General features: G+C 41.3%; 1 protein-coding gene across 8 annotated transcripts; it reads left to right on the top strand.

Moving 5' to 3' along the window:
- The first annotated feature begins 26,949 nt into the window (after positions 1 to 26,949).
- Positions 26,950 to 142,988, top strand: SERTAD2 (SERTA domain containing 2). Of its 8 annotated transcripts, XM_053890737.1 has the most exons (4): positions 26,950 to 27,712; positions 92,587 to 92,690; positions 117,931 to 118,020; positions 137,682 to 142,988. In XM_053890737.1, the coding sequence occupies exon 4, from the start codon at positions 137,686 to 137,688 to the stop codon at positions 138,640 to 138,642; it is 957 nt and encodes a 318-aa protein (XP_053746712.1). In that variant the 5' UTR covers positions 26,950 to 27,712; positions 92,587 to 92,690; positions 117,931 to 118,020; positions 137,682 to 137,685; the 3' UTR covers positions 138,643 to 142,988. The 8 variants fall into 8 exon arrangements, with proteins under 8 accessions (XP_053746712.1, XP_053746715.1, XP_053746714.1 ...); XM_053890740.1 differs by lacking the exon at positions 92,587 to 92,690; XM_053890739.1 differs by lacking the exon at positions 117,931 to 118,020.
- Positions 142,989 to 144,179: the final 1,191 nt, after the last annotated feature.

The following is a 144,179-nucleotide window of genomic DNA, read 5'->3' as shown; positions in this document are numbered from 1 at the left end:
TATGGGCTCATTCTTCACAGGACACCAGCTTGTCACCCATCCACACCGTATTCCTGTCTGGAGGGGGGTAAGTAGGTCAGTAAGCTGTGAGATCAAGAACACAGAGATCAAAGGCACCCTGATGGGGGCAGGGTCCAGTCCAGCACACTGGAAAGGGCCCACTCCCCAGGGTCCATTTGGTCATCTGCCACATGTCCAACACCTGATGGGTGCTGGGTGCTGCATGGGACATAAGGGAATCCTTGTGGCCTGTTCAGGAGATGAGTCATGAGAAACCTCTTCATCAGCCAGCTAGTGTTTCCTGAGCGTTTATTTCGCTACGTGCTGGATAAGGCCTGTTCTAGACTCTGGGCCTTGTAAACAAAACAGACAAAGATCCCTGTCCTTACAGAGCTGATAGTCTAGTGGGGCAAACAGAAGAATAAGTAAAATCTATAGCATGTCAGATAGCAGGAGGGAAAAGGACCATGTGAAGAGGGGAAAGAGCCTAGGAATTAATGAGGGGTTTTGCACTTTTAAATAGGGTGGCCTGGGAAGGCCTCAGTGAAAAGTTGGCAACTGAGCACAGATCTGCAGGGAGTGAGGGCACTAGCTAGGGGAAGAGACTGCAGGCCACAGGAATGGCAAACACCAAGAACCTGGCACAGGAGGAAGCAAAGGAGAGGGTAGTGGGAACTGATTCCAGAGAGGAAGGGCACCAGGGATGAGGCCAGAGCAAGAAGGACCTTACAGAGCCCTGGCAGAAATGTGCTTTCCCAGGACACCAGTAAGACGTTAAGGAAAGGTTTTGCATGGAAGAGGAAAATGATTCTAATTTTTTAATCAGCTCACAGACCACTGTGTTGAGAACAGTCTACATAGTTCTTAGGAGAGCAAGGACTGATGTCAAAAGACCAGTTAGAAGGCTCTAGAAGTTTCCAGTTCTCCTTCCCTTCCTCCCCACCATCTAATCCATCACTAAGGTTTAATGATTCTGCCTACATTTCCCCCTTGTCCTTCTGCTGACTGCTTGTAGAACCTCATCGTTGTTGAGGGGAAGCATCGCTAAGCAGCTTGGGAGGGTCTCTGCCCTCACCCCTCCCTTCCCATCATTGCCCGTGTAATTGTTTTAAAACATAGGTCGGATATTATCACTTCTCTGGACAGCTTTGATGTGCCAGATGCTGGGGAGATTGAAATATGATCCCTGCCCTTGAGGAACTCACAGTCTGGTGAGAGACACACAGAAGCCATGACCTGCAGAGCCAGGTGACGTGTGCCACCAGAGAACGGGGCACCAGCCTCTGCCAATCACGAGAGGAGTGCAGAATGAACCCTTTAGCAAGGCCAAGAGTGAGACGGAAGGATGCTACACTGTGCCCAGGCCTCGTTCATTTTAGTCCAGGGAGCTGGGCAGACCCGGCACACTGTGGGGGCTCCATCTCTCAGAATTAGACTCACATTAGCCCAACTCACAATAGCTGATGTATTTCAATTAGAATTTTTAGAATTTAAACATTTCAATTAGAATTTTTAAAAAACAGACTTTATTTTTCTAAAGCACTTTTAGATTCAGCAAAATGGAGTAGAAAGTACAGACATTGCCCATATATGTCCTGCCTCCTCATACATACTGCCTCCCCTGTATCAAAACACTGCACCAGAGTGATACATTTGTCATGATCTATGAACCTATAGTGACACATGATAATCACCCAAAGTCCATAGTTTACCTTAGGGTTCACTCTTGGTGTCGTACATTCTATGCGTTTTAACAAGTGTATAATGACATGTATCCACCGTTATAGTATCACACAGAGTAGTTTCATTGCTTTAAAATCCTCTGTGCTCTCTCTATACATCCCTCCCTCCCCAGAGCCCTGCCAACCACTGATCATTCTACTGCGTCCATAGTTTTGTCTTTCCCAGAATGTCATATAGCTGGAATTGTACACTCGATAGCTCTCTCCGGTTGGCTTCTTTCACTCAGTAATCTGCATCTAAATTTACTCCATGCCTGTTCGTGGCTTGACAGCTCATTTCTTTTTAGTGCCAGATAATATTCCATTGTCTGGGTGTACCACAATTTTTTTATCCATTGACCCACTGGCGGACATCTTGGTTGCTGCCAAGTTTGGGCAATTATGAATAAAGCTGCTATAACCATTCCTGTGCAAGTTTTTGTGTGGATGTTAAGTTTTTACCTCATTTGTGATCATCTTTGAAATCCCCTCCTTTTTCCTCTTTGACACTGTCAGCTCCCCGTTCTTTTAGGTGGTAGACTAGACTTTCCTTCCTTCATCCCTGAGAGGCTTTGAGCTCTCCTCATTAAGTGATGAGTGGAGACTCCATACCGTTCTTCATTCATTTGAAAAATACAGAGAGCTCACTTTCTACAGGGCAACACACAGAGCGTCTCTCCCTGAAGTCACCATGTGACTTGAGAGGCTTTTTTGTGGGCGGCTAAGCGCTGATGAGAGACATAAAAATTAGAAGCTCGTGGGGAGCCTGGGTGGTTCAGTTGATTAAGCGTCTGACTCAGACCCAGGGTGCGATCTCACGGTTCATGGGTTCGAGCCTTGTGTCGGGCTCTGTGCTGACAGCTCAGAGTCTGGAGCCTGCTTTGGATTCTGTGTCTCCCTCTCTGTCTGCCCCACCCCCTCTCACATTCTGTCTGTCTGTCTCTCTCTCTCTCTCTCAAAAAAAAAAAAAAAAAAAAAAAACATTAAAAAAAGGCCATCCTGTCCTTGAAGAGGCTTCCCAGGTCACTCTGTCTAAAAAGAATCTCTCCTCCCAAACACACCACACTCTAATTTACCCCCTTGCTGGCTTCCTTCATAACACATCAGCATTTGTCACTGTTTTCTCTGTTTACTTAGTTTTTGTCCTTCTGAACTAGAATAACATACTCAGTGAAGGCACAGATAGTGTATCTCCTATCATTATATCTCCATGTCCCAGGATACATTATGTGGCATATCCTACCTTCCCAGTTAAACATTTATTGGTTGAATTTTATTTTATTTTATTATTTTATTATTTTTTTTAAATGCTTATTTATTTTTGAAGGAGAGAGAGACAGAGCATGAGCGGGGAGGGACAGAGAAAGAAGGAGACACAGAATCAAAGCAGGCTTCAGGCTCTGAGCTGTCAGCACAGAGCCCGACACGGGGCTTGAACCCATGATATTGGCTGAATTCTAAAAATGAATGAATGAATGAATGAATGGACGAACGAACAAGTAATTTGTCAGAGGCAGTCCTCTCTCTCATCGTAGGTTGGGGAGCCTCTCCTGCAGGGTCTGGGACTTGGTCTGCATGTCATTCTTCTTTCAGGAAACTGATATCCAGTGATGCCCACCGAACACACGCCAGGGTCTCTTCTTTCTCCTGCCGGACAAGGCTCTTTCTCTTGGTTTTACGAGATCTCAGTCCACACCACATAATTAATCACAGCCGTTCGAATCATTCAGTACTCACAACACATTTCAAATTTTTTGTACTCATGACACATTTTCAAATTCCTGAAAATTTAGGATCTGAGAGACCCTCCTGTTATCTCTCGGCAAGACAAGACTACCTCTTTGCGCCACATTTTATTTTTATGTATTTATCTAAGATTTTATTTTTAAGAAATCTCGACACCCAATGTGGGACTGGAACCTACAACCCCGAGTCACGTGCTTGACTGACTGAGCCAGCCAGGCGCCCCTCAAATTCCTGAAAATCTGATTGTGCACTTGAAGGGACAAAAAGACGCAAAGTATGACTAAAGAAGTGAACAGTGATTACAAAGCAATGTCTCCCAGTAACCATACAATTATCTACAGTGCTGACAGAGGTCTACCTACCTGACCATACATCTATCCATATGCTAGCATTGGATGCAACTTCTTTAGTATTTAACACACATCCAGCAAGTCGTACAGAGGTCTATATCAAATTGCAATACTGTTGGCTAACATTGTTGTAGCAATTGTATGTTGCATTGCACCAAAGATACATTTTAAACGTTGTTCTGAACTCATCCACCTGTGCCGGGTCTGCAGCCCATCACTTGCTCTGTCAGTGTGCTGGTCTATTGACCGTCAGTCTCCCGACATTTGGCTTGAACTAAATGCAAGAGAGCCGACATTGACACATATGGGGTTTCTGCTTCCTCTATTAAACATGCATCTAAGAAGTGAAGGTATGCAACCCTGCAGGTGTGTACAGTGATTTCACGTCTCCTATTGAGCATATTTCTGTCAGGTAGAGCTGAGTATTTTTCTCTGGCTGTGTAAGCAAGAAAGAATGGAAAAAAGGAACTGAGACTAAGCCAAATTGGCCAGGACCAAAACAGGAACTGAACCAAGATCAGACACTACTGATGGGCACCAGTGGCCACACACAGTAATCAGAGTGAAAGAAGATTAAAAGCCAAGATCAGCCAAGTGCCCAGGAAAGCTCCCCAGCAGACTCCGCCCACCTGCTGTCTCCTAGGAAACAGAGCCTCTGAGGCCCTCTAATTTTAGTGAGGTGGTACCAAGACGTAAGGAAAGACATAGTCTATGGAGGCAGGAAATTCCGTGGTCAAGACATGGGGGCCATGAGGGTAGGGTGAGGAGGTACCCGGACAGGAGTTTAAAGTAGAGAAGGGCTAGGGACAAAGAAGAGGGTGACAGGGTTGTCACATATATGGGTTAGACCACACACCTGACAGGAAGGATTATATAGGGTGTTATCAAGCGGGAATAAAGTGAAAGTCTTTCCAGATACATGGCTCCCACTTTTCGTGAGGGGTGATCTTGATAGCTAGGTTCCTGCTAGGCTCCTGATGATGATCTGGGGAGTCAGAGCCAGACATTAGGAACCACTGATATTCAGGGTCTATCCCACAACACCTTTGTTTTGTTATTCAAACGTACTAATACCTTTGTAGTGGTTTATACAAGCTCCAGCCTCCCCTACCTCTTGGTACTTCTTGCTTACCTATGATTTTACATCTTGGAAGGTCTTCAACTAAAAAAAAAAAAAGTGAGTTAAGAGAGTCTTTGAAACTCGAAGTAGTTTTACTACCATACGTGTACTATACTATACGTGTAAGGTCTGGCTTAAGATCTTTTTCGGGGGGAGGAGATTTAAATGACAATAATAGTAAAAAATGAGATCTCATCATTTTCTGTGGATTTCAACACTATGCGAAAATACCATCCTTCCGACCATTAATTATCAAGAATTAACTAGAGGAGAGTAAGAAGAAGGAAACACAGTTACAGATATAGATATAGACACATATGCATACATTTCAAGTTTAATACTGAAGTTGAATACTGAAGAAAAGTCGTTAGAAGTAAAAAGATTTAGTGCCATCAGATTTTCCCGTGTTATCTTGCCATGGGAAAAATTGCAAAATTTTATACATTGAAATCCATAAATGCCGAAGAAGCCACAATTAAAAATATTTTTTTATTGAAAGCTAAAATGTAAGTTATTTTTAATAGCACAGAGACAGATGGATGGGTTAGAGTAGAATTCAGAAATGAGAGACTTATGTAGCTATTTACATTATCTGTTTAAATCAAAAGAAAGAAAAGATATCACTCACTCATTACTAACTAGGTAGTATAGACAAACTAGGAAATTTAGGCCCAAATTGCCACATTGTGACCAAATTTCTCTAAATTCTTGGTTTTCACCAAGCCAAAGTTACTATTCTCCCTCTTGTGTTACATTAGGCATAGCAAAAATGGATTCAATTTCAAAATCAGGTCACTACGTCAACAGTTTTGAAATCAATTTTTATAATTTAATGGCTGATTTCCTCACAGTTCACCAAAACACCAGCTCTTGAACTATTTATTTCTTTCATTTAGGTATAATAAAAGTCTATACAGAGCCTTGAACCTCTTCTACACTTTTAAGTGAGTTAAATGAGACTTCCTTTTTTTTTTTTTTTTTTTTTAGGCTTTGATTATTTCACACAGCTATCCAAGGTTCAGACACATAGCCTTATTTGAACATCATTTATCTATTTTTTTTTTTGTATGAAAGCATAGACATTTAGAGTTAAAAGGATCTTAGAAATAAATTAGTCTGTATTAATCAGGGGTTTGGGGTGTACAAATGACAGAAAACAAACTTGGCCAGGTTAAGCAAAAGTAAGCATTAATTAGAATCAATCTGAGTGTCTCATTTAATTGTAGGCAAGGCAGGGGTACATGTAGGTCTCAGAGACACCTGGTCCAAATGCTACCCCCCACCCCCAATGATCTCTTATCTCTGCTTTTCACTGCATGTGTTAGCTTCTTACACTTCACCTGGTAGAAACAGGACTGCCAAGTGGTCCTGAGCCCCTCTCTACACAATCTACCCAGAAATGCTGACTGTTTTCCCAGTTCCAATTCAACAACAAACAAAAATCCCAAGGAAACACTCTGATTGGTCCAGCTTGGGTCAGGTGCCCACTCCTGGACCAGTCAACTATGGGAGGTGGAGTCATGTAAGAAAATGGAGGTCACAACAGTTGAGGTGTGGGAGAGAAACAGTTCCCAGAAGAAGTGACGAAGATGATGGGCAGACTGCCTCCCCTTCAAAAAAAAAAAGTTCGCTCTGACTCATTTTACAGATGTGGAAATTTGGGCTCAGAGAAATTAAGTGACTTAACTCAAGGTTACAATTTGTACTTAAACTCAACTCATCTGGCACCTGGTCAAGTGTTTGGCTCACTACCCGACAAAGCTGTTGATTTTTTTACATCTTTATTTCAAGCTCTTTCAACAGGAAAGGTAGGGGGTGGGGTGGAGGGGGGTGAGATTAAGGGTCTTATGCTATGCAGGAACTTCTTCCCAGTTTTTTGCTGGAGTTCTAACTCCAGAAGTCACTCTGTTGCCTGACTTGCTTTATTTTCTTATTGGGGGAATATACATCTGAAGCAGGAATCCCCCTGTTGTTTTCTGCTCCCGTCAATCCCAGAGGGCTCACCCTGTGTCAAGTTGGATGATTATCATATAACAGTCTACACTGAGGTACCAGGGACTAAGTGCTTTGTATTCATTCTCTCATTTAATCCTCCTAACAGCTCTAGAAAAGAGCCATTAGTAGCATTATCATACCCATTTTGCAGGTAAGAAAAGTGACACACACAGAGGTTAATTGGCTTATCTAAAGCCAGAGCTGGAAGGCAGCAGGACTCAAACCCAGCAGTCTGACTCCAAAGCCCTTGGCTCTTAAACACTGGAGTTTACTCCTTCCTGGAGAAACACCTCCAGCCTGTGGCTTGCCTGCACTAAAGCCCTGTTAGTGTCTGAGACTCTTCGAATGCCTGCTGACCTAGAGTTGGCTCATCTCTGGAGCTGTTGCCAACCTGTCTCTGCTCAACCCTGCTTCTCTGGACCCTTGTCTTTTACCACTGTTCCTTGAGCTGTTGTGACTTGTCCAGGGCCTGCCTCGTCACAGCTAACAGGCTGCTGCTGTGGCTGTTCCTGGTAGTGGATCTGTTGTCTTGTTGCTGTAAAGAGCCAACTCTTCTGTCCACGATGGATGGAAGTTTGCCCTCCCTGCCACCCTTGATGGCGTGATCTAGGGAGGAGTCCTTTTGTCCTCTCACAGAAGGAGAGGGGGCTTTTTCAGGTTGACAAGTTTTCCTTAGAAAAACCAGAATCAGAGTCCAAAGGGGCAAAGGTGATTGTTATAGCAACCCTGTGCAGACTTATGCAGACCCCCATAAACACAGACCTAGCCGCTAGTGACACACAGGGAGGAATACTATAACTCGCCCCCACCTCAGGATGGGTTCCCATGTCCTCATGGGACAGCCTGGATCTCCTCCCTTGGTTGAGATAGGATCATGGTTTAGGCTTTGGGGCTAGGCTACGATTTGAGTCCCAGACTACCATTCAGCAAGCAGCCTTGTGATGTTGGGCAGATAAACTTTCAGCCACTACTCTTGTTTTCTTACGTGTCAAACGAGGGTAGTAATATCTGCCTCAAACATTGTTGTGAAAATTAAATGAGATACAATATTAAAGCTCATATGAGAGTGCTAAGCATAAAATTAACTTCAATAAATGATGACATTATCAGTTTTGAGTCTTAACCCTGGTGACTGGGCCTGACCTTTGGGCCACCAAATCCTTATAATTTTTTGAAGGGCGTGAGGTGGCTTATGTGAATAGGATGGCTCATGACCAATATATAGTTTGCCCTTGATCCACCTTCAGTTTAGGTCCTGGCTGGAGGAACGTGGGTTTGGTAACTCAGAAAGGCAGGCAGAATTAGTGGCAGGATGGACGAGAGGCCCCTCACCCACAGTAGGGCTGGAAAAGACCAATCTGCCAGTTACCTTCCACCTGCAGAGAAATGTGATATGTGCTATGTTCAGGCCCTGCCAACCTGAGGGTCAGCCCTGGCAAAGCAAACTGCCACCTGGAAATGCTAATAATTGCACAACACCCACTCCTACCTGATGTCCCAGCACTCACATACATTCTCACCTCCTAATATTTTAACCACAAAGGTATGCCTTTTGTTAAATCTTTACCTATTCTTTTGCCTGGCATTTTTTTGTTTTTTGTTTTTTTCTGTTTTTTTTTTTGTTTTTTTTTTTTTTCAAGTCCCAAGTATAGGAGCTATTTCTGATTTGTGTGGTTGATAAATGCTTCTACTTTAAATTTTTTGTTTTATTAAAATTTTTTTAATGTTTATTTATTTTTGACAGAAAGAGACAGAGCATGAGCGGGGGCAGGGGCAGAATGAGTGGGAGACAAGGAATCTGAAGCAGGCTCCAGGCTCTGAGCTGTCAGCACAGAGCCCGACACAGGGCTCAAACTCACGAACTGTGAGATCATGACCTGAGCCGAAGTTGGATGTTTAACTGACTGAGCCACCCAGGCACTCTATTTTATTTTAGACAGAGAGCAAGTGAACGGGGAGAAGGGCAGAGGGAGAGAGAGAGAGAGAGAGAGAGAGAGAGGCTCAGCAAGGAGCCAGATGTGGGGCTCAGTCCCACAACCCTGGGATCATGACCTGAACCAAAATCAAGAGTCAGAAGTTCAATCAAGCCACCCAGGTGCCCCTAGATGCTTGTACTTTGTACTGCTCACCAGACTCAGAGGAAGGAGTCAAGTGGTAGGAAATTTCATAGATGGAAACCAGTGCAAAAAGATGACCAAGGAGATGGAACTTCATAGGTGAATGAAAGATTCCAAGGTCCTGACTTTCAAATACTGTATGATCAAACTTTTGCTTTATAATAAGTGTGTGTGTGTGTGTGTGTGTGTGTGTGTGTGTGTGGTGGGGAGGTGAGGGAGTGTAAAACCCACATTCAGAGACCTAATTTGAAAATACTTTTTCCCTGCTTTTCCTGCATGCCTTTTTATTGGAAGCAAGCAGCCCAGCACCCAAGATATTACAGTTTGTGAATTCTTCAGCTAAGATGGCTTGACCTATATGTAAGTATAAAAATCCCAGCTAGCCCAGACTTTCTGAAAGTGGAACTGTATAACATACTTCCCTGACATAAAATGTCATGAAACCTTCCTTTTTTTCCCCAGGAACCCTTGAGTCCTTAAGGGCACAGCACTTAAGGTAATGGGAAGAAAAAAAACCATGCAAATGTATTACCTGTTAAAGAAAGACAAAAGAAAGTAGGAATTGGAGGGAGCAAATTGTGAGAGACTGAAATGAAACCAACACAGGAACCCAATGGAGGCGCCAATCAGAAGGGAGAAAGAACTGCAGGACACGGATACACACACACACACACACACACACACACACACACAGATTAAAGGAAAAGTGCAAAGGGGGCCAAGTTGTGTGTGTGCAAGAGAGGGAGAGGAAGAGAGAGAGAGAGAGAGAGAGAGAGAGAGAGAGAGAGAGAGAGAGAGAGAGATCTTGAGATCTAGACCGGGTCAAGCTGGAAGAACAGGCAGAGTAAGACTAGAGACTGGGTGGGGAATCCCAGAACAATCTGTTTACAAAAAGAAAGGCCTATGGAAATTCCACAAGTGACTTTAGAGATTCAAATCCGAAAGAGAAAAGGACCCAAATACACACGCTGTGTGTTTTCACCAACTGCTGATGTTCCGCCTAGACTAGAGGAAATTCTCCGCGGCCTTGAACAGACACTTCGAGATTTCAGATTTCAGATTTCAGCAGACTTAAATCGTGGCCTCCAGGGCCAGGGGGGCCCGGCCAGCGGCCGCGGTGCCGCCGGGCCGGGACCCCACGGGAGCGCGCGGTGCGCGGGGGCTGCCCCCTCGGAACTCCCCCTCGCATTGGCTGTCCGCCCGGGAGTCTCTGCTTCCCAGGCGCGCTCGGGTTATTGTTCTGCCGTCGCCGGCAGGGAGGAGGGGTGGGATGGGATGGGATGGGGTGGGGGAAGCGGCCGGAGGAGGACGGCGGCGGCACGCGGCTGGCACCCGAGCAGGAGGCGGGGGGGGAGGGGGGGGGCTCTCCGCTGAGCACTGCGCGCCCGGGGATGGGACTCCTGCGACCTGAGGCTGAGCGTCCGCGGAGGCCACCGGGCGCCTCCCCCGGCCGGTTCCCCGGTCCCTCGCGGAGATCTCCGGCTCCCCGGAGGCCGGGAGGTGGAGGCCGGGGTGGGCGTCCCGGTGCCGCGCAGTGGCTCCCGCGGCCGCCCCGGCGCTCTCGGCTCGGGGGAGGGACGCTATGACGCACCCTCCCGGTATTAGAACACTTCACCTTCTATTTATAGACACCCCTCCGACCGCAGACCCAGCTCGCCCTCTCTCTCCTTCGCTCTAATCGTGACGGAGGCTACGAAAAATCCTACCCAGAAGGGAAGACCCTAACACACAGTGATAAGGAAGCATTCTATTTGGTGCGTTCCTTTATTGTTGCCAAGTATTAATTGCAGGTCTGGTGAACTCCCTGTGGCACAGGGAATTCCCAATTTTCTGAAGCTTTAAAACCTACCCGACTTTATTTTACGTGTCTCCTAAACATGTCAGATAAATCTGTCTCTTTTGAGTTCATGAAATAGGCGCCGAAAATGTGCTCAAACTGGTTAAGACATAAACCCATTGAATTGAGGGAAAAGAGCTTTCTTGCTGGCTCTCTGTATTTGCTACATGCCCCCAATTCTAGCCGTCGAATTTATTTGGGAGACGAAGCATATAAAGGGAAAATATTGCACATTTCAAGCAAAAGCAAAGTTTGTCTTACGGTTTTTGTTTTGTTTTGTTTTGTTTTTTTGAAATTGTGGCTTTTGGATCCTGACTTTATGCTTTTAGATGTACACTATATAATTATAGGTGATTAAAAATAATTCTTACCTAGTCACATTAACATTTGCAGTAATTAAAATGGGGAATTTTTTTAAACTGTAATTTATTTCTCATAATTTGGTTGGTTGGGCTGCAGTCTGCTAAAGAGGAAGCCTGATTATTATCTTTCATCTTGGTTTCTATTCAGTTTCACTTTCTAAACTTCAGAGTTGACCAACAAAATACTGCCTTTTACATTTATTAAGGAAAAGGATATACATATGTACGTATAGGCCTTTTTAAAGACAATTTTTAGAGCAACTTTAGATTTATGGCAAAATTGAGAGGGATGTACAGAGATTTCCCGTATGCCCTCAGCCCCCACACATGAGCAACCTCCCGCTGACCAGGATGGTACATTTTTTACCAAGAAGCAGCCTACATTGACACATCATAATCACTGAAAGTCCACCCTTTACCTTCAGGTTTCACTCTTGGTGTTGTAAATTCTATGGGTATTAACAAATATATAATGACATACGTTAATCTGTATAATATCTCATGATGTATTTTCACTGGCCTGAAATTTTTTTGAGCTCTGTGTAGGCCTGTTTTTAAAAGCATAGTGAGGGGTGACTCAGTCCTTAAGCGTCTGAACTTGGCTCAGGTCGTGATCTCACAGCTCGTGAGTTCGAGCCCTGCATCAGGCTCTGTGCTGACAGAGCCTGGAGCCTGCTTCAGATTCTGTGTCTCCCTCTCTCTCTGCCCCTCCCCTGCTTGTGCTCTGTCTGTCTGTCTCTCTCAAATATAAATAAACATTAAAAAAAATTTAAAACACAGCAAAACCACAAATTGGTTACCGTGCAGATAATTCTAAGACAGCAAAATGCAAGCCAAATAATGTTCAATATGCCATTCTTGCCAACTCCTAGTCTGTAAAGTGAGGGGTGTCTATAATAACAGTTTTATAACATGATTTTGCTGTGGAGAGTACTGTGGAGAGTATAAGTATTTGATAAAGAATGACTTCAATAACAACTGTTACAGTGCGTTACAAAATGCCCATTTGATGGTAGGCCCCTGATGAAAGACAATTTGGCAGTAAGTGTCACGTTTTAAACTGTCCATGCCCTTGGACCCATCAGTTCTACTCTTGTGCGTTTCTGCTACAGAGGCAGTACCTACATGTGAGGTCATTGATTGGTGCAGTGTTTGTACAAACAAAAGGTTAGAAATATACAAATGTCCTGCAATAATGGCACATCTATATGATGAACTATTACATAGCCTTGAAGATTAAAACACTCCCTTTTTGTACCAACAGGGTAGTATCTCCAAGATGTCCTGTTAAGTGAGAAAGATGCAGAAACAATATAAAATACTATCAGTTATATTAGAAAAATAAATCTAAATGCACATATTAACTTTTACATGTCTCAAATACATACATGTATATTAAATGCATATATATGGAAATATTTATGAAACTAGTAACAATGTTTGCATCTCGGGAGGCACCAGGGAGTCTAAAATGGGAGAGAAACATATTTTCTATTATCCAGCCTTTCGTATCTTTGAATTTAGTCCCTGCCCATGCATCACCTGTTAGTTTTTTTTTAACTAAAAATACCTTTAAATTTCTTTATAAATTTAGTCAGCTATGATAGATCTCTCTTTAATTTGTAGAAGTTCTATATTTGGGATTGCCGTCATTTTAGAGAAGTTTACTGTGTTGAAGCAAAACGATGAAAAGTCAAGCAAAGCTTTGATCTTCAGGACTCGTTTAACCTAGCTCTACCTAGTCTATGAATCATCATAGAAATGCTTTGCCCTGATATGGCTAGAATGCTATTACCAGCATTTTTAAAGAAAGCATTCTGTTGGTTTTTTCTCTATTCTTGGGCATTTCATAAATGGGAGCTGGGGCAGAGTTAAACGTCTATTTAGCTTCTATTATAAAATAATTATTTAAAGAGATTTATAATTCATCCATTTTTTTTTTTTTTTTGCACAAGTCTTATTTAACAGAATTCATGCTTCTTCCAATGATTTTCTATAATGGAGATCAGTTGGTTAGATTTCAAAATATTCTAGTGAGGTAATGTGCACAGAGTACATCTGCCTCCATTACAAAAGAGAAAAAAACAGAGGCCTTGGGGTAGGCAAGGGGTGTGTACTATGAGATTATACCAGAAATTAGCTAAATTATTTATATTTTCAATTTCATTGTAGGTATTTTTTTCTTTCCAGCTTTATTGAGATAGAATTGACACATAATGTTAAGTACATTTAAGGTATGTAGTGTGTTGATTCAATACACTTACATATTGCAAAATGACTTTGTAAGTATTTCTTACTTGTTTATGTAAGTTTATGTTGTTACTCTTCAGTATAAGAACAGGAATGGGGCAGGACTGGTGTTGCCAGGGTGGTTTCCCGAGCACCAATGCTCTGCCGAGCACCAATGCCGAGCACCAATGCTCTGTGGTGAGGATGATGATGAGGACAAGGAGGAGGAAGGGTGTCTTTGCATAAACAGAAATGTCGGCAAGTTTTGTGTACACAAACTATGTGTAGAGCACTTTGCCAGAGTCTGGCAGTTAAAAAGGACTCAAAATAGAATTACTATTTTATTTTATCTTATTTTAAAAAATTTTAAATGTTTATTTATTTTTGAGAGAGAGAGAGGGAGAGAGAGAGAAAGAGAGAGCGTGAGTGGAGGAGGGGCAGAGAGAGAGGGAGACACAGAATCCGAAGCAGGCTCCCGGCTCTGACCTGTCAGCACGGAGCTCAACTCGGGGCTCGGACTCACTAACCCTGAGATCATGACCTGATCCCATGAGCCAAAGTCAGACGCTTAATTGACTGAGCCACCCAGGTGCCCCTAGAATTATTTTACAATAGTTTACAATAGTCTCCTGGGCCACAAGTTTTGTTTGGGGTCGTAGGATCAGGCTGCCCGTGCACCATATTCCACTTTTTTTTTTTAGAGAGAGAGGTGGGGAGGAGGGACAGAGGGAGAGGACAAGAGAATCCCAGTGCAGATTCCAGTGACCTTAAGATCATGACCTGAGCCGAAATCAAGAGTCAGATGCTCCACCAGCTGAGCCACCAAGGCGCCCCCATATTCCACTTTCTTAAGAACTACAAAGTCCCTGTGCAATGTTTCCCACCGTCAAGTATCACAAAAGTGAAGCACAATCATGACTTGTACTATCTTTAGGCATCAGCTATAATATTATTTCTAGAGAGTTTTTTAAAACATTACTTCAAGATAACTCTACTCTCCCCCTAGCTTTGCTCTCTAAGCAATCATCATGGCTTTTAGCTGTCAGTGGTATATATGTGTGTGTGTGTGTGTGTGTGTGTGTGTGTGTGTGTGTGTGTAATGTTAGGACAAAATACATTATGTGCATAATATTAGAATAAAAACTGTGAACCTGCTGAAAGTATCTCATGTAGCATATCTACCCTCTTGGGATGCAGAAAAGGAGAGATCGCTATGCAATTGCTTGTCTTTGATAATTTCATTGTAACCTGCAGAGGACCCTGCGAGACACTTGGCAGCTACTTCTCCCCTTCGACATCCTTGAATGGGTTTGGGGTGGCTGCTCTGGAAGCAGGAAAACATGATAACCACCTGCTACTCACACTGCAAGGTAGACACTTTGAGAGCAGAAAGCTTTTGCAGTTCCTGGCCATGCATGAGCAAGCCTGGGTATATTCAAGTGTCTGTGTATCCATATTCTGGTGTATGCTTGCATTGCTCCTGGGTTTGGGCTCAGAAAGGACACTTTCAGATGAATGTACTCTGGTCACCTATTTCAGAACAAAGTCAGATTAGATGGGTAGTGAAGAATTTGGGGAGGGTGAGAGTATTTGGGGGGAGGAGAGTCCCAGCATGTATATAACCTGTCTGGGAAAGCCTCAGGAGACAGAAGAGTGAGGTTGTGGAAAACTTTATCTTTTGGAATTGGCCTGAGATACATTAGCTTATATGATACCATGAATACAGAAGAACATATGGCAAGTGTGGTTTTAGGGAAAAAAATAAATTGGACAATCACGTGTCTATCACCTTGCTTAAGAAACAGAGTATCACCAGCTCCTTAGAAGCCCCTGTGTGTTCATTTCCAAACCTATCTGTCTCCCTGGCTTCTCTCGGGAACCACCTTTCTGAATTTTGTTTTTGTTTCTGGTTGTAGTGGTTATGTACCTATTCCTGAATAACAGTGTTTAGATTTACCCACCTTTGAACTATAAGTAGATGGAGTCTTCGATGACTTACTTTTTTCACTCAGCATTCTGTTTGTGAGCCTCCTCCAGCCCCATCCTTTCTCCCCTCATTGCAGACCTCCAGCCCAGATCCCCTCTGGGATTCTCGCTTTTATCCCCCAGCCAGACTCTCTGTTGACAGATTCTTCCTTCTAGAATTCGCTGTGCAAACCACCACCAAATATTCACCCTAAAATGCAAAGTTGCGTGTGAAACTATTTTCTAGCAGCATATTCAGTGAGAGATGTTTGTTACGTTGACAAATTTTGTACCAATATATATTATAAATCACATTTGGACACAATGTTAACAATGGCTCTCTCTAGGCAGGAGGTTTATAGGTAATTTCGGTTTTTGTGATTTTCTATATTTTCCACATTTTCAACGGATTACATGAAACCTTGAAAGTGAGGTTCAGGTCCTTCCCTGCTTTGATCTTTCTTCTTCCCGGTGGTTTCTGGGGTGTGACTGGTGGAGAGCTGGGAGTGTGGGGCACAAGAGAAGAACACAGAGCTCCCTTTTTCAGCAACATTTTGGTGCTTAGAACCTCTGCTTTCTCTCTCACCCTCAGTCCAGAGCATCATTCTCTCAGCCGAGGCAGGGCAGCCTGGCCTTTCGTCTGTTCTTCCAGACAGGGCCAGCATCACAGACGTGTCATCCCCGCAGCCACCCAGGGCCCCGCGCTCCGAAGGGCTCTGTGCCGCTGTGCTGTCTCAACAGTCTTGATTTTATTTTTGTGCCTATGTTTTGTATGTGAAGTCCCATGGGACAAGGGAGCATGAGCAGAAGGGACATGAATATCTGCTACTCTTGCCCCCGCATGAGCACAGTTTCCTGGTTGTCCCACAATGCTTAGGAGTTCAGCAAGATGCAAGTGTGTTTCATCTTTGATTGAGTAAGTGGGGACACTTGGGCTTTTTTTTTTTTTTTAATGTTTATATTTTGAGAGAGAGAGAGACAGAGAAAGAGAGGACAAGCGGGAGAGGGGCAGAGAGAGGGAGACAGGATCCGAAGCAGGCTCCGTGGTGACAGCAGAGAGCCTGAAGTGGGGCTCCAGCTCACCAACCAGGAGATCTTGACCTGAGCCAAAGTCAGATGTTTAACGGACTGAGCCACCCAGGTGCCCCAGAGGTCGGACTTTCTATTCAAACCAGGATGTGTTTTGAAGGCAGAAAAAAGGGCAATGGCATTCTAAAAACATGAACAGGCAAAGAACCTTATCATATCCTTTCTTACTTTTGATGCTGTCTCTATTAGGCAAGCACATAGGCTGAAAATGACAACATGGAGGGGAAAAGAACACCATGGTTCCTTTTCCTTTCAGTCCTGCCTTACCCATTGGTAAACTTAAGTAGAGTGTTGGTGGAATGCGCCCATATCAAGAAGTAGAATAAAAACACTTGAATTAGTTCTGTGCAGTGTGTCCACTGTTCTGGTAAGAATAAAATACATATGCACATACAAGCTACAACATATGAATTGGATACTTTCAGTGGTTCTACTTATAAGTTAAATGCTCTTATATTTGCATTTAAAATGCAATTTAACAATATATTTATATATATTTCACAATATAAAATGAACAGTAAAATTCAGGCTAATAATTTAATTTTCAACTTAATTTTAATTTGTTTACTGAGAGTCACATTAAATAAATTTTTTTAAAAATGTGACAAGTTGAGAGAGAGAGACTATGGAAGAAAGAGTAAAAGAAAGAATAAAACCTTTTTATTCTAGTATCTTTAACAGCACTTTTTTTCTGGGCTCCACAAATTATGCTGGGATACACAGATTGTATTTCCAAGTCTATGGCTTATGTTGTGTTGTAGCTTATGAAAACCCAGGTCTTTTCTCTAAAACTAGGTTTCATCTCTGCTGTGAGTTTTCTCTCTCTCTCTCTCTCTCTCTCTCTCTCTCTCTCTTTCTTAATGTTTTTATTTGTTTTTGAGAGAGACAGAGAAAAAGACAGAGTGTGAGCATGGCAGGGGCAGAGAGAGAGGAAGACACAGAATCTGAAGCAGGCTCCAGGTTCTGAGCTGTGAGCACCGAGCCCAATGCAAGGCTTCAACTTGTGAACTGCAAGATCATGACTTGAGCCAAAGTCAGACACTTAACCAACTGAGCCACCTAGGTGCCCCTCCCCTGTGAGTTCTTAAAGCCCATTTCCAGACCTGGGAGTCAAGGGTTCACTCTTCTTTCTTTCTGAATCTTTATTGTACGATATCCATACCCTGTGGGAAGGGACTGGGGTAGAGAAAATGCTGGGAAAGCACACTGGTTAATATCTCAAAATAGTACCCTCTCTATTAAAAAACAAAAACAGAACAACAACTAGAAACTATAAATTTCTTGAAGACAAGGACTTTCTCTCTCTCCCCTGTGCCTCCATAGTGCTTTCCTGTAATAGGGGCTTGATAGCTGTTTGTCCTTTTCCTCAGTAAGTGTTTGCTCAATTAAATTTAAAACACTCTTTTCATCATGCTCTTCCAGTTCTCAAACACCTTCAAAGGCTCCCTATTGCCTTATCCTATAAATTGAAACGCTTAACCAGGCATTTAAGGTTCTATAATCTGGGCTCCATCTGCTTTTCCAAATACATCTCTAAGACTCCCTAGAACTCAGTAAGTAATTGTTGAACAAATATGGAGTGATTGGATTACACAGCTTCTAGGAGTTACAGAAACTACAGATGGATAAATCATTAGACCTTTTAGGGTTAGATTTATGTAATAGATGTCAGCTAACATTAATGCCCCAGTACTGGGAGCGTGATGAGTGTTACAGCCCCCAAATGGTAATCATAAGATATGCGATCCTGAGAATAGTCATCTCTGCAGGATCACATTCTGGCTTCTGCAAAAATCAGACATCCAAAGCTAGTCGGAGAGAAGCCTGCAGCTGTGGCTTAGTTCCCTGGGAAGAGGTGTGGGCCACGGGGCCTCACGTGCTGCTCTGTGGAGCTCCCTACCTGGGCTCAGGCAAGCTCCTGCAAATGGGAATTTGAGGGCCATGAAATCAGAGCCATTACTAACGGTCAGAATTTCGTATGCTAGTAAAGAGCCATTAGGAAAGCTCTGGGCAGAGACAGGCTTTTAAGGCAGTATAATCCAAGCAGGGGCTATTCTCAGCATACCTTTGTGGGAAACAATTGCACTTCCAACATGCCTGCTCTGAGGAGATTCATGACCTGACAGAGCTGGGAGAAACTTTAAGAGCCGTTGTGTCCATTCCCCTGTGTTTAGGTTAGAAAACACCCAAATCTTTCAGAAAGCTACCCATCTGTACCCAAACCTTCTGGTAACTCCTTCACTTGTTTATCCAACACTGATTTCAGGGAACTACTTCTGATATCTAACCTAGATCTCTACAGCTCATTATCTTTTTCATCTTCTCCCTCTCAATCAACCTTAAAAGGCCTTTTGTGTCTACTGCTCATTGACACAAAGCTAATATTACAATTACCGTTACGGTTTCATCCTTACGGTTATTATTAGCACTGACAGCACACTAGGAGGTATATAAAGATACATAAGCAAACACATTTTTAGGTCAGTCTTGAAATAAAGCTTTAAAAAATTTTTTTTAATGCTTGTTTATTTTTGAGAGAGAGAGAGAGAGAGAGAGACAGAATCTGAAGCAGGCTCCAGGCACAGAGTCTGACATGGGGCTTGAACCCAAGAACTGTGAGTCCACGTCCTGAGCCAAAGTTGGACACTTAACTGACTGAGCCACCCGGGCACACCCAAATAAAGCTCTTTAAAATCCAGTAACGTTTGGGTGTTTCTGACTTGGAAATGGGGCAACGGGCAGATGTGGGTAGCAGAGTGGCCCTGACTGTGGCTGACTCTTCAAGAACCATCGCTCAACTTCCACCCAGCTGGATCAGGAAGCTTATAACCCGATGCATGGATATTAAATATGCATGGGGGAGCGAGGAGGTGCTAGGGAAGGCCACAACAGTAGAAACTGTGGAAGCCTGCAGAAGGAGTCGACCTGGGGTGTAGGGGGAGGGCATATATGAAAACCTGCCACAGCATCACGTGGAAGCCAGAAGGAAATATTTGAGTCAGAAGTGAATTGTAACAACACTTTCCTTATCCTTCTTTCAAAGTGTTCCAGTTAAGAGCACAAATGAAAAATATCCTTGTGATGAAAAACATCCAGAGGCCCGTGGCTGACATGATCTTGTTCTGTTTCTTACCTGTTTTCACTTATGAAACATTTTAAAGATTTATCCATGCTACAAGATGTGTATTTAGTACCTTACTTCACGTTACTCCACGGCATCTGCTACACTTTACTTACCTACCGTAGTACAGGTGTTATATACTTAAGTTTGCCTATAATACCTCAAGTGCTGCTGTGATGAATAGCCTCAGTTGTGCCCTCTTATGGACCTGTACAAGAGTTTCTTAGTGGTCTATATCTCCAGGAGCGGAACTGTTGGGCCATCAGGAAAACATTTGCTACATTTCATTAAGTATTGCCAGATGACTCCAAAATGGCTGTACCAGGGCTTAAGTCCAAACAGCAATATACAAGGGTTCATACTCTCCTCCATCCTAGCCAACACTTGGTGTTATCCACCTTTCACATTTTTGTCCAGTTTGTGGATGTAAAGAAAGAAGTGTCCTGTTGTTTTAATATGCATCTCTCTGATTATAAGGGAGGTTGTATATCTCCTCATCTTCTCAGAGTTCCCTTCTGTAAATTTGCCTGTTCATATCCTTCGGCTATTTTTCTACTGTGTTTCCTGTTTACTTTTTTTCCCCTCGATGATTTGCAAGAATTCCTAGCATATTCTAGATATTAATCTTTTGTTCATTTTAGGCTTTGGAAATACCTCTCAATCTACCAACTGTCTCTTAAATTGTCTATGATGTTTCTGTTGAACAGAAAACTTTAATTTTGATGCAGTCAAGTTCATCGTTCTTTTGGTTTTATAGTTTATGCGTTTAGAGTCACATTTAAGTAGTCTTCTCCTATCTTAAGACTCCAAAGCTATTCTATTTTTAATATCTATTAGCCTACCAGTTTTCCCTTCCCTTTTTAGTGTTCTTTTTTTGTTTTTTAATTCATCAAGAGCTCACTTTTGCATATAGTATGAGCTATGGATGCAACTTTATTTTTCTCCATGGTGAACCAATTTTCCTGAAATTACCTATCAAACAAAACCTCTGCATTGGATTGGATTATTGTTCTCAATCCTTCATGTCTTCCTTGCTATTGAATTATATACCCATGACCTTTGCCATGTGATTTTGTAGGACCTTCCACTATTGATGTCGGACTTGGCCATGTGACTTATTTGGCCAATGGAATGTTAGAATATGTGATGGGAGCAAAGGTATTAAATGTGTTTGAGTGACTTGGCTTCACCTCTTGAGCTTCTGTAATTGCCAGAATGAGACATGTGATGGAGACCTGAACTTAACCTGTGTCCTGGAGCTAAGCCCAGAGAATTCGGTGGAGCCCAATTAAGCCTTGATGAATCCAGATGAGATCAGCAAATCTCAGGTCACACACAGACCCATGAAGGAGAAAACACAAATGGCTGTAAGTAAGCCACTGGTTCTCTGGTTCTCTGGGGTTGTCTGTCATGGAGTATTATTATTGCAGCAATAGTTGGCTATCTCAACATGATTTCCTCAAAGATTTGTGATGTCACCATTATCATATACCAAACTCTCATAGGTAGATGGTTTGTTTCTGAGTTCTCTATTCTGTTCCACTGCTCTACAAGTCTGTTACTGTCACTTAGAATATGTCTTACTATATGGGAGGGTAAATTTCCCCTCTGATTTTCTGCCTGGGTGGCTCAGTTGGTTAAACGTCCAACTTCGGCTCAGTTCATGATCTCATGGTTCATGAGTTCAAGCCCTGCTTCAGGGACTATGAGTGCAGAGCCTGCTTGGGATTCTCTCCTTCCTCTATTTGCCCACCCCCCTCAAAATAAATAAACTTTAAAAAATGACCAGATTATACGGAATTTAGTCTTCCATATGCATTTTCATTAATTAATTTTCTATTTTAAGTAGGCTCCACACCCAACGAGAGGCTCGAACTCATGACCCTGAGATCAAGAATTGCATGCTTTACCTACTGAGCCAGCCAGGTGCCCCTCCATATGCATTTTAAAATATTTGAATTCCTCCACTCCTGCTACGAGTTTGAATAGTTTGCATTGAATTTGTGAATAAATTTTGAGATCATTGATATCTTTTTTAAATATATTTTTTAATGTTTTATTTATTTTTGAGAGAGAGAGAGAGAGAGTGTGCACGAGAGAGTTGGGGAGGGGCAGAGAGGGAGAGGGAAAGAGGATCCGTAGCAGGCTCTGTGCTGACAGCAGCGAGCCTGATGTAAGGCTCAAACTCACATACTGTGAGATTAAGACTTGAGGTAAAGTTGGATGCTTAACGGACTGAGCCACCCAGGTGCCCAGATATCACTGATATCTTAATAATGTTATCATCCTATCCACAAACATTATATATAATGCTGTTTAGGTCTTCTTTGAAGTCTATCAACAGAGTTAACTTTTTTTTTTTTTCCATAAAGGCTTTGTGCATTTTCTTAGGTTAATTGCTAGAGACTTTACTATTGTAAATAGTATCTTCCTTTCTAGTTTGTTAGTACTGGTTTGTAGGAATACTTCTGGTTTTCATGAATTGCATTGGTATTTGGGGATCTTGTATCAGTTAGGATTGGGTTTGGCTGTAAGTACATCACAACACACACACACACACACACACACACACACACACACAATCTAAGATAACAGTAGCATGAATTAGAGGTTTATTCAGGAAATTCAAGAAGACTGGAGGTAGATACTTTAAGGCTAGTGCGGGTATTGCAGATGCCTTCTGTCTTGTTGCTCCACTGTGTGTGTTTTCCATACCCAAGGTCAGCTCATGGTCTAAGATAACTGCTGAAGCTCCAGCCATTATGTCTTCATTTCAGATGACAGAAAAAAGGATGAGGCATACCCTCTCCCTCTTAGGATTTATACACCATTCTACTTTTAACCTATTGCCTGGAACATGGGAATACTTAGCATAAGAGATGCTGCCCAATGCTGTGTTTGTTCTGGCTGGCTATGTGCCATCTAAACAAAGCATAGTGCTGTGGAAGAAAGGGAGAAAAGTGTATCTTCACTTCGCTGATTTCTCAGATTATTCCCTCTTTTAAAAAAATGTTTATTTATTGGGGAGCCTGGGTGGCTCAGTCGGTTAAGCATCCGACTTCGGCTCAGGTCACGATGTTGTGGTTCATGGGTTCAAGCCTCGCATCAGGCTCTGTGCTGACAGCTCAGAGTCAGGAGCCTGCTTCAGATTCTGTGTCCCCCTCTCTCTCTGCCCCTCCCCCCACTCGTGCTCCCTCTTTCTCTCAAAAATAAACATAAAAAAAAGTTTATTTATTTATTTTGAGAGAGAGACAGAGACAGAGAGATAGCACGTGCATGGAAGAGTGGCAGAGAGAGAGAGAGAGAGAGAGAGAGAGAGAATCCCAAGCAGGCTCTGCGCTGTTAGCACAGAACCCAGTGTGGCTCAAACTCACAAACTATGAGTTCATGACCTGAGCCAAAATCAAGAGTCAGACACTTAACCGACTGAGCCACACAGAGACCCCTCTCTGATTACTTCTAATAGCTTGTTTTTGTTGGGTGTTTTATATGGTTGGCCAAGTTACTACAAGCAATCCCAGTTTTATCTCTTTCCTTTGGATTTCTCTATTTAATTTCTTCTTCCTTTTACAAATCTTACCCTGTTAACCAGGATTTTCAGTATCATGTTAAATAGCAGTGGCAACTTTGTCTTGATCCCACAATTAAATGGAATGTGTTTTAAGTAAATCTATTAGTAAGGGTTTTCTGTACATTTTGGTTCTTCATAAAGTTAATTTCTTCCTATTCCTAATTTTCTAGAAGTTCTTATTAATAATAAGCGATACACTTTCTCAAATGCTTTTTCTCTCTGAGTCTTTTTGAGATGAATTACCGGTAGGCTTTCTGATGTTAAATCATGCTTGAGTTTCTGGAATAAACTCTACTTGATTTATTATTCTTCATGTAGATGGCTAGATAGATAGCTAGATAGATATCTAAGCTAAAGATAGAAAAATGAGACTCAAGGTTTCTCTTAGTTCACAGAAGTAGGCATGTTGGATTTGGTTAGCTAATATTTTATTTAGAATTTTTGTGCTTATGTTGATAAGTGAAATGGGTCTATATTATTCATAAACTATCCTTTTTAGAATTAGAATTTAGAATCTAGGTTCAAATTAATTTAAATTTAGAATTAAATTGAGAATTAGATTTAGAATCTAATTCTGCTAGTTTCCTTTTTTCTGCTTTTGCTTCCTTTTGCTCATGATAGCTTTTTTCTTCATTTGTTTTGTAATTTGGATTGTGAGCTCATGTTTGTCTAGTGTCTATCTGTGGGAATTCTGTGAGGCCTGGTTTGAATTCTCTATCCTTTATCCAAAAACATAAAGGATATGCTTTTCTTCCTGATCCATGTGGGTAATATATATTCAAACTAACTAAAAAAGAGCTTATAATTTAATTGAGATCAGCTACAATCATATAAATAAGTAAATAAGAGTAAAAGGGATCTATATTGTAATCACATATTTCTTGGATACTTTCTGATTTTAGATTTAAAAAATTATACATGTGACTCATAACAGATTGAAAAGTACAGATAAGTAAGCAAAAGGAAAACTAGATAAAAATGAACTCAGTCCTGCTTATCTGTGACAAACACATTTGAAGTCTTCCTAGACTTTTCCTCAGGTTCCTATTTAAATGTTGCCTGTGTGTACTTTTGAGCCTCTTAATTAGATTATAAGCTCCTTGAGGCAACAAAAATCTCATACGGTACTTTTTTGTGGTAATTATCACAACAATTGTAAGTTGTTGGTACGTCATTAGTTTCACTCCACTGGTTAGAAGAAAAATTATGGTAACAACATATTTTTTGTATGGCGAAATTTGAATTTTGAAATGTGACCCCATACATATGAAAAATTCTGTCTCTGTGTACTTTGAAACTATAAACTAGTAAGTTTCACACATATTGTAGGTTCATACACAAGATGGATTACAGTGATATTTTTAAGGTTATAAAATTATTTGACTTCCCTATACTTTTAAGTGTTATAAGGTATGCTTATGATATTTATGAAAGACAATTTGCCAGCTTCAACCTCCTTTTTAGGGATCACGCTGCCAGTATAACACAGACCTGTGTACAAGAGATTTAGAAAAGGAAGTCATCATAAAAATAAGAACTAGGAAATATATAGGAGAAAGGAAATAGATATGTGCGAAAAAGGAAAATAAGGGAAAAAATCAAATAAATACGAGTTCTCTAATTTTCAAAAGGAAGGAATACATAGGGGTTCTCAAATCAAATGTTTATTTTGATATTTTAATATTTATTTAAGTCACCTGGGGTATTTGTTTAAATAGCAGATGTCCAGGTCCTACCTACAGAAATGATCATTCAATAGATCTGAGTGCAGACCCAGTAATCTGGGTGGGCCTTAGACAATCATTTAAGAAATACCGGAATTGAGAGAGCACAGAATTAGAAAATGACACATCTTAGACATTGAAGCCATGCCAGTAACAACTGACAAGAGGGCAACTTCCACCACAGGATGCTAAACCTGGGTATTTGGAATCCTCTGGAAGATCCTAGTGTATGTCTAGACTCAAAATCTTCTTCTGTGTTATTAGTACCCTCCACAGTATGTAAGATAACACTTTCACCAGGACTCAGGTCTACAGGCTGAAATCATGGAGTAAGACTAAAATCTGAGAAGAGAGAAGACGTGTCAGGCTGAGTATCACAACTAGGGCTCAGGGGAAGGATCAGTACCTTAAAATGACAATAATCAAAGAAAGCCTCAACATGGCTAGAGTAAGCCTTTGTGTTCACGTATTATCTGTCCTCTGAATTTCAGACCGCTGTAGGCTTTAATCTTATAATTATGAAAAACAGCAGCAACAACTACCTTTCTCTCTTGAAGACCCTAAATCAACCCTTAGGTCTCTCTAGTTTACTTGTCTATGAAAAATGGATATGGGGTATTCTAAGCGGATTTGAAAATATTTTTGTAGAAATGCAATATATAATTTGCCTTTCCTTGGTTTCTTGATGGGAAGCAATTGCTGTACTTTTCAAATAATGCACAGAAATGCACCTTGTGGGAAAGGTGGATTTTTGCCAATGTTTTGCTTTTGTGAGCATCTCTATTCAGGTTTACCGGTAATTAAAGTTATTTCCAAGTAAAAGTGCGTAGAAACTGTTAAGGTCCGTATAATGATTATTGGACACTAGGCAAGAAATTTGAGAAAAAGCCATAGCTCCGGAGAATGAGCAGCGTTAAGATCCAGCAGTGAGAGCTTCCCAGCATTGCCATCAGGGTACCAGGTGAGGAGGGTGGGCAGAGAAGTGGGAGAAAGAGTAGTGCGGGAGGGAAGGTAAGGCATAGACACATACTTAAAAAGCAGAGCCCATACAGTTTCGCTCCTGCCAGGTTAAGAAGTGCCTTTTCCAGAAGATCAGTAAAGAAATGGTATGTATTCGGGAGCTGTTTCAACCTGTCCACACCCTACCCTGACTTCCCCAGAAAACAGGCGAGCAGAGAGGCTCGCTCATGCCTTTGCCAAGCCTCGGGTCTCTGGATTCCAGCTTCCTCAGATCCCAGATCCCAGCCCCACAGGACGTCACAAGGAGCTGTCTTTCAGAGTGGGCACTGCAAGGGATGTGGAGCAAAGTTTTGATCCGATTCACTCCACATCTGGTTGCCCCTCGGGAGTGGAGTTCGACCTCAGGGGCTCTCCGGCAGCACAAGGCAGAGGGGATGAGCAGCAGCAGCCTGCAAGCTGAGTAAGGAGCCAGCCTCCGCCGCCGCCTCCTCCTGCCGGTGCGGAGTCGGCAGCACAGCCAGTCCCTTTCGCTGTCACGCCGCCAGCAGCGCTGCCCCTCCGCCGCCCCCCCGCGCAGCCCCAGCCCTCACACTGTTATTTGCGTGACTGACCCGAACCGAGCGGGAGGGAGGGGAAGGCGTTGGCCCGCCCACTCCTTCCCCTCCGGCTCGGGGCGGCACCTTCTCCTCCTCATTGGTCACACGCTTGCGTCCATCACCCCCACGCAGCCTTCGGATTGGCGGAAGACGCACTTCTGGAGCTAGGAGGGCAGAGTGACTCCGCCGGTCTCCGGCGCCTCATCTTTCCCTCCACCCCCCACTTCAACGTCCACCCACCTCTCCCCACCCCCCCACTCCACTTCCCCCGCCCCGTTCGCGGCAGTGTCCTTAGAAGACTCATTGGGCCAGGGGCGAAGCCAGCCGCCTATGGAGCCGCGTCGTGATTGGCCGACGCCCACGCCCGTCGGAGCGGCGGGATTTGCCATTCGCCACTTGCTCCGCTCTGCTCCCCGCCCCCCCAACGCCTCGCCCTCTCAGTCGCCTCCTCCCCTCCCGGCTCTTCTTCGGCCCCCTTTCCCCGCCCGTCCCCGCCGCATCTCCCCTGTCCAGCTGGGCGGGGACTGCTGTACGACTCTGTAAAGTCTGTGAGTCACTGCACAACCCATCAATCCAATTAAATGTCTCGAACGAGCCGAGCAGGGGGTGCTGCCGCCGCCGCCGCCGCCGCTCGCCCCGCCGCGGCCGCCCCTGCTCGCAGCGCCCCTCTGATCCATGGCTGTCTGTCTGTACTTGTTACGGTGTAACCTCCTCCTCCTCCTCCTCCTCCTCCACCTCCTCCTCCTCCCTCTCCTCAGGAGCCGCTGCAACTTCCCCTCTGCCAGCCTCCTCTGCTTGGGGACTGCAAAGGCATGGGATAGATCCAGAGCCACTTCTCTCTATCTCCCCTCCAGCCCTCGCTCAATTTCCCCCCTTTAAATTAAAGTCTGTTCCTCGCTCCTCGTCGTTTTAGAAATTTATTTGTCAGTCTATTATTTCCCCTGATTTATTTTCCCTCCTGGGGTAAGGGGTCGCAGGAGCCGGTGGGTTTATTTTAGGGAAGGGGCTCTCCACCCCCACCCCCGTTTCTCCTCCTTTTTCGGCCGTGACTTGATTGCCCTGTTCCTCTCCGCTCCCACCCCTCGAACTCACCGTCCTGCACTCGAGTGACGCACCGACACCCCCCGCCCACTGCCCAGACGTCCCCTCCCTCGGTGCCACCCCGACCCGACTCGGAGCTGGACCCGGTGCCGACTTCTTCGCAGAAGGGTGAGTACCGTGTTGGTTTTTTTTCTGGGGGGGGGGGGGGGGGGATCTGGAAAGATGTAGCCGGTCCACTTTGAGGAGGGCAGGGATCACGTTGTGGGCTGGAGGTTCCTGGTCCGGCGTGGATTTGAGGTGGCGACTGCCTCCCTCCCTCGCTCTCTCTTCCCCCGCCCCTCGACTCCTTATTCACCAGCCTTGCTGTATTTCTAGGTATTGCCAGACTTCCACCATCGGGGCATTATAACGCTTATAAAATGAGCGGTAATGGCATGTTTTCTGTCTTAGGATGCTTAGTGAGCGGTAATAGTCAGCGATGGGATCTAATAGACTCTATAACCTGCAAAAAGTGTAAAACGTCTAATGGGTACATTTTACTCTAAATCAAAGTTAAACTTTTATTTAATGAAGGCAAAGCAAAAGGTATTTTTATTTTGGATGTGTGGGGATAGAGCAAGGGAAGACAGGTTGTCTAGTGGCCTGGCTTAGTATTTTTATTTTAAAATAGTTTTATGGGTTCCCTTTTGAAAAAAAAAAAAAGGATTTCAGTATTAAAGACTATGAAGTCTTTGAACCTGTTGGAGGAGTGCAAGGTAAGGTGGAAATCCAGCTTGACACTTCATCTTTCTCTCCCCTCTATTCAAGCGAGGCATACAAAACAGAATTTTTTATTTCTCAGGCACTGGGCACAGTGGGATAAATATGGATTTTTTTTCTTTTGATATCTGTCTTTTGTATACTTGATTGCTCTTAAACAATGTCATGCTATGGAATTTTGTAAAATTTAATTGGTTTCTTGGTTGTGGGTGGTTCAAAGGTGCACCTACCTGCTGCCCATGTATGCTTTATGAGAATCTTGCCTTATGGATCTTTAATATTTAATTTGAGATAGGAGAAAAATTATGAAAAATAGTTACTCTGAATTGGCATCTGAGGTCACTTTTGAGAATTCAGCCTGTTTAAAAATGGTAGTACCTTTTTTGAATCAAGGTCTGGTCTAGTTGTCCACAAGATTCAAATTAGGCCAAACCAAACATGTTTTGAAATATTAAAGTATAAGAAAGGCCTCTTAGTAGTTCATTCTCTCCTTCTCTTTCAGACTAACCAGAATAAGTTGTTACTAAATTTAATTTTAAAGAATAGATTGTTCCTGTACTGAAATCTGCCAAGTTTCTACAGAGATTTCTTTTTAAAGAGCAGAAATGTGTTTATGATCAACCCAAAGTAGTAATGTTGACTCAAATGTAAATGCTGTCGTAAGGAAGTGCTTGTCATAAGCCCCAAAACCTTGCAAAGTGCTTCAGGAAGACTTATACAAAGCCTTTTGGAATTGTTTAATAAATTTCTTCTTGGGGCCCTTTTCTTGAATCTAAGACTGAATCACTGAGAGACCTCATAGCACGGTGGAGCTGTGCTGCCTGCGTTTGAATCTTGCCGCCTACCCTTGAGGGCTGTCTGACCTTGGGCAAGTTTCAAACCCGGTCTGTGCCGGTTTTCTTTTGTAAATGGAAAGGATGACTTTCCCTCAAAGGGTTGCTGTAAAGGTAAATAAGAGAGTGCCTGTCACAGAGTGTTGGGTGTTGTCCCTCATCATCACCATCTGCAGTGAGGATGTCTAGTGTAGAAATTGAGAGTATGGCCTTCAGAACCACACTCTTTAGTTCAGGTCCCAGAATTTCCTCTTGTTATCTTTGTGACCAGGGTCAAGTGAACTTCAGATGCCTCATCTGTAAAATGGGAATAATAGAAGCATTTGCCTCATAGGGTTATTGTGAGGTCGGAATGAATTCATATATTCAAAGATCTTGACTAGTGTTTGGTACATCTTTTCGAATTTAATTCTGTGTAGTGTTTCTTGTCTGTCTTGAACCATGGATGACTATATTTTTTAGAAATAAATTTTGGTAACGATAGAGAATAATAGCCATCATGAAATATGCAGAATTCCTATCCATATGCATGATGTTTAATTGAATTTATACTTTTAAACCAGAGTTTATATGAGTCTTTATGAAATTTAGTTATTAGATGAGTTGGTCACTCTTCCATTTAAATATACATAACAGACCGTATGACTGTATGACTGTATAGCAGACTGTAAAACTCTCTTATAATGGTACCTATCACACATTTGCTGCTACCTGCGATTTTCTCCTCTACTAAACAGAAAAAGCTCTTTGAGGGTAAGAATAGTGTATCATTCATAATTTAATCTCTGGTGCCTAGCAGAGTGTTGGATATATAAAGAAGCTTAATGAATGCTGTATAGTGAATTAAATACTGTTATTCTCAAGTTGTTTATGAGTAGTTGAATGACATTATAAGTGATACTGTGGAGAATGCTATTATTAGTATTGCTGAATTGAATTTTTACATTCTTAATTATTATTTTTGTAACTTGAGAGTAAATAAGGGGAATTATAGTAAAACTTATGTTTTGTTAAGGAAACATTTCTCATTTTGGAAATTAAACTTAAAACAGTCTGAAAAGTACATATTGAATGTCTTTCTTTGTTATCTGACATGTCCATTTTTTATTGTAAAACTTTCTGACTCCCACACTTTCCTGCCACTAAGTTGGATGTCATTGCAATTAACATGAATTATACAGATTCTAATTTGGATGTCCCAGATGATGATGTGATGTTGTTATTGGCTTCAGAATTAATAATAATAAAGAAAAATTTTCAAGTTAACACTGTGAAAATAAAGTAGTATCATTTCTTAAGGACCAAAGCTTTATTTCTCTGTCCATTCAAGAGTGAGACTCTTTCTCTTGAGCAGTCTTAATAAATAATTAACTTTTGAAATACCTGTAGTAAATAGTGTAACAGGAATCATAAAGGAGGTATATGTAATTAGGAGGTAAAACACTTAAACTTTAAACCTGACTGCACATTTAATAGGCATTACACAATGGGAGAATATATTTTTTTAAATAAGCAAAATTGATGGGACCTTCCAGCTGCTTCATTTATAGAATCATTCTGTTTTACTTGTCAATATAATGCAGTTTAATTACTGTGCTCTCTGAAATTATAAAATGCAAGAAATAGCTTTCATGAAAGAGATATCCTCAGCAAAGAAATCTGAATACTAATCTACTCAGAAGTGTATAGTGTTTCATAACATTGTTAAAACTTTTCAAAAATGTGAACCATCTACTACAATGTGGATCCTTTGTTCAGTTACCCAATTTAGTTGAATATACTGCATTTTTATTGGCTAAAACAATTTACTAAACTTGCCCTTTTTTGTTCATATATTTTTAAAGCAACCAATCTCAGATGGAACTTAAAAACATTAAGTTATGGGCACTTAGAAACTACACTTAAGGGTCTGGTCTGTGAGATGCAAAGTGGTTTGTTTTCACTTGACACATTTTAGCATGACATTGTTTCCACACCTCATATCTCTTTTCTTTAACACTGTTGTGAAGGCATTGGAATATTGATTAGCATTTTACAGATGTATGTGATGTCTCCAACTTTTGAAGAAGCAGTGTTTCTGATGAAGAATTGCATGGAAAGAAGAGGAAAGAGAGAAATAACTTTTAGGACTTGTGATTTCTATCCTTGTCCTCTAACATTAGGAAAATGCTTAACTGTGTGCTTTGTCAGTGATCCAAAGGAGAGGAAAATAATATATGCATTATCTATTGACAAACTTAGAATCGAGGTCCATGGAGTTCTAGACTGAGCAGTGCTACTGATTGGCACGTGACCTTGAGCTGTACACTTCACTTCCACTACTGTTCACGTTCTTATCCTTTCAGCGGGAAGAGAGAAGGCAGTTACCCTGCCCTCACTCAGAACGTTGTAGGGGTTATAAGTGCTTTTTAAAAGCATTAGAGAAGGACAAGTTGCAAGCAAATACAAAATAAACATTAGGATTTAGAAATGGATATTTGTTTATCATTATTTAAAAATTGTAACCTTTTAGCTTGTTTGTCTGAAGGGCGTTTTCCTTTTAACTTTATATTTGAAGAGACTTCTTATTGGTGTGTTCACAAGATTATGTAAGGTAACTCCTAAAGAGGCAAGGAACTTTGGTTTAATTGAATGGGACTTTAATGTTAACACCGAGTTTTGTTTTATCCTGGGTTATAGCAGATGTTGATGTTGAAGAATAAACTACGTATTGAGAAGATACCACATTTTATTAGGTTAAAACTTGTAAAACCTGCACATGCATTTCAGGAAAAAAAAAGTTCAGATATATCAGATTTCATTAGAAGTATATCCAAAGGGAAAAATTAATCACATTATTTACTTTTAAATTTCAAAAGGATTATTCGGCTGTAGGACCCCTCCCTTGCTCATTTAATTTATACCTCGAATGCAGTGAAATGTGCACAATTCAGAATATGTATACTGGCCTGGAGGATTTCTCATATTCCAGCTAATCTTTTATTTAGGAATGCGAGTGAAGACACACGTGGAAAGGCTGTATTTTATGGAAGTAGTTTTTTTTCCCTCTTGTCCCTAAAAGTGAGTTAACAGTCTTTAAAAGTCAAAAGCTGGAGTTAACACATTATGTAAGTTTCTTTGAATTTAGCGTTTCCTCTCTGGTTATTAGAGAAGAGTTGTCACAACCTCACGATGTCACTTTTTTAAGTGGAAATGAAATTCTAGTGTACTCAGAGTAAGACCTATTCAGATGAGTGGCACATACGAGAAATATTATTCATCCCATTTAATATTAAGTATAGGGAACAATGATCCTCAAATGCAAGGTTGTTAAGTAGAAAGCAACTTTTAAAAATATATTGTCTTTTTGTCCTTATTGTTCAGCTTCCAACTGATGGAAAATTGGAACGATCAGATTTCTTTTCCACTTTTGAATTTAAAGTCTACATTGATGTTTGTAATCTTGGGTGGTGGTCTGTATAACTCTGTAGTACTGAATGTTTACTTTTAACATATTAAATAAAATGATTAAAACAGCCCATCCTTTATTTAAACTTGATCTGTTTTTCGCAACCCCCTTCCCTTTGTTCTACCATTGTTTTCAATTTTCTTAGTGTTTCCACATGAGTTTGTGTGTCTTTTAATGCAGCATCTTTCTTATTTGCTCTGTCTTCTTTTTGCATCTGTTTTCTTTTCCTCCATCACGGCACGTTTTTTTCTTTAGCTCTCTTTTGCCTTTGCCTCTGCATAAGGTATGGAGTAGGGGTTTTCACTTAGTTCAGTCTGCCCTTATGAGACTGAGGCAAAATGTAAAATTTTCTCTCTATAAAATTTGCTTTGCCTTATCTCAGCAGAGGAGCTCTCTGATCATCTTATCTATGCAAAACTTCAGGGGCCATTTTGTAAACCTAAAACCAAGTTTTAGTTTATGTGGGATGGTGAAAATTTTTCATTATTTACTATTTTTCTACTAATTTCTTTCATTGGAGGATACCCACAGCATTTTTCTGTCCACGTTACCTTGAAACATCTAAACATCCAAGCTTTGTTGTGTTCCTTCCGCTCCGCACCCAGTGCGCTGGCGAGTCCTGGAGCTGTCTCAGCAATGACCGTCGCCACCTGACCACCTCGGGGGTGGCTGGCCTGAGAACATTGAGTTAGACGGGAAGAGCAGCTCCTTTGTTTTGTTTTGTTTTGTTGTTAACTCCTTAAAACCAGACAAAACATCAGACCATGTCCACTGTGAGGTTTTCCAGGGTTCACCATTGTTGAATGATTAATGGTTCCTAGTAAAGTAACCATCAGCTTTATTGTCTTCCATGGCTTCAACTCAAATGAAATGTATCCCTTTGAGTTAACTTTTGTTTTGATTTTAAGGGTTCTTTTCACCCAGAAAATCAAAGGGTATGAAAATGAATATGTATTTTTAAACAAAAAAGATTTACATAAAAATCCCTTGAGTAGAAAGTTTCCTAAGGACCCAAATCCATTGATTTGGAGTGAATGTTTAATAGTTTCTCTAAATACCTGACATTATTCAGACATCAGTAGTAGGAAACCTTTCAGTTTGATTAAACAAAATGACTCCTCCTTTTGATTTAGAAAACAAGCAGACCGTTGTTACTTTTTATTTAAACAATTAAAATATAAGATTAGATAAACTGCATTTTAGAGTTGATTAAATAAGAGAGTTTTCCAGAAATTGCATTTTATGAAATCTGTACCTCATAGAAAAAACTTGATTTTTTTTTATACACCTATATCTCATTCCTAGCTTCTATTTATTCATTTATTCAGTTCATTCAGCAGATATTTATTGAACACTTACTATGTGCCAGCTACTTTTACTAGGCACATATATTACAGCAGTGGAGAAAAGAGACAAATATTCTCGTCCTTGTAGGAATTATATTCCAAACCATTCTGGTGTGTATAGAGCTTTTTATTTACTGTGTGAAGTAGTCATAACTAAACATTGTGTAATAACGATTGGAAAAAAAAGTAAGATTCCTTTGTATGGATTTTATGTCCTTCGACTTGGTATAAAAGAATCCTGAGGCTGCCTGGGTGGCTCAGTCGGTTGAATGTCCAACTCTTCATTTCGGCTCAGGTCATGATCTCACGGTTGTGGCATCAAGCCCCATGTTGTTGCTCTGTGCTGGGCATGGAGGCTGCTTGGGATTCTCTCTCTCCCCCTCTCTCTCTGCCCCTCCTCTGCTTCCGTTCACTCTCTTAAAATAAATAAACAAACATTAAAAAAAAAAAAAAGGAATCCTAACTCCTAAAACGAAACTCCATTTGAATGTACAATTTGAGTTTGAGTTGAAATATTAAACACCTAAAATGTTGTTGGATGTTTCCACTAGAAATCATGAAATCATCCTCATTTATGAACCCTGGGAAACCTAACAGTGGATACCGTTTGAAATTTCTCCTTGGTTTTCTTTATACTTTTAAAGTTGTTTTCTCCCTTTGCTTTGTTTTCTTTGTGACAGAGCCTGAAAAAAATGTGTAACACTGAAAATTGCACAATGGCAATGTAGTCATCTTGGCTATATTGCACAATTAACAAGAAAATCTTAAGTTTGCTTTGTCTAGTGTATGTAAAGAACTAATTTTTTGTTTCCATGATTGTCAAAACCATGTAATTTCCTAAACAAACAAAACCCTCAAGTGTACCTTTCCAGCTCAGATATTAAAGTAGATATATCTAAGTGTTTTTACAGTACAAATAGCATTAGTATGATATAATCTATTATAATGATTTTTATTTTTAAATTTTTATTCATAAATACTTAATACATGTCCCAAGTACTTGGGGGTATCAGAGACAAGTAAGACATCACACCTGTTCATAACGGTGTTCACAGTCCATTTGGGGAAACAAAAGATCCCCACGTGAAAAGTAAATCTCTTGTATTAGGCAATATGGGGTTTAGCTTGATGGGAAGTCTGTTGTAGGCTGCTACAGTAAGCTGAGTCCTAGGTCAAGTGGACGTGCCTGGCTCGTCTTCATGGGAATCCATCTTTTCTGTTCACTTTGGGCAAAGATGGTTAGCAGGCCTTCTTTGTGCCTTAGGCACCTGAGGGTAGTGAAGTCCCCTTTCCAGCTACTGCAACTGCTCAGCAAGGAAGGGGAAGGAAAGGGAATAGAGCATACATCCTAGCCATTTATTGCATTCACTAGCTATGCCTGCTGGAAGCAGAAACTCTGCACTTAAGAATGGAATGTATATAGACACACCATGGACATGATTCAGGTTCTTGAGGCCAAAAATTATTCCATAGGTTTGGGAGGACTGATATATTAACGAGGGTCCTGTAAACAAGGGGTGTTCCCTGAGAAACAGAAGAAGCACCAAGAAGGGAGGAAGGAGCCTTTTGGCGGTTACTGGAGAGCACTCTTTCTTCCTTAGTTTTGCCTGAAACAGCCCTGCCTGTGAGATGGGCTAATTTGCCAAATTTAGGAAGTCTGTATTGCTATAATATGTAGATACAATCTTTCTAAATTATTTTGCTTCACAATTAGCCAAAATTCCTGATATGTGTGTGTATTTAAATTCTCAAACAATGCTGTGTGCCCATGACTTCTGTTTTCATTTCCCTGGACATTTGAAAGTATTAAGAGTCTCTTTGTTTTTAGAGTATATTTGTTTGTTTATTTGGGCCTAAATCTAAGATGGAATAGCATCCATTGTTTTCTTTTAGATTTAAATTGGGGGAAAAAAAATCCAAAGCCTCAATGTGTATTTTGTCTGTTGATGAAACTATTTGGACACTTGTATATAGATTTCTTTGTGGTGGTGGTTATTGTTGTTTCAAATAACAATTTCTATGAAGGATATCTTTTCCTGAAAACCATATCTGGGCAAGAATCATCACACTTCTATTTGATTCAGAGGCCACCTAGGATAGTTATGTTCATTATCTTGATTGCTGTGATGGTTTCAGGGATATATACATACGTCAGAACTTACCAAATTATACATTTTAAATCTGTGCATTTGTTGTATATCAATAAAACTTTTAAAAAGCCGCCTAGGTCATAAGGTATATTTTCAAGATAAAATCCGTATTATAAGAATTATATTTTAAAGTTTGTCATTTGTTTTTTATTTCTCTATTTTATCTACCACTTATTCACCTCTATCCCATACCCCAGACACATATGTTTTAAGAAAGACAAATAGAACTGAGGAGGCCTCTGCTCCAGCTGAAATTTAGATATGGGACCTTAGAGAGCTTTTTTCCGTATGTAAGGCTCACTGGAGTATCTTTAAGTAAATTACACAAATTTGAATTTGGAGAATTGGAGTTGTGTGTTTTTCAAGAAATCCTCCTTTCCTTATAGTTTAACAGATTATGACTCATCTTTGGCATGGAATAAAGAACATGATTTTAGTAAGACCTTTTTTTTTTTTTCTTAAGAGAGGTTAAATTACTTAATGCTTCTTCTTAAATATTGTTCTCTGTTTTTTTGTTTCTTTTTTTTCATTTTTGTAAACTAACTTTTGGCATGTTGAGCCATAGACTCTATGAATAGATTTGTTTGGGAAGAACTAAGTCAACTCCACTCTTCATGCCCCATGCACAGAAGGCTTAATACATGTTTCATTAAAATGAGATGGTTTACTATTAACTGAATATTTCTTGTGTCACCCAGTATATGTCTGAGGGAAATTTCTTTATTGTTGGATTAATGCTTATGTTAAGTTTAAAACACTGGCAATTTTTCATGAATAAAACATAGCCTAGAAAAATTTTCAGAGCTGTCTTTCTGGGATTGGGACTATTAGAGTTGTGACTTCAAAGCTCAGGCTCTTTCCACCATACCAGTTGTACACATTGGAATTACCTGTGCCTAGGCCACAATCCTGGGTGAGGCCTTCCTGTAAGTATTTTTTAAAGTCCCCAGGTCATTCCAGTAACATCCACACTGTCTCTGCATCATATTCCCCCACACTCAAACTTTTCAAACATGTAGAGAACTTGGAAGAATAATTCAGTGAACACCCATATTTCCTCTACCTAAACTCAGTAATTTGCTTTATGACTCTCTCTCTCTCTCTTTTTCTCTACATGTAATAGTTTATTGTACCAGTGAAAATAGGTTTCAGACACCGTGACTCTTTACCATTAAATACTTCAGTATGCCTCTCTTGTGGACAAGGACATTCTCCTACATAACCACGATACCATTATCACACCTAAGAAAATTAATAATAACTTAGAATGCTCTTTAAGAGCTCAATTCCATTTATTAAAGGCATGTGAATTCATATTCTACTAAAAATTAAATGCATATGAAATGAGAAGTTCTTCAGAATATGAAATCCTGGGAATTCTTGCCAATAATATGTTTCTCCTCTGTGTTTGCTTAAATCGTTTTGATGAGGTAAACGTATTTTCCTACATATGGTGAAGTAAGATCCTTCCTAGCTCTCACATCGCATGATCATATGATGAGAAAAAACACTTGTCAAAGTTCATGCCACAGCGTGGTTTAGTGGAAAAAGCCCAGTTTCAAGCCAGAACAATGTTGGTTCAAACACTTGCTCTGCCACTTACCGCAGGTGACCTTGGAGAAATAAAACTCTTGTGTCAGTTAGGACAGTGTCAGAAACTACCTTCAGGCTCACTGGAGTGATCAGGAACTTTATTATTTCACGAGAAACCCAGAGGTAGGACAGGCTCCACGTTGGTCAGTTCTGTAGTTCAGGTACTTAGCGTCTTTCTACTGCGCCAGATGCCTTGTTGGCTCCAGCTTCTGTTTTGGCTTCTTCCTCAAGGTGGTTCACATCTATACGGTACGGTATTCAGAGGAAGTCAGAAACCTCTTCATGGGTGTGGGCTGTCTGTCTTTGTATCTGATTGGACACCTCTGCCCACTTCCAGACCAGTACCTTGGGATGGGGTTTTCATCAGGAGAAGAAGGGAACAATGGACTTTGGGTACCACTAACAGTGTCCAGTACTCCTCCAGATCCCAGTTTTCTTTGCTGTAAAATGAGAACAGTGATGTCTATCTCCGTGGTTATCAACTGACATGAAATAGGTAAAGCAACAAATACGAAGCTGATAATTTAATGATGGTAATTTCTATTTTTTTTTCCTCTCCTTTTCATCTTCGAGAAACTTCTGACACTGCTGCACTGCCTACTAGTAAGCACGTGTAAGTGATTGTCCCTTAACGGGTCTCTTCTGTATACCCTCACCTCAGCATGTAAGGAAGAACTTTTTTTTTTAAATATATTTTTAATGTTTATTTTTGAGAGAGAGAGAGCGAGAGAAAATGAGAGTGGGGGAGGGGAAGAGAGAGAGGAGACACAAAATCTGAAGTAGGCTCCTGGCTCTGAGCTGTTAGCACAGAGCCTGACATGGGACTTGAACTCACGAACCGAACCGTGAGATTATGAACTGAGCCGAAGTTGGACGCTAAACTGACTGAGCTACCCGGGCACCCCTAGGCAAAACATTTTAGGTGAACTGTTCAGATTTGTCAGATACCCTCCGTTAACCTATTTTGGCTCATCTTATTTTTTCTTATATATTTCAACTTCACTTTATATTATTGCAAAGCCAGAGAAGGGGAACTGTCAACAGTGGGTACATATTTATCAAGATCAAGATCCAGATCCAATGTGAACAAAAAATATCTTTAATTTCACTATCTGTAAAAACAAAAAAGTTGAAATAGGTTTTCCCCTTTTATTAAAATACGTGCACCATGATCTGTGAAAAAGTCAACAAAATAAAATGTTATATTTGAAACGTAGTATCTTATTTGTCCAGGAGAGACCAGGTCTTTGATATGTGGGGAAAATCTAGGCTTACCATCATTTAGCCACTCTGGTTTCCCCAGAACTTACTTTCTAAAAAAAAAAATCTTGTTTACCAGCAGATCTTTTTTTGATAGTTTGGTCTTGAACCTTCTTTTCCCCAATGTGAGAAAGTCATCTTCCAAAGTCATGTTTTCCGATATATGCGAACACTGGAGGGTCTTTGTTCAGGCATGCCTTTACAAAATATGTAAAGAAGAGTTGTCATATTTTTCTCCCTATGGAATTTCTAAAGCACTTCTGAAACACCTGTGAAGTTCTGCAAAATTATTACAGCCCAATCACATGGGAAGATCATCACTTTGTTTTTGAATTTTCTCCCTAAACGATGGGATTTCTTTTGAAGGGGAGCTACCGCTCCTTCTTGACCCCTCAAGTAGAAGATTTAATTCCTTCGAACTTCCATGGCTAGGGAATAGAAGAACAATGACAAGCCGAGTGTCTCTCCTGACTTGGAAGATGCTGGACCTAGGCTTATCCTGTCTTAGTCACAGTTTTTTTGCTTTGTCTTTAATTTTGTTGATGAGGTATCTATTGGTCTAGTAAGCTCTTTGAATATTGAAAATGGTCAGATTTTGAGTGGTTCCATCATAATTCAAACCTTCTGCTGGCATGAATCATTTCAGCCAGAGAGATTTTTTTAAAGGAACAATTTAAATGTGTGTTGATGTTTCTTACACGTTTAATTATGAAGCAGCACAATCAAAGCAGAACTCTGATATAGATCATAATTTTATTAAAGAAGCCAGATAAGGGACACTGTGGCCATAACGTTAGTTAAAAGTACTAGAGTTTGGGGGGAAAAATAAGTTTGAAATTTGTATTGCATTGTTTCGAATTAGTTACTTTTAAAAAGGGTGATATATGATTATAACTTATGAAGCTTGGTTTTGTTGGGGCAGATTTTTAATTTTAGTCCCTTTCCGGAAAGTTTTGTGGACAGGATTCCCTTTGCTGTGTAACAAATGCTTTTACTGTTTAGTTAAGGTTTGCTACCAGTGGCTCAGAGGCTAAAATGAAAAGTGAAATGGCTGTTGTTTCCCATCTAATAACAGATTTTATTTTTATTTCCACTACCCAGTGTTAAAAAAAGAAATGAAAGCAAAGATCAAGATCCAAAAGCTCAAACTAAAATTTAATTTCCTAACTAGAATAAGGCTGGCTTTGCCGTGATGTGAACAGTCATATGTAGGAAACATTTGTTCATAGCTATACAGTTGGCCATGCTAATTGCTGGGATTAGTAGTTGGATTGGCATGTATTCCTGTCTTCAGACACTCCGTCAGGCACGTAAAAACCAATGAAGGCTAAGCAGTTGGGATTGACTCAACTTTTTTTACCTCCCTACTGAGAAATGTTTCAACTGTGCTTCTTGAGAGAATGGAACAAAAATGTAAGTGATAGTGGGTTGGAGAGCCATGCGTTATCCACCTCTTTATTACCCAGGACTTTAATGATAGAGTAATTGCCAGAGCTTTGTCTTTGTTTCTTTTCTTATTCTATCATTTCTATATTCTGTCTTGGAGCTTCTTATGTATGGGGTCTAAAGTTGTCTGCAATAGATCCTAAGGGCAAACTGCTTTTGTCCCAAGTCATTTATCGTTTCACTTTTCATATAGAGTTCTTGTTTTGACTGAAAATCACAACATGATCAGTGAAAAATTCTTGCCCAGCTAAGAAAAATATATTTACAAGAGATTTTATTTTATTTTATTTTATTTTATTTTATTTTATTTTATTTTATTTTATTATTTTTAAAGTTTATTTACTTATTTGAACAGAGACAGCACGAGCAGGGAAGGGGTCGAGAGAGAAGGAGAGAGAATCCCAAGCAGGCTCCGCACTGCCTGCCCAGAGCCTGACATGGGGCTCAAACTCACGAAACTGTGAGATCATGACCTGAGCCGAAACCAAGAGTCAGATGCTTAACCAACTGAGTCACCAAGGTGCCCCTTTACAGGAGCTTTTAAAAAATTATGCAGAAAAGGGATTATACTTGGAGAATCATTTTTGTTATTATTTCTGAAAGACCCAGTACCACAGAAAGTTTTAGGGCCATGAGTCCATTTAGCCATACTGAGCATTATGCCATTCAGTTTATCCATCTTTAGCTATATGCTGTGTGACTGAGTCACGAAGTATTTGGGGATACTTACTGGTCAACTTGAGTTTTGAGAAGTAGTTTTTTAAAAATTTGCAGCGGGACACAAGCACAGGGTCATTTGAGAATATTATTGGGATTGTGTTATGGTCGAAAAAGCTTGATTGTCAGAAAATTTGTAATCAGCCACGTATTTAGTTTTATTGTGGACTGAGTCGTGGACTCTGCTGGTGATGCAGCTTGTCTTTCTCCCAGCTGAGCATGAAAACCTGGTAGTACAGGGACGCGCCTGTCTTCTCAGCATCGGCAGGTTTCGCAGCAGCTCCTTTCACATGTTATTGCTGACATGCTACCAAGTGGTGAGTGCGCTACACTGACACGGGTCACAGATTTTTGGTTTTGTTCTTTGTGGTACTTACGCACCGTCAGAGCAATGCGATGACAACGGAAGCATTTCTCTTTGGTCTGTTTTAGGATCGTCAGTAGACACATAAAGGCATTTGACTGGTTTTTTAAATTAAAAAAAATTTTTTTTAATGTTTTATTTATTTTTGAGAGAGCATGAACCGGGGAAGGACAGAGAGAGAGAGAGAGAGAGAGAGAGAGAGGGAGACAGAAGATCCGGAGCTGGCTATGCGCTGCCAACAGCGAGCCCGATGTGGGGCTCGAACTCAGGAACTGGGAGATCGTGACCTGAGCCGAAGTCGGATGCTCACTGACTGGGCCACCCAGGCACCCCCCCCCACCGCCACCGCCACACACACCTTTTTTTTTTTTTTTGAATGTTTTGCTCTCACGTGATGACTGGATGGGGAGATGAGCAAAGAATCTCTGTTGGGGTGATGGAGGAGAGTTGCTTGTGGCTACCACTTTTTGTTTGCGTGATCTGCTAATCATTTCATATGGCTGCTGGCAACTGTTCCGGTGACCTAGGTTTCACTTCCTTCACAGAAACTCTGACTTTTATTTTTGAATAATCGTATGAATAAGAAAGTGTTTTTTAAAAATGGATTTGCCATTTCCTGAAATAAAGTGGAAGCCTTTTGTCGGTTTATTCTGCTTCAGCTTTTATTAGCCCCTTGCACACTTGTAGGCATTGTTGGTGTGAGAATTACTCTTTTGAAAGCTTTCAGTTTGGTTTTTGTTCCAAGTGGTGACATTCCAATTAGCAGTATCCCTACTTTTTACCTGAGGAGTACAAAATGAGATGCACTTTGGAATATTTATTCTTTAACTTTTGAATATTGGACGCAGGTATTAGTATAAATTCAGCACACCAGTATGTGATGGGAAGAAAAGAGACATGTTTATGACTAGCGAGAACTTTTTTGGCAAAGAGCAGTTCTGTCCCGTTCAGTCAGTTACTGAGATGGAACTGATGAGTTTCCTTTTATTAGGTGTGTCTTTGAAGTTGAAATGATTCAGTAGTCACCTGTGAGCATTAGTGTATCGAGTTCTTGGAACCCCTTGTACTCCCAAGGAGGCAGTTTATGAAGCAAATGTATGGCAGGCAAGTATATTATGACTTTTCTAAATAGTGTGCCACAGAGCGGATGATGTTTTGGTACCATGTGTGACACAGTTACACCATGACATGTCAAGTGGAAACTCAGGCACTTGGTCAATCCAGTGATAACTATCTACTCTTCATGTGCGCTCATTTTCTCAGTGTGCGTTTGTAACTGCTTTATAGGGATCCTCCCGATTTGACAACCAGGAAGAGTAAAAAAAAAAAAATAAATCCCAAATAGTTGATTTTAGAATTTTTAAGTAAGTTGGGTAGGGGGAAATGTTGCCTTTTGCTGGTTTCCTTATCAGTTGACCGCTTTACTTTATGTGAAGTTTTATTTCTTTTAAAAATAAAGTTCATGGGGCGCCTGGGTGGCTCAGTTGGTTAAGTGACCGACTTTGGCTCAGGTCACCATCTAACGGTTCGGGGGTTCGAGCCCCGCGTCGGGCTCTGTGCTGACACTCGGAGCCTGGAGCCTGCTTCAGATTCTGTGTCTCCTTCTCTCTCTGCCCCTCCCCTGCTCGTGCTCTGTCTCACTCTGTCTCTCAAAAATAAATAAATGTAAAATAAAAAAAAAATTTTTTTTTTTTAAATAAAGTTCATGAATTTTGTACCGATTCAGGATGTGGCAAGCAATGCTGTAATCACTGCTCTGTTCGGTCAGTAAAATTCCTGTAATCGTGAAACATCTGTGGCTGCTAGACTCTTAATGTTCCTGCATGCCACCATCTTATCATTGTTTTGCATCATCATTGACTTGTGTGTTCAGGTGTTCTTTACTACATGAAGAAATGAAGCTGGTAAATAGCCATTTTCAAGTATAATCTAAACCTGCTTCCATGGTTTTCTACAAGGTTTTCTGGCATCCTTTTTTTTTTAATCATTCATGTTAAGGAGGAGCCCAGGGATGGCCTTTCAGGTTTCTTGATGTATTTAAGAATATGTGGCCAATGTTACTTGCTGGAACTGGCCCTAAAAAAGTTGAACTGGCGCCATACTTTTCATGCTACTGTTATGTCTAACTATAAAATGAAAGAAGTGCTAATAACACTTCCTACTTGTTTAGCACGTTTTCCTCCCCAGCTCTCAAAGGAGTTGGCCAATATCAGGCTGGGTTCCCAGACCATGTTTCTATTATTTTCTAATTCCTGTAAGGTAATGTAATGTTACATAAGGCTTTCACCGGTTGACTTCTTTTTTCTTATGTCTTCCTAAAAATTGGAAACTAGTATTTGCTCTTATCGTCCCCACTTCTCAGATGCTGAGGATAAGGCTCACCTTGGCTAACTGTTTGACCTAGTATTATACTATCATCAGTTTCAGAGCCAAAAACAGAACTCAGAATTTGTCCTTAGTCCTCAACCTCATTTGTTACTGAGCCGCAGTTTCTCTTCTTTTCCGCTATACTCACAACAGGACCAAAGAAAATACATCTTCAGGTACCAAAAGTATTTCCCACGTTTCTTCTTCAGTGTTCAAATGTTAGGCTATACACTAGATTTATTGTCTGAAGTAAAGTTTCAGTGCCAGTTATAAACATGATCTGTTGCCATATTATTCCTGATTTGACTGGTGTCCCAGAAGGTGATGGATAGTTGAAGAAAGAATATAATGAATGCAGCCCCTATTTTCTTTTGCCCTTCTAAATTTGATTTAACGTAAGGTTGCTTTCTGCCAGGAACTTTCATGAATGGGCATATATTAATAAGCCAGACCTTTTTTCCCCTTTATAGTAACAGACCTAACAAAGCATCTCCCCAAAGTGGATTCAGTTGGTGTATGCTAATACTTGAGTGCGTACTTCCTGAACTTATAGGAGGAAGCAGCTCCAAGCACTCCGAAATTGAAGTCGTTCCTATAAAACTTGGTTAGTGCAGTCTGAACATATTTTGTGCTTTGAAATAGATCTTGCGTAATTCTTGCTGTTAGTGATTGTTCATCGAACTTGAGGAGTCTGTTAAAACTAGAAGAATTGACTGTTCTGCTTTAAAAATAAAATTTACTTTAGAAAATCAAACGAGGTTTCTGGGAGTGGCATTTTTTTTTTTCTTCAGAGTGACAAAAGCGAAAGTTGCATTTTGATCAGTTTTGATGAGTCGTCTTAGTGAAAACCCCAGACCCGAAGCGTGTGCTGGTAGGCACATACAAAGCAGTTTAATGTTTTGGTGTCCCCCCACCCCCAGTGAACCGTTGCATGTATACACATGCCACACATAAAGAGTCCATTCTTGCTCACAAGCAGCTGAAGGAGGCTGGCCACTGCGGTCTTCTGCTCAGTGGAAATTGGCAGCCTTTCTTCTCCTATAAACAACAGCCTGACGTCACCCCACGCAGTGGTGATAGCGGACCCACTTTAGAGATTCTCAATGGGCAGAACTGTTGAAGGCCTGTCGCTGGCTTTGGTCATCTTCAGCCACGCTCGAGTAAATGCAATGCAGGGAGGTTCATTAATGTCCGGGATCCTGGCGAGCCCTTTAAAGCTGTCGGTCAGGTATTTATCCTTGAACTGGCACAGAGAATCCTCACAAGAAACCTGTGTGATGAGCAGGAGAAGTGGAGTTGTTCCTGTTTTAGAAATGAGCTGGCTCAAGTCCAGAGAATTAAAAAGTGAGCAAGTGGTGGAAGGATGGACATTCAGGTTTTCCAGATACGGTTTTGTCTGTCTTTCCACCATGTTAAATCGCTTCTTTAGTAATTGTTAACTGTTCGAATCTGTTACTTCCCCTCCTGTCTAAAATGTGTGGAGGTGATGATTTATGAGGTTTTTTTTTTTTTTCCAGTCAAGACATCTGTGCATGAAAATCAGATAGAGTCTTGATACATTTGGGAACTCTTTGACAGTAAGGTAACCCACTCCCTTGCCTCAGAGAGAGCCTTTTGAAAAATCGAGTGTAAGTCTACACTCTCCAGTGTAATTGGAAAGATTTAACAAGATGATCCTGTTTTTCATTTGGCCTCCAAAAGTGACATAAAATTGCGAGAATGAATGATTATAATTCTTTTGTGTTATTAACTGGGAGAGACAAAACCAACATGAAAGAACAGTTCTATTAGTTAGAAGTTAGATTTTTATTGGGAAGGAGGGGAGGATCGAGCCACTGGTAAAAATATAATTTATTTGTTACGTAAAATAGTTTTTTTTCTCACATGCCCACTTCAGGCAGTTACAAAAAGTGAAAGAACAGTTTTACCTTCCATGACTTACAGTTGCATATGTGGCTTGGGGATACTTTAGATTTGTAGATAACTCATGGTTTTCTGTTTGTGACTCTGAGTTGGTTTTTCAGTGCGACATTAAGAATAAATAGGCGGGGGGCACCTGGGTGGCTCAGTCGGTTAAGCTTCTGACTCTTGGTTTCGGCTCAGATCAGGATCTCATGACTCATGAGTTCAAGCCCCATATTGGGCTCTGGGCTCTGTGCTGACAGCGCGGAGGCCTGCTTGGGATTCTCTGCCTCCCTCTGTCTCTGCCCCTCCATTGCTTGCTCTCTCTCTGTCACTCTCTCTTAAAAATAAACATTAAAAAAAAAAAAAAAAGAATAGGCAGGGAGGGTGTTTAAATATGTGTGACCTATCCACGAGAAATTACTTGTACTTTAACTTCTCTGCTGACTCCCCCACCTTGAGCCAGCTCCCCTGATTCTGATGTGTGTGTTTAGGGGATGCAAATTGATGTTGATTTTAGCTTAACCCTGACAGAAAAATGGCTAAAACTATGTATTAAACAGGCAAATACAATCTTTAGAAAAGCTGCTGTCTAAAACTGCACTTTGGCACCCAGGAGGCACTCAAAAATGATTTTTAAAAGACTTTTTATTTTTTAAGTAATCTCTACACCCAGTGTGGGGCTCAAACTCACAGCCCCGAGATCAAGAGTCGCATGCTCCACTGATGGGGCCAGCCCGGCGCCCCTCAAAAATGAATTTAAAATGAGGTGGTGGTAATCAGAAGTTAACTATGTTGGCGACCTCTGTAAGGTAGCATCTGTACAGTAGTTGACGAAAATACACCCGAGAAAAAAAGTACACCTGGGGTGAAAGAAATGTAATTTATCGCATCACGCAAAATGAGCCAAAAGGGTTGTTTATTTTGCGTTTTATTTTATCAAATGGGAAAAAATAGTTTGGCCTTTAAAAGCTGATGCTGCCGGCTTTTCAAATTACGGCGGGCCGAAGGAATAGAGCTGAAGTGCATAAAATCTGCTTTAACAAGGAGAACAGAGTGACTGCCTTTTTGCCGTCTTTCCCCTTCTTCTGTGGGTGACCGAGAATAAGGAGTAAGTAACGGCTCCCAGGCCAAGCCTCTCACTTCTGCTGTGCGGTGAGTCTGGGTCTGCGGCCGAGCGGAGCCACCTTTGCAGCAGCGGCCCAGCGCGGGCTTCCCCGGCGCTGCCCCGGGAAGCCCGCACCCACGGCCTGCCCGGCCAGCTTGAAGTTGAGAAAGCGTGCCCGAAGTGTCCCAGTTTAACATTTAGCAGCAGTGCAGTTTCTCATCGCTGCAAGAAGCTGTTTGTAATTGTAGACAAATAGTAGGAAGGGCAGGGCACAGATGTTCGATAACTGAAGTCAGTGGCGGGGAGCAGCGGGAGCGCCAGGTTGGGGCTTAGATTTTAACTCCTACGTAATGATCTTGCTGTCTGTTCCATGGCGAATATGATATGAACAGAAACCAAAGGAGAGTTTTAATTTTAACCTTTCATGAGAGCATTAGCTTTTTATTTTAACTTTATTTATTTAACTTTATTTTCACAAACTTCAGAGTTTGTTGAAAAATAGTATTTTGGCAGATTTGTTACAAATAATGATACCACGCAGATGTGTATGGTGCGTTGCAGTTTGTAAGCACCCTCAGGGGCATTGTCCTTTGCCACAGCCACAGCCACAGCCACCTCGTGAGTCGTGCTCTTTCCTCTTCTGATGGGGAGCAGAATTCTGAGCATTTATGGCTCGTCCAAGGCACATACTAGAGCCAAGACTGGAATCCCTGTCTTTTGACCCCCTGCTCCAGTATTCCCTTCACCAAACCAGGAATAAGCACTTTGATAACACCCAGATCCCTGGTTTTCCTCACCCCTCGCTCTCGTTTCTGCACAGAAAACCACAGTCGGCAAATCCAGGTTAGCGACCAGTTCCTGTTGCGCCAAGTGGGAGCACGTATAATATCATCAATGGGCAGCGTCTTGATTGACTTTCAAGTTAATACTCCGATAAAAAAGAGTCTTTTTAATTCTTTTTAAGACTCTTTTTAAGAGTCTTTTTATTTTTTTTTATTTTTTTTATTTTTTTAAATTTTTTTTTAACGTTTATTTATTTTTGGGACAGAGAGAGACAGAGCATGAACGGGGGAGGGGCAGAGAGAGAGGGAGACACAGAATCGGAAGCAGGCTCCAGGCTCTGAGCCATCAGCCCAGAGCCCGACGCGGGGCTCGAACTCACAAACTGCGAGATCGTGACCTGAGCTGAAGTCGGCCGCTTAACCGACTGAGCCACCCAGGCGCCCCTTAAGAGTCTTTTTAATTCTTAGAATCAGAATGGTAGTGCAGAATGAACCTTAGGTACTGTTCCGTGTAATGTACAATTTTTTTTTTTTTTTAATCTAGAGTAAATATCTTCCATAAGGAAAGTGCAACTTTAGTGAATTCAGAGACTAAGAGTTACGACTCATTCCCCAGACCCAGACCAGTGTGCTCTTTCTTTAAAAAAAAAAGTACACCTCCCCAAGCAGAGGCTATAGTCCCATCCCAGGAGCTGATTGGAGTTGAGCTTCCAGCAGACCTTCCTGAGCATCTGCCCTGTGCTGGACCCAGACCTGCAGGAGTGTGGGATTTACTGGGGGAGACTCCATCTAAGGTAAGGTGCACCCAGCACTAAGTGTTCAGACATTTGAAAAACAGACTAGGAATGTTACAGATAGATTCATGGATAACCCAGATTTGGTCTCAGTCTTTTGTAAACATTTATGAAGAAGCTCTTTCTTATATAACCTTCTAGCTGTATGAAAAAAATGACAATTGTGATCACTTTGGAACATTTCAGAAAAATGCTGCTCATCCCTGAGAAGCTGAAGTATAAAGATTAAAAGTAAATGAAAAGCAAATGAAATTGAGATTGTTAGCACCAGATTTTTCTTTAGGTGTTGTCCCTACAAGTTGTTTTTTTTTTTTTTTTAATGCTTTATTTACTTCGTGAGAGAGAGAGAGAGAGAGAGAGCATGCACCCAAGCGAGCATGAGTGGGGGAGGGGCAGAGAGAGAGAAGGGAGGACAGAGGATCCAAAGCGGGCTCTGTGCTGACAGGGTGACAGCAGAGAGCCCGATGTGGGGCTCGAACTCAAGAACAGCAAGATCATGACCTGAGCTGAAGGTGGACACGACCACCTGAGCCACCCAGGCGCCCCAGGTGTTGTCCCTACAAGTTTTGATTGAGAACATTCTACATTACTTGTCCTGTGTTGTAAAAGCTCTGCTGATAAGTTTTCATTCCTTAGCACACATTTTCAGAGAGCTAAAGGCAAGCAAGTCACATGCTCCCTAGCCCTCTATGAATGTTGTTCAACTGAGAACCTGGAGAGCCTTTTTGAAACCTCTGATAATTTGGGCAGTCTCCAAGTCAAGCTGAATTGATAGGGAATGCAGAAAATGATCAGAATAATTACAAGTCCCATTATATAAGAGATCACTTTGCCAACCAAAACACTCAGGGAATGTCTTTATAGACCTTACTTGCACCAGAATTAAACTTGTCTTTCTCAGTAGCTGTTTCCAAAGCTGAATAAACTGCATTGTGTAAATGGGTCAGTTTGTGCAGTATTCTGCATGAAATGTTCAGGTACACACAAAGGCAGTTGGATTATAAATTTCAAGGGCAAACTAGCCTCCAGTAAAGCAGATATAGGAGGAAGCTATGTTATATTCTTAGAGGAAGAGGGGTTTCCCTTTAATTTAAAAGCTGCATTCAATTTCCCAGTCTCTTGGCTCGGATCGTGCTCACCTCTCAGCTCCGGGTTCTACCCTTTAGCAGTCTCTCTCTTCATTCTCTCACGTTTCTGCCTCCAAGTCTTTGAATCACACCCAGCAGTACTTGGTTATAATCAGGAGATTCTGCCCTCCCTCTGTTCTCCAGGGCCTAAGAACTCGCTGGAATGATTTTGAATTAACTTAAAAAAATAAAATAAAAAGATATCCTATTGACTAAGATCTGTGCAGTACCTTTTCTACTTTAATGCTCCTGGCTTCAAGTCTGGCCAAAGATGGACAAAATATTATAAATGGTACATATGTGAACTTTGCTTAAGGGGCTTTGAGGGCCCTACCTCCATTTACCATGCTTATCCCAAAGTGTTCTTTATTTCATTTTGGTAGTGAAGACCAAAGTTGAATTTCAATAACAGCCTTTTTATATTTGTAGCTTTTTGTGAGTTGTGCCAGTGCTCCCTCTTAGATGATAAATAGTGAAGCGGCGGGGGTGGGGGGAGTTCCATAGATATTAGGGCAAGAACCCAGTTCATCATTCATTGGGATTTAAATTTTCAGTTCATCACTTCAGCCCCCAAGACTTGAGAAGAGAAAAACAGGCATTGCACATCTACCTGCTTGACTGAAATTGTCAGAAACCTATCAAACTAACTTAGAAAACAGAGACTTGACTTACAGAATTTAGGAAAGGCTTGAGTCACCAAACTGTGGGAAGGGCAGTATTGAGGTTGGCTTGAAAGTGGACAGAATTCTCCTCCTTTCACCTTCTTCTGCATGTTGTTTCATTCCTTCTCATGGCAGACCATTTTCCCACGTGATTGGAAACATGGCCACCAGCAGGTTATTTTATAGCTTCTGTCACTGAAAAGTTCTCTGGGGGTCAAGTTAAAAAAAAATCACAGGGAACTCATCAGATCAATATAGATCACATGTCCATCCTTGGAACACTCAGCAGGGATGAGGGAGGTGGGGCTCATGTAGAAACATGGTGACACATGTATTTACCCATACAACGAGAAGTGGGTGGGTGGGTGGATGAGTATTTCCCCGGATAAGAGATGTTTGTTGGGAAGAAAATTCCCTAGCATGTATGCTCATTACAACATGTTAAACTAGTGCTTTTCGAGCGTTTTGACAGAAACTCATAGTAAAAAATACATTTCACGTTGCGGCACACAATATATACCCATGTTTAATTGAAATACATTTCATGAAGCAATATTCACCCCCACTATAATTTAAGGCATTCTGATGTTTTCTATTACATTCTATTGTAGTTCATTAAAAAAAAAAATACAGGTGATAATCCACCTAATTGATTTCATGACTCATTAGTGGATAATGATCTGTAGTTTGAAGAATACTGTGCTAGACATAAAAGTGAGCAGGTAGTTCAAGTGCCGATACTTGGATGTGAACATTTACTGAGTCTTGCTGAAGAAATAACTTACATTTTAGAAAGATGCTGGAATCTCATAGGGCGACAAGTATGTGACATGAATGCCCTTTCCAATTCCCATGGTGGATGTGATTGGTGCTTTTCCTACTGAGGAACGTCCTGGAGCCACTACCCAGCCCTTTGTAAATTAAAGTAAAGAAAACAAGCACTGTATGGAAGCAGCTGCACTTCACTCTGTTTTGGGTTTATCTTGTGCTGAGAAATACTGAAATCTCTGGACCTAGAAAATTTCCCAAAGTGCTTTCAGTTCTCTCTCAAAACAAAACATCAACACAACTTTCTTTTTTTTTTAAATTTTTTTTTAACGTTTATTTATTATTGAGAGACAGAGAGAGACAGAACATGAGCATGGGGGGGGGGTGCTGGTGGGGGGTGGGCAGAGAGAGAGAGGAGGAGACACAGAATCTGAAACAGGCTCTAGGCTCTGAGCTGTCAGCACAGAGCCCAATGCGGGGCTCGAACCCACAAACCGTGAGATCATGACCTGAGCCGAAGTCAGATGCTTAACCGACTGAGCTACCCAGGCACCCCAACACAACTTTCTTGAAAACTTCGTTGTGGCAGCATGAGGGGCACTGTAAAGAGATGGATGATACATTTATTTACCCAAGAGCCAGTTGAACAACTAAGGTGTCTTCTTTTTTGTCTTCTCCTGAAACATTTGAATCGCCAGGCTTCTATCTCTCATGTTGAATTGAGGTATTCCGATGGAAAGTTAGAGCAGTCGTACATACAGAATGACTCTTGAATGAGACGTGGAAATGCTCCTTTCTGTAAGCCGTCTAGAGCCCGTAGAGGCCCGAGATAACCGATAAGCATGCAGTGCCATGAATCTCACCGTGAAATGCCAAGTGGAAAAATGTTGAGAAGAATGTATGGAGAATACAGAGAGAGTTAGGAATATGGAGAGATTTCATAAACAAGATGCAAAAAGTACTGACCATAAAGGGAAAGATTGATAAATTTGACTACAGTTGATCAACTTCTGTTTACTAAAAAGATGGGACAAAACAGGTTGGGAAAAGTCTTTAGAACACATACAACAGACATGAGACAAAGGACTCATGTTCAGAATACAAAGAGCTGTCATGAGAGTGTAAATTTGTACAACCGCGTTAGGAAAAAGTCTGGTGGTATCTAATGAAGCTGAAGATAACATGCCCTGTGGTCCAGCAGCTTCACCCCCAGGTTACACTGTAGAACAGCAGCTCCTCAAACCTCTTGATCTCACTTTATACATACATATATAATATATATATTATATATATGTATAATACATATATATACTATATATATAATATAAAAAAATATATAATATATATATACTATATATAATATATATAATATATATAATATATATAGTATATATATATAAAATATATATATAGTATAATATATACTATATATATAATATAAAATATATATATATGAAAGAACAAGTGGGGGAGAGAGGGAGAGGGAGACAGAGGATCCTAAGTGGGCTCCATGCTCAGTGTAGAGCCCGACGTGGGGCTCGATCTCATGACCCTCATGAGCCAAAATCGAGAGTCAGATGCTCAACTGACTGAGCCACCCAGGTGCCCCATCTCACTTTATACTTTTAAAACTTATTGAGGACCTCAGAGAACTTTTGTTTGTGTGGATTATATCTATTGATATCATCTGCCATATTAGAAAACAGAGAAATTGGGGTTTTTTTAATGTTTATTTTTAAGAGAGAGAGAGAAGGAGACAGAGCATGAGCAGAGGAGGGGCAGAGAGAGAGGGAAACACAGAATTCGAAGCGGGCTCCAGGCTCTGAGCTGTCAGCACAGAGCCTGATGTGGGGCTCGAACTCACGAGCTGTGAGATCATGACCTGAGCTGAAGTCAGATGCTTAACCGACTGAGCCACCCAGGCACCCCGAAAACAGAGAAATTGTTAAAATATTGATTCATTGAAAAGCTCATTATGTGTTAACATAAATAACATTTTCGATGCAAAATAGCTAAGTTTTACCAAAACAAACAAAAAAATTAGTGAGAAGAGTGGCATCGTTCTGTTTAATGTGTAGCTTAATAGAAGACAGCTGGATCCTCATATCTGCACTTTTGCATTGATCTTTTGTGGCACGTTGTTTTGGTTGAAGTATATGAAGAAAATGTGGCCCTCCACAGATACGTAGTCAGAAAAAGGAGGAGTATTTTAATAACCTTTCCAAATAATTGTAGATACTTGTCTTTGATACTCAACTAAAACTGCAAATGGTAGTTTCTTAAAGGTTGGTGGCAATTTGAAACCTGCAAGCATATCAATAAGCTTGTAATGATTTATTAATTACGTTATTTTAGTTTCTTGCACTTTGCATAGATTTTTACTCACGCACGATCTTGTAACACCAAACGTCGATTATTTGAAAATCTTGGTTTACTGAGCTACGCGGATCTACTCATTGCCGACATGTTTCATTATACAATATTACGATGTCACATTCTTTAACTTCACCACTGATCTCATCAGAAAAGTGTTTAAGTATCAGAAAGCTGTCGAGCACATAGTGGCAGATACAAGTTTTCCAAAAATCGAATTTTCACTTGAAAGCCCGAATTTTATCAGTGGCACCCAAACTGTCAGTTGTTTTTCTGAAGTGATAGGCTCACTTGTCTGCCAGATACTCAAGTCTGAATAACCATAGTTTGTCTGACTGTCATTCCTTCAGTAAAAATGGTGTCCCATGAAAAAAGCAGCTACTGTCAGCTCAAAGGCAGACAGTTGCCCAAGTGCCTTTCTCCAGGCAACCTTTGAACCTTGGTATGCAGCACAAGTGCTTTATGTGTACTCTCCCATTTCGACACAGAAGATTAAAAAGACATGTGTGAGGGTAGAGACTGAATACAATTAATATCTCTCCTGCTCCACCAAGGACATTTTAATGTGAACCTGGCATGTTTTCTTTAGTGTGTGGAGGTGAGGAATACAGTGATTGTTAGTACAGTCTGGTGCTGCTGCCTTTGTTCATGTCATCTTGAACCCATCCCAGTTTTTCACTGGTTTTCAATAGTGAAGGAGTCTGGGACCCCCAGGGGTCCTAGGACCCCTCTCCACCCCAGGAGTTAGTTGGACCATGCTTGAGAGCTGCTGCCCTAGAGAGAGCACAGCTCTCGTGCACCCGGATACATGCATGTCACTGGGAGTGGGGGGAGGGCGTATGATGGAGGAGGGGTGCGCGGTGGGGAGGGTGCTTCTGGCATGCTGACAGCGTTCTGTTTCTTGACCTGGGTGGGGATGCTGCTTTATAATGTACAGATCTGTCCATTTATATTTATGCACTTATCTCTGTGTTTGTTACTTAAGAATCCACTTCTCTGACTTTTACTAGTATTGCTGGTCTCTGGTTTAGCAATACAGGGTGTGGAGGAGGGAGGAACCACCCTCTAGTGCTCCCCTCTTTGTATTGGATGCCGGATGTATTTGTCCCACCTTTTCTGCTTTTTGGGCTGTGGTTCCTTTGGTTCTATCACAGTTAAGGCAGAAATTCAAATACTTCAAGGGTGTTTTCCCCTTCGGTTACAGATGTGACCAAGGCAGTAAAAATTACGATGAGGAAACTTTTTTAATTCAAAATTTTATATAGTGCTTAGTTATTTGAGACTTAGGAACCTTTCTGTAGAAGCTGTTCCCATATCCTTATTTTCTGGAAGGGGAACAAAGTGAAAAATGACTTGAGTAAGGACTTGAGTAAGTGGAGACTAAAACCATTTCTAACTCCTGCTGTTATTAAATCATAAAACTCTGGTGACTGTAAATGAAATAAGAAATAGTAATGAGATTTTGGCATTACTGTATTACCTTACTTTTGGTCATGCTATTCTTAGTGGTCAAATTTTATCTCTGGAACACTGAACTAAGCCCGCCAGGTACTAAGACTTGCATTTCATAGGTAAGAAAACTGACGCACAGAAAAGATCAGTAATTAACTCTGTAGCAAAGCCAGGACTCTTCTTGATTTCATGACTCCTAGAATTTGCTTTTCCCACAAAGCTAGTTGAATTATAAGGAGTTCAAGATAGTCCCCAAAATGTGGACTCTTGCATCTTGACCTCTTTGGCCCTCTTTGCTGCAAGCCGAGCTCAGGCTCTCCCACTTCTGACCAGGAACATCAGTCAGTGTTCTGTATGTACCTCAGCACCATCTGCCCTGCTTCCTTATGTTCTGAGACTTGGAATGAGACCGTTTAGAAAACCACAAAGACCAAAATAATTTCAGTGTTGTCCGTTAGAAACTGTGTCCGTGGAGGTGTGCATTCTTTGCTACTAATCATAACCTTCAACGTGAACCCCTGCACTGTAAGCAAGAGGAGTGTTTACTGTCCGGTTTTTAGCCGTCGGGATGACTGGAGAGTGATGGAGCTGGACGGCAGTTAAAACCGGTTAACTTTTGGATGTGCCCGATCTCCCAACAGGACTAGCCTCTTGTTCCCGGGCAGTGGGTTGTACGCTCCAGGTTTGTGTGTGCAAGAGTGTGTGCATGAAGAGAACAGAATTACCCAGCGTGATTGCAGCAGATTAGGCAAAGACTGCTGGACTCTGGAGGGTGTGCGGATGGGCATGCCTGTAGAATGAGCTCTGATTTAAATGGGCATGTGAAGTCTTCACGAAAGTGGCTGAGATTCTCTGGCAACAGAACATAAATTAAGGCTCTTTTTATAGTTTGTCCAGGCTAATCTTTTTTTGTAAGTCATATTTACCTTCGTTAAGGGTTAGTGTCCCTGGATATATAAAAACATTTTTGGATATTATCAGCTTTGGGTTTCACAACCAGGACCCACAGTCAGTACGTATTTTTCTCATTTACTCCTACCAGCTTATTATTTCTAAGATTTAGGTCTTGATCCAAGTCTTTCGTAAGTGAGATATAACAGAAATCTAAGAAATGAATCTACTAATTGCATTTTTACTGATGCATTTCAAATAGGGCCGTCTAATTATAAGCAACCCCACACACGAATGGCTGCCGCCCTTGCCCCAGTTTTCCCCTTCTAACCAGGCCCAGATGCTGCTGCCACGAAAGCCGTTGTCTGTGCTCAGAGAATCTGAGGGTCAGAGTAGAGGGAGGAGGGGACATCGTGGAAACTGTGACCAGGGGAGTGGACCCCAGGAACAGGGCTGGTCTGGTCGTACCGCGGCAGTTGCCTGCCTTCTTGTTCGCTACCAGAGTTCTTCTCACTTATCCTTGTCAAGCGCCATTGACCAGAGTAACAGGTGTGGGGTGGCAAGAGTCTTCTTTAATATATAGCAAGGAGGAGAAGAGCATGCGTTTGGATTCCGACACTTCAGACTCGAAATTGGGTGTTAATCACTTTCCGGCTGTGTAACCTTTGGGCAGGTTGTTTTACCTCACCTTCCAGGTCTGTTTTGTCTTCTGTGAGTGGGAATAAAACTTGTGTACATACACTGTACATGATCCAGTGCCTAGGATGTGGCAAGCTGTCAGCAGATGGTAGCTCTTATCATATATGCAAAAAAATAAATGGTTCACCAATGATCCCTGCAGCGTATATGATCTCTGTGACAGTGCTGTACTGCAAATCTCTAGTTGAACTCTACTCCCTGGAGGAACTGACATTTCAAGAGGGATAGGACAGGAGGGAACTTTTACCATAGAGATGCTAGGGAAGGGGCAGGTCAAGGTGGGAAACTCAGGAGATTCAGAGCATCGTAAGGTCCTGTTAAATGGGGAGAAGATTAAGAAATGGGACTGGGTAGAGTCTTCCCCCAGAAAAGGGAGAGAATTCTTCCCTATTAAACCACATACACATCGTTGCCAGGACCCCAAACTCAAGTTGGGACTGTTAATATTGTATCTGCCCTGTGATTGCACGTTCTGTATGTCACAGAGCTTACAAAAAGTGCCCGTGTTTCGGTCTTGCCCCGGTCCCTCAGATCTGAATCTTAGATGGTGAGACCCTGCAGCACCTTAGGGAACTGATGTGCAGCCAGGGTTTGGAGACATTCGAGCCACGTGTGGGCTGAGTATACCTGTGAGGGTTAGCCTGGAAACCTGCCCATTCTAAGTTCTAAACAAGTGGGAACTTCTTACACACACATGCGTGTGTGCATATACAGTCTTAACTTCACCAAAACTTAGTCCTGATTCTACACTCATGAGGAGTGTAGAAGAGATGTTATTGTCAATGCTTTTAAGGTAGAGAAGTAATCTTTATTTACAAATAACTATAAAATTTCCAAGGTACCATGAGTGCCTTTAATAGAGGCATAAATTAGGATGACAGTTCAGAGGAAGGACAAAGTGCTCATGAGCGCTAGCAGGGAAGGCTTTTTAGAGGAAGTGCAATTTGACTTGAATCTTAAAGGGCGGGTAGGGTTCTGGATGGTGAGGATGAAGAAGGAAAGGGATTTCAGAGGGAGAGAATGTTGTGAACAAAGATGCAGAGATAGAAAAGCCCAAGGCATATATGGGAACAATAGATGGACCCGCTAGGGAGTGAGTTGAAGTTTATGCTGAGGAATTTGACAACTTAGTGTGGGTTTTGAAGCGGAGGGTAATGTGGAGAGAGCTATCTTTTAAGGAAGGTGAATCTTCCTGATGGTTCTGAGGATAGAGAGCTGGAATGCAGATGAATTTTCATAGTCGTGTGTCTTTTCTGAAGAAAAGAGGCTGCGTGAAGGAGTGAGGGAACAGCACCCGTTGGACAGTGGACAGTGGTGGTGGGGTGACATGGAGAGAATGGGAAATAGGAGGGGAGGCGGCTGGATCAGAAGAGAGGAAATTCATTCTTTTACTCAACCTGCTGTCGCCTGATGTCTACATATTATTCTGCAAGATCTACATTGGCCCATTTCAAACCACTATGTGGGTTATTCCTCAAGATTCAAAGGGGCAGAAAAAAGCTGGAAAAATTTTTTGAAAACTACCTTTTCTCCCCTGAGATTTTTTTTTTTCCTGAAATTGAGTATAGAACTTTGGAAAAATTGTTTAAGATAAGGTGTTCCTATTGCAACCTGCTCATGACTGCTGATCCCCTCCCCACCCCCAAATTATTTCTGAAAACCTGGCAATAGAAAGACTTCTCTGGAAAACCATCTGCAGCTCTCACTTCCCTGAATCTCATTCTCCCTTTGTCAGGCATTCTTTATCTAATGGCCCAGATAAAATGAACTCTGGGAGAGTCTGAGTGCATTTCCACTTATGAGCACAGAGAAATACTTTATTTAGAAATAGGAGGGTTTTGCTGCAAGCCAACCCGTGTGGCTGCTCAGCTCTGCTATCCAAAAATTCAGGAGGGCGTGTGGGTGTGGGGGCACCTCTCCTGGATTCGCCTGGATTCTCCCTGGACTTGGAATCTTGAGAAAGGACAGCGATTTATGTTATTTCCAGTTAATATAAATATTAAGAATGAGAAGAAAGGCTATTGTTACTGCTGCCTTAGAAAAGAGACTGATTAGGCAAAACCATCCATGGAAGAAGTTATCATCCGGGAGGTGGCCTTGCCTTACGAAGTTTCTTCCACCTTAAAGAAATTGAAAAACTGGTATAGATGTAAAGGTGATAGAACAATGTTAAAAATGTTTATTTTGGGAAAGATATTAACTACAGGCATTGAACTACTGTTTTTACTTTTGACCTTTGCCTTATTCCACATATGTATTTTTACATGTAGATGTAGATAATATCCATGCAATGATGTATTCTGGAATATGCACTTAAAATATAACAATCATTATCTTATGTCTTTATATCATTTTTATGATAGAAATTTATTTAGTATTATACATATTTTATTGGGTTTATAAATCATAATTTATCAAGCAGCTCTTTAATACTGGCTTGTTAGATTGTTTCTTGTTTTAGGTACTAGAGAAACACTGCATTGTATATCTTCCACATATGCCATTTTGCCTTTATTCCATTATTTCCCTAGAATAGATTCTTAGGAGTAGATTTATTTAGTCAAAGGGTACAGTATCTTCATGGTGTTTGTCTCACTTCCTTTCTGAAAACGAGTACTTGCTGTATTTGCTCAGTGCCCTAAGGGTAATAAACCGAGAAACTATAACATTTCTTACTTTGCCACAATTTTGATTTTAGTTTTTTAATCTCAAATTGGTAACAACTATTATTTCCTTAAATTTAGGATCCCATAAGTGTATTTATAGCTGTAATATAAATTAAAAACAAATTCAGTTCATTAATTTATAATTAAATAACCTGTATCCTTTATTACATAAAATAAACCCCATACGTTATCTTCTTTTCTTCAATATTTCCAGAAAGTTTATCTGACTAATATTTTAGAACTATAAATCCCTTTATTTATTTATTTTTTTTTTAATTTTTTTTCAACGTTTTTTATTTATTTTTGGGACAGAGAGAGACGGAGCATGAACGGGGGAGGGGCAGAGAGAGAGAGGGAGACACAGAATCGGAAACAGGCTCCAGGCTCCGAGCCAGCAGCCCAGAGCCCGACGCGGGGCTCGAACTCACGGACCGCGAGATCGTGACCTGGCTGAAGTCGGACGCTTAACCGACTGCGCCACCCAGGCGCCCCTATAAATCCCTTTAAAATCCTCCTTTTTCTTTTCTTCACAATACGCTAGGTCAATTCAGTCATATTTACATACCTAGTAGATCTGTGTTTCCTTGAAAAATTTTGGTGTTTGTGCATACACTTGTATATTTTTCTCTTGTTAATTTTATAAAGGAAAAACCCAAGTTTTATTTGAGCTGTTATATATTGATCTGGTATATTAAAATACATTTTCCTGCAAGTTGCAAGTCATTTTGTGTTTAGATGGGTCTTTTTCCAAGGACTTATTTTCTGTGTGTCTGACACATAGCTACGTTAAGACTGAAATAAGCTTTGTGGCTGAGAATAGTCTCCTTGCCAGTTGTGGCAGTGGTTTCTGTCACACTTTTCTTTCCCCTCCAGTCCATCCTATTCATTACTCCCAGATTAATTTTCCTAAAACACTGCTTACTGAAAAACCTCACTGAAAAACCTTAATTGACTCCCATTTCTAGATGAATTGAGTATAAACTCTTCACCTTGGCATTTAAGACCTGGGACAAAACATGCTTTTGCAGGCTCACGAGAGCCACTGGTGAGATTTCGCATGTTCCCACAGTTCCCTACCCCAGAAACCTCTAGGGGTAGGACCCTCTGAAATATCTCTCTCTCTCTTTTAAAGCTCCCCAGTTGCAGCACCGCTGGACAGGGGTGACGAACTCTGGCACTGGAAAAGGCCAGACACAGACTTACACCCTGGCTTTGCCACATACTAGCTTAATGATTTCTAGTGTGGGTGCAGGGCTCTTTGCTTCGGCTTTCTTCTCTCTGCAAAATGGGGTCCAGTGGTACCTTGTGAGGGTAATCGCAGTTCTGCATATGATGACCGGTACAGGGTAAGTACTAAACAAACATTGGCTGCTACTGTTTGGTAGTAGTAGTAATAGAAGTCAAAAGTTTTGCATTCAGGCAAAGCCCATATGAGATGTGGTCTCATATCACAACTCAGTTCTTCTTTCTAGATCTTATCTAAATAAACTACTTCTCTGACCCTCAGTTTCCTCACCTATAAACAGGGCTAATAATGCCTCCCTTTTTAAAAAACATGTAAGATATAAACTTAAAAAAAATATATATATATATATAAAATGTTAGCACATTGCTACATAGTGGGCACACAATTATATGCCAGGTGCTTATGTTTTAACTCCCCTTCCCATTAACGCTCTGAGCCGCTACCACCACTCCCATTATTCTATAGACGAAGAAGCTAAGACAGAGAAGTTAAGCAACTTGCTCAAGGTCGCCCAGCTGGGAAACCATGGATTTAGACTCAGTCCTCTGACCCTGGAGCCCACTCTCACCCACTGTGCAGTATTCCTTCTCATTTTTGTATTGCGTTATTATTGACTTCCTTTATTCCCCCACCCCCCACCACCTGTGTCAGTGCTAACTCCCTTAGGAAGGTGAGGAATTTTTCTTTATACCCCCTGCAGCACCTAGCAAGTAGCTCATCTGTAGAAGACACTTAACAAGTATGTGTTCAATTGAGTACAATAAACATACCCATTTTTCACATCTGATCACAGGTACACTACTTTTGGCTTTAGGCAGCTGTCTCCTGGCAGACTGTCTTCCAGCCTCAAATCAGAGGACTCTTAATTCACACACTTAGCTGCTGTCTCAGCCTCTTCTTTCTGAGCTTTAAAAGTCTGAGCCCTGAAGGGGAGAGGATGGGAGTCTGGGTGATAGGATTTGGTAGGGACTCTCCGTGAGGACTAGGCACCTGGAAGGCAGCCTGGTCGGGGAGGGGCGGGGGTGGTGCTGGAAGGTAAGAGTCCAGCCCGGGAAACCGCTGTCTCAGGGGAAGGCAGGGTTAGCTGCCACCCATTTTGCCCTTCCCCTGTGACTACGCCAAGAAGCAGCTCCCCCGTGCAGTTAACCCTGTACGCCTCACACTTAACCCTGGATGCCTCATCGGGTTCAGGGAGGCACCACATTCATTTCCCAAAAGTATGACCCTATTTCGACTTGCTGTTTAAAGGGGTCGATTTGGAGGTGATTGTCTTCTCTGACCTCTTTCCAGTCTACCAGCAGAATGAGAGTGTCAGCTGCATCTTTTCATGCTGTTACATTTACTTTATGGATTTCACACTTATTCCCTAAAAGACCCTTTTATTTTAGCTTTCTCCAAAGGAGAAATTTAGGTGTACATCTTCCTTTATTACTTATACTCTGAAATTTTGGAGATTTAATCAGAATACTTATCTTCCTGAGTAATCCAGAATTCTGTATTACAGTTGTGATTATTGTCCTTTGACATTAAAATTTTATCTGAACCTTTGATTTCTGTTGTTGTTGTTGTTGTTGTTTTTTTTTTTTTACAACATCTGCTGTTGTATTTTTAAATTACAGAATCGGAATATATTCATTGTAGAAGACTATAAAAATGCAGAAAAGAATAAGTTAAAAAAATAAAACTGCTACATTGTGTTATTTAGTGATATTAACTTTTAACAATTTGACAAGTGCTCTTCTATTGTTTTTTCAATGAATACACACACACACAACATGAACATCTGTATATAGCGTATACACACACAGAAACGTTTCATAAAGTTAACATTTGGCTGTACATGCTATATCTTGATTATCTCTCATTGTGTGATTTGTAAGTATCGTCCACGGACTTGTTTGAAAAAAATAATGGAAATGAATGTAAAGGCACTTTGTGTACATTGCTGACAATCCACATCGGGCGTTTATTACTAGTGCATTTCCTAGGACCTGGGCAGCCTTTTGTCTGAGCTCCATTTGGAAGTCTGTCTCAGCAGTAAGAGTGACTAAAAGAAAACAAGCTTGACAGGGAATTTCGAGGTGGTTCCCTCTATGGATCAGAGGCGCTGGCCTTCCCCCTGCCATTTGAGTCCTGTTAGGAAAACAAAGCTGCCTTTGGGCTGTGCACTACTGTATGTGGTACTTGATTCTATATGTGCTGGTTTTCCACATACCTCGCCAAATTGGTTTCCTGACCATGACCTTGTAGTTCAGCATTTCCCCTTCCCTCCACCCGTTTCCTGCCTTTGCTTTTGATCATCAGGATTTTTTTTTCACATGAATCCCACGGTAGTAATGTAATAGACCCACCACTGGAAGATCCCGCCCGTGGTCTCCTGAAATCCTTTTTGGAAAAGTACATTTTACAGGTCTGTACTCGGTAATTGTAATATGAAACTACCACACAATGAAAAAAAAATGTCTCTTTCATTTTATTTTTTATAACAAATTTTAGAACAAACACTTTTTCTTCATTAAACCTGGCATCAGCATTGCTTTTAAGGAGTGTTTTCAACTCTTACCTGTATGCATGTGACTCCTATATTTTGTTCAGCCCTCATCTCTCCTGTTCCAGTTTTGTATTTCTGTATACATTTAGGATGTCTCCAGTTAAGTATAACACTATCACTTTAAACTTAGTTTGTCTTATATGGACCTCATTATCTTGCATACAAACCTGCTTCAGCTACTTGTGTTTTTTCTTTCCTGTGGAATCTAATACTCTTTCACTCTCCTGGAATAATTATTAGTAATAGTAACTAACTACTATTAGAACTAGTAAGAAAAAAACAGTAAGGTGGCCAGATGCAAAGAAAATATGCAGAGTTCAATAGCTTTCCTATACATTATCAGTGATCACTTTGATAATATAATGAAATAGGGGTGCCTGGGTGGCTCAGTCGGTTAAGCGTCCGACTTCGGCTCAGGTCACGATCTCGTGGTTTTTGTGGGTTTGAGCCCCACGTTGGGCTCTGTGCTGACAGCTCAGAGCTTGGAGCCTGCTTCAGATTCTGTCTCCCACTCTCTCTGCCCCTCCCCCGCTCACACTCTGTGTCTCTCTCTCTCAAAACTAAGTGTTTAAAAAAATAGAAAATGTAATGAAATAATTAGCCCCAATCACCATAGCAATAAAATAAAATAAAATAAAATAATATAAAAATTTTTAGTAATAATTTTGTAAGATACATAACAAAATTTTGCTGAAGGACTGACTATTTGGGGAAACACATTCCAAAATAAGACGATGCCAGTCCTCCCCAAAGTGGTCTATATATTCAATGCAATTACAACCAAAATCCTAATAAAATTTTTAATAGAATTTCATAAGCTGATTCTACTGTTTCTCAAAATTTGAATGAAGAAGAATGAAAGGAATAATCCTACCAGGTATACTTCTACCTTAAGCCTAACATAATTAATACATTAAAAAACAAACAAACAAACAAAACTATGGCATTGGCACAGGGAGAAACTAACAGATCAATGGAACTGAACAGAGTCCAGGAAAAAAAAAAAAAGACATAGAACCAAAGTTAATATATGGTAAGTACAGCTTTTGTAATCAGAGGGAAGAGAATGGGCTGTTCCGTAAATTGTAGAGAAGGAGGACAAAGAGAATGTTGTAAAGGCTGTGAAGTGAGAGAATGTGCACGGTGCATCTCGTGAAGCAAGAAACTCCCATGACTGGAGAGGAGGAGTAGGGGCAGTAGGGAGAGATGATGTTAAGGAGGTGAACAAGGGTCCTTACACATCCTTCTAAAGAGTTTGGGCCTTTTATTCAAGTGCCTTACTCATCTCCAGGTTAGGAAAAATATTCTCGTACCTTTTCTTCTATGTTCTTTTATGATTTCCTTTTACATTTAGATCTTTCATTTATTTGGAACTTCTACCCATTCATTACATGAGCTAAGGATACAACTTTCATCTTTCCTAACTAAATAACCAATTATCCCAACTCTATGAATTGAATCTTCTTGCATTGATTTTAAATGCTGTTTTATTTATTATTTAATGTTTATTTTTGAGAGAGAGAGGGAGAGTGGGGGAGGGACAGAGAGAGAGAGAGAGAGAGAGGACAGAGAGAGAGAGAGAGAGAGAGGGAGACAGAATCTGAAGCACGTTCTAGGCTCTGAGCTGTCAGCACAGAGCCCGATGTGGGGCTCAAACTCACGAGCAGTGAGATCATGACCTGAGCCGAAGTCGGATGCTTAACTGACTGAGCCACGCAGGCACCCCTTAAATGCTGCTTTAAATGTCCTCACGTACAAAATTATTTTTCTGGGGTTGTTTCTGAACTGTATTCCATTCCATAAACCTGTTTCTGTATAAAATGCACCACCTTGAATAGTCTTAAGCAGCAGAGTGACATGATGGGATTTGCATTGTCGGGAGATTACACTGGTCGGTTAGGATTCTGTCCCAGTGAAATTCAAGCAGGAGAGTCTCAGCCAGAACTGAACCAGAGCAGTTGGAGTGGAATGGGCAGGACTTGGTGTTTGCTGGAATGTTGTGGGTTTAGAAAGAGGAGGGGATGAGGATGGAGCCCATATTTCTGGCTTGGGAAACTGGATGGATGAAGATGATGCCTTTCACTGAGAAAGAGGAAGAGCAGCAGATTGAAGGAGGGGCTTGAGAAGAGAATGAGTTCAGTTTTGGACATGCTGAATCTGAAATACCAAGAAGACAGATTTCTCAGGGGAGAAGTAGAGTTAGGCCTTTGGGTTTGTGAGTCCAAATCTCATTAAAGATCTGGGTGAAGAAATATTTATGAGGCATCAGCAGATAGCCCACAATTGGTGAGTGGGAGCAGATGAGGGAGTACAGCAAAGGACATAAGTGAGCAGGTGAGGACAGCATCCTCAGGAATACATGAGGGAGAGGAGCCTCCAAAAGAGGCTGAGATCGAGTGGCCAGAGAAGCGGGGAGAAATTTCAGTGAACTGTTCTGGAAGCCAGGGGAAGAGCTCATTTAAAAAGAATAGAATGTAGTCTGGTAGTATACCGTCCTGCAAGGAGATCTGGATAGCTAAGCTCTGAAACGTTCCCCTGGACTTAGTAACAAAGAGGCCCTAGCTGACTATGACAAGAACTGGTTGGATGGAGTGGTGGAGTGGAAACTTGTAGTGAGTTGAGCACTGAATGGGAAGGGGAAAAAGTGGATATAGGCACTTGTTAAGAATTTTGAGTGCAAAGAGAAGACAGATGGTGGGACCTGAGAGGTGAATGGCCAACTGGAGTTGAACAGTTTTCAGAGTTTCTCTTTTGAAAGTGGAAAAGGTTTCAATGTACTTAGATGCTGATGGGGAGGATCCACATGAGGGAAAGGAAATAATTGACAGGTCCTGGTCTCTAGGGTGGCTGAAAACAAGAGCCCCGAGGGGTTGGGGTGCAGAGACAGAGTGCGTGTGTAGATAACCTTGTCAGGTAGTGGTCAAGCTAAGAGAGGATGAAGGCTTCTGTTTTCCCTGTGAAGCAGGAGCAAGGTTTTCTGCTGTGAACAAAGAGAGATGTGGTAGAATGAAGGTTTTAAGAAGAAATGCAGAGAGTTTGAAATAGCTACTGTGTAGAATGAAGAGGGGCAACTAGCACAGTATGATGCTTTGGGCTCGTGGAGTTTGAATTCGTAGGGACAACGTCTTTGTGAGCTGATGGTCTGGAGCCGAGGCTTCAGTTCAAGATGAGATACAAGATTTGGGATTGTTAGGAACCTTAAATTAAGGATTGAGAGGAAAATGAACAATTGGCGGAGCAGACAGATCAGAGAAAGAGACTCCGGACAAGGATATTGAAGGGGAACAGTAGGAGAAATAGAAATGCCCAGCAAGTGTGATGCCACGGTGACTAAGAGTTTCAAGCAGAAGGGGTGAGTTGAGGAATAGAGTCAGTGTAGAGCTGGGGTTCTTGACGCTGGCTGCACATCAGATTCACCTGGGGAATTTCACACAGGGACCCAGCCCTCTGCCAACCCAAGTCCACTTAAATTGCAATCTGCAGGTGGGGCCTGGGCATCAGTATTTTGTTTTTGTACTGTACTGTAGCAGGGCTGAGAATCACTGCTATAGAGAGAGAAATGACGAAGACTGAGATGCGATTGGACTTGGCAACCAAGTTATCAGTGTCTTTTGAAGAGCGGTTGCCGTAGAGTGGGGAGACAAGATTCCAATCCGTTGGGAGGAGGGGCTGGCCGAGGACACAGCCAGTGTGGGGAAAGTAAAGTAAATGGAGAGACCCGAGGCCGCGCGGCCCCCATCTTCTTAAAAGTAGGCGTTGTCGTCAGCCACTAACCATAAGTGGGGTGTGGATCTATTTGAGACTTTGTGGATAGTGGGGAAGAAACCGAACAGATGCTATGAGGAATTGTAAGAGACTGTAAAGCCGCCGTAATGGTGAAGATGAGCGTGAATTGCATTCTGTAATTATCTGGCCTCTGTTCCTCACTGTTAACTGAAGTAGCGCATACGGCACTGATGCATGTGGTGGAGTTGCATCTGAGGCAGGAGATAAGTTTCGAAGGTAGCATGTAAGGCCAAAATTGCATTTGGTCAAAACTGCTCTTGTAAATCCCCGAGGAAGGTGCACAGTGGGGACTGCCATTCCATCTCCCCAGACAGCTAGTGTTCCCTAGCAGCAGTGGAATAATCACTGTTTCTTCAGTCGAGCACAGATAAAATAGTTGACTTGCATATAACTAATGTTCTATGAAAAAATGTGTCTTTATGCTAAAACCCCACTCAGCCTAATTAAATACTGTCTTGAGTCATTAAAGAGGGGTACTTAAATACCGAAATGGACGAACGGTACAAAATTAGTTTCCCCTCTTGTGTCCTGAGCATACAGTGAGTAGAGCGGGAGGAGTTGCCTTTACTAGCTAAATTGTTGTCTTCCAGTTTCCTTTTTAAAAAAAATGGTTGTTTTTTTACTTTTGAGAGAGAGAGAGCGTGCACATGTGCGCATGCACACGCAAGCTGGGGAGGGGCAGAGAGAGAGAGGGAGAGAGAGAGAATCCCAAGCAGGCTCCGCACTCTCAGCGCAGAGCCCTACATGGAGCCCCATCTCACGAACGGTGAGATCGTGACCTGAGCCGAAATCATTAGTCGGAGGCTTAAGTGACTGAGCTACCCAGGCGCCCCCAGTTTCCTTTTTTTTAATTGAGCACATATAGTTGAATTTGAGTAAGTTAAATGCATGGTAATGCAGCTCACACTACTGGATTTTTTTTCTTGCTTGTCCCTTGCTATTATCTTTGCGAGAATATAATACAGTAGTTAAGAGCATGGGCTGTGGCTTAGTCCACCTGGGTTCACAACACATCACCGTCACTTACAGCATGTATGACTTTGGTCATGTTTCTTAGTCTCACTTTTCCTCACCTGTTTCATCTGTAAAGTCAGCATGAAAATACTATCTACCTCATAAATTTATTGTGAGGACCAAATGGATACATGGAAAGCACTCAATACTGTTAGAGATTATTACTGTTGTAGTAACAGTGGCACGTGATGCTTCTTCCTAAGTGTGATCCGATGTTAGACTACAACTTACATCACAAGGTCAGACTTTCCCCGGACCGTAGATTATGGCCCAGTTGACGATCTTTGCCTTTCACATCAAGGCCTTGGTGAAAGAGCTGCTGGCAAAGTTCAGATGTTTTACTACCAAAAAAGGAGCCATATTTATGACTTTTAAAGAATCGAACTTGCTGCAGTGGGGTCTTCCTCAAATCTCAGAACAAAACAGATCACCAGTCATCACACCAAGTCACGGTCTTTACACGAAGATAAATGGTACATATGCTGGGAGGTAGTAGATTTTCTAGTATCGTATGTTTTACAGGTCGTCTCTACCAAAACTGTGGTATGTGTTGAAGGCACTCTTGTAAATGAAACGATACGACGAGTTGCGCAGATTTTAGGCCTCATGATTTTTTTGCAAAAACAGGCATTTATTTTAAAAGAACACCCCTATTGTAAAGGGACAATGAAATGAAGTCTAATGATGTGATAATGAAATTAAGGGATGGCTCAAAATGGAGTGATAAAGACATAAAAAGAAAGAAGCTTCATTGTAAAAGAATGGGGGGGGGAATACCTCTAAGATTTGAGCATTTCTTAGTTCTAGGCTTTTTATATAGCTGGATTTTGCAACGGTACCTTTTAAACTTGTGGTAATTGCTGGCATAAACTCATTTCCAGTTCTTTGAACAAGTACGTGTGTCACATTGGCAAAGATTTTTTATTTTTCCAGAATAAAACCTGCAACTGATAAACATATTCACTTTTACAAATTGTCTATTTGAAAAAAAAAATTACCACATTTTGGCTCAGAAAATTAATTAGATTAAGCCCCTGAACTCTTTGAAACAATTGTACTATATAACCTTATGAATAAAATTTAGTTAATGCAGAGTTTTAAAGCACTTCAAAGATTTAAAATTAATTATTCACCACTTTTTTAAAAAGTCAGAACCATAATGAGTTGAATTATAGATGCCTTAAAACTTAAATATAGCTTGGTTAGTTCCATGGCTATCCCACAGCAGTAGAGTACTAGAATCATTTATGCCCTGTAATCATACGATAGCTAATACATTTATTGAGCATCGAGCATTTATTGAGCATTCTCTGTGTAAGGAACTGTTGCAAGTGCTTTATACCTATTAACTCAGTTAATCATTACAGCTCTGAGGCAGGTCTTACGTTGCCCAAGATTTCATAGCTAGTATGTGGGCAGAGCCAAGACTTGTACTCATACCATCTGGCTCCAAGGCTTTAACCATTATGCTACACTGCCTGTACTCAAATATGTAAATTATGAGGTGGACTTTAACACGCTTGAATTCCTTATATATCTTGTTTTTTAAAGAAATGGAGAGAGTTTACAGTATTAACTTGGATTAATTGTACAGGTTATGATACCCTGCAGAGAGGTTTCTGTTTCAGGCGCCCTGTTTCAAGGGCAGAATTCTTGAGATTTTAAGTACTTCAGGATATTACAGGCCATTGAAACAAGACTTTTCAGATGTGCTGGCTGTGCTATTTGCTATTTGTATTAGACCGACAGCTTATGTTACATTACCTCTTCCTGAATCAGTCTTGCTCTCCATATTACATGCCAAACAATTTACTGACTACTTTTTAAATTGATTTTACGTTTGGGGATTTTGGAATAAGTTGTGGGTGAATATTTTTGAGTTTGCAGCAAAATAAGAGACATTTTCGTGGTGTTGGACAAAAGAATTCCATTGCATTTTGGATGTGTTTTCAAGTGTAGGTTTTCTGACTGGTCAGAACTGATGTGGTGACCATCTGAACACCTCATGGCCTTGGTTTGCTTCCTTATAGTTCCTCCGTTTACTCGCTTCTTGTGTTGATTTAGAATAGCATCATTTGTAAGATAAAGCAAATTCTTTTCTCAGGATGCTTTACCTGGGTGGCTTCTCTAGCACCTGCCTTTTCCCTGGGCCTTACATCACTAGAACGGAGGTGGGGCAGGGGAGGATTTTATTCCCTAGTAAGCCAATTTGGTCAGCTTTAGGCTTCATTGCCATAATGATTAAGAGTCTCTCATGTCTTATCTGATACATACTGAATTTAATTCCTTTGGATTTAAAGGAATTAAATCTGCGTCTATGCATGTGTATGCATAATGTGTCATTATTATTATCTTGTATGTTTATGAAGATAATACATGTTTGTTCAAGAAATCCAAACCATAAAAGTATAAATCCCCCTAAGCCCTCCGCTCAGAATGCGCTGGCATCATTTTGATGAATAAACTTCTGGACCCACCCCTAGAGGATACGTAGAAATTAATAACTTTATTAAATAAAGTCATACTATAGATGCCATCTTGCTTTATGTTATTTTCAGGCAGGGAATCCTTTCCATGTCAATATAGATGATCTTTTTAAATAGCAGCATTGTATTCCAATGTGAATGGGTGCATAATAACTTACTCCCTAAACCATTATTGCCAGACATTTGTATTGGTTTTCATTTGTTCTCCTGGAAGCAGTGTACTGCTGGGAATATCACTTACACTTACATCTTTGCACGCTTTTCCATTTTTCTCAGTAAGATAAATTTGTTATAGGTTTGCTGAGTCTAGTAGAATGTACATTAAAACATTTTATAATATTGCCAGTTTGTTTTCCACTGTCTTACAGTGTGCTTCTACTAACAGCACATGAAAGATCTGTTTTATTTTTTCCAATTGTTTCTTCACTAAGCTGATTCATTTGTTTAATCAACAACTGAGTGCCTACTATGTGCCAGGGTATGCTAGGGCTTCAATAATAAGCAACACAGAAATTGTTTCTGCCTTCCCAGGATTTGTTGTTTGGGGAGACTTAATTGAATTAAGTCTTAATTTCTTTTCTTCTCATTAATTTGAAAATTTTAAACTGTATATATTGACTAGTATTCTTTTATGAATTGTGTATTCACATACTTGTTTTTCTGTAATTTATTTTTTCTTATTTGTTACTAGTTTTAGATTGTTTTATAGTCAGCTCTATCTTTTTAAGCAGGCCTTTTCCACCCCGAGATCATAAAATTGTTTGCCCATTGGACTAGCTAGAGTTCTTGGTTGCAAAAACAGAAACTGACTTTCTTCTTCTGCTTAAGCCATAAATGGTATCAGGTGCTCTCCTGAATTGCCAGAAATTGCCTGGAAGGCTAGAAACAAGAGGTCAAGAGAAGCTGGGTGGTCTGTAGCAGAATAAGGCCCCATGACAAGGGTAGATTCTTAACACCAATTTTCCCATTCTGAACCTGCTACTGTTCAAAAATAGCATCAGGAATACGTAATCTTTTCTCACTTTTCTTCATTGTTATCTCCTGTGGTGTCTTCCTTCTTAGGTGTATTGTCCCTGTGCAATAGTGGGACAGCCAGAAGCCATGGTCTTATTACCTTTTTGGCATCCTTAGCAGAAAGAGGGCACTTCTTTCCCAGTAGTTTGTGCAAAGATCTTGGTGTTAGACCTCATTGGTCTGTCTTGGGACATGTATGCATCTGTGAACCAATCACTGTGTCTAGGGAGATGGAATGCTTTGATTGGCCAGGTCTAGGTCATGTGCCCCATTCCTGGTACCAAGAGTAGAATCAGCTGGACTGAGAAAAAAGGGAGGGGTGGCTCACAAGAAAAAGTGGGGTGCTGTTATGGAAGAAGGGGAATAGATGAAACAAAAGCAACAGATGTCCTCTGTAATGATGGTATTTGACATTTTTAATAATGCTGGATTCTGCATTTATTCTGCATAAAATAATGAAGGATTCTGCATTCCTTCAGTAGAGCAAAATGTCACTTTGTAATTTATTGTTCCAGAAAATTAAAATGTCCTTTTATTAAATAAGTTCTTTTTTTACTGTACATCAGTCACTAGGTAGAGGAAATACTAAAATCCTAATAAGGAAAGTAAGTTTCATCCTTCATTTTGAATCAATTATACTGAATGAAAGACAGCTGTGTAGAGGAATAAAGAACTTTTTCTTTTTATTGTATATATAGAACATGGGTTCTTAGAGATGCAAGATTCATACAAGGTGGGGACGTATATTTTACTAAAAACTCATATGTTATTAAAATATGATAACGTGCTATAAACATGTTTAGGAAAGCCAAAAATATAAAACTGAAAAGAAAAGTACTTACACTCTCAATTACATGGCATGAAAAGTCACTGTTGTGTGTTACAAGGTATTTCTGTAGTCATTCAAAACTGTTTCCCCATTTTAGTCAGTACTTGCTCAGTGTATTTTCTACCGGGAATGCTGGCAACAAACAGAAAAATATCAAGAAACAGTGAAGCGTAGTGAAACTTCATGAGTTTTGGAGTCAGTCAAACTTGAGTTTCAATTTGATCTTAAATGATGTGACCATGAGCACGTATCCCTCTCTGTAAAATGATGTAATACCTACTTCATGAGTTTAAGAATGAAATGATGTTGTTTATATAGTAACTAGTATCATTGCTATTACAATTTGGAATTATTACTTGGGGGAAGATAACAGTGTTTTGGAAAATCAGTTGTGTCAGCATGTTCAGAGACAGCGAGTATATGAAAGAAATATAATACATTCCCAACTGTGTACTGGGATTTTCTCTTGATATCTGCAGTTTGAGCATATCTGTGGTGAGCCTTTGGAGTGAAAAGGTTGATTTACCAAAGATAGGCTGTAATGTGTTGACTTGGATTATTCTAGTGTTTGAAGATCTGCGAGAAACTTTCTGTACATTTTCAGGTCTAGGAGAAAACAGCAGGAGCCTGATGTGCCCGGTAACTGCACTGTAGTCCAGCACCCTAGGGATTGAAGGAACTATCTGTGGAGTTAGACTAATCTAGCCTAGCAGCATTTGAACTTGGGGCCACACTTTAATTTGATTAACACTTTCACTTAGTGGTCTTGCTGTTTTGGCACTCTGCAATTGAATGATTTACACAAAGCCTTTATCCTTTGGGCAAAGCATGCATTTGTTGTCTAACTACAGAGTTTAGCATCAAATAATTTTATGACAGACCACATTTGGCATGCCTAGTTATTCAGGGAATTTTCAAAGAACTGTAGTGGGACTTTTTAGTCACACATCCTCTCCGTTCTTAGTCATCCATTCCTTTTATGGTAGTCATTAGCAAATATCTCTCAACCTCTTCTGTAATGGTTAACAGTCAGTGTAAGCACTCTGTAGCGTTGGCTGTTTTGAGCTCTGTGTACTTCATTATGAGACAGTGAGCATATACTTGTGAAAACATAAACTAAATGTTGGTATATTCTCCACATGGTTTTTTTTTTTTTTTTTACAGAACTACTGTTGTTAATACACATACTGAACTATTTCAAAATCACTAATTAGAAGATTTTTCCCATGTATACTTTTTTGGGTATTATCTCTTCTGTCCTTCAGTGTACCACTTGTCCAAATGTGGTTGATTACTTACAGAATTAAGGAAAAACTGAAATGAAAGTCAGTATGATTAGAAATTTTGTGTTAATGCATGAGATGGCAGTCATTTTTACATTCTAGGCAATCAGAAGCACCTTTTACATTTAACTGCTTGACCCCAATGGTCTGGTCAAATTCCAATGTTGCACAATTGCATTCTACCTTCCCTAATATGTAGTAAATCCAATTGTTTGGTTACCACCTGTGTACTTAACTTTTAAAAACTGTTTGTTGACTGTGCTCTTATTGTAAGGGCACAGCAGAAGCTGTGTACGTGTGTACGTGTCACTTTTTCTAAAAATTTGATAATTTACATTCCAACCCTTCTTCTTGCCCTTCCATTTCCCCCCCCCAAACTCATAGACATATTGCTCCAAACATATTCAGTAGTGTTCTTTTTCATACATCCAGAAGACTTTGAACATGTGGATTGAAAACAACACTAAAGGTAATTAATTAAGGTAAGAAAAGGAGATAATGGGTAACACCTTTTATCCAGTGTCCAGTAAGGTATTACAAAGTATTCTTTTGTCTTGCAGGCCTCAGCATATCCGGAGTTAAATTTGTTATCTCTCCCCAGACTCCAGTTTACCCTCCTAAATGCTCTGTCTCCGCTTATGGCATCTCTCTCCATGCTTTTGTCATCTCAACTGGAACCCCAGCTCTCTTCCTCACACCCTATATCCAGTCCTCTCAGGCCTTGAGTGGAGGAGGGGGACAGTGGTGGGTAGCCCTGGGTAGCCACAGTCTCCAGTGGTCTCATCTAGCAACCAGTAGGTGCATCCATTAACTGTAGCATGCTGTATAAATCGCAGCTGTATAGCAGCTGTATGACCTTGGATGATTATGTAAACCCTCAAGTACTCAGTTCCTTCTTTGTAAAATGGACGTCATCCTCTCTAACTTGGGGGGTTGCTATGAAGATTAAGTGGAAGATAAAACTGTTTAGTGCTCAGTAAATGCTATGTTACAGTACTTATTTGAACTACTGAAATATTACACAATTCCTTTTTGTGTGCTCTCTGATCGGTTCTAAACTCCTGTACAAAAGGACTATGCCTTACTTTTGTCCAACATCTGCGACGATGCTTGGCATTAGTAGTAGTGGTAGTTGTCGCCGTCGTCGTGCTCTGTAGATCTTCCTATGTGCCAGGGACAGTTCTAAGAACTTTGTTAACAGTATCTCCCACACAGCGTTGTTGAGAGGGTCACATGCCCTCATAACAATCCTATGTGGGAGATACTGTCGTATCCATTTAACTGATGAGGGAACTGAGGCACAGGGAGGTTACATAGGCTACATAGGCTTGATCCAAGGCTACATAGCTATTAAGGGGAGGAAACAGAATTTGACCCCAGGCATCCTGGTTACAGACTCCGTGCTCTTAACTACCACACTAGGCTCCCTTATAGTGGGTATAATAAATATCTGTTGAATAAATTAATATGATTCAGATAAAGAGGCATGTGGGACAGAGTGCTGGAAATAGTCTTATTCAATGAGATGTGGGTAAGAAGTAAAAAGATTATCAAAAGGTAGACAAAATGAATAAAATAAAGCATTGATAAATAGGGGAAAGGGAATATAATCAGTGTTAGTGACTATGGATGGCTGGTTCTTTGAAGATGCATAACTGGTCAGCAGGCAGTGTAGGACTATGATTTCTGAAAGCAGAAAATGGAGTAAGCCCTGAGATCATCACAGGTTTCTGCCTGGAGCACTGTTTGTCCACAATTGTAGCTGAGCTGAGGAGAGAGAGACTAGAGTTCAATGAGGATGAAGAGACTGGAATTTGTGAGGCCAAGTACTGGAGAGGGGGAGCTATGCAGACATCTGCATAGGGGTCCCTGGAATCTGTTTCTGAATACTAAGCTATGCATGTCTGTGGTTCAACTCCACAAAGCTGGTTGTGTTGGTGGTCCCAAGATCCCTGTCAGTTTGATGACTCTCTAGGAGGACTCATAGGACTTGGCATATAGTCAAACTCCTGGCTAATATCTATTACAATGAAAGAATACAAAGAGAAAGTCAGTAGAGGGAAAAGGTGCATGGGGTGAAGTCTGGAAGAAACTAGGTGTGAGCTTCCAAGAGTCCACTCCCAGTGTAGTCACATAGGACACAGTTTCCTGTGTAACATGTGTGCAATGTTGTCTACCAGAGAAGCTCATTAGAGGCTAGTACCAGGGTTTTTATTAGGAGCTGGTCATGTAGGCATGTTCTACCTGACACATACCAAAATTCCAGATTTTTGTGAAGAAAGCAGATGTTCAGCATAAACCATATTGTTTGTACAAACGTTGTCGGCCCAGTGAGCCACTCTTATCAGTTAGTATGTTGGGAACACTTCTGAAGTCCAAGTTTCCAGGAGGCCTTTCAAAAGATAGCAATCTGGCCTGCTATGTTAACTGTTTTCTGTACACCAGACAAAGAACTGAGAAGACCTGTAAGCTAATGATTCCCAGACCTCACCTATGGCATTATGCTGTTTGAGTTCTGAGTAGCCAGGGGGTCATTCAATAGAGGTACCAGAAAGGTCACATCTTGGAAATAGGTCTAAACCAGCCCTAGAGTAAAAGCTACCCTACACCAGTGGTTCTCAACAGGGATAGTTTTATCCCCCCAGAAGACATTTGGCAATATCTAGAGACATTTTGTGTCATCATAACTGGGAGTTGCTACTGATACCTAATGAGTAGAGGCCAGGAATGTTGCTAAACAACCTGTAATCCACAAAGCAGGCCCCCTACAACCAAGAATTATGTGGCTCAAGATATCAGTAGAGCCAAGGTTGAGAAACCCTGCTATCCTAACAAAAGTTTAAAACAAGCCTAGAAAGGATCAAGTTGATCTGCAAATAATTTGAATGCTGGTCAAAACAAAATGACAATTTTTAAAGGAAGGCAATGAAACCCAGACACTTAACAGTGCAACATTTATAATGTCCAGCATTCAATAAAAAATGACTGGACATGTGCAGTAGAGAGTATGATTTGTCACCAGGAGAAAAAAATTATTCAGTATAAGGGGGGGCTAGAAATGACTAAGATGATGAATTAGTAGACAATTATTATCAATATGACCAAGGACTTAAAATAAAACATAACCATAAATAAGGACGGAAATGGAAGATACTTAAAAATAGAAACTTCTAGAGCTGAAAAATACAATGTCTGAAATGAAAATTTTACTGGATGGGATTCTTGGCATTTTAGAAATGCAGAATAAAAAGGTCAGTGAACTGGAAGACATAGCAACAGAAACTATTCAATATGATGCATGGAGAAAAATGACTGCAAACAAAAAAAGAAAGAAAGAAAAGAGAAAAAGAAAGAAAGAAAGAAAGAAAGAAAGAAAGAAAGAAAGAAAGAAAGAAAAAGTGAAAGTTTCAGTGACCTGTGGGACAGTAGAAGTAGTCTGATATTCATGTAATTTTGAAGTTCTAAGGATGGAGGGAGAAAAAAATTAGACAAAATAAAGGACAAAAATAACCAAATTTGATGAAAACTAAACCTTACAGACTCAAGAAACTAGATGAATCTGAAGCAGAACAAGCACAAAACCACACCAAGTTACATCATAACCAAATTGTTGAAAGCCAATATGAAGATAAAAGTCTTAAAAGAAGCCAGAAGGAAAAAAGACATTTAAAGAGACATTTACATACAGGGAATTTTTTTTAAGTGTCATAAACTACTCATCAGAAACTACACAATCAGAAGACAGTGAAATAACATCTTTTAGATGCTGAAGGAAAATGTACCCAGGTGAAATGTACCAGGTGAAAATATCCTTCAAATATGAAGACAAAATAAATGTTTGAAACAAAAGTGGGAGAATTTATGGCCAGCAGATCTGCATACCAAGAAATATAATAGGAAAATTTTCAGACTGAAGGAAAAAGATCCCAGATGGAAACTTAGACGTGTGCAAAAGAACAAAGAGAACAGATGTGGTAAATATGTGGATAAATAGGAAAGACTTCCCCATGTAATATTAAAAAAAATACTCTTAGCAATTGATTATTCAAAGCAAACAAATAGATTATATTGTGGGTCTTATTACTTATGTAGAAGAAAAATGAATGGCATCAGCAGTACCAGGAATGGTTGTTACAATATGTGTGAAGGTGTATAATATTATTTGAAGGTATATTTTGTTAAGTTTAAATGCATATTGCAAATACTAATAAAGAAATGAAATGAAATAGTAAAATATACGCAGTCCAAAAGAAGGGAAGAAAAGAGGGAAAATGAACAATGAACAGATGAGATGCTAGACTTAGAGCCAACCTAGTTTAATAATTACATTAAGTGTAAGTGGTTTAAACAATCCAATTAAAAGGAATCAGACTGGATTAAAAAACAAGACTCAACTATATGTACTGTCTTTAAGAAGGGCCCAACTATATAATAACATTTCTAGTTATATATTATTTATACACTTAAAATATAAAGACAGATAGGTTAAAAGTAAAAGAATAGAAAAAAATAAACTATACAAACACTAATCAAAGCTGTAGTGCCTATATCATTATCAGGCAAATTATATTGTAGAGTAAGAAATATCACTAGGGATTAAGAGAGACATTTCCTAATGATTGTGATAGTTTTAAGTGTATACTCAAATTGTTTGACACTCCTTTAAGAGGTGAAGGCTAATTCTCCCTTTGAGTAGTGGTTGGACTTAATGACCATGAATAGAATATGATGGAAGAGATAAAAGATACTGTAGCTTACAACTTGGTTGCTCTCTGTAGAAAGGTTCATATGCTGAGGAACTGAGGCTGTCCCTGGATTTCTGACCCTCAGAACCTGTGTAAGATAATAAATGCTGTTTTTTAAGGAATGCTCTTGCACTGTTGGTGGGAATGCAAACTGGTGCAGCCGCTCTGGAAAACAGTGTGGAGGTTCCTCACAAAATTAAAAGTAGAACTATCCTATTACCCAGCAATAGCACTACTAGAAATTTACCCAAGGGATATAAGAGTGCTGATGCATAGGGGCACATGTACCCCAATATTTATAACACCGCTTTCAACAATAGCCAAATTATGGAAAGAGCCTAAATGTCCATCAACTGATGAATGGATAAAGATGATGTGGTTTATATATACAATGTAATACTACTTGGCCATGAGAAAGAATGACATCATGCCATTTGCAGCAGCATAGATGGAACTGGAGGGTTTTATGCTAAGTGAAAGAAGTCAGTCAGAAAAGGACAGATATATGGTTTAACTCATATGTGGATCTTGAGAAACTTAACAGAAGACCATGAGGGAAGGGAAGGGGAGAAAAATAGTTACAAACAGAGAAGGAGAGAGGCAAACCATAAGAGACTCTTAAATACAAGAACAAACTGATGGGGGGAAGGGATGGGTGATGGGCATTGAGGAGGGCACTTGTTGGGATGAACACTGGGTATTTATTGTATGTAAGCCAATTTGACAATAAATTATATTAAAAAAATAAATGCTGTTTTCAGCTGCTAAATTTTAGGGTTGTTACACAATAATAGACCTAATAGCATGATAAAAAGGGTTGCTTTATCAAGAAGACATTCAGATTTTAAATCTGTATGTACTTATTAATATAAGTTCAAATTATATAATGTAAAACTTGACAGCACTAAAAGCAGAAATAGATAAATCCTTATTTGAGTTAGAGACTTCAGCACTCTCTACCCAAAAATTGATAGAACAAATAGACAAAAAAATCAGAACTGGAAGTCTTGAGAAACACCATCAACCAACTTAATTGATTTTTATAGAATACTCCACCTACTAGTAGCAGCAGAATACATCTTCTTTTCAAGTGAACTAGAGTATTCACCAAGATAGACTATATTCTTGGCTGTAGAAAAAGTCTCAGTAAATTTTTTTTTTTTCAACGTTTTTTATTTATTTTTTTGGGGACAGAGAGAGACAGACCGAGCATGAACGGGGGAGGGGCAGAGAGAGGGAGACACAGAATCGGAAACAGGCTCCAGGCTCTGAGCCATCAGCCCAGAGCCTGACGCGGGGCTCGAACTCACGGACCGCGAGATCGTGACCTGGCTGAAGTCGGACGCTTAACCGACTGCGCCACCCAGGCGCCCCAGTCTCAGTAAATTTTTAAAGATTGAAATCATGGAGAATGTATTCTCTGACCACAATGGAGTCAAACTAGAAATCAACAACAGAAATATACCTGTGAGATTTCCCAAGTATTTGGAAATTAAACTCTACACTTAAAAAAAAAAAAAAAAACTTTAAAAAAATGTTTATTTATGTTAGAGAGAGAGATACACAGAGCACAAGTGGGGGAGGGGCAAAGAGAGAAGGAGACACAGAATCCAAAGCAGGCTGCAGGCTCTGAGCTGTCAGCACAGAGCCCAACGTGGGGCTCAAACTCACGAACCGTGAGATCATGACCTGAGCCAAAGTTGGATGCTTTACCTAGCCACATAGGTGCCCCTGAACTGTACACTTTTAAAACAACATTTGGTTTAAAGGAATCGTAAGGGAAAATAGAAAATATTTTGAACTGAAAGAAAATGAAATCAATGTATTAAAATTTGTGAGACGCAGGTTAAGCAGTGCTGAGGGAGATGCATAGTTTTAAATGCTTACACTAGAAAAGAAAACTGATCCGAAGTCAATGACTTAAGTTTCTACCTGGATAAACTAGGAAAAGAAGAGCAAATGAAACCCAAAGTAAATGGAAGAAAATAATAAAGAGAAATCAATAAATAAAAAAGAGCAAAGAATATTTTAAAAACTGTGAAATAAAAATTGGTTCTTCGCAAAGAACAATAAAATCGATTAAATGTATCATGAGTCTTATTCCTGTTGCATCCCTAAAATACAGTACAGTACACTTTTAAAATGAAATTTTGAAAACTAAAAAGTTGACTCCTTAATTGTCTTTTATTTAAAATACATGGCATTATTTTGAGAACTAGGCATTGAGCTACAATAAAATTTATTTAAACAGGTCTCAGATACAAGTTTAGTTATGATCAATCTATTTCAGAAAGATTCCTTGGAAAGATAATGAGTTATACTTATGGAGAGATAGTATTTGCAAAAAAAGAAGAAGAAGGAAGAAGAAGAAGAAGAAGAAGAAGAAGCTCTCCACAATTTGAAAGTTCTGTATTTTGTCTTCAGTTTTGAACAAAAAAGGCATAGAAGACAGTAAAAAGTTTGAGATTATAAGCAATAATATAAGTTCCAGGAAAATCCAGTTAAAGATGTTGAAAAGTACATATTGAGCATTTATCGATTTCATTTACAAGGAACATATTTTCAAAGTATGCATTCCTGCAAAGTGTTATTCGGTACCATTGATTATAAACTAATACCTGCCAAAAGAAAACTAGAGACCAAAACCAAATGTGCCAAATGATGAGGCATAATTTTAATAGTTGATCTCTTCAGTTATCAAATCTATTGATAAATAATCTGTGCCACGATTTGTAGTGTTACCCACGACAAAAACACTTTTGCTAAAGCAAAGACTGAAGTGAGGCAAGAATGTATAAGGAATCATTTTGTCCTTCGTGAAAGTGATCTTAAATATTTAGTTTTATCAGAATTGGAAGATAATAAATTACTTACTTGTAATGTTCAGCAAATAATGCATACAAGCCCAAGGAAAAAATAAAATCAGGTAAAATTCACATGTCATCACTAGGATATTTGGTAAATTTTTAAATCATTTCTTGATTATTCGTTGTCTGATATTCTGTTCATGGATTTTACAGGTTCTCTGTTAGAATCAAATTACATCATCCAGCCCCCTCATTCAGTTTCCTTTTGCTCTTCATCTTTTGAAACACCTCACTGATTATGAGCCTGCCAGATACAGGAAGAAATACTTAAAACCAAACCAGTCAGTTCTGCTACCTTCTAATAGAGTTTTTAAAAGGTGTCTTCACGTAGGGGGTGGGGGTGGAGGAAGGAAGACAACCAAAATTAGGAGTTCAGGGTTATAGGTGGAATTCAATTTCAAATTCAATTTTTAACTTCATTTAATCATCTCATAGTGTTTGTAATATGCTTGTCCACCTGCTTCTCAAGAATAGTTTCTGGTTTTGACAGTCCTCCCTCTGAAGTATGAATTTTCACCCCAAGCAGGAGATTGCAGTCAACTGCAAGGGCAGACTCAAGGAAAACTTTATGAGGATTCCTTTTCTGGGGGAATTTTGTTGCTTTGATTAGATGGGGCACAATGTTCACAATTAGAAGGAAAATTTTGGCCAGCCCAGAGAAGAGTTAGTTTTAAGGACAGCAATATTACTCTTCCTGTTGTATAGATTCAGCTACCAGGAATTCCTTAAGTGCTGTGGATCCCAGGGATTAAGTGTGACAGAGTAATAGTTACACTTCTTATTATTTGCACTCTTGTTTCATGTATGCATGTCCTCTTTCTACATTTTTTGAGTTTGCTATATTTGACAGCTGTTCATCAGTGGTATTTTTTGTAGTTCAAAATAAATAGAATGTGCTATAGCTGTCACTTTGTATTTTCTGTAGTTTTCTTTTCTGCTCTCTAGTAGGAGGGCTTGTTTTTGTTTGTCTGGAGCTGTATTTTAAAAATAATGGGAACAGGGTGCCTGGGTGGCTGGGTCGGTAGAGCCTCCAACTCTTGATTTCTGCCCAGGTCATGATCCCAGGGTCTTGGGATAAAGCCCTGCATCGGGCTCTGCACTGAGCATGGAGCCTGCTTGGGATTCATTCATTCATTCATCCTCTCTCTCTCTCTCTCCCCTCTCTCTCTCTCTACCCCCCTCCCTCTCTCCTCCCTCCCCCCTTCTCTCTCACTCTAAAATTTAAAAAAAGTTAAAAGGTAATGGAAAATAAACACCAAGCAAACTTGAATTCTATGATACATTATTGCAGAGGATGAAGTCTAAAGCCATCACAAATTACCAGGGATATATAAAGCGAATGTGACCATTGCACTCAGTTTGCTTTTCTCTCTGATTTGTTATAAGTGTTTCCCTGTTCTGAGTTCAAGTTCTCTACTATGCTTTCCTACTTTCTTAACATTCCTAGGTGTCTCCTCTTGGGCAAGGCAGTTCTTGTTTATTTCTTCTCAGAAGTTCTTCCTTACATTTAAAAAAAGAAGGAAAGGAAAAAGATAAAAAAAAGGGCATGACTTTCCTAGAACCTAGTTTTTCTTACCAAGTTTATTTGGCAGATAGTGGCTTTTTTTAAAATGAGTGTTGTGAAATCTGTTAATTTTCCAGTAAAAGGCTTTCTATCATAGTGGGCAATCATTAATTATTTCTTGAATTAAATTAAATGAATTCATATGCTTACATTTGACGAAGAATTGAGAAATACCAGCTCATAGGAGTCCCCCCAAAGGATCAATTAAGGGAGACTAAAGACAAAGATCACATGTTCCAACAGTTTTGTAATTCTGCAGAGTCTGGCAAAAGAGAACCCTTGGTTATTGGGTCACATTGCATAAGGCGTGTGAACTCTGTTCCTTCAGCCAAGTTGTTTACTACCTAGAATAAGCCAAGCACTGTGCTGGTGGTGGGATAGGGTGATAAGGTACAGAAGGTGGCACTTACCTTCCAGGTTCCCTGAGAAGGCAATTCCTCAGCTAGAGGCAGCCATTTCTCACCTGTTTTTTTTTTTTTTTTTTTTTCCTTCCCTCTTCTCTTTTGTTTTGCAAACCAGTTCTCGGAGCTTTCTTTGCTGCGATCTGTGACACCATTACTCTGGAGCTCACATCACAGTGTAATTACTTATATGTCCCGTTTTCAGACTCAAAGGGACTGTCTTTTTATTTGTTGCCCCAGTACCTAGCAGCGTAATGGAACCTAGTTGGTGTCGATGTTCACCAAATAAGTCAAATTAGAGTAATGTGTCACGATCTTTTTCATGCTGTGACACATAAAAAATACTGAAGAGCGCGAGCAGAGGCACTGGCTGAAGACTTGGCATTGCTTTGGGCCCTCTGTAACTGCCCTGCAGACTGACGGATCAGCATCTCAGCATACCTGTCTCCCATTTGGCATTTTACACACTCTACAGGAGCTCTGCGCTAGAGAGTACCATGTGCTTTCAATCTGCAGCTAGAGGGAAGGGGAGAGTGGTGGCCAGGAGCAAATGTAGGGCTGCAGGCATGGAGGGCAGAGTCAGTAAACTAAAGACTGAAAAGGAATCTAGGAATTTGGGCCAGTTGTCTGAAGGAGAATAAACTTTGAGAAAATTCCTGCAGTTTAACTTTGGAAGACGGGGCTTTAGCCTTTGAAGAGGGTGGTAGATTCTGTAAAACTCCCTTCCTTCTATTTTCTTTCCATCCTGGCCTCTCAAAACACCAAGTGCAAAAAGCAGTTGATTGGATGACTCTGTGAATATACTAAAAGCCGTTGAATTAGATGCTTTGTATGGATGGTTTGTATGATATGTGAATTCTATCTCAGTAAACCTGTTAAAAAAATTTCTCTGCTCCACTTAAGTTAAAAAAAATGAATCTGGAGAAAAAAAGTTGATTTAGGGAGTTGGGATTACCAAGATACAAATATTTAAATTACTAATCATTAAACATTTCCAAATCTGAACATTCAGAAATATACTTATTATTATTGGTATCTCATGGATTTTATAACATTTTATAAATGTCACACAATTAGAGCTTGATCCTGAATTATATTATAATCAAGATACTATTTTATTTTGGTGGAAAAGAGTAAGAAATCTTTATGACTATGTCATAGAGATCATTGTTTTGATATGAAATCATTAGTTGCAAAATATTTAGTAAAATTAGTTGTTTGGTTACTTTCAAAGATCTGATTTGCTAGTGTCCAATTGTATAAAGATAAATAAAGTTATTTTCATAGTCTATAATATGTATTTCTTTTTCACATGAGCACTACCTACAAATTTCTAGTATGTATAAAAATAGCAAAACCATGAAATGAAATTTATGTATGACTTTTTGAAACTGTGACCTCTTATCATTGATATTTCTGTTTTAGAACAGCTATATTAATTATCAATTGCTATATAACAGATTACCCCAAAACTTAGGTTAAAACAATAAGTATTTATCATTTTAGTTTCTGTGAGTAAAGAATTTGGGTGCAACCTGGTTGAGTGCCTCTGTGTTTGGGTCTCTCAATGCCAAGCAGGGCTGTAGTCTCATATGAAGACATGGTTGAGGGAGGATCTACTTCTAAGCTCACTCACCTGGTGAGTGACAGGAGGACAGGATTTAGTTCTTTATAGGCAGTTGGAATGAAGGCCTCAGTCCCTCATGGGCTGTTGGAAGGAATTCCTTGATTTGTGGGCCTCTGTCTAGAATAGCACAATATGGCGTCTGGCTTCCATCAGAGCAATTGAGCAAGAAAGGGTGAGTAAGATGGAGGCCACAATCTTTTTGTAAATCTAATCTTGAAAGCGACATCCCGTCACATTTGCTGCGTCTGTTTGTTAGAAGTGCGTCACCAGGTCGGCCTATACTCAAGAGAAGGGAATTTCACAAGAACCTGAATACCAGGAAGCGGGAGTCAATGGGGGACCATATTAGGGGCTGCCTACCACAACATTCCTCTCAGAAAGTTCTACATAGTATGTATTTTAACTTAGAATTCATTTCGTTTTAAGAATGTGATGGCATTTCTTGAAAATATTAGTGATACGCAAAGATGTAATAGATAAAGGACCAGGGAACAATACACTAGAACTGTTATCATATCCCTTTCTATCTTTTCACTTCACTACCCTGGAGCATTACCTTTGTCTAGGATGGCGCAACACCCACGAAAACAGCCACTGGAAAGGGAGCACAGACTCGGGGGAAAGATGGGCACAACACATAAGTCACATAAGCCGTCATTTAAGCTCTCTATCCCATTTGCCAGAACATAGTCATGTGGCCACCACCACCCCCACCTGCTACAAAAAAGGCTAGGAAATTCAGGCTTTGGCCGAGCAGTCATGAGCTCAACTAAAAATTACGTTGTTACTGAAGAAAGGAAGAATACATATTGGGGGAAGCTGGAAGGCTCTGCCCAAAGCTTTCAACAGCATTAAAATGATTATCGCATGAAAAGCACTAATGCATTTTACTAAGAGGTGAGTAAAATCATGTCCTCGTTCAGAGCCTATTACTCTTAATTTAGACAGATAGAATTCTTATTAGCTTAGTTACAGGGCTTCCCAAACCACTGCAGGTTAGGAGGAAGTATAGTGAGAAGTAGGCATCATGTCCAGTAACAAATAGGGAGGTACAGAAGGCCAAAGCTAAAACTAAGCTGGCAGTTCAGAGGAATTTGATACAGGGGCAACCGATTCTCTGGTAGCCCCAAAGCTTTGCTCATTTAACAACATTACCACATAGTAAAATACTTAGATTTAGTAATGATGATCCAGAGTCTTCCATTGTGGTGAAGAGAAAACGTTTTGGCATTCTGAAAGAGGTAAGCTTCATTGATTATCTAGAAAATTTTGTAGAGCATTCTGTAAACATGATCCTGTCAAATAAAGGAGAAGCCCCTCTACTTAGAATACTCTTGGTTGAGTATCAGTCGGTTGAGCGTCTGACTTCGGCTCAGGTCATGATCTTACGGTTCGTGGGTTCGAGCCCCGCATCGGGCTCTGTGCTGACAGCTCAGAGCCTGGAGCCTGCTTCAGATTCTGTGTCTCCCTTTCTCTCTGCCCCTCCCGTGCTAACGCACTGTCTGTCTCTGTCTCTCAAAAATAAATAAATGTAAAAATTAAAAAAAAATTTTTTAAATCTAATTACCACCACGTTATTTGTACAGAAAAATTCTTTCAGAGTTCCATTTCTAGTATCTAGAATTGTATATTATCTCAGAGAGCTTGGCATTAGTAATTTCCTTGTTTTTATAGAAAGTGTCTACATTAGCCAAGCCCCAAATATTTGATATTATAAACACAGAGCTCTTACTTCCCATCCTCTTATAAAGAAGTTATACATATAGAGTATTATTGTAAGTATAGGATTGTCAGAGAGTTCTGCAGTTCTCATATTTTTTAAGCCACTGGCATCATAGCTAGTATCAGCATTCTGATACATTAGTCCTGAATGTTTTCTTTCCCTTTTCTCAGTCTGGCAAACTCTGACTCATTTAAGACTCTGATCCATTACAGAATAAATTGCAGTACACATGAAATGCATGATCTGTGAAAGGAAGAAATGACAGGTTATATCATCGAAGTTAAAGTTTGCCTTATGAGAGACTATGTTAATAAGATGAAAAAACAAGCTGCAGAGTAGGAGAAAATATCTGACAAAGGACTAATATCTAAATATATAAAGAACTTTCAAAACCCAACAGTAAAAAAACCAAACAATCCAATTTAAAAATGGGCAAAAGACATGAAGAGACATTACACCAAAGGATATATACAGATGACAAAAAGGTGTTGAACATCATTAGACTAGGGAAATGCAAATTAAAACCACAAGGAGATACAAACGGATCTATCAGAATGGCTAAAATAAAAAAAATAGTGACAACACTAAATGCTGGCGAGGATGCTGAGAAAGTAGGTTACAGATACATGGCTAGTAGGAATGTAACATATCGTAGACACTTTGGAAAACAGGCTGGCAGGTTCTTCAAAAGCTAAACATGCCACTACCACACGGCCCAGCAGTTGCACCCCTGTGCAGTTATCCCAGAAAAATGAAAACTTAGTTCATGCACAAACCTGTACATGAATGTTTATAGCAGCTTTATTCATGGTAGTCCCAAACTGGAAACAGCTGAGATCCTTCAATGAGTGAATGGAGAAACTAACTCGTATGTTCAGCATACTAGTTACGAATGATACGTGCCACAACTTGGGTGAGCTGTGCTGAGTGAAAAAAGCCAGTCCCGAAAGGTTGTATACTGTATAATTCCATGCATAGAGTGATCTTGAAGTGACAAAATTACAGAAATGGAGAACAGATTAGTGATTCCCAGGGGTTAAGAAAGGTGATGGGTAAAGAGAGGGAAGTGGATATGGCTATAAAAAGGCAACACGAGGGATCAGTGTGGTGACGGAAAGGTTCTGTATCCTGACTATATCCATGCTAATATCCTGTGCTATAGTTTCGTAAGGTGCCACCCTGGGGGGAAACTGAGTAAAGGGTACATGGAATCTCTTGGTATTGTTTGTTACAACAGCGTGTGGAAATATAATTATCTCAAAAAATTAAATTAAAAATTATGAACTCCTGAGAACTCCATTGGGCTGTGAACCTCATGAAGGAAGGGATGGATATCTGTATTTCACCAGCAGCTAGTACAGTGGCTGACTCATAGGAGGTGCTTAAAAACTGTTTGTGGGTTGCCTTAAGGGAGAGAGGCTGAACAGTTGAATGTAGCCATATTAGGCACATCCCAAAATGAAGGGGTCTCTCTGCTGACCTCTTCATTTAAAAACTATCGATTGAACATCTGCCTCATGATAGACACTCTTCTAAATGCCCGAAATACAACAGTGAACAAAATCAGTAGGTGAGGGGTGGGGGATCTCCTGCTTTCACGGAGCTTACAGTTTAACTGGGGCAAAAGACAATGAACATAATACATAAATTATATAATATATGAGGAAATGCTAAGTGCTGTGGAAAAAAAGTTTTAAAGGATTGCTCAGCGTTTGGCATTTGGGGATACAGAAAAGACTCCAAGAGGGAGAGGGTTGTAATTTGCAATTTTATACAGGGTTTAAAAACAAAGGACAGTGTCACTTGAACAATTTTGAAGGAATTAAGGGAAAAATCATGCAGGTATGGGGAGGAAGAGAGTTCCAGGCAAAAGGATCAGCCAATGTAAAGGCTTTGAGGTAGAAAGGTGTCTAGTGTGTTCAAGGACTAGCAAGGAAGTGAAGCCAGCTTGGAAGGAACAAGAATGAGTGAGGGAGAGTGGTTTGGTAATGAATTAGAGAAACAATGAGAATGCAGAGCATAGAGAGTGCTTTAGGATGTTGTGAAGTCTTTGGGTCCTACTTCAAGTGAAATGGGGAGGTACTGGAGGATTTTGAGTGGAGCAGTGACACAACCTGACTTAACATTTTCAGAAGGGTCATTCTGGCTGCTGTATTGAGAATAGACAGTAGAGGAACAGGGTAAAAGCAAGAGTACTTCAGAAGCTATCTCAGTACTTTAGGGCAAAAAGTGGACTGGGGTGGTGGCAATCGAAATATGAGAAATTATCCGTTTGTATTTAGATTTTGAAGACAGAGCCAACAGGATTTGCTGACAGATTGGATGTGGGGTATGAAGGAAAGAGGAATCAGTGATGACTCCAAGGTTTTGGAGCAGAAGACTTGACAAATGGTGTTGCCAATAACTGAACTAGAGAAATCTGGGGCGGGGGGGGGGGGGGAGTGGTGAGGGGCAGCTTTGGGAGGAAGTTGAGGAGTGCATGTTGAATTTGAGACATCTAAGTGGAGACGTTGAATGGGCAGTTGGGTATTCCAGTCTGGAGCTCAGAGGAGAAGTATACACACTGGACATTTATGTTTGCAAGTTGCCAGCATTTATATGGTATTTAAAGCCATGAAACTAGATGAGATCTCCAGGAAGGTGTATAGTGAAGAATTCCAAACACTGAACCCCAGGAACCCTGTAGAGGTCAGGGAGAGGGAGAAGAACCAGCTGAGAGAGGCTGAGATGGTGTGGCCAGTGACAGAGCAGGACCAAGAGGGTGGGATCCTGGGGGCCAAGTGGACAAGGCGTTTCCTGGAGGAGGAGGGAGTGATCGGCCGATCAGCTGTTCAAGTCAAGTAAGAAAAGGACTGAGGATGACCATTAGTTTAGTAACATGGAGGGAACCGGTAACCTCCTCACTAGAGAGAGGAAGAATTTTAGTTGTGAAACTGATGTATGACTCATTACAAGGACAAATTTAAGTTTTAGGAGCTTTGTTTTAAAAAGCTACTCTTCAGTTTCTCGAAAGGTTATAGAATTACCATATGATCCAGTAATTCCATTTCTAGGGCATACCCAAAAGACTTGAAAGCAGGAACTCGCATCCTAGTATGCCAATGTTCAGAGCAGCATTACTCACAGTAGCCAAAGGTAGAAGCTACTGAAATGCCTGCTGACAGATGACTGGTTAAGCAAGATGTGGTATATACATAGAACAGAATATTATTTAGCCTTAAAAAGAAATGAAATTCTAATACATGCAACAACATATATATAGGTGAACCTGGAAAACATACTAAGTGAAATAAGGCAGGTACAAACGGGCAAATATTGCATGACTCCACTTACATAAGGCACCTAAAATGTCAAACTCATAAAGACAGAATGTAGAATAGAGGTTATCAGAGGCTGGGGGCAGGAAGGAATGGAGTGTTATTGTTTAGTAAGTACAGACTTTCTGTTTGAGATTATTTTAAAAATTTCTGGAAACAGATAAGAGGTGATGGTTGTACAACAATATGAATGTTGTACATTGTACAACAATATGAATGTACAATATTAATGCCAATGAACTGTACACCCAAAAAGTTTGGAACGGTAAATGCATAATAAAAAGAAAGTATAGGATGCAGACAGAATACTGTCTAAAGAGAAATTGGTTATATATATATATGTATGCTTCGAACATATATATTTGAATAAAATCAATGAATGAGCAAAAAAAAAAAAAAAACAACCCACCATTTTTTCACTTATTTCTAACCTAAGAGCTAAGCTTGCTTGAGGCATCATCTGAGATTGGCTTTCCTTGTAGATCCTTTAGTACATGTTTGTTACACTTTTTTCTTTCTTTCTCTTTTTCTTTTCTTTCTCTCTCTCTCTCCCCCCTTTCCCTTCTTCTTCTTCTTTTTTTGTTACACTCTTTTTTTTTTTTAATGTTTATTTCTGAGAGACAGAGACAGAGAGACATTGCATAAGCTGGGGGGAGAGAGAGGGAGACACAGAATCCGAAGCAGGCTCCAGGCTGAGCTGTCAGCACAGAGGGGCTCGAACTCAAGAAAAGCGAGATCATGACCTGAGCTGAAGTCGGAAGCCCAACCAACTGAGCCACCCAGGTGCCCCTGTTACACTCCTTTTTAATGGCACAAGCCTTAGCCATTGAAGTTGAAGAAAATAGTATTCTTTTATAAAGGTCATTATCATCAGGAGGGCAGGAGAAGAGTCAATTGTTTGAGATTGATCCAACTAATTACTATTTTTGGAAAAAGGTTCATCTGTAAAATATTTACATTTTATATCTATTAAATAAATGTATTCCATATGTATTAAATATATATTCATTCAGGAAAACGTTTCTCGTACAATGACCCTTGAAAATAATGTTCCTTGAGTTCACATGTTAAGTATTTTCCTGCTAAAACCAGCATTTTTGATAATTTAGCAGAGCCGATACGGAGCAAACCTTGAGTACTGGAAGGTTTTGTGGCACAGCATATTTAATAACCGTGACAACTCAAGAATTTTAAGCAGACTCGCCTCCTTGTCTGGGATCTGTCGGCACCAGTGTGTCTCTACTGGCAAGCCCCTAAATGTACTGTTTCAGCCAAAACTGTGCTAATGATGGTCTACCAAATTTTAACAGGATATTTTTAAGACTTGATAGTCTCATGATTTAAAAAAAAAAAACAAACAAAAAAACGAAAAAACAAAAACAACTTTTCCGTCATTCCTTTCAAAAGCTGCCGCTCTAAAATATGTGGCAAATTAAAAAAACAAAAGGTCTAAAATTGCTTTACAGTCTGGATGAAACAAAGACTGGTGTGCTGGTGTGGCTGCAGGGAGCTCTGCGCTGCTTTTGTATGATTTCAGAGGTGAATTTAGATGGCTGGAAGATAGATGGGTGCCAGATGCAGTTTGACATAGATTCAGGCAGCTGCTCCTGGGCTAGGTTTCATTAGCTGGTAAGTGCGCCAGCAGAAGCAGCAGAGCGAGGCCCCAAATGCCAAAATGACAGTGAGAACAGTGGAACAATACAATATTCACTAAGTGATTTTAATCTTGGAGATTAACTATCACCCAATCAGTTTCCAGGTCTTAAAAGCCAACTCGTACGAAGCCATTAGAGGGCCCAAGTCTTTGTCCATTGGGGGGAAAGATGTTTTAGTTAAAAAAAAAAAAAAAAAAAAAAAAAATAGTTGAAAAACAAAAAGTGTTGTAAACTCATTTTGGTAATATCCGATTAAAAATCACGTCAACCCCCTCCACACACACGCTGCGGTAAAAGAAATACATCCACTGTTGCAACCAGGCAGTAAGTGGACCCAATGTTGGTTTATCTGTCTTTTTCAAATCAAAGTCTTGGGTGAGCTTCCCAGGCCTCTTCCAGCTTTAAGGGCTCCCTCCCCCACCACTACCACACCCATTCTTCAAAGAAAGACCAAGGTCTCAAAATCCAGAGAGTGTACCTATTTGCTTTTCAGACCTTATGATCTGCATAGCTAGTGGTGATTATGTACGCAGCCACATAATTGTGAATTAAAAAAAAACAATTCCTATAAAGAATTTTTGCTCTAACTGCTTGTGGGGTCATAAGTAATTATGAAACTGACTCCAGAAGTCCCCATACTTGATTTTAACTCACATGTTTTCTCAGATGTGAAAGGGAACCTTTATTTAGTATATTATTTAAACTTACTAAACTTATCTTTGCTTTTCTGAAAAGAGTGTTATGATCTAATCTATCAGTGATGCAACCATTTCATGTGGAGTAATTTTTTAAGTTAAAATTAACACAAAATAAATAATTTGATTGGACATGTACATATTTGAAAACTGTAAATTTAACCAGTCTCTGCTTTTTTTATTGAGTCGTAGGAAGCTAATGCATCACTTATAATAACTCTGAGGCATTACACGGTATTTCTTTTTTTTTCCTCCAAATGAGTGTGTGCTTGGCTCTCTTAATAACAATGGGAGTTGTATATGTGCTCAAATAAGAATAGCATCCATTGTGTTTTGGTATTTTTAGTGTTTTGCTTAGTAATAATGTTGTGACACCACTTTTTGGGGGGGATGTCTACAGAATGGTTAAAGACCTAGAAATAAGCTCGGATTGAGTTAGAAACTCTGTATATTCAGGAGCACATTCTAATGTTAACTAATGGCTATATGATATCCTACCAAGTTTGAATATATTCTGGCCTTAAGTATGTTGCATACATGTTCTTTAAAGTTGAATTTCCTTGAGTTAAAGCTACCCATCTGTGAACTGATATTTGAATTAAAGGGAATAATACCCTAGGTGACGTGGTTTTAGTTCCTGTAAGTCTTTGGGAGTTATTTCCTAGTGACCAAAGCTCTGCCTCTCTCTTGCTTCCTTCCCTCCTTTTTCTCTCCCTTCTTCTACTGGTCTAGCACTGACGACTTCACCATGTGGACCTCAGTATTGAGACCTTTTTGTTTGTTTCACTGTACATACTGCTCACAAGGCCTGCTCTTGCAAACCTCTTTGATAACGGGTGAGTACTGGGTTAATGAAGAGTCTCTTCGGTTCAGCACACTCAGGTTTAGTGAACCTGACAAGACTCAGTTTGCATTTCTCATGACGGCCTGTGAATAAGGCTTACCTAACCTTTCCGAATCCCCCTCATAGGGTCTCTGGGAGGAGAAAATGAGGCACGTATGTTACACATTTAGCATAGTACTTGGCCCAGGGTTCATTCGGAGGTTCTATATTCTGTATTTCTTTCCTTTACTTTATGCAAATATCCTCTGGAAAATGTCTCATTTAACCTTGTGAGAAAAGTTAATATATGTAGGAAACATATGGAGTTCCTCAGGGAAAAGGGTTATATGAATAAGTCCAAGATGCCATTGTGGTGATTACTGACCAATACAAAGCTGTTTCAATTGTTAATAATCATTGACACTTTAATTCTTTTTTTCCCCCTCAACGAAATCATAAATTTAAGCCTAGTCTTTTACCACTTATGGCAAATTTTGTTAATTATCAATGTTATATCTATTCCCCCTGTTACTTCATTCTGTTTCCGTGGTGGTGGTGGTGGTTTTCATTTTGTTTTTGTTGGTAAAATACATATAACATAGCATTGAACTTAGCCATTTTTAAGTACACTGTTCAGGGGTATTACATACATATACACTGTTGTACAGTCATCACCACCATCCATTCCCAGAACTCTTATCATCTTGTAAAACTGAAACTTCATACCCATTAAACAATAACTTCCTATTCTCCCCTACCTCCAGCCCCTGGTAGCCACTTTCTGTCTTTGCTTTTGACTACCCTAAGTACTTGTTCAAATAAGTGGAATCATGTAGTATTTGTCTTTTTGTGATGGGCTTATTTCACTTAGCATAATGTCTTCATCCATGCATGAGGTTCATTCATGTTGTAGCATATTGCAGAATTTCTTTCAGGAACTTCAGCCTTCTTAAGGCTGAACAATATTCTATTATATGTGTATACCACATTTCCCGTGTCCATTCATCTATTGATGAGCATTTGGGTTGCTTCCACATTTTAGCTACTGTGAATAATGCTGCTGCGAACTTGGGTGTACAGATATCTCTCCAAGACCCTGCTCTTGATTCTTTTTGGTATATACCAGAAGTGAAGAAATTGTTGGGTCGTATGGTAATTCTATTTTTAATTTTTTGAAGAACTGCCATACTGTTTTCCACAATGGCTGTACCCATTTTACATTCCCACCAATGATGCCCAAGGGTTCCAGTTTCTCCATATCCTTGTCAGCACTTGTTGTTTTCTGGTTTTTTGATAGTAGCCCTCCTAACGGGTGTGAGATAATATCTCATTGTAGTTTGGATTTGGATTACTCTAATGATTAGTGATGTTGAGCATCTTTTCTTGTGCTTGCTGGTCATTCATACTTCTTCTCTGGAGTAATGTCTTCAAATCTTTTGCCCATTTTGGGGCGCCTGGGTGGCTCAGTTGGTTAAACATCCGACTTTGGCTCAGGTCATGATCTCATGGTTGTGAGTTCAAGCACTGCATCAGGCTCTGTGCTGACAGCTCGGAGGCTGGAACCTGCTTTGGATTCTGTGTCTCCTTCCCTCTCTCTCTGCCCCTCCCCTGCTCATGCTCTGTCTCTCTCAAAAATAAATAAACATTAAAAAATTTTTAAAAACAAACAAAGCAAAACAAAGCAAATCCTTTGCCCATTTTTGAATCAGGTGGTTGTTTTTGTTGTTGCTGACTTTTAGGAGTTCTTTATATATTATGGATATTAATCCCTTATCAGGTATATGATTTGCAAATATTTTTTCCCATTCTGTGGGTTGCCCTTTTACTCTTTTGACAGTGGATTTTATTTTAAGTTTTTATTTATTTATTTTGAGAGAGAGAGAGAGACAGGGAACGAACAAGCAGGGGAGGAACAGAGAGAAGGAGAGACAGAATCCCAAGCAGGATCTGTACCATCAGCAGAGCCTGATGTGGGGCTCGAACTCAGGAACTGTGATATCATGACCTGAGCTCAGATCAGGAGTCAGATGTTTAACTGACTGCACCACCCAGGCACCCCTGTTGACAGTGTTTTTTGATGCACAAAATTTGTAAATTTTCTTAAAGTCTAATTTGTCTATTTTTTCTTTTGTTACTGGTGCCTTTGGTGTTATAGCCAATAAATCAATGCGTAATTCAATGTCATGAGGCTTCTGTCATATGTTTTCATCTTGAGAGTTATGTTTGAGGTACTTCATCCATTTTGAGCTGATTTTTGTATATGGTGTTACGGTAAGGGTCTAGCTTCATTCCTTTGCATGTGGATATCTGGTTTTCCCAACACCATTTGTTGAAAAGACTATCCTTTCCTACCAAAGGGTCTTAGCACCCCTGTCAAAAGTCATTTATCCATATAGGTGAGGGTTTGTATCTGGGCTTTCTGTTCTGTTCCACTCATCTGTATGTCTGTCTTTGTGCCAATACCACAGTTTTGATTACTGTCACTTTGTAGTAAAATTTGAAATCAGGAAGTATAGGTCCTCTAAGTTTGTCCTTCTTTTTCAAGATTGCTTTCAGTATTCCAAGTCCCTTGAGATTCCATATGAATTTTATGATGGTTTTTCTATTTCTGCAAAAAAAAACAGCTTTGGGATTTTGATAGGGATTGCATTGAATCTGTAGGTCTTTTGGGTAGTATTGACATTTTAACCATATTGTCTTCCAATCCATGAACATGAGATGTATTTCCACTTATTTATGTTCTCTTTAATTTCTTTAGCAATGTTTTCTAGTTTCCATTGTACGTGTGTTTCACCTCCTTAATTAATTTCTAAGTGTTTTATTCTTTTTGATGCTATTGTAAATTGAATTGCTTTTCTTTTTCAGATTGTTCATTGTTATGTATAGAAATGCAACTGATTTAAAGTGATTACTGATAAGGAGGGACTTCTGCCATTGTGGTATTAGTTTTCTCTATGACTTAATAGCTGTTTTTGTCTCTCATGTCCTATATTAATGTCTTCTTTTGTGCTGAGACAATTGTTAATAGTGAAATGTTTAAAGTTCTTTCATTTCTTTTTGTGTATATTCTATAGCTACTTTCCTTGTAGTTACCATAGGGATTACGTTTAACATCCTAAAGTTGTAACACTCTAATTTGAATTTATACCAACCCAACTTCAATAACATACAAAAACTCTGCTCATTTGTAGCTCCATCCCAACCCCTTTTGGTTGTTGATGTTATGCAGTAGTCTCTTAAATTGCAGAAAAAAAACAGATTTGGAGTACAAACCAAAGTTACAGTAATACTAGCTTTACCACTAATAATTTTTTTTCTTTAAATCTATTTGTGTCTTGAATCATATTGAAAATAAAAAGTGCAGTTAAAAACCAGTTTTGCAATAATACTGTTTTTTATCATTGTCCTTGTATTTACCTTTATTGAGATCTTTATTTCCTCAGATGTCTTTAAGTTTCTGTTTAGAGTCTTTTCCTTTAACCTTGCTGGGTTCCTGAGAACATTTCTTGCAGGATAGGCCTAGTTGTCATGAACTCCCTCTGCTTGTATTTATTTGGAAATGTCTGACTTTCTCCTCCCTTTTGAAGGACAGTATTGTGAGATGTAGGATTCTTGGTTGACAGTTTCATTCTTTTAGAACTTGGAATATATTGGCTAACTGTCTGGTGGCCTACAGAGTTTCTGATGAGAAATGTACTGATAACCTGATTGAGGATTCCCTTGTACATGACAATTGACTTCTTTCTTCCTGCCTTCAAGATTCACCCTTTGTCTTTTGAAAGTTTTATTATAATATGCCTCAGTGTGGATCTCTTTGAGTTCATCAACTTTGGAGTTAGGTGAGCTTTTTGGATGTTTGTATTCATGTCTTTCATCACATTTTGGAGTTTTCAGCATTATTTCTTCAAATATTCTCTCTACCCCTTCCTCTCTTCTTCTGAGATCCCATGATGAGTTTATTGCTTCACTTGTCCCACAGCTCCCTTGGGCTCTGCTTGCTTTTCTTCAATTTTATTCTTTCTGTTCCTCAGACTCAATAATTCCCAGTGTCGTATCTTCAAATTTGCTGATTCTTTCTTCTGCTCAAATCTACCATTGAATACTTCTAGTGAAATTTTCATTTCAGTTATTGTGCTTTTCAGCTGCAGAGCTTCTTTTTAGTTTTTTTTAAAGGTTTTCTGGGGCGCCTGGGTGGCTCAGTTGGTTAAGCAGCCGACTTCGGCTCAGGTCATGACCTCACGGTCTGTGAGTTTGAGCCCCGCGTCAGGCTCTGTGCTGACAGCTCAGAGCCTGGAGCCTGTTTCAGATTCTGTGTCTCCCTCTCTCTGACCCTCCCCGTTCATGCTCTGTCTCTGTCTCAAAAATAAATAAACGTTTAAAAAAAAAAAAAAGGTTTTCTATCTCTTTATTGATATTTTCATTTTGTTTCACACATCATTTTCTTGACTGTCTTCACATTTTCCTTTAGTTCATTGAGTGTCTTGAAAATAGTTGTTTTAAAATCTTTGTCTAGTATATCTCCAGTAGGTCTTTTTCAAGGACATTTTCCATTGATTTATTTTTTCCCTTTCAATGGGCCATACTTTCCTCTTCTGTTTTGTTTAATGCCTTGTAATTTCTTTTTGTTGAACACTGGACATTTGAGTCTAATATTGTAGCAACTCTGGAAACCAGATTCTTCCCCCTTCCTCAGGGAGGATATCCCTTCTTGGATAAAAAGACAAAACCTCATGAAGACAAGACTTTTGACTTTCCTCTTATCTGGAATGTGGATGAAATAGCTGGTAGGTAGCAGCCTTCATGTGACTCTGAGGACCATGAGGTGGAAGGTTACATTTGACCCATCCTTCCAGTCCTGGACTGCCTAACCCCACACTTTTAATTTTGTGGGAAAAAAATAAACTCTTTGTTATTTCAACCACTGTTAGTATTTCTTTTTTTTTTTTAATTTATTTTTAAAAATTGTTTTTATTTTGAGAGAGAGTGAACAGGGAGGGGCAGAGAAAGAGGGAGGGAGAATCTCAAGCAGACTTCCACACTGCCAGCACAGAACCTGACATGGGGCCTGAACTCACGAACCACAATCATGATCTGAGTCGAAATTAAGAGTTGGACACTCAACCAACTGAGGCACCCAGGCACCCCTGTTAGTATTTCTTCACTCACAGGCAAATGTAAATCCTGCTATACCATTCGAGCTCATAACCCACCAACCTAGGGGTAGAAGTTTGAGCCAATGGAGATGAGCACCAATATTTTTCAGAGCAATGCAAGAGGTTGGAGATTCAGCTACTCAGAGGTATAGTGGATATTAAAGAACAAGGAGTACATTTATTTCTAATGAGGTGTTCAAGCTTTCTACATTTTTGGTGTTCATTCTCTGTTTCTTTGGGTTCACTTGCCAGACATTACTGGCACTTTTTTTTAGGTGGAATAAGAAAGCATTGTAGCTCAGTTATAGCAATGAAAGTAGGAAGAGGCATGCTGGTTGCTCCTGTTACTTATATTTTAAAGCCATTGTAGAAAGTAGCTGATTTTTCTCAGTCTTTGTTATAATTTGTTATGTACACATTATCACATCAGAATATAATTAAATCGAAGGAATAAGAAGGATGGAATTACAAATAACAATTCAGACATCTGACATTCTCTCAAATATTTGTGAGAGAATCTTCTCTAAAATGTAGACTAGGGCCTCGCACAGTGGATAGGCAGTAAATGTTAGGCAAAGAAAAAAAGTGGTTTTATATGGAACTACAGGTACAGAGGTAGAGGTCAGATGATGAGATTTATTCAGTAAAGATGCCTTTTTCTTACACTTCAGTCTGGCCTGATGCCTTAAGTTTGCAGGGCTCCATCTAATGTCTAGTGTGCTGTAATGTGTGTCCCAACCCCATACATGAGATTCATCATAGCAGCGAAGACTAGGCCTACTGGGAATGAGCAAAGTTAGCCCTGCTTCCAACACCAGCGACTACTAGTGCGGTGCTGAACTTAAGTAATTATTAAAAACAAAGACCTTTGTGTATCATTTTCAGGGGGCTGTGCTAACTTCTTTACATACATAAATCTCACTGAACCCTCACAGTAACACCTGCCTCAGGTCCTGGCTCTATCCCCTTTTTACAGCTGAGAAAACTGAGGCTTAAGCAAGTTGCCGAAGGTCAGATAGCCAACACGTGGTCAAGCTGGAACTTGAAACCCTGTCTGTCCCGGGGCTTTTTGACTCCAGAGTTCGTGTTGTTAGGCACGTGAGAAGATGTTGACTACAGTTTGCTTAATTACATGGGAAATAATCTCTAAATAGTCTGTACTGTGTCCTTTCGTTTTTCTGCAAAGAACCAAAAGGTAATGGCACAAGTGGCCTAAGTCGTAGTAAAGACTTTTCTATTGTTAACGTGGAAAAAGTGACTTCTGACTAAGGGTGCCTTTGTATAATCCTTTTTTATTCACTTCAGTTTCACGGTTTGTCTCTCCCTCGAGTGGGAGGGTGGGTCAGAGGTAGACAGATATGCTCTGCTGGGGTTACAAACGCTGTGCCGCGGGGGCAGGAGAGCATGTGCATATGTTACGCAGAGCACAGCTTCACATCCAGCCGGTATGTCACCGAACTGCATGACTGTGGCAGCCTTGATGAATCATGGCATTTTAAGCTCTGCATGTGTCATCGACGTATGTGGGTTGAAATTGCATGGAAACATAGTAGTCCACTAGAAATATAAATAAGAGTAAAATACACCATCGGAATAACTGCAGCATTTCTTAGAGCAAGCAAATACTTGTGAAACTGGTACATTTTGAGCTTTTTGTTTTTAGAGCTAATGATTTTGTTTACTAGCTTAGACCATCTCAGCATTTTCTATTTATTTAAGTGTTTGAGGTTCAGTCATAAAATTTCACTCTGAGCTAGAGCTGTTTATAGAAGCTTAGCCAGTGTGTGTGTGTATATATTAAAAAGAAAGAGATAATGTATATATATTTAAAAAGATACTAAAATTTTTCTGATTCGTGCTGCTTTCTAAATAAGTAGATAGGTGGATCACCACACTTGAAGTGCCCATGTGAGTTTGTTTTTAGAAATTCAGGTTAAGTGAAGTGCTATTTATAATAGTAAATTTGAAAATGAAAATTGGATTTTGAATCAGATCTGGATTCCAGTCTGGGCTTTATTGCTTGGTCATTGTGCGGTCTTTTATAAGTATTATTATCTTTTTTTATTTAAAAATTTTTTTAAATGTTTGTTTACTTTTGAGAGAGAGAGAGAGAGAGAGAAAGAGCACGAACTGGGGAGGAGCAGAGAGAGAGGGAGACACAGAATCCGAAACAGGCTCCAGGCTCTGAGGTGTCAGCACAGAGCCCGACACGGGGCTCGAACTCACAAAAGGTGAGATCATGACCTGAGCCGAAGCTGGACGCTTAACTGACTGAGCCACCCAAACGCCCCTATTTTTTATTTTAAAAAAAAATTTTTTTTTAACATTTATTTATTTTTGAGACAGAGAGAGACAAAGCATGAACGGGGGAGGGTCAGAGAGAGGGAGACACAGAATGTGAAACAGGCTCCAGGCTCTGAGCTGTCAGCACAGAGCCCGACGCGGGGCTCGAACTCACAGACCGCGAGATCATGACCTGGGCCGAAGTCGGCCGCTTAACCGACTGAGCCACCCAGGTGCCCCGCCCCTATTTTTTAATCTTTATTTATTTATTTTGAGAGAGACAGAGTGGAGGGGGGGCAGAGAGGGAGGAAGAGAGAGAATCCCAAGGAGGCTCTGCATTGTCAGAGCAGTGCCCATCGCAGGTCTCTATCTCATGAACCATGAGACCATGATCTGAGCTGAAATCAAGAGTTGCATGTTTAACAGACTAAGTCACCCAGGAGCCCCAGTCATTGTGGCATCTTGAGAAAGTTTTCTCTGAACCTCAGTTCCTCAAATGTAAAACACAATAGTAGTAGCTGGCTTTTGGGGTTTTAGGGGGAGAGGAGCAAATAAGATGGTGATGCCAACATGCTTTATAATCTGTAAATAAGTGTACAGATTTAAAGCTGGGGTATCCTTACTGTCTACTCTGTAGCCAGCAGATGGCCTGATCTAATGCCATCCTTCATCCATGAAGGTGACAATGTCAGTTTTGGTCTCTCAAACCATACAGATGTATTGAGCTCTTATGATGCGTGATGACTAATTCACATCAGCAGAACTTATGTATAGATTTATAACAGCTATGGTTTGTACAGTGATGCACTTTATACAGCACACAGGCATTCTATACATGAGCATTCTGTAGATGTTTGAAGTTTCTCTTTAAGCACCCAAATTTGTTTCATGTGAGCTTGTTTGATAAAAATCTTTCCCTATACCATTATTGTTCTTGTAATTACATTTTTCCCACAGAGAGCATTGAGCATAGTAGTAGCTTTTATTCACGATTCAGGATCATTTAGTTTGCTAAGGCATTCTGTTGGAACAGAGTCCTTTGGGCAGGGCTGGTGAGGGAGGGGCATGGTGCTCTTTGCCACGACTTTGAATAATCCCACGTCACTCAATTTTTTGAATTCTCTTTTTTTTCTTTAACATCTTATTTCTTTATTTTGAGAGAGAGAGCATGCGCAAGCGGGGAAGGGGCAGAGAGAGAAGGGGAGAGAGAATCCCAAGCAGGCTCCGTGCTGATAGCACAGAGCCTCACGCGGGGCTCGATCCCATGAACCGTGAGATCATGACCTTAGTGGAAACCAGGAGTCGCATGCCCAACCAACTGAGCCATCCAGGCGCCCCTGAATTACAGTATCAACATTTTAATTCCTCCTCCTCTTTCAAATTGTTAGTTGTCTTTTTTTTTTTCTTTTGGCTAGTATCATGTCCAATCCATTTTCCCCCCTAATTTCTGTTTATAATCTGTGGTTTGAAGGGAAAAAAATTAAAATCATCTTTAAGATTAAATAGACACTCGGGAAATACATGATAATGCATGAGCTTTGTGATTTCTTATTTTTTCTCAAAGATTGATTTTTGCTTACTTTGTTAGTTCCAAGTACCTGGAATGTCTCTGGATGAATTGTCTTGCCGCTACCATCATTTGCAGTCTGTTTATCAGTTTCGTCTAATAATTATCAATCATACTTATATAACTCGTTACCAACTATAAATTGCTCCCACATACATTGCCTTGCTTGATCTTCATATGACCATGGGAGATAGGCAGGACATACATTATTTTCAGACTTTACAATAAGAAAACTAAGGCATAGTTGGAGCTTACTCAGTGGTTTTAGCCAGGGGTGCCAGGTGTGTCTCCCAAGGAGGTTTATTCACCCGCATGTGCCTCGTGCTTGTACCTGGATAGCTCGGTTCTGTAGGTCTGGGGCAGGACTCAGGCATATATTATTTTGGAAAAAGATTCCAAACAATTCTAATGTGCCTAGCTTTCCCCGACCCTTTTATCCATCCTCCATGCCCCACCTCTGCTCCCATCGAGGACCACTGGGTTAAGTTTTTATGACCAGTAAGTGATTTACTAGGATGCTTTCATGTGCAGGTTACAGAAAAGCCAACAAACAGTGGCTTAAACCTATGATTTTTAATGGTTCAATAATCAACTGAAGTGTGGTCAGAATAGTGCCCTTCATCCATCCGACCCCCCAAGCCCCACAGTTACTTTACTTGGTAAAAGAAACTTCTCAGATAAGGTTAAATTAAGGATCTTGAGATGGGGAGGTTATCCTGGATTGTTTGGCTGGGCTCCCTGTAATCCCAAGAGTCCTTGTAAGAGGGAGCAAGGAGGTCAAGGGCAGAAGAAGGAGATGAGGCGACAGAAGCAGAGGTTGGAATGATGTGTTTTGAAAATGGAAGAAGGGACCACGAGCCAAGGAGTGCAGGTGGCCTCTAGAAACTGGAAGAGACAAGAAGACAGATTCTCCCTTGAAGCCTCCAGAAGGAATACAGCCCTGTCAACACTACGATTTTAGACCTCAGGACTGTCATTTGCATTGCTTTGAGCTACTAAGTCTATAGTAATTTGTTACAGCAGCAAAAGGAAACCAATACCACTGTGAGAAGTATAAAATGCAGATTCTTTTCTTTTTTAAGTTTATGTATTTTAAGAGAGACAGCACACATGGGGGAGGGGCAGAGAGAGGAGGACAGAGGATCTGAAGTGGACTCAGTGCTGAGAGCAGAGAGCCTGACGCAGGGCTCAAACTCATGAATCGTGAAATCATGACCTAAGCCGAAGTCAGACGCCTAACTGACTGAGTCACCCAGGGACCCCTAAAATGCAGATTCTTAAGCCTCTCTCACAGAGATAATATTTTAGCAGAGGTGGGTGGGGTCCAGGGATGTGGGGTTAAACTAGTCCCTAGGTGATTCACTGGCCTGTGGTCCTTGGATCTCACCTATAGAGTTATAAATATACCCATAAATCATTTATTATTTCCCTTGGAAGTTCAGAGGTGGGCATTCCTAGGTCAATTATTCTCTTTAAATTGTTTTTTTAATGTTTGTTTATTTTTGAGAGAGGGAGAGATAGGGCGTGAGCAGGGGAGGGGCAGAGAGAGAGGGAGATACAGAATCAGAAGCAGGCTCCAGGCCCTGAGCTGTCAGCACAGAGCCCGACACGGGGCTTGAACTCATGGGCCATGAGACCATGACCTGAGCCAAAGTCAAGCACTTAACTGACTGAGCCACCCAAGCGCCCTTTGGTTGTTCTCTTCAGCTCAGTGACGTCATCAAGAGCCCAGGCTCCACTTCAACCTCTACCCCACCACCCTCAGTGCGTTGAACTTTTGTCCTTAGCCTCCTTAAACTCTGTACACTGGAAGACACCGCATCCTCACACAGCCAGGAAGGGGAGAGAGAGCTCTCTCTGCAGGCCTGTGTGCCCCTCACTTTTTAGTCAGGGTGGTAAAATTCTTCCCCAGAGCTCCCAGCAGACTGACTTCCCCTTACAGCCCACTAGCCAAAACCGCATCACCTGCCCACCTCCAGTAACATGGGAGGCAGCGAGAATCCTTGAGTTCTCCTCCTCCTCGTACATCCCCTCAAACGACACTCCCCTCTTAACCTAGCTGTGACCTCTGTCCTCCAAAATGACCCTTTAGTGCCAGTTCTTCGTCCTTTTAAATCATCTCATGTCCCACCCTTCACTTTGAGAAATAAATGCATTGTCTTATTTAATCTTTGTGACACCATGGAGTTGATAATATTTCCCCTGTTTTTACAGTTAAGAATCAGAGATTGAGAAACATGCCCAGGGTTCATTGGTGGAAAGCTCCTAAGTGGCAGGTCTGTCTTAACTGTAAAGCTCAAGCCCTTAACCATTACACCCACTGGTTACACAACTGCTTCTCAGTTGTTTGATTTTGGTGGCACGTTCTCAAATGCTAGAGCTTTTGGCACACTTGAAGAGATTCAAAACACAAAGCAACACTCAGCAGATCAATCATTACAACACAATCACCATCATTGGAGGGTTTTGCGAGAGGAGAGGAGGACATGACCTGACTTTTGTTTTAAAAGGATCATTGGCCACTGTCTCGAGAATACACAGGCGACAAGACTATTGCAATAATTGCTTCCCCTCTTACTCAGGGTAAAAGCCAAAGTCGTTGCGTTGGCTTATTAAGGCCCTCCACAACCTGCCCCCTTCTCATACCTCCTCTCCTTCCACTCTCCCCTTCACTTCCTCCTCCACTCGCTCACCCGCCCCTCCTTTCCTTATTGACATGGAGCCCTCGGGCATGCTCCCCACTGCTAGTATTTTCTCTTCCCTCTGCTGGGAAAAATCTTGTGCTGGGCTTCAGTTCTTACCTCCTTCAGGTCTTTACTTCTTGTCATCTTCTCAGCAGGCTTTCTTAACCACCTCTTCAAAATCACCCGCCCACCCCCCCCCAACACACACGCCCAGGCACACATTCCCCAGCTTTCCTTCCTGTTTTATTTTTCCGTATAGCACTTAATTTCTAACATGCCATATAATTTACTAATTTATTGTGTTTTCTCTTTCCTCTCACTAGCATGTAAGAGCCATGAGAACAGGGATTGTTGCGGGTTTTGTTTGTTGCCACATTCCCAAGTCCCAGAACCTAGGGCACAGTAGGCATTCAATAAATAGTTGTTGAATGAATACAATTTTTATGCGCAGCTCTGATTAGTTTTAAGGAGTAAATTCCTAGAAATGAAAAGACTACATTACAGCATATTGATATATATATTTTTTAATTATTGCGTTTATTTATTTTGAGACAGAGAGACAGACAGACAGACAGGGTGTGAGTGGGGGAAGGGCAGAGAGAGAGGGAGACACAGAATCCAAAGCAGGCTCCAGGCTTTGAGCTGTCAACACAGAGCCTGACGCGGGGCTCGGACTCACAAACCGTGAGATCATGACCTGAGCTGAAGTTGGACGCTTAACCAACTAAGCCACCCAGGTGCCCCCGGCATATGGATATTTTAAAAGGCTCTTCATACCCATGACCAAACCCTGTCTTCTCAAGGTTGAATCCAGTCACACTTTCATCAGTGGCTCTGGCATCCCAGCCCACTGTGCCCGCACATTGTAATCAGGGTTAACACATCTATAGTCAGCTTGGGATGTGGCAATCATATTTCCTTTTAATTTATATTACTTTGATTAGATGAATTTGTATTTGGTTTTTTCATGCATTTCTTCTTTTGGTGACCATTAGCTTATATCCTTTGCTCATTTTTCTAATTTAGCGTCAGTGTTTTTCTAATTTAGTATTGGTGTTTTTCTTTCTTATTCTTTTTTAATGTTATTCATTTCTGAGAGAGCGTGAGTGGAGAAGGGGTGGGGGGGGGGGGCGGACAAAAGATCTGAAGCAGACTCTTCGCTTACAGCAGCAAGCCCAGTGCTGGGCTGAAACCCGTGAACCGTGAGATCATGACCTGAGCCGAAGTCGGATGCTCAACCTACTGAGCCACCCAGGTGCCCTCCCCCCCTTTTTTTTTTAAGTTTATTTATTTATTTTGAGAGAGAGAGAGCACACCAGAGAGCTTGAAAGAGCAAGGGAGGGGCAGAGAGAAAGGAAGAGGGGGCGGGGAGAATCTCAAGTAGGCTCCACGCTGTCAGCACAGAGCCCAATGCAGGGCTGTACAAAGGGCTCAATCCCACAAACCATGAGATTACGACCTGAGCCAAAATCAAGAGTCCGATGCCTAACCAACTGAGCCACCCAGGTGTCCCGATATTGATGTTTTTCTAATTGATTCATAAGTACTTGTTTGGCTATCAGGTTACTAAGTCTTTGTTAACTGTGTTACAGATATTTTTCCTAGTTTGTCATTTTTCTTTTAATTTTGCTTATGGCGCTTCTTGGTATATAGTTTTGTAGTATAATCATTTTAACTCTATGTTTCTTCTTTTGCTTTGTGTTTGGAAAGGTCTTGTCTACCTTTCAGATCAATTGTTCATCTGTAATTTCTTTCAATGTTATAATGTCTTTATACTGTGGCGTGTTTCAAGTTTTTCTTTTCGTTTTTTAAGTTTATTTTGAGAGAGAGGAGAGAGAGAGAGGGAGAAAGCGTGAGCACGTTTAGGGGAGGGGCAAAGAGAGGGAGAGAGAGAATCCCAAGCAGTCTCCACGCTGTCACTGTAGAGCCTGATGCAGGGCTCGAACTCACGAACTGCGAGACCATGGCCTCAGCCAAAATGAGGAGTTGGACGCTCAACGAACTGAGCCCCCCAGGCGCCCCTCAAGTTTTTCAGTGCACATCCATTTGTATTTTTCTTTTGTCAGAATCCAACTCTATTATTACAGCTTTTTAACATCTTATATAAAATTTATTTTTCTTCATTTGTTGGTTATTATAAATAACTTTTAAGATTGTTCTGTCAAATTCAGGAATAGATGTAGAATTAATGTCCAAAAATAAAAGTCAGATGATGCCACTCTCTCACGGAAAATATTTTAATGATCCCTCATTGCCTTCGGAATATAAAGTCCAAACTCTTTAATGTGGCACCCAAGGCCTTCCTAGACATGTCCAGCTTCCTAGACATGCCCAGACATGTCTTGTATGTAGCTACTTCTTGCTTGCAATTTAAACATCGGATCTGTACCCATATCCACTGCTATTTCTCACCTCCCTGTCTCTGCTGCTAATGACCTTGACTAATCCCCATTTGTCTTAAAACCGACACCATGGCTTTCACACTGGCCAGGCTCTGTGGCCACGCATATGTGTCCATTGTCACTCTGTGTCTCTATCACCACATAACCCACTGCATCACATCGATGAGTTAGTTTTTCCCGTGAACTTGGTGGGAGCATCTCTTGTTCATTTTGTATTTTTAGTACCTCGTGTGCTACCAGTCGTGCAGCAGGTGGTGTAGATGGATTAGAGGGGGAATATTCAAGACTGGAAGTAGGGAGATGGATTGTTGCCATAATCAAAATCAAAGATGATTAGGGTCTTGACTAGGGCAGTGATGGGAAAAATGGAGAGGAAGGGACATATTTGAAATGTATTTAAGAGGGAAAATTGGCAGGACTCTATGTCTGGTTAAATGCGAGGGAAAGAGAGAGGGAAGATACTTTGAATCTTAGATTTCCAACCTAGACACCAGGGGTACCTTGTTGGTAACTTAACCATTCTTAGGCATTCAAGAGGAGGTGCAGATTTAAGGAAAATACGATTAGGACAATTTCAGATGTGCTGTGACTTGGAGGTGCCTTTATGGTACCCAGTGGAGATGTCTAATAGGCAATGGGATAGAAATAGGCTAATTATATACTTTTATTGTTCAAACCAGGACCGTTTTGAGATTGAAACAGGGTGCTATTAGTAATTATGCCATGACAAGCATAAACTAGGAATGACCCTGACAAACTGGGATATATGGTCTCTCTCTCTATAAAGGTCAGATATGAAGCTCAAAGAGAAAGGTCTGGAATGTGGTTAATGGTTTGTGAATCATTAGCATATAGATGCCCTGAGAGTGGGTGAGGTTGCCTGGGGGGAGTTTATAGGATGAGAAGAGAAGAAGGAGCAAAAAGAAAACCATAGGGAATACAAACATTTGGATAGTGATTATCAGTGGGCAGAATGTTCTCAAAACACTCGTGTCTTCACATTTTCCTGAAGATTCTGATATCCTAACCAACCACCCCCATTCCCCACTCACCTCAATTACCCTCTATGGTCCCAAATTGCAACTGGAGGTGATTTTGGAAAAAAGTCAAGAACTATAGGTTTATAGGGAGGTCAGACGAAGGGGAGCCAGCAAAGGAAACTCTAAGTGTCCAGAGAGATAAGAACCAGCAGGCTATAGTTTAACCAAACTCACTGAAAGAGATGGTTGGAGGTGGTCAGTAATGTCAAATGCTACCGAGGCGCTCAGTAATGTGAGGAACTGGGAAGAGTGTCCATTGGCCTTGGTGCTTAGAGGGCACTGGGTGCTCTTTTCTAGGGGTGGTCAGTAGTGTCCTGCAGACGCCAGAGGAAGGAGGAGGGGCTAAAGCAGTGAAGGGTAGAGACAGGAGCAGCTACTGGTCTCCCTGCAGCACTGAAGCACAGAAAGATTACTTCTTGCTTTAAAACTGAAGACAGAGAGTGTTGGGTCCATAATTTATTGACTTCAGGAAGGAGCCAGTGGAGAGGGCAAGGCTGGGTGTAGATGAGAGGGAAGAAATAGCAGTTTGTAGTCATATTTAAGCTGTTTTCCTTGGACTGGTTTTCTTGTCAGGAATACCTGTGTTGTCCTAGAGTTGAATGCCACCAACCCATTCCAGTAGCAGTCACTTTGACTTTGAAAAACTTATCATTCAGATATCTTTTTATTTGGTTAGCCTGGGGTCTGGATTTTTCTCCCAATTTTTTACAAAAGACTCAAGATGGAAACCTTTGACTAGAATATAAATTCATCTCCCAGTTGCACTGATTTGCTGAAATGTCGCTAACAAAGTGTTAATAACCCATCAAGCTAGACTTATGGGTGGATATGATATATCCTTGTTGATAGATTTAGAAACACATATTGTAGATGAATCTATTCTTTTAGAACACATATGTGTGTGTTTATGCAGTACTGTATGTCTTAGAAGGAAAAGTGAGTTTTAAACTGAGAATTGATTTTTTTTTCCCCATGAGAAGCTCCATTAAAAAAAAAAAAAACAACTAAGTTTCAGAATAGAAGCTGTTCCGTTTTCTGATCTGCTACCTCATAGTAAGAAGTTAGTTGTAAGGTTAACTTCCTCGGAGAGAAGAAGGCAAGGACACCAGCAAATGGAAAAGAAAGGTTTAATTGCTCTGCAAAGGCCCAGACATGCTCTGAAAAGTAAAGATTTCAGGCTTAATGTGCACAGAACAAAAGGCCGTTGTGAACTGTGTACAAGAGTTGGTGAGAGTTTGTATTCTGCCCCTTTTTTCTGTGGGAGTTATTTCCTGTTGTTGACTAGAGTTCTTTATTTAGAACCACCTAGCTTCAGAATGCCTGCTAGCACGCAGAAAAGTGTGTATTTAAAACATAGGCTTATTTCAAGACAATCTCTGAAAAAAGTCACATTACCCATGCACTGAGACAACATCATGTCCCCAAAGGTCAGGAGAGCATGTGGGCTTTATTTCTATGCCTATGTGGAGAGACACAAAATAAGAAAGAATCAAAATGCATTTGGTATAGCAGCCAGTGGTCACCTCAACACCAAGTGAGAGATATTTATTTCATGGGGAAAGTGTGTTTCCGTTGTTTTAGAATGCACAGACACATACGTGCACACGATTTCACTTTTTAGTGCTAAATGCATTATTTGGCATATTAATCAAGTAACAAGCCTTCCTATTTTGTGAGGAAACTTTGATCTTTTCTAGCATGATAGAAGTTAGCCTGTTGGGTGAGAAATACATGGACTTTATCCCAGTTATTCTCTTACAGTTGACCTGTCAGCTGGGCTTCCTGTTAAGAACTTTAGGTTACTGTAGAGTCATCATTGGATTTTACAGTCTGTTATTAGGAGAGAGAGAAGGATAATATATCAAAATGAGTGTAAGGAATAAGTTATTACTGAAATAATGGGGAATGAATAAATACATTAAATATAAATACTGCTCAATGCTTTATTAATAGAGATTAAGAAATTGTGGGAGAAAAACTTCTGAAGTTCTACTTCATGGGGACCATAAGGAAGAAAGAAAATAAGGTTTATTTTTTTAACCTGATGAAATCTAAATCAATAAATTCACACTGTGTATTCCAACATACTTACTTGGCTTTTCATGTTTGTAAAAAAGAAATTAAACATTATAGATAAAAGAAGCCACCTGTGTGTCTCTCCCTGATTCCATTTCCCTCCTCTGTTTACCAGAGGTAACCACTTTCCTAAACGTTTTTTTATCTCTAATGTTTTTATTCTGTAATTGCATGCCTATGTATTTGTAAACAATGTATAGCCATATTTTACATGTGTTAAAAGATTTTATATAGTGAGATTATACTGTACATGTTTAACAGCTTGCTTTGTTTTACTCAGCATTATGTTTTTTTAAGATTTAGCCACGTTGATATAGGTACCTTTATTACTTCTTAACCACTATAGTTTTCAAGTGTATCAGTTTACTCTTACCTTGGTGAACATTAAGGTTGTTTCCAATTTTTAGCTGTTATAAGCAAAGCAGCTACAAATACTCTTCTATGTTTTCATGGGGGATAAAAACAAGAGTTTCTCTAAGATTCTAGATTCAGCTCTTCTCATCCAGAATTCCTCCAGAGAATTAAGCCCCAGTACCCTAAGACATCCATTATATGTAATGAATTAACTTCCTTCCTGTAAATCTAGAATGATTCCTGTGTTTGGGCTGGAGTTAGGGACTGACACCTGCCCCTGAGAGCGATCGTGTGAATCCCTTTCTAATTCTTGAGTTCATTTGGGAGGCTTCAAATCAGCCATGATGGGGCTATTTACACCACAGAAATCAGTACATGCTACAGATAAAGGCTTCTTTCCGCATCGACCCAGCCAGTTGGTGAACATTTACCAACACACGACTGGTTTTTAACTGTATACCATCCATGGGAGAACTGAGGAAATAGGCACTTGAATCATTTTCTGTAGGGCTTATTTTTTTCATGGCACCCCAGTAAGAGAGACTGCATGTCTGTGGGTAGAGTGGATGCATCTCCAACTTTACTAGTTCATGTCAGATTATCTCCAAAACAGTCAATCTGATAGCTGTGAACTATCTTTTTGTAATTTGCATTTTTCTTATTACCGATGAGATTGAGTTATCTTTTCACATGTTTGTTGGACATTTAAGTTTCTTTCCTCTTTAACCCACTTTTCTGTTGGGTTTTAGGACTTCTAAAAACTTGATTCAGAAAAGCTCTTTATTCTGGATACTAATCGTTTGTTGATTATATGAATCACATATGTCATTCCACAGCCTTTAGCTTCCCTTTATTTTGTTTGTAGTGTATTTTGTTTAATAGGTGTTTAAGTTTAATGTAATCACATTATTGATCTTTTTCTTTACGGTTTCTGCACTGGGTGTCTAGTTTCTGAGTAGTCAAAATCTCGGCAGGAAACAATTTCATTCAAATGATACAACTTACGAGACTTATTAAAGGGACTTTTTACAGAGATGTGACAAAAGTTGAGGCATGGAAGACCAACAACAGTAGGAAGCTGTTCCTGTCCTTAGATCTGAGAGAAGGGGAGGAAATGGTATTGCTTGAATTCGGCAGAGTTGATATCCTGGAGAAGGGGGCCACCGCAGAAGCTGTGGGTGTGGAGGGATGGATACTCCCTTTGAGCCCATGACAGGGGCTCAAAGCAGGAAGGGTCACGAAAGAAACACCCAAGCCTCTTTCCCCTCTGACCCACTGGCCTCCTTCTGGTGCCTTGCTTTTGCTGAATCCAGCTGGCAGCTAGTTGGTGAAAGAGCTTAGTCCCGAGGGGGTCAACATTTCAAGGCACAGAGCGAAGCAAAAGCAAGTGAGTCTGAATCTTAGCAATCAGACCATAATCTCACATTCTTTATCCTGAGGCCATAAACATATTCTCCTATATTCTCTCCTTAAAAGTTTTATTTATTGGGGTGCCTGGGTAGCTCAGTCAGTTAAGTGTCTGACTCCTGATTTCAGCTCAGGTCATGGTCATGAGTTCGAGCCCCACGTGGGGCTCAGCACTGGCAATGCAGAGCCTGCTTGGGATTCTCTCTCTGCCCCTCCCCACTCGTGTTGTCTCTGTCTCTCTCAAAATAAATAAATAAAGACTTTAAAAAAGTTTATTAAGAAAAGTTTTATTTATTTTTAAAAAATGTTTATTTTGAGAGAGAGAGAGAGCGAGCGAGCGCACAAATGGGGTAGGGGCAGAGAGAGAAGGAGAGAGAAAAATCCCAAGCAGGCTCGCATGCTGTCACCGTGAAGCCCGATGTGGGGCTTGATCTCACGAACTATGAGATTGTGACCTGAGCCAAAATCAAGAGTCAGATGCTTAATCGACTGAGCCACCCAGACGCCCCTCTCCTTAAAAGTTTTAAAGTTTTGTTTTACGTATTTAGATTTAGTCCACCAGAATATATGTTTTGGAAAGATATTAGGTACTTAATTTTATTTTCCATGCAGTTAATCAAGTGGCCCTTATCTATTTATTGAATAATCTGCTCTTTCCCCCTGATCTGTAATATCAGACCTGTCATATTATACACTTTCTTATATGCGTGGGTCTATTTCTGCACTTGTCAATTCTGTTCTGTTGATCTATTTATCTATCCCTATGACACAGCACTCTCTTAATTACTAGTAATTTATAATAAGCCTCGGTATCTGACAGGACGCATCCCCCATTTTGTTCTTTAAACTTACTACAGCTATCTTTTGCTCTTTGCTATTCCAGATGATTTCTGGATTTGCTTACCAAGTTCCATGAAAAGAAAAGGGGTATTTAAATTGGAATTGCATATAATTTATTGATGAGTTGAGGGGAGAGAGAAGTGATATTTATAAAGTATTAAGTATTCTTGTTCATAAGTGGTATAGTTCCCCATTAATTCTGTTCTTTTCATCTGATGAACTTTTGGAAAGATTTCTGTTTTCTCACTTTTCATTTTTGGCCGGATGTGAAAATAGTAAATCCGAAGTCTTTATAGCTGTTATTTTTTTTTATCACAAAAACTAGAAGTATGATGTTTAACGGTTCTAAAGTGGTAACAAATGAGAATGGATTGAAAATGAACATCTGATGCATTACAATTTTTGTCAACCTTTTTGTAATTTGGGTCTTAATTCCTAAAATGAAGTTAAAAGGAAATATAAATGGTGCTGAAATTACCAGTATTATTCCCACAAAAGCTAGTGCTAGGATGGACTGTGCTGCCGTGTGTAATGAGGCCAAATGAATAATTAGTGAAAGTCAGGGAATCTGGCACTTTTTAAGTGAGTTTTTTTATTTGATGTAATCCTTTCACATTTATGTTTTTCTCTTAAGAGAATCATTTTTAGGAATGATTAGATGTATGTATTGTTTGAGCAAACTCAAGTTCGTAGCGTGTAATTTGTAACAGAACAGAACAGCAATGGGCGTCTATACTATAGATGATATTCTCTCATTCTCCTTTCTAAATTTGGTGTCACACAGATTCAACTTCTGTTTTTAAAAAGGGAAGTTACATATAGCTCATTCACACTATTATTTTCCCCTTAAAAGCCAGTTTCTCTGATAATTGTCCATTTAAGGAGTTTCATATAACTCAAACAAGACTTCTCTGAGAAAACAGTTTTGAAACAAATGTTACTTAGCAAGATTAAATTTTTGGTTCAATATTTAAAGCATGTTTAGCAAAACAATTGACTGGTGACACCAGGGTATCTAATGTGTTAGTGTTTAGCTGGGATGCTTGCTTTACGTCTTCCTACTTCGACTTCACTCTGTGTGTTTCTGAAATTTTAAATTAAAAAACCTTGTAACTTAAAAATACAACCTTTTTTCAATTTAAAGCAAGGGACCGGTATGATTGGACAGTTTGATAATTTTGAAAAAGTCTTTTACTGTTTATTCTGGCAACAGAATAAACTTAAAAAAAAAACTTTAATAAACTTAATAAAAACTTCTACATTGGTGACTAAAAGAAAAGATAAGGTCTACACCATTTTACCTAGGTGTTGCCTCTTCCAGAAAATCCAATAAAAAAAATTCAAAGGTCAAACAAGTGGATTCATTTTTAGTTGTATACTATGTTTCCATTGAAGCTGGGTTCTCTGTCAACATGTTTCTTTTCTAATGATGCCTCATAGCCTGAACTTGGAGGCATTTCCTGGGCATCTCTACACATTAAAGCTTGGAAATTTTTTAACTTCTCAGGGTAGAATTTTCATAGCTGGGACTTCAAAAATGGATTAAGTATATTATTTACATTCCCCAAATTACCATCATTTTCCTAAGTGACTTCTTTATTCATAGGTGATTTAAAGGTACACAATCCTAGATAGTTTCTACAATAGATATGAGACCATGTATATAGCAGAAAAGAGAATTTAGTCTAGCCAGTCATATAAATGCTTGGTTTTGAAACATAAAAGATGGCCAGCATTAGAGTAATACTGTTAAAACCAATTACTTTTGCTGTCATCGTCTTACCAAGTTTTCCTGGAAGTTAATATTGGTTGATGATGTTCATAACATATTTGGTTATTGGCCTATTTTTTTTTATATTCCATGACCAAGAGGGCAGGAAGGTGCCAGTGAGAAGTGGTCATTTGAACCATCCAGGTAATCACCGGAAAATTTGCATAGGCAAGTCTTTTCTCCCCCATAATTATCAAATGCTGCTGTGGTTTTAAATACCATTTGACCAAGACTTTTATTTCTTAAAGTAAGTAGGAAGAGAAAACCTTTGTAAAGAATACAGAATGGTGGAATTTCAGCAGTAATTTATCTGCGAGGTTACTTCCCCAGTCGTGAGACTGTATAGATTAATAGTACTTTGTGAGTGCCCATTAGTCCTTTTAGCTATGTTAAACCCAAATGCATATTTTAGAATTGCTGAAAAGCAGTTACAAGGACAATATTATATTGCTCACAGCAGGAAAGATTAACCCCTTGACTTTATGAAACTGGGTATAAACACTTCAGCATTCCTTAAATTATTCATTCAGTGAAAACTTAACAAATATCTGCCGTGTCAGGTTCTAGACAAAGCAGTAAACATGAGTGAGGGGACTGAATGGTGTGATGAGTTTTCTTTCTTTTCTGTTGTGTTGTTTATGGGGTATTACTTTTGTGGGCTAAAAGGGGATGCTAACAAAGCTGACAAGCAGGGTTGGGGTTCTTTGGGTAAGACGTAGAATTGTTGTTATTTTATGACTCTAGTATAGGGTCGAAGCAAAGTGGTGTCCAGCTCCTGGCACAGCACTACCCTCCTGGTGATCTCTGCACGTCGACTCTGTACTTCCTGCCTATAACCCAGTCTCCCTCCTTGAGCACTTCATACTCTTCTCAAGACACTCAGCTTGCGTCTTTCCTGGCTTCCACAATTTCAGTGAATGTTAGGAATCACAGCCTCCAGACCTTCTTTGTCCCTGGGAGTCAGCTTGATAAAGGAGTTCAATTGGCTGGTTCATCTCCAAGCCTCTGTTTACTCCTCTGTAAGACGTGGGAAGGAGGACCTGTCCTGCCTGTGGCACAGGGAAGGTGTTTTGAAGAGCGGACAAGTAAATCCGTATGAAAATGCCTTATAAACCATCCTGCTTCTATCCAAACGTTGGGGTTGGGGGCGGGGTGACTTGAACCATAACGGGTAACAAATCCAGGAGAATGTGGATAGATTGCTCAAATCTGTCGTCTAGATAGGAAAATGATTCCAAGAACATATTCTGTTGAATGGAATATATTATCATTATTTGTACTTCTCCTTTCTTTTGGAAATTTGTGAATGTGAAGTTGGTTTTATATTCTTCCAGTTTGAGCAGGTTATCTCATTTGAGTCTAAAACTCCCCTATGGGGGTAGTCTACATTGTAATCACTTTTTTATAGTCTCCTAGCTCTGGGAAGGGGCTACAGAAATCGTTGACCCTGAGCACCTCCTTTTGAAGGGTGTGAAAGCAGGCCCCATGATGCTAAGCGTCTGATTCAGCCTCACGGCTGGCTGTGGCTGAGGAACTAGACCCCAGATCTCCCGACCAACAAACCACCTGTGCTGTTTTCCCTGGAACTGGGGCTGACCCTAAACCTGTGACATGGGAGATTAAGACACTAAAGAGTCAGTCATAATTAAGTGATTTATTTGTACAAGATCTTCAAACTCCTACTCCGGGACTCATTGTCCCCCTCAGACTGGTTCCCGAGGACAGGGAAGGTCTGGAGGCTGTGCGGTCTCAAACATTCATTGACGCTTTCTGTGGGTGCCGGTGATGCTGAGTGTCTTGAGAAGAGTATGAAGTGCTCAAGAAGGGAGAATGGTTTATAGACAGGAAGTACAGAGTCGACACGGAGAGGCCCTCGAGAGGGTAGTGCTGTGTGGGGAACAGAGGACAATAAGAGATGCTTATAAGAAGCCACCACCAGTCCTAGTGGAGCAGCATCTAGCAGGAAGGAAACATAGAGTTGTTACCAGTAGTTTCCACCTGAGGAGAGGGTGAGAGCTGTAGTCTCTTAAGAAGGGCTGCTCCAAATTGGACCTCGCAGTTTATCAGAAGGTTTTTTTTTTAAGTTTATTTGTTTATTTTGAGAGAGAGAGAGAGAGAGACACACAGAGAGAACAGGCAGGGGAGGAGCAGAGAGAGAGGGAGAGAGAGAATCCCAAGCAGGCTTCTCCCTGTCAGCATAGAGCCTGGTGCAGGGCTCGAACCCATGGATTGTGAGATCGTGACCTGAGATGAAGATTGGAATGCTCAGCTCAACCACCTCATCCACCCAGGCGTCCCTATCTGACGATTTTAGTGGAAAATAGTGGCAAATGAAATAAGAAGGAAAGTAATGCCCAGCAGAAGCCATTTTTTTTCCTAGCAATGGTGAGAAGGGACTAATGAACAATGTTAGGGGAAAAAAAGGTTTTAAAAGCATTTTCTTCAAATATTATCATTAAGATATTTTAAATATTTAAATATTGCCAGATTTTTTAAAAGGGAAGAAGGCATATCTCTAACAGAAGAATAACCTTCTCTCAGAACATAAGGGGCTGTCAATGCAGAGCAGTCCCATAATAATTAAGGAAGCTTTGCAAAAGCAGCCCTTCACTGGAGTTGAAGATCTGCTTGTGCGAATGAACCATGACTTCAGGGAGAAACGGGGGAAAAGACCTGACAAAAGTAGGTGGAGGAAGAGGTGGAGGGGGAGTCTGCAGAAGTGGATGTGTTAACATGTTCCATTGGCACAGTGACCTTTTAAATTGCTAGTGGCTGCAAAGTACTGAACCTGTCTGTGCCACCTTCTCTAGAGTGTTGAGGTTTCCAAATCCTTCTGTCCCGTATGACTCCTTGGTAATCAATGAGGTGATGTGACACCCAGAAGTTTATTTTAAAGTTAACAGTTTTCAGGGGTGCCTGGGTGGCTCAGTCGGTTAAGCATCCGACTTCGGCTCAGGTCATGATCTAACGGTTCGTGAGTTCGAGCCCCGCGTCGGGCTCTGTGCTGACTGCTCAGAGCCTGGAGCCTGCTTCAGATTCTGTGTCTCCCTCTCTCTCTGCCCCTCCCCCATTCATGCTCTGTCTCTCTCTGTCTCAAAAATAAATAAAACATTAAAAAAAATTTTTTTTAAGTTAACAGTTTTCAGTCGTCAGTGAATGAGAAGTCCAGGTTCAGGAAGGATGTCTGTATTTTCCATAAAGAGATTATTTAGCCTAGCTGGCCGCATACAATATGTTTCAATAACTGAAATGTTTATTTTCTTTTTTTTTCCCGAAGACCAATAGTTTCAAGGTGTATACGTGGATGATTATTACTAGTATTTCAAGTGGAACTGGAAAGATAAAATGTAATAAGGGAGAAAGAAAAATTAAAGTGTAAAACTGTTTTAAAGTCTTTGTTTCTCAGTTTATATAACCAGCTTGTCCTGGTGTCATTTCTTGGGTGCATGCTAATTAAGTGCTAAAAGTGGCCTTCAGTCAGTGAAGTCGTCTCGTAGTTTGCAAGATGTGAAGGTACAGAAACTTTCAAAGAGAAGCAGTGAAGTGCGAACTAGTAGCCAGAACTACAAAGCCGTGTTGAGAAGTAGCTCTCTGAAACTAAACCAGTGAGTATTTTTATAATTTACCATTACAGTTCTGTACTTACAAAAGCAATGTTTGTTTTCTCCCTAAACAGATATGTTCCTGATAGTTAAATGCGGATGACTGGCCTAATTTCTTAAATGTGAAAGCGAGAAGGAGAAACTCTAAACTCTAAATCCTGAGGGTAGGATTATTTTAAATGGGCTTGTTAATGTCCCAAAGAGTGGGAGTGAAAACCACACTTACATGTTCACTAAACATTTCTTGTTCATGTGCTGGGAATAAGCAATGATTTTTTAAAAAGCGTGCCGTTGCATACTGAAGGGAGTTGACTTCAAAAGCTCAGGGAGAGCCTTTCCTTATCTTGGTGGAATTGGGTTCCTAGGGCCAGGCAGGGATTGCTGTGCTGGCTTGCGGGGGCTCGGGCTGGGGGAGGGGTGGTTAACCACCTTGTGTCTGACCACATCGGCAGCTGTTGAAGCTGCCACTTCACGATTTGACAAAAGATACCAGACTCTAAAAGTGGGGGAAGTGGAACTCCTACTATATAACGTGCACACTGTTAAGATGTTACTACCTTCCAAGGTGTGGAAAGGCGAAAACCTTTTCACTTGAAAACTCAAGTTGCTCTCCTAAGAATGCAAACCTTTCCTGAATTACATGCCTTAGCAGAATCACGGGCCCACTCTGTCTGGAGACACAAAGATTGTCACTTAGATCTTAGTTCTTTTTACAGGAACACTGCATTTGGTAATCCGTTTGCTAGAAAATATTCAAGTGTCACAAAAATTCTGCAGGTCTAACTTGCTGCTAACTTCAGTTCATGGATAAACGGTTTAAATTCATTTTAAATTCAACAGAGCCTTTGGCCTCTGCCACAAAGATATCACAGGAAGAGATTATTGCAGCTTCTGTTTCAATGGCTTTTCCTTAAAAGTGAGCGCTGAAAGTATAAGGGAGTGGGTGGTTGGGAAACTGTTAGAAGTTAGTGTTGTCTCTAAAAGGCAGAACTCTGGAAATGAAAAATATCTTGGCTTCGCAGCAAAATGTTTGAATGCTGTGCCGCCCAGGCACAGACTGAGCAGGACCTACAGAGGGCCCCGCACAGTACTTCCATGATGTGTCATTTGGAGCGCCATTATAATGAGACTTTCTAAAGACATCCACAAATAATTAGCTTTTGGCATTGGTTATACTTAAAGAAAAAATCTATAAGATTTTAACTATACTGAGGGTCAAGTAAAATCCTTTTTTATTCTCCTTAAAGATAACACAAGAAACACTGCCTCCTCTACCAACAGCTTAAACCAAGTTTAATTTCAGTAAGCTCATCAATTTGATTGATAACAAATCATTGCAGAACAGTTCGAATAGGTCTAAACTTGTCTTGATGTTAACGACTTATAATCACCTTTATGTTAGGTCTTAAAGCTTTATTATTCTTAAATATAACTAGTAGAGCGGACCGTTAAACGCCAGCTATCTGAGTTGATACTGATTGGGGTGGCAGCCAGAATTTTAAGATGCTTCAATTACTTTTTGTAACATCTTTACACTGAACGCGCATTTAACTTTTAAAATAATCATTAATTTTCCGGGGGAGCTCTTTTCCTGGTGTTTTAAATTCGCACCACTTAGGCACACACACAGCTCTCCCAGTTAGTATAAATTTCTCTGCTAAATGAAAGTAGTTCAAAGCAGAAGCTTTCCTAAGGAGAGGGAAAAGGTTATCCACATGAAACTTCTGGGCGGAGGACCGGGGGCCTCTGACCCCGCTGCGTCTCCAAGCCTGGCTTCCCTACCTGCGTGGGCTCTGCCAGCGCGGGCGGCCGGCTGCCGGCTCTGCACCGCTGCGCAGCCGGCCACGAAGGATGCAACTCGGTTCCGTCCTACTCCGAAAGTACTGTTGACTTGGTGACCCATTTCGAGGTGTTGGGCCGAGACTGTCGCACGCAAGGGGCATTTTCTGCCCCCGGCTCCAGCTGGAGCCCCCGTCCTGCCATTCGGACATCTCTGCAGGCCACTCGTGCGTCCGGAGACCTGGCCGTCTGGGAGTGTCCCAGCTGCAGACGCTGCCGCCCCCCGCCCTCCAGGGACGCCTATCTCGAAAGCCGCGCAGGCAGCGTGGACGCCGTGCCTCGGGGTCGAATTTTTGCCCCTCACCTCCTATCCCCCCCTCCCCCGCGGGACCCTGCCCGCCCTGCTGACCGGCCCCAAGTTGCCGAATAGCTCAGATGCTTGTCATATTTGCGGTCGCGCGACTCAGCGGGCTGTGCGCGCGCTGCACTCGCCGCCGCCTTTGTCACTAGCCGCTCGGTCATTTGCATGAGTATTTTCTGGAGTGTGAGGGGATTATTGGTGGTTAGTTGTGGTCCCTTGGCCGGAGTGTCTCTTTTCGTCTCGCCTTCTCTTTAAGCCTTTCCTTGAGAGAAAATAAAGGGCGCGCCGGCCGGGGAGGGAGCCGTGGGCGGCGCTGCCACCCGACGTCTCCCGTGCTCTGCCTGCCCCTTCCTGCTCCTGCAGCGGCCGGGGCCCGGCTCGGCATTTATCTCGCCTCCCGGGACCGCCGGGGGAGGGGGGCGGGGCCGGGAGAGGGGCGGGGCCGGGAGAGGGGCGGGGCCTGCGGAGCCAGGGGCCCGGAGCTCGCGGGAGGCTCGCTGGCCGCACGTCACTCCTGCACGGCGAGTGCTGGAGCACGAGCTGCCGCTCCCTCGGTCAGGGCGCCCCCTCCGCCCGCCTCCCGCTTCCTCCTCCGCTGCCTGCCTGCCGCCGCCGCCGCCGCCGCCGCCTCCTCCACCATTGTATAATGCTCCGAGCGCGCCGGCAGAGGACTGCGGAGTCTTAGCTTCGGTCTCGTCTCCTGCCCGCTCCCCGGCGCCACCCTCGGGCCCCCGGAGCGGGGACTCCGCATGGAGAGAGAGTAGCTTGAGGAGTGGGCAGAAACCCCTCCTGATGCGTTAGTTCCCAGGTGGAGCTGCATGTGGTAAGTTCTCCCGGCGCCAGGCTGGAGGGGATCCTCGGATGCGCCGGGCTCCCGGCGATGGGTGGGGGGCAGCGTTGGGACCCGGCCAGGGCCGGGAGAGCCCGGAGGGCGGAGGAGGGGCCCGAGCGGCCGCGGGGGTCGCGGGCGCCTCGGCGAGAGGGACCTGGCCTGGAGCAGGTACCCGGACAAGCGTTCGCTCCCACTGCTTCCCGGCCCCGCGCCCTTAGACCCTCGGGCCGAGGGCCGGGGACCCCCCGGCGTACCCGGGCAGATCTGCTGGGGGAAGGGCAGGGGACGGGCAGTCACGGACCCAGGTCAGGAGGGGGTCGGGAGCTAACCGGAGCCCAGCAGTAGGGCGAAGGGGGCTTGGAGCTGTCGCTTCTACAGCTGGGATGTGTGTGCGTGTTGTGGCCGTTGTGTTGTTGTGAACGTACGAGACTTTTTTTTTTAAGGTTCGGATTGCTGGAGCGAAGGCTGCTTCACTTTTGGGTTCCGTGACCGGGTCTGCATCCAACTTGCTATAGTGTGTTTCTGTGAGTTTCTCTTGTGTTTTTAGCTTGAAATCCTCCCTCTCTTCCCTGCTTTCGCCCGTGACAAGTGAGCTGATTTTGAATATGTGTGTGTATTCAACTTAACGTCTCACTGGCTTTTAAGTTAGAAATCTACAAGTCATCTTGGTGGTAACCGCCTCTGACTGAAAGGGAGGGGGCTGCGGGGAGCCAGCTGGCCCTGGCCCTGGACTTTGTACCATTAAGACAGAGGGTGCCGTCCGAGGGCCACTGCATCTAAAGAAAATCATAAATTGTTCTTATTTGTATTCTTGGCGGTCAATCATCCTGCCTTTAGCAGAAGTAGGAGTAATAGATTGAGAAGGGAGTAGAGTTTGGGGTTTAGTTTAAATTTCACAAAAAGATTAGGTATAGTTTGTCTTAGAGTAACTTTTTGCTTTCAAACCGGGTAGTTTCAGGATGTTTGGGGTGGCAGAAAGTAAGTTTTTACAGGCACTGAATAGGGAAGGGCAAATCAGCAGGGTGAGACATACAGCCTCAGACTGTAGCAGTTTTTATTTGAATCGAATTGGGCAGCCTCAGTCTTAAGGAAGATAGTAGATGTTTTCAAGCTTTGTTCATGAAATATGCTTTTTGATTTCCCAATATCTGTTAAGAAATGGCCATAATGTGTGTAAAGAACCTAGAAGTTGTAGTAGCCAATAGGATCCTCGAGGCCTTAAGTGTTCAAAGTAGCGTTCTGTAATTAGGGACTGGCCTCTGACAAGATTGAAGTGGGCTCTTGGCTCCACTCAACCCCTGGAGGGCAGTCCACCTGAGAGTCTCTTCATTGTTGTGCTGAGGGGGGTGAAGGGGATAGTTGCTCAGCTAACCAGAAGGCACGGCTCACTCCAAGAGCTCCTCCCATTGCTCCCACTTTTTATAGCAGTCTATTCTGATTTGAGTGAGCTAGAGTGTGCTGTGAGGATGAAAATACCCATCCGAAGACCCAGCTTCTGGCATGAGCAGGAATAGCTTGTTCACGGATCTCTGCTTTCCTATAAATTTCATCCGTTTCTTTGTGGAAAGAAAAAAAAAAGATGAATGTTAGAAAGTTTTCTTTTAGCTTCATTGATTTACTTAGAGGGGTAATGATTATATGCTAATGTAAAGTTATTTATGTTGTTCCTCAAGTTTGGAATCCTTGAAAATAATTTTTGCTTTTTTCCTCTCCTCCTAATTGAAACGTACATAACCGTGTTGCTGTCAGATGAGAAATCTTAGGAAATGGATTTGAGAGCCTTTTTTTTTTTTTTCTTTTCTTTTTTGACACTCAGTGTGTTCCTTGCTTTATCACAATGGGCAGGTGAGAGGACTCACATTTTATAACACCAGCCAAGTATACAACAAGATGTCCTAAGGAACAGTTTTATTGTCAGGCAAGTGTCACAGCTTCTTAGGTAACAGCTGCTCAGGTTTGTTTCCCTTTAAGAACTAAGAGAAGGATATTAATTGAGATTTTGAAATCCTTTAGACTCCTGTTTGCTGAATTGTCCCCCTTGAAAGCTTTTTCAGTGAGAGGGTGGAATATGAATTTTACCCAGTTGTCATGCACTGAATTATCAATAATGAGCATAGAAAATAATAAAAATCTTGATATTTTAAAACTCACTCAAATTTGTATAGCAACTGATAGCTTTTGGCATCCACTATTTTACATAACACTCTAATGGCAGAATAAAAGTACAACACTACTTGAGAAAGACACATACACAAAACATTAAAAAAAAAGGTGTGGAGGAGGTCAAAAATACAGACAAATGCATACAGTGGTCTTTTTTTTTTTTTTTTTTTTTGTCAAAGTAGCATACTACAGATTATCAGTATGAAGTTTTACTACAAGGCTACCCTCCGTCAAAATATTTTACACTTTATTTTTTTTAATGTTTATTTATTTTTGAGACAGAGTGAGGTGTGTGAATGGGGGAGGGGCAGAGAGAGAGGGAGGCAGAATCTGAAGCAGGTTTCAGGCACTGAGCTGTCAGCACCAAGCCCCATGTGGGGCTTGAACCCATGAACCGTGAGATCATGACCCGAGCCAAAGTCGGACGCTTAACCCACTGAGCTACCCAGGTGCCTCGATATTTTACTTTAATTAACTAAGAAAGGTGAAAGCTACAACAGAAACTTTCTGAGTTTGTTTTTTGCTGTGGTTCCTCATTAACACCTATAGTAAAAGCATGGTGTTTTATTTTACATTTAATTTCTGTCAGAAAAATGAAGACCACTTTGTCAATATTCGATGTGGATTAAATACATGCAGAGGTAAATATGGCATTGAGGAGTGTGAACCTCAGTTCACTTTTAGAATTTTTTAAAAACTTTGTTGCTACAGAAATTTCATACTTACTGTTAAGATCTATCCTATAGGAGATGGTTCTGGTTGCAGTAGTTTCTTGGCAAAGGACAGAAAGAGAAAGAGAGAGGTATCTCTGATTACCGAGTCCAAAGATCACACGTATGCCAAAGGCACCACAGAGGGCAGGCTTCCAGTTTTAAGTGAAAAATGGCTTCGCAGTAAAGGTAACGCCTACCTTCATAGGTCTTCCCATGAATTAATACTGGCCAGCAGAACATGCAAATCTAAGATTTGGCCACTGCATATGCATAAATCATAATTTTCCACCTGCTGCTTCTATGTATTACTTCAACAAATGATAGAAACCCGTAAGCTGGGACTCCTGCTTAAAAAGTATGTGGGTTTTCAACTTAGTTTTAATATTCTTGAAGGAAACAGCTACTAACCAAAGCTGGCGTGTCTTTTAAAACAATTATTGTCTCCAATGGCCAGTGCCATTGGTATGAAAAGCAAACTTCTGCCCTCTGTGCAGATGCTGGGAAACCCTGTGAACAGAACTGTCCCCTGGAGCGCCCATCACTCATTGTGTGGAGCAGTGTCTTTCTCCATGAGCTGTGTGGCAGTTCATTCTTTGTATGAATCTGTGAATGGCATATGTCAGGCCAATAAGACGACATTCCTATTCTGGGTAATAAATAGATGCCTTGTGGGTTGTTTTTTTTTTTTTTTCTTTTTTCTTTTTTTTCTTTTTTCTGAAAGATCATGAGACAAAACATGCTTGGCTGTCTAAAAATTTTCATCGAAATACAAATAAAAATTTCAAAATAAAAACCTCACAGTATCTTTGAAAACGTATGACTTTTAATAGAACAAAACAAATACTTATCATTTAAACTAAGCACTTCATATAGACAATGCAAACTCCCTTTTGGAAATTCTGCTCCCTTTGTGGTCTGATGGCTCCAAAAGCTGGAAAGCCTCATTTGTCTCCTCTCAAGGTCTTCTGTCCCTCATCTGAACTTAATTAGAAATACCTGCCAGGATTCACTGACACAAACAACCACAATTTGATTTATCTATTTTAGAAACCCGGGACCACGTAAGCTGTATTCCATGCCCAGGGCTGCTCTCAGCTCAGACCGGAGTCAGCTCCTGCTGGCCTGTGTGGCCCCTCCTTACACTTGCACGCTGTGTGTGGAGCGCTGGCCCTGGCCATGAGCAGGGACGGCAGGACGAGGGGTGAGTGTGCCTGGCCCGGCACCGCCCGGAGTGGAGTGAGCTATGCGGATGCGTGGGGTGGGGGCTGGAGGGAGGAGAGTGGAGGGCAGGTCTGGAGCCACTGTGCAACTGCTACAGCAGGTCTAACTAGTTTTAGGTGCCCAAAGGCAGCTTTGTTTCTCTAGTGACTCCAGGTAGCAGCAAACCTATGTTCTTAAAACGAATTCGTGTCTGAATTACTATCTTTTTGTCTGTCTGCAAAAACCCTGTAACTTTGCAGAGTTATTAAGTCGTTCCAAGGTTTCTGCTTTAACAATCTTCATAGGCGGTTAACTGAGGAGACGATGCTGAACCAAGCGTTTTTGTGCTTCTAGGGGGTTTCACGTAGAATAGTGAAGGGGAAGGGATTCTGGCTCTTAAGGGCATTTTATGTATACACACACACACACACACACACACACACACACACACACACACACACACATGTTTACAGTGGGCTGTGTGAATCTGCTGAACAGAAAGTGAAAAGAACCGCTTGGATATGCCGTGGTTAGACGATTACATTCAAATTACGTTCGGATGGATACGCCACTTGCTGCACATCAACCTTTAGCTCCTTGCTCTCCTCTCCTGGCCGGCTGCTTATCACTCCCTGCCACGCCGGGGCTCCTGGGGCTTCGAGCAGGGCTGCTGGAGTACCCCACCCTGGTGTTCAGAAGTGCTGCCTGAGTTCACCTCAGGGAATCTGAAAGTCCCAAGGTCATCTCTACACCAGAACAGGTTTGCATAAAATTCTAGCCACGCTAAGGAGATAATGAGGCGGCACCTGTTTTAAACCGAGCCTCCCTGAGTGGTTATCCCATTTTTATAATACCTGATACAGACTTGCTTTTCAGATTTCTCTCCTCCTTTGAGGAGGGAATCTCCATGTGCGTGTGTACTTCCGTGTCTTCCCCGCAGTTGGAGAAGCCATCCAGCAGAGGAATTTGAGTTTTGTGGTCTGCAGCTGAACAAGAAATTTTTGTGCTGCCTTTCTGCTTGTCTTGAACCTGGTGGTGGTCCTTTCTGAATAGTTTTTAAAACAGGCTGCTTTCTTCAAAGCATTTTTTACCGAATCCAGGAACGTAAAATAAAGTAGATTTGACCTGATGATGATTGTTAGCTGCCTGATGGTAGCTGGTTTCTAAATTCAAAATGTGGATTCCTCAAGTGGCACCTGCCTTCTCGCTTCTGAAACCCCTGAAGATAGGCAGGAGGACTGGAATGTCAGGGATCGCAAGTGTGGTAGACGGGAGGCCCGCTCTCCTTAGGGATCATTGGAGACCATTGAAGTGTTAAGAGGTCAGTTCCTTAGAAAATAAATATTTATCATATTCAGTGTGGTACTTTGATTATTTTTATTGTCTTTGACTAAGTGACTTTGTGTTCCATGGGTCATTAATTATCAATAGGTAGAAGTCTTCAGAAAGAAACACATTTCATCTCAAAGTGGCCCCAAAGTATTATTTGTAAAAATGAATGGCTGACATATTTATAAAGTATCATTCACAGCTCTTGAGTCTAGTTGGTGTCCTCATTTTCTTTCTCTACTTTGTGAATTTCTCAAGTATATTATATAAAGTTTAAATTGTCTTTGTAAGACCTTATCACTAGCCTGCCCAATTCTTAGGAGTAACTAAAACATTCTGAGTATGGATGTGGCTTATATGGGACTGTGATTTACACAGCAAAATAGTTCCCTCCCTTTTACATGTCTCTTAAGTCTATTTCTATTATCCTATACCTTCAGTTTTTATCTTCTTATGTCATGTTGTAGAGATTTTTTTGAAGGAATCCAGATTTGGACCATACAGTACAATGTTTAGTTTGACTCAGTAAGTAAATTAAAAAAAAAAAAAAATTAACTAGACTGCATGTGGAAGTTAAAAGATGAAATATGTTCGATATTTGTGAATAATATGTTATAATCTGTCTTCTTTAAAGTGATCTTTCACAGTAATACAGAATACAGTATAGTATACAGTAAAGTATTCTGAATTTGAAAGCAAAGAAGATTAAAAACGCCCCATAATGTTTAAGAAACACTTCCTGATGTAGCATACTTAGTTTTTATTCATTTCATCCAGTGGTAACTAGTTGGCTAACAAAACGTGGAAGGCAACCTTTTGTTTTAACTAAAGATGCAATTTTATTTTGCACAGATTTATTTGAACAAAGTACATTTGCCTGTTTCAGTGTGACTGTTTTATATATCTGATGGCCCTCTTTAAAAAAACAAACAAACAAACAAAAAAAAAAGGACAAAAAAACAAAAAGCAAACCTGTCACTTACTTTTGGCAAGGCATTGGTTTCTACCCAAATCTTTTATTCCCCCTGACATTGTTTATTAAAGGTCTCTAGTGTGAGGGGGGAAAAACAAGGTATCTTTGGGGAAAAGGCGCTATAGGAGGATTGAAACCAGAATCCCATCCAAGCAATTATAAATACAGGAGAAAAAAATATTTTCATTATGTACGGGAATGGGGGTGGGGCAAGGCTGGCTAGACTTTACAGGCACATTATCTTAAGAGAAGGAAAGAAATTCAAATCTAACAATTTTTTTTCCTTAATTGATTATGAATCTTTAGATTCAGCATGCTAAAGATGATCCTGACACCAAATAAGCATGAATTACTACCATCAGAATTTAAATGATTATAATAAATCATTATAAAAAATAATAATGTTTGTATTTACAAAGTTTCAAATGGAAAGTTTGGTGATAGTAGTTAATTTCTTTCGAACATTATTATGGAACATACATCATCATAGAACATCAACTTGTAATTGAGTAGAAAAATAGTTCATCAAATAGTTACACAGTAACTGGTTTCATTATCTCTCTAAGGTTAACTTTGTTACATTTTATAGTTAAATGACTCCTCCCCAATATTCTTTTTGAAGTTTTCCCAAATAACTGCCCGAAGCCATATCTGTTCAGTGTGGAAGTAATTTCCAGTTCTTAAGAAGCAATAAGATTATTGAAGGCTTTTCAATACTAGTAAAATTCTTAATGCTACCATTGAGACTAACTTGTGTGGTTGGGAGTCCACTGTGGTTAGGACCTCCACTGGAAAATTTGAACTGTTGGCTTCTCCAAGTTCTCATCTTATACTTGGGTTTGTATGTTTGTTGTTGTTGTGTGTGTTCTCACTTCAGAAATCCTCCAGGGATTTTAACCATGGTTTTTGAAACATCAGTGTCACATACACAGGCAACAGCCTTTTTCTACATATAGTTTATTATTCAGTCTGAACCATAGAATAATGTAATTTAGTTTGGCCTTGGCAAGCCTCTTGGCTCGCTTAGCAGTGTCCTGTGTAGACTGCAATTTGGGAACAATCTCTGAAATGTGTATACTTTGAGAAGTCTATAGGTAGAATTGCAGTGAATAATCAGAATTCAGGCGTGCCTTGTTGCTCTCCTGCACCCCCTTGTGGCTGAATGTGATGTGCTGTCTTTCAGAGTTTGAAAGGAGTTGACCTGTGGGCTGGCGTACTTAGTTTACACGGAGCATTAATAGCCGCCTTCTGTGTAAACTAACCTCTCAAGTTAATAGAATAGTTCTCGCTGAGGGTGTAAATAATTTATTGTGCTTATTTGATTTTTTTTAGTTTGTAGAATTTCAAACATACGTATTGACATGTTGTGTGTGTGTGTGTGTTTAACTTTTTATTACGGAAAATTCCAAACACTCAAAAGTAAGAGTGTCATGCATCCCCTTGTACATATTACCCAGTTTCAATAGTTGTCAACATTTTGTCAATTTTGTTTCAGCTCCGGGTCCGGGTTTTCTCTCGAGGATTTTGAAGCAAATATTGAGTATGTTGTTGTTAAACTTAAGTTCAGAAACTGTATATTTCTGCTCAATCTTTTACTTCAAGGGTGGGGTGCTTTTGGCCAGAATCCTTCGGTAAAATAAAATAACTGCTAGCATTTCCACTGTCTTTGGAAGAAGGTGACTGATGTCCCTAGCTTCATAAGATTTAGCTTTAAAACCTAAAATTCCCAGCTGGTGGAGGAACCAATAAGACAGGATATTAGAAACATTTTATACTACTTAACAGTAACATTCGAAAAAGCCTATTTTTCTTTCCAGATGTTTATTAACAAGGCCATACTATATTCCAAAGAAATATTTACTTGAAATGTTCTCTCCCAGAATTTGAGTCTGTTTTGCTTACTAACTGCAGTTAGTTGTCAACATTTAAATTTTGCCTTTTCTTTTTCCGAGAGAAAAGATTATATTTGACAAACCGACAGTGTCTGAAACAGTCTTCAATTTAATAGAAGTATGCAAAAATCAGGAGAGAGGCGGCTCGAGTTTCTTAAATGTGGACATTAGAAGACATTCCCAAACAGTCCAAGTTTTTTGGGTTTGTTTTGTTTTGTTACTTTAGTTAGGGGTTGACTTCCTGGCCGAATTTCGGTTTTGTCTCCAGGCTTTAAGGCTGTGTCAAGAAAGCAGAGAGGACTGTTCCCCGGGTCTCCGTGGAAATGCAGTGTCTGACGCCTAGCAAACAGCCGGTGCAGAGCCCTGCGGCCCGGAGCCCCCTGCGCAGCGGGCCGAGCCGGGAGGCGGTGCCGCCGCAAACAGTGGTGTCGGGTTACAGCTTCAGAATAGCGCCCGAGCGCGCCGAACTGGCTTCCTCCAGTGACTGGCTTCATAATTACATTGCTGATTTGTTAGGGAAGGCTTTGTCTTACTTACCAATTAGCATGGATGTTACTGCGGGGACCTCGTCCTGGATGAGCTTCGGTTGTTTTTTTTGTTTTGTTTTGTTGCGAAAAAAGCTTTCCCGGTGCAGGCAGCTTTAGGGCTTGTGTTAGTAACACTCTCCCCTGTCTTCGGGGAGTCTTTACCCTGCCTGTAAATAAGCAGGGAGGTTTTCTCCCCGTTGGAATTTTGCCCCTGTGTTTCCGCCATTCCCCGAGGCCAGAGGCAGTCACTTTGGGGTCTGAAAGGCGGCCTTGGGGAGGGCGGTTTCCACCCCCCACTTTCTGCACCCTCCTGGAGGCTCAGCGGATCTCCCCCCCACCCCCACCCCCACCCCCACCCCCACGCTAGGGGATCCGTGGTCACTGCGAGGAGGAGCGTGTGGCGTGGCACAGCTGCGGGTAGGGAGCCCTTGGAGGACTGGGCCTGTTTCTGTGAGCTGTTTCGCCAGCACCGCCACCTACTATGTCCATTTCAGGGTGGCCTTTGTGTTCTCCGGGTGTGTTTTGTTGTTAACTTGCGCCAGGGAGGGTGTTAAAAGCGCCGACGTTATCAGATTTCTGAGTCCCGTGTGTTTTTTAAGGTGTAATATTTTAACAGTGTAGCAAGTTGTCTAAGCAAATGTGGCTTCCCCCCACTGAAGTTGGATCAGGCTTTTCCTTCCTGCCTGGGAGTTGCTGTGTGACATTCTTGACAGTGGAAGCACCATTTCTCAGAGTTCTGCCCTGGGGCTGGTGGGAGGAGTCCTTTCTTAGGACCAGAGGCTCTCCGTTTGGACCGCCTCAAAAACAGGATCCAGAATGCACCTTAAGGCAAGTAGACTCGAGAAGGGAAGTGAGACCATCCCGTGTTGCAGAGGCTGTCTGAGAACCATTTCTCCGGCCGGCCCCTCTCTGGGTCTTGGAAGTCTCACACACACACAGTAATTTTGCCAGGGGCCCTTGCTGCTACCCCCATAAGAAACTGGAAGAATGTGTGTGTTTCCACTTAAAGGGCTGTGGGTTTTGGTGGCACAGGATGTCCTATGAGGAAATCACCCCTGCTATGCTCTTTGAAGACACTTGTCACACATCTTCTCTTAGCTTTTTTTTTTTTTTTCCTCTTCAAGGGAGGTTGATCCATGAGGACAAACCATTACTCTGAATTGTTGGCATCACTGTAAATGTTTTTTCACTTTTAGGAGTTTTAGTGTCAGCACTGGTACTTCTGTACCCTTCAGCGACCAGCAGTCACATAGGAAGATGTAGTCGCAGAGATTAGGGAGATGGCTTCCTAAAGCTCCCCTTTGAATTGGGAGCCTTTTCCTTGAGAGCTACTAACGAGCATTTTTTAAAAGTATTTTTATTATGGGGCGCCTGGATGGCACAGTTAAGCATCCGACTTCCGCTCAGGTCATGATCTCACAGTCCGTGAGTTCGAGCCCCGCATCAGGCTCCGTGCTGATAGCTCAGAGCCTGGAGGCTGCTTTGGATTCTGTGTCTCCCTCTCTCTCTGCCCCTCCCCTGCTCGTTCGCGCACGCTCTCTCTCTCTCTCTCTCTGTCTCAAAAATAAACATTGAAAAAATAAAAGATAAATTTAAATATATTTTTAGTAAAGTCTAGCATGCATACAGAAACATGCATGATCCTAAGTGTGCAGGCCAGTGACCAGACTCCCCAGAAGCCATGACCCACTGAGGAACTACCCTTTTCTGACCGCAGATACCACAGCTTAGTTCTGCCTTGTTACTTGCCTTTTAAAACAATGTGTCACTTAATGGTGAGGCCTGCTACGCTCCTGAATGGGATAACACTGGACTTCTAGTTTTTATTTACTAGTACAAAAGGAAATCAGAACAGGCTCTTAAAAATGGACACAGTGTATGACCTAGTTGGGCGTGGAGGTATTTTTAAGTAATGATTTTCATCTTTTTTTCACCAGTACTAGTCAGAAAGGCAGCCCCCATGGTGGGATGAGGAGGCTTCCCATTCAGGCCCCCAGGGGCCCCAGCAGGGATGCTACCCACAGGGGCATCACTGCCCTCTGTGGGCCTGTCTGCGGGAGGCCATAGAGGGCTCTGGAGACCCTGCAGGTTAAAGCGGGAGGTGGGGGGGGGGGGGCGCCGGGGGGGGGGGGACGACAGAAGTGGTAGTTTGCAAAAGTAGACTTAATATTCTTAATTTAAATAGAACATTTCTTTTTGACAGTTCAAATAGCATTAAAGGAGAGTGGGGTTTTTGTTCATTTTAAGACATCGCTTTTAAAAAGTTGAAAAACATTGAGTAAAGAGAACTTTCTGATTGTTTTTTAAGTTTACATTTTGTTTCCTTAACGCCTTAAAAATATAAAAGCTATGAAATGTTAGGCTTTTAACACATAGGTACTATTTCAGTTCCTTCTTTGGACGCTGGGCTTAAGGCCTCACTGCCATGCACTCTAAGATCAGGCAAGAAGAATCTGGGTCCTGCTAGCCAGTGGGATGTGATATATCAGTCTGAGAAGCTGGGCTTTACCATTAAAATTGAATCGAAGGCACCTTAATTCTGCATATAGTCTTTTTTTTTTTAATGTCAGTTGTCAGTTGCCATCGCAAAAACGCTGTTCATTTCCTTTTTTCCTTACTTGCTTAGACACAAATAGGGAAGACCTTTAGACTCCCTATTGGGAGTAAAATTGGATAAAAATATCCACAGGCTTACACATGAAATGGCTGGATGCAGAAAAGAGGAAGTTAGGGTCCCCAGACCAGCATAACCTGGAAACCTGGAAATGCAGATTCCCCGGCTCCACACTAGACCTGCTGAATGAGAATCCTGGGGGTTAGGGGGATCAGCGTTCTGTGTTAACAAGCCCTCCAGGTGAGTGGGATACTCGCCCAAGTTGGAGAAGTGTGACGGGCATTCACTAGATGGCTTTCTGAGCTAAGCCTTCCCTGCCCACCCCATGTGTCTCAGTCCCACCGAGTTTCCTGACCCACATCCCGCCCTGTACAGCTCTCACCTCTGAGGTCTGTTCAATTCTCCTCTTTCTCAGATCCTCCCTCTCAGGGACAAAGACACACACATCACCGTCTTACAGTTCCCTGGCTGTCCCGCAGTCTTTTCTCATTCTTTGCATTTACTATTCATTCAGTAAGCAACTGTTTGTGGGGCATCTTGTGTGTGGCGAGGACTGCCCTGTCCTGGGGATACAGAGGTGAATGAAACACCGTCTATGCCCTCATGGGGCTTATCGTCTGGAGTAGGAAATAGGCATTAAGAGACCATCCCATCTTAATACAAATCTCAAACCCTGTCTCCAGAAGTCTTCCCTAATCACTCCAGCCTATAATAACCTCTCTGATGCGTTGCTATGGGAGTCCCTCAGAATCTGAAATTGCACACCCCCAGGTAGTCAGGTAATAATATCAGCCCCTGTGTTTCTGGTCCTATGGAATGTCCTAGTGACCCCGTGTTACTTTTGATCATCTGCCCAAGCAGATTGTAGCTTTTGAGGGCAGGGTCCCTTCTAATGAAAGCCGTGCCACTGAGAGCCAAGGTGGGTCCATAGAGTTGTATTCAGTATTAAATTTCTTGGAAAACTCTGGAAGAGAGGTTTTCATTTATATTGCTACCCATGAGTTTTGTTCTTTATTTTTAAAACTTAATTTGCTGTAGTTAACACTTGCTAAAGTTTATGTTAAGAAAAATGAGGATGCTAGGAGTTTGTTTCTAGCCAGTTTATTGGGAAGGGGGTGTTTTATCGGGAACCTTGTATCAGAAACCACCAAATATGCAAGAGAAGAGTGGGTATGGTTGGCTTTAGGCTCCTTGGAGGGGCAGAAAAGGGAGGAAACAACCACGTCCCTCCTGCATCCGGGGGTCTCTAACCAGCCCTGAAGTTCAGGGTCCCTTTTTGGATCTTTGACTGCAAAACTGGGTAAAAGACATGTGTGTTGGGCTTAAGTCTTCACAAGCCAAGGGAGGAGACAAAGAGGGGTGTCAGGTCTCTGGATGACCTAGAAGCCACACTTGTCACAAGCCCCTCCTTTCTGTCCCGGTGTAGGTGTCCCTGTTCCACAGCCAGGGCCTTTCAGGCAGGAACAGCAGAACACCCCCTTCTCAAGTGTTACCTTGAAGCCCTTAATGAGCCCCAGCTACTGCTTGGTCTTCAAGCTGCAGCCCAGTGAGGCCTTTTAAAAGGTCACGTGCTTCGCCAATAGCGTGCTTAAAGAGCTATTGTTGTTTTCTTAGCGAGCCTGGGGAGCGAGGCTTCTCAGGAGCTGCTGACCCTGGCTTTGGCCAGCCTGAGCCCCAGGCCCAGAGACACCATTTGGCTTTTTGCCCTCAGGTTCTTGAGTGGCTTGTCTTTCCTTCTTTGAACTGTGCCCTGCTCCCGGAGGTGGTCGTTAACACCGCACTGAGAGTGGGAGTTCTCAAAACCTCCCTCCTGTAGGAGTTGGAGGCCTCTTCTGAACGTGGTCAGTGGGAGGACTTGACTCAAACAATGTGTTAAGCAAACTCTGCAGAAACTTTAGCTCTTAAAAATAAAATTAAAAACATGGTTTTAAGAGTTAAAGTTTCTAAGTGAAGATGCGGACTCCATTCTATTATGTTGCATTTTATCCTTTCTAGCAAGATTTAGATAGAATCAGGATTACAGACGGGGATTGTGTGTGTTTTGCAATCTCACTTGGGTGTGTGCAGCCAGTTTTGCCTCATAAAATGCTATAGAGAAATGAAGGCAAACCTGCTTTGAGACATACTGTATCATGGGTTACTTACACATCTGAAAAGCATCCAAGCTTCCATTTGTCTATCCTGCCCACAAATTTTGCTTACAAGGGTCCTCCTCCTTCCCCTTCCAGCATTACAACGTCTTACCAGGCTGCCCCTGAAGCATTAGGATTATCACACAGCTATGACCAGCTGGCTCATTCTAATTGGAAATTAAGTGCTTCTCACATTGAAATCTCTTTGAAAACATCTCCACCGATCTCCTTCAGCTGTGGGAATTCCTCTAAATGCCTGTGGTGCTGCATGCTTGGTAAACATTTGAGTTTCACAGATCCAGTGTTTATTTCTAGAGAAATAATCCTTATTGAGAAAGTTATTGAAAAAGTCCTATTGTTAACCTGGCAACAACTCTTTAAAAAGACAGTCCTATAATGATGACTAAGAAAAGGATGTCTTACCTGTTACCTCTCCCCCAGAAAATTCCAAGTGGCAGTGAGGTTACTAATTTTTTTTCTAGTTATTTATTTGGTTTACATTTTTGGGACAGTGCTTCTCAAACTTTTTGTGATGAAGGACCATCTTGCTTGTTCTTTCCTTTACTCTAGTAAAACATAAAAATACTTACTAGAGAAATGGAATAAAAGTACTGAGCCTGGGCGGCTCACTCAGTTAAGTGTCTGACTCTTGATTTCAGCTCAGGTCATCATCTCATGATTGTGAGATCAAACCTAGCAACGGGCTCTGTGCTGCATGTAGAGTCTGCTTAAGATTCTCTCTTTCCCTCTCTCTTTCTGCCCTTCTGCTGCTCTCCCCCACTCAAGCTCGCTCTCCTTCTCTTTCTCTCTCAAAAAAAAAAAAAAAAAAAAATATATATATATATATATATACACACAAAAACAAAGGAGAAGCCTCATTTTAGAAATTAGATTTACAGACATAGAATTACTCTGTAAATTTGCTGTAAACGTTTCTAAATAATACAGTATCTCTGTTTAACTCATCGTGGGCCAGTAACAGTTCACAGACCGGCACCTTCTACAGACCACACTTTGGGAAACACACATTTAGAGTGTATTTGTATGAATTTGTGTATTCTCACACAGATTCACATGTATTGGGTGAGATTACATTATAACCTACAACATAGACCATCTAACAGCTTTATATGAGAATTAAATGCACTCAGTGAGCTCTTTGGCAAAAATGGAATTTTTCTAGAAATGAATATTTAAATGCTTAAATTTTAAGGAGATACAATAGTGTAACTGTCGCAAAACACAGCCATCCAGTAACACTTCTAAGGCCTAAAGGGGAAAGTGTCCTGTAATGTGAAGTGAAATCACCTCTCTGATGCACACTCACATTTAAGTAGCACAGGTACTTTAGATAGGAAATGTTCTATGCAAAGTATATATACAAATGAGACTTTTTAGTACTGAACAGTAGGAAAGGTTTTTGTCATGGGGAGTATTAGATACAGAAGTCACATCTGCCTTCCCTCAGAGAACATTGTGGGCTGGTCTTTGGTCCTTGTGATTGACATCCATTTTCTTCATGTTTATGAAGGAAGGCGTTTCATATAAGTAACTGTATATTCTTTATGAACATTAACAAGTTCTCAGGCTGATTCTGACATTGACGGGTCGTGGCCATCTTTCTCTCCCAGAGACCGAGGCATGTGAAGGCAGTCACTCCCAGTGGAACTTGCGTACCAGGCTCTGTGACCCCCTGCATGTTGTTTGTCCATCTTGGGTGGGGGGGGGGTGGGCAGCGTGGCCTTCCTTAACAAAGTGTTGCAAGGAAGATCTGTGCAGTTTTGTTATGGTTAGCCTTATTCCCTTAGGATGAGACTCAATTCAAAATGATAATGAGGTGTAGGAGATGATACTCAGCCCCTTGAAGACCAGGCTTTATTCATCTGTGGGACTCCCAGATGGGACTCTTGGGCAGAGTGCCCAAGACAGCATAGATGCAGAACGAGTAAATCTAAAGGACTGAATGAGGCTCCGTCAAAATCCTGCCTTTTACTGAAGCAATCCAGTAAAAGGCAGGTCACTTTTAGAAGAAAAAATTGGCGAAGTACAAAGTACTTGTATGTGAAGGTATCAAAGAGTGAGTGGCATGGACGAGAGGATTAACACTCGCCTGTGGGTAGGTGCTGCAGAGAGGGTGGGCGGGCAAGCACCAGCCTGGCTTGGTTGGAACCATGTCTTCTCTGGTCTGGATGGCATGAGAACAACTTTCTTGATTAAATGGTTCGAAAGTGAGGTCTGTGAGGCAAAGGCCAGGGGACTTGGAATCGTTCTATTTAGATGGCAGAAGTTCCGAAAAGAAGGACCCCTCTCCAGAAGACGCAGCTAGCTGAGGGGGGTCTTCACTAAGGCGGGAGCAGGCGAGGAGCCGGCCTAGGCTGTGAGCGTCAGGTGAGGCGGGGCAGCAGTTCAGAGCCAAGCCATTCCCAGATGCTCAAGGTCTGAGATGTCAGGTGCTTGGGGTTTTTTGAAATACGTATGTATCTCTGGAATCACAGTAGGTATTTTGTTATGAAGTGTCTCACGTCCTCAAACAGCAATGCTTATAATCAGAACAAAGTACTTTTAAACTCGTCCCAGTTGCATTCAGACGTAACTGTATGCAATCAAAGTGAGCCAAGGAACTTGGACTGGGAAAACCGCATTCCTCCACTTTATTCTAGGCTGAAAAGCAGTGGCGGCTCCATCGCTGTGGTCATTTAACACAGGCCAAGTGCTTCACCACATGTCACCAAACAGGCAGAGAGTCTCTATGCATAATGAGGAAGGAAAAGGCATTTTGAAAGCACGCAAGGTTCTACCAAAATTGTACATCCCCCCCCCCCCCCGCCCCCCTTCTCCAGCTTGGTTCTTTTAATCGTTCAAGATGTATTCGAGATGTAATCTGTGACACCTTTATCTGTTAGGTCCTAGCATTGTAAGTGTTTTCTTGGGCTTTAAAAATAAATCTGTTTAGGGGAGGGAAATTGAAACAGCATGGTAATGTTAGGCAAGCGAACGCAAGCGCACGAGTGGAGAAAGTCAAAATCATGGTTTCCATGGTAACGTTTAACTTGTCTGTGTCGTACACATTTCTCAAGAAATACATTCACCAGACTACCTAGTGATAAAAATTGCTCCACCAGCATACAAAGGTAGATTTCCCAATACTCTCGTATTCCGAAAGATCTTCTCCCCAGTTAATCCGACTCTTCTACGTAACCTTGGGCAAGGAACCGGAGTCCCAGGCCCGACCTCCGAAAACAGCGTCTTTTTCAGGGTCGAAGTTAGTTTTCGTGTCATTGATTCCATTTCCTTCCTTTCTCCTTCGCAGATATATGTTGGGTAAAGGAGAAAAACGGAAGTTTGACGAGCATGAAGATGGGCTGGAAGGCAAAATCCTGTCTCCCTCCGATGGGCCATCCAAGGTGTCTTACACCTTACAGCGCCAGACTATCTTCAACATTTCCCTTATGAAACTCTATAACCACAGGCCCCTCACAGAGCCCAGCTTGCAAAAGACCGTTCTGATCAACAACATGTTGCGGCGGATCCAGGAGGAGCTCAAACAGGAAGGCAGCCTGAGGCCGGTGTTCGCCTCCGCCGCCGCCGCTGCCGCCGCCGCCACCGCCGCCTCTCCCCCGCCCGACTCGCTGAGCGACAGCTACCGGGAGGCGGCGCCGCCCGCCCTCAGCGCCCCCGCGCCCCCGCCCGCGCACGCCTGCGACCTCGGGAGCTCTACAACGCTGGACGCCTGCCTCACGCCCGCCTCGCTGCTCGAGGACGACGCCGACGACACGTTTTGCACTTCCCCGGCCGCGCCGCCCGCGGCTGCCGCCAGACTGTCGGCCCCAGCGCCCCCGCCGGAGAAGGACAGCTTCTCCTCCGCCCTGGACGAGATCGAGGAGCTCTGTCCCACGTCTACCTCCCCCGGGGCCGCAGCCGCAGCGCCCGACAGCTCCCGAGGGGGCTCCGGCGCGCCGGGCGGCCCGAAAGCCGAAGACCCGAAGCTGATGGACTCTCTGCCCGGGAACTTTGAAATCACGACGTCCACGGGGTTTCTGACAGACTTGACCCTGGACGACATCCTGTTTGCCGACATCGACACGTCCATGTACGACTTCGACCCCTGCACGTCTGCCTCGGGGCCGGCCTCGAAGATGGCCCCGGTGTCGGCCGACGACCTCCTCAAGACTCTGGCCCCTTACAGCAGTCAGCCGGTCGCCCCGAGTCAGCCTTTCAAAATGGACCTCACGGAGCTGGACCACATCATGGAGGTGCTGGTCGGGTCCTAAGAGCCCCGGCCCGGCGCCCGCGCCGCCCAGACCCTGCGAGTGTCCCTGCACCCCACAGCTCTCCGCACTGTGCATGCACCCTTGCTTGCCTTTTTCAGAGGAAAAGATCGTTTTACAAAAGGATCACACTAGTTTTTGCTTTGAGCAGAGTTGGAGTGCCTTCATCCACGTCTGACCACTTTTAATATGCTTTTTTTTTTTTTTTTTGGAGTGGTCCTCGGAGACCTACTGCCCTGGAATAGGAAAGAATGCTTTTGAAGACAATGTGGCTATGCTGAATGACAGAAATAAACAGTTCAAGTGAAGCACAAGGAATAAGTTGGAAAAGCTGTAAATTGCATGTGCATATTTGTCTATTTTTTCTATAAGTTTTATTGCAAGAGGTAAAAAGAGAAAATATATATATATATATTATTTAGATAATCTCAGTACCTTTTCTGGCATTTTCGCCCTGTATAGGTTGACTTGGCAATTCAGCCTTTTTAGAGGCATTAACTACTCCTCCTAAGTGTTGCATTTACATGGCTGTTTAGAAACTGCTGCCCAAATTTATTTTATATTTTTGTACAGATTCTGCAGTTTATGATATTGTTTTTCTAAAAACAAATGCTGTTTATACATGAGATAGCTATTTTGATAGGATTTGCTCACATAGTTCCTGCAAACTTCAGATGTACAAGTTGCACTTGTACTTTTATAGAGTTGTAATGTTTTATATGTGTTTGGTGCAAAGAGAAAATTGGGTCAAATTAATCCGCAGTTGATGTCCCCAAATGCAAACACACACACATACACACACACACACACACACACACATACACTCTCTGCTTTCAGAAAGGGCCAGGCAATATAACACCCAAATTTCACAGGCACCAACCCCCTGGCATGAACACCCGCCAGCACTGTGACTTCCAAAGCCAGAGCCGCGTCTGCTCATCAAACTTGCATTAAGCAGTTGGCGGGAGATGGCCACGGAGCTGGGGGGTTGAAGTGATGGTTCTCTTTAGCTCCCTCTCTTGAGGGGAAGCCTACCGAATACTCACTGTATTTATGCCAAGTTTGTGCTTTTAATTGTTTTTATTTTTTTAAACAAAACCCCAACTCTTTCCCTTTTGGCGTAATTTTTACGATGACCGGAAATTTTACATGAGAACAAAATTTTCTGAAAATTAACCAACCTCTTTGTGGAACGAAACCCTATTGCAGATGCTTAGGGCTCGTAAGGAAGAAACTACCCCCAGAAGGCATCCACCGTGTTGCTCAGTTGTCTTTTCCAGCTTCCCTTCCCTAGAGCTTTTGTTCCCTCTGTTGCTAAGTGCTGAAAATGTCATCTTCATGATCACCACAGCGAGCTCCGCTCACCTCTGCCCAGCCTGGGGATGCTGTCTTGTAACAGCCGTGGCTCTAGAACCTGGAGTTGGTACCATTATGTCACAGCTTCCAATCTGGTTGCTTCCTTGGATCAACTGCTTTAACTACACTTTTACAAGGCTGTTTTACCCAAATAACACAGACAGGACTTTCTATGCATGTTTCTCCTCCTTCCCCTTGCCTCCCTGCCACCCCCCTCCCCCGCCCCCACCCGGAACACTTGAGAAGTCGCTCTTTATTCCTAGTGGTGTACATTTAATTTTAAAACACTTGCAATGTATCATGCTTGTTGCCGAAATTGTTGATGGCCTTTTCGTTTCAGTTTTTTTCTTTCTTCCAATGGTACTTTAGCTGGTTACAACCTATATTGTTGAAATGCAGATGGCTTCTTTAGGAATAACTTTTATATTTATTTAAGAATTTTTAAATTATGGGATTTGTGTTATTGTCGTTGTCTTTGTTGTTGGTCATTTGTCAATATTCAGTCACCAGTTCTGCTCACTTCTTGCCATGGATAAAAATTGAGTCCTTCTGGCCAATTAAAAAAAGACAGCTTTATAAAATGGCACTTTAAACAAGCCATAGATAGTTTTATTTTTATAATGCACATGGCAAAGCAAACACATTTGTGATGAAGGAACTGCTCGTCTAAGCAAACGATTTCTGTATGATATGATTAAACTTTTCTGTATTCGAATTTACTTTTCCCCCACTTGAATGCGTTTTTAAAGGCTAATTGTCAACTCAGTAGAGCAGTGAGAAACAGATCAAATTGCACTTGTTCTCCTACGAGCAACCTCTACCTGGACACCTCTTAACTGCTGCAGACGCGTCATCTCCTTTGATAGGACCGGGGACCATAGAGTTAAGGTGAGGGTTGTTGTAGATGCTTCCGGTGTCACTGTGCCTGTCCATTTTAAGAGCTTCCTTTTCCTGTGGAGAACAAGTCAGCCCAGACGCCATGCTTTCGATAACGGGAGGACCCGGCGGGCTCGCCACATGCCGCACACATACACACACGTATACAGACACAATAGTGTTGATTATTCTGAACAATAACAGGGGAAGGCGGTTGATTTGCCATTGTTAAAAACTGATTTACAGTAACTTACAACAACTGTACTTTGGTTGGATTAGCAAATCGTGTGTTTAAACAAATCCCATATGTTGGGCAACAGTTCAAATAAGCACAGCAAAGTGTTGCCCAAACATGGTTCTCTGACTCTCTCATATTTGTAAGGCTGGGCTTCAAAATCAAAACAGAAAACCCCCAACAACAGCGGGCAAATGCTTTTTAACTCTGGACACCCTTGCCACAAAGGCTTGACATTGAAGGTCTGCTGAGGAAGACATGGGAAATCGGTGGCCCGTTTCTAAAAGAACAAAACCATCGGGTGTTCAAGTTATCTTAGTCTTATTTTCACAAGGCGGTGTCCCAGCGGGGAAGCACGCGGGCCTGGCTGTGATCTCCAAGTCCCCGTCTTGAGTGTGGGATGTGCTTCCAGATGCCACGGGGCAGCAGCGCCTTCCCCCTTTCTAAAGGACATCGCGTGGCATTCAGAGTCAGGCAGGCGGTTGGAGGTGCTTTTACGGGAAAGACGTGCCGGGTGGGGCTGGGAGAGGAAAATTATTGACAGTGATGTGCAATGAAGTGACAAGATGAGAGCAGAATAATAAGAGCTTTGAATTTGAAGTGATTTTTTTTCATAAGTTATTTATTCCTTTTTTTTTTTTTCCATGTAAATATATTTATTTTACTGTGGAGCTCTAACAACATCTGGATCGTAACATGTGCAGAATGTATGGTAGGAATGTATTCTCTTGTAGGAATGTCAATCTGTATTCAGAGGGGGTCCGAGCCAGACCCCTGGGTCTTCTCATCGTGTATGCTCAGCCCACATTCAGTTTTCTCCTCTTCTCTCATCTAGGTCTATTTGAAATATGCAAAAGGTATGGATGAGGAATGTTTCAATACCTCCAAATTTTTAAGAAAATCAAGCATCAAAGGGTTGATATTTTTAAAACTTTTTTTAGTAACACTTTCTCTTCCTGACAGCAGGGGCAATCACACCGACACCCTCGTTCACACCAAAGGGTGGGAACTGGCCAGAGCCTCCACTGCACCTCGAGTGTCTTTATCAATTGAGCTTTTATTGCCATATCCCCGTGGAATATCCCAACTGCCCTGAGGTCAATCAAGGAAAATTTCTTGAATACATAAGCTCCAAAGAGCCAAAGTATCATCTTACAGATCGTTTTTAAAGCTTAAATTTATTAACCACCTTTGTGGTAAACAATGAATTATGAATACTGCAGGGCAGCCTTCTTAAATGACAGATGTAAAAAAAAAAAAAAAAAAAAAGACTCTACTTTGTGCAGCGATTGTTACCCGCTATATGAATTGTCTTAGTTTCAAAACTTTGCTGTTACAAATTGGACCTTTCTCCATTTTCTGAGAATATTGAAAAGAGCATATTTAACTTGTTCTGGCTGCAAATGGTTAACTTCCTGTGACTGCCGAAGGCAGCGAGGTGTGTGCGTCCTGCTTGTGTACAATTGTTCTCAGTGCTTCTTAAGAGTGAGTCTAAATGGTTCTTGAAAATTAGCCAGGATCAAATGCTATTGCAGACAAAGCCAATAAAAATTTTGGATGTCTTTTGGGGATACCAAGTTTGGAAGAGAAGTGCAGTCCATACAAGCAAACAAGCTTTTGGAAAAGATGTACATAGTGACATGTTTGGTGCATGGTTTTTGAGGAAGGCTTTTGTCAAAAAGGAGGTGTAACCTTTCCCCCACAGACCTGAGAGCTGTGCCTTTTCTATGCAATATTACAGACGTTACATCGGAACCCAGATAGCTGTATTCACATGTAGGTTTGGGCTGTAATCTAAACAATTGGACAGATTAAATGTACATGGAAATGAGCAGTCTTACTTTTGTAGTTTTATATTATACAATAAACAGTTAAAAGATGAGAGAGGCGTGTTCGCAGTTTCCTTCTGACTGGAGCGCAACCAGCTCGTTGGCAACCAGCTCGTTGGTTCGTCACAATTTGCTTGTGTTAAGGAACAGCCCCCCCCCCCCCCCCGGCCTGTGCCAGAGTTGGGGCCGTTGACTTTCTCACACCTTCTCAGCCCCAGGAGCACATTTCCCTCCTGGTTCTCCCCCTGCCTCTTGGGCCCTTCTCGACCTCCCTATTCTCCCTTCTCTCCCCCAGCTGTCTCTCTCCCAGGGGGACCTAATCCGCTCATGACTCTGAAAACTTGTTTCCAGCTCCTGCCTCTCTCCCGAGCTCTGGAGTTAAGTATCTGCCAACCTTTGCCATCTCACACTCACCGTGTTTCCCCACGGGGAGCTGATCCTTTCCCTTCGGGCCTCTCTCCAGTGCCAGCCACTCTGTTCCCCAATGTGCAAGCTCTCCTGCCTCCTGCTCTCCATCCCTACCACAGTTTCCCCAAACCCTGGCCCTCTCCCCTCCCTGCCTGCAGCCGTTTCCTATCTAGCTTCCTATCTACTGTAACCACCACAGTGGTTTCTCTAACACCCTTGCTGCTACAGTTGACGTTACAAAGCACCAGTGGTCTGTGAATGTGTTCCACGTCCTCCAGCGGTGCCCCTTCCTCCCATCCCCAGTTTACACAATCTGGCCTTCCCTCATCTTCCAGAGGCTCATGGAGGAGATCCTGTGCCAGCTCCTTGGGCCATCTGTGATGGGAGTCATGAGGTCCAGCCTTGCCTGGCCCAGGCAATTCTGGGTCACCATACCAGCTGGTGAGCAAATGGAGCTAGATACGAGGGGCCTGTATAATGAGGGTTCCATTCAACCAGCAGTGGAATATTTGGGGGGGGAGGGTTTGGTGTTGGGGAAGTGATATGGGTTGAATTGTGTGCTCCAAAAAATGTGTTGAAGTCTTAACCCCCCAGTACCTCAGAGTGTGACCTTAATTCGGAAATAGGGTCTTCAACAGAAATAATCAAATTAAAATGAGGCTATTAGGGTGGGCCCTAACCCAATTTGACTAGTGGCCTTATTAGAAAAAGGGGGAGATCTTGACATAGACAAGCACATAGGGGGGACACCATGTGAAGATGAAGGCAGAGATCGGCCTACAAGGAACACCAAAGCCTGCCAGCAAAGCACGAGAAGCTAGGGGACAGGCACGGAG

The sequence above is a fragment of the Panthera pardus genome, unplaced genomic scaffold (assembly GCF_024362965.1).
Source record: "Panthera pardus isolate Hobbes unplaced genomic scaffold, ASM2436296v1 HiC_scaffold_25, whole genome shotgun sequence".
Taxonomy (NCBI): Eukaryota; Metazoa; Chordata; class Mammalia; order Carnivora; family Felidae; genus Panthera; species Panthera pardus.
The sequence above is the reverse complement of the archived record's forward strand: the minus strand, read 5'-3'. Positions and strand labels throughout refer to the sequence as shown.

Bases quoted from the DNA above. Each gene is read 5' to 3' on its own strand.
- SERTAD2 (XM_053890740.1), top strand. From the start codon at position 137,686: ATGTTGGGTAAAGGAGAAAAACGGAAGTTTGACGAGCATGAAGATGGG.